This window comes from Notamacropus eugenii, chromosome 5 (genome assembly GCF_028372415.1).
Source record: "Notamacropus eugenii isolate mMacEug1 chromosome 5, mMacEug1.pri_v2, whole genome shotgun sequence".
NCBI lineage: Eukaryota > Metazoa > Chordata > Mammalia > Diprotodontia > Macropodidae > Notamacropus > Notamacropus eugenii.
This window is the reverse complement of record NC_092876.1, coordinates 432,109,191-432,253,369: the sequence shown is the minus strand read 5'-3', so window position 1 is coordinate 432,253,369 and position 144,179 is coordinate 432,109,191. Positions and strand designations below refer to the sequence as shown.

At 39.6% G+C, this 144,179-nt stretch overlaps 1 long non-coding RNA gene across 2 annotated transcripts; it reads left to right on the top strand.

The window, feature by feature from the left end:
• The first annotated feature begins 47,755 nt into the window (after positions 1 to 47,755).
• On the top strand, positions 47,756 to 114,435 carry LOC140503106 (uncharacterized). Of its 2 annotated transcripts, none has more exons than XR_011966701.1 (3): positions 47,756 to 47,839; positions 49,396 to 49,482; positions 112,377 to 114,435. It is a non-coding gene; the product is annotated as an uncharacterized lncRNA (long non-coding RNA). The 2 variants fall into 2 exon arrangements; XR_011966702.1 differs by lacking the exon at positions 112,377 to 114,435 and adding an exon at positions 111,484 to 111,542.
• The last annotated feature ends 29,744 nt before the right edge of the window (positions 114,436 to 144,179 follow it).

Sequence of the window (144,179 nt, the reverse complement as noted above, 5' to 3'; positions counted from 1 at the left end):
CATTAAAGATGCCAGGGTCATCGACTGCCTCCTGGGCGATTGCAAGTTGTCCTTACTTTTGCCTTGCCACTGAACTTGGAGGGTTCAGGAAAAGAGAGTGAGGCTGATGACTTTGTACAGCTCTATTTCACTGAAATCCAATTCATGCACAAGTCAAGATATCACCTGTAATGTTGGTCCTCTTTGGAAATGGAGGACGAACAAGAGAAGATAGAAACAGATGCAAGACTGTGATACAGAAATGTCCTTTCATCTAAATACATCCCCCATAATGACTGAATACAAGACTGGTTGTTCATTGGGAGAAGCTCTCAGAGCTGCTGCTTTTTTCTTCCTTTAGGGGGTCTCCTTCTGAGCAGCAAAATTGTATCAGGAGATTTGGACTCTAATTGGGAGGAGACTCTTCTAGGGATAAAGAGAGCCATGTGGAGAAAGTATTTATGGTGGGTCTGGAATGGGAGGAGGAGGCATGGTGCCTGCCCTTTTGGAGCTGACATTAGAATGGGTAGGGGAATGCAACAGATAAGTAAATACATTATAGTTTGAGGAGGGGGAAAATGCTAACAACTTGAGAGATGAGAAAGGGCATCCTGAAGGAAAAGTCTGAGTTGAGCTTTAAATAACACCTGTGGCATCTCCATTTCTCTTGGCTCACACTCAACCACCCTAATTCAGGCCTTCGTCACCTCTTGCCTGAATCACTGCACGAGCATTTACTTGGCCTTCCTGCATCTCATCTCTTCCCTTTCCTATTTATATTCTAAATAACTGCCAATTAATATTACTAAGGCAGGGGTCTAACCATGTTACTCCCTGGATTGAGAAGTTTCAGTAGCAACTTAGGATAAAATATTAACTCTATTTGGCAATTCAAGCATGTCACAGCATGACTTCAATGTAATCTTCCAGGTTGATTTCCTTCCTTCCTTCCTTCCTTCCTTCCTTCCTTCCTTCCTTCCTTCCTTCCTTCCTTCCTTCCTTCCTTCCTTCCTTCCTTCCTTCCTTTCTTCTTTCCTTCCTTCCTCTCCTCTACAAAATGCTCCTGAGCCCACATCACCTGAACTGTGCAAAATTTAGCTATTTAAAGCTCCCCAGGACCATGGCTATTTTTTTTTTGCTCATCAGGTGAGGTTGCTCTTTTCAATTCTGTCAGAGATAGGTGTTCATATTTCATAAAAGTATGATCAGCTGTCAGCATCTTGTTAACACATTAATAATTCACCTGTGCCTACATTCTGTGACTATATCAATTTAAAGGAGGTAATCTACTCCCTTACACTTATACATATTTTGGATTTATTTTAATTGTATACATTTTGCTCCCTCTCAGCCATCTCTATTTCAATATATCAACTTTGTGAAGGTGGAGACAGTTATCATTTTTGTTTTGCATTTCCAGAGCCTCATGGGTGCTTTACATTCTTACTGAATTGAACTGAATTGAATTGAAAGAAGTTAAAGATCCTAAGAGAAATAGGTTAATAAGGAACATTTTTTAGGTACGGGGGAATGCCAAGAAAATGGAATTCCAAGGTCAAGGAACCTAGTTTGTTTGCAACAGAATGTGGGTAAAGGGTAGAAATAAAAAAATAAGTCTGGAAAGGAAGACTGGAGCCAGACTGTGAAGGGCTTTGAAATCTAAGCTAAGAAGCTTATATTTTATACCATAAAAACCTAAGAAATTCCTATCTTATGAAAATGTGTATATCTATTTCCTAGAGCCAGGACTCGTATTTGTAAATTCTCTGACTTTGACACAAGCTCAAATGGCTAACCTTTTAAAGTTGGCCAGCCAACATCTAGTAAGGCAGCTAGAATAACTGGCTTTAGAGCCATAATGATATGGACTGTATAGACCAATCCCCACATTTTATAGATGAGAGAAGTTGTATTGAGAGAAGGCAAGTTCAAGGTCACATAAGTAGTTAGTAGAATTATTGAGAATCAACCCCATGCCTTCTGACACCCAAAATAATACTTTCCATACCAGCTATATAGTCTCTTAAAATTGCCCTAGGAAAAGAAAACATTTTATTTTGTCATCAAATGGATATTTAGTGTGTTAAATAATCAACAGTGTGTTCATGCAATAGGAAAAATGCTGTTCACAGAGCCGTCAGAAGAAACAAAATAATTGGGTCTCAGCAGGGGCTTTGGGAGATTAAAATTGTTAGATTATCTGAACTTGAATTCAAGCCAATCATATGTAGGTCTATTTTTCACATTTAAAATGTTATATTGCTAAAACAAAAGAAAATCCACCAGGAGAGGTTCTAGACGTTTATATTTGATTTCCTCTAGCCTGAACTTTTAAGTGAATCAATACAGCAATGCTAAATAGGCTTAAATGTGGGGACTATTCAGTAAAGAGTGAGAATGATGTTCAAATGCATCAGGCTAGAAAAGACTTAATACAGGCTGAATTGCCCTATGGGGAACATCTCATGGAACATTTTCAGAGTTGCTCTTCCTGGTTCTAGGCAACCACATGGGACCTTTCAGGAGTGTTTCCAGCTATTTGATGTGTCAGTGCTAAAAGGCATTTGAGTTCTAACATGATGAGGCAAACTGAGAGGTTCCTTGGTCCTTCCCCATTTTTTGATATCAAGAGGGAGGAGAGGTGCTGCATCAGTTAAAAGAAAAGCAGTTTCCACCCCTCTTCCTTTGACTCCTCAGGTTGCCTTATGTAACTCTTAGACTTTCAGTGGTGGCTGAGGAAAGGCTGGACTTTCCCTGCCTGAGTATCATGGCGACTGTATCCACATGGCAGCTAGTGTGGGAGAATTCAACTAAATGAGTTTACTCCTGGATCTGTGGTTGCCTTTTTCAGTTTTGTGTTTATTCTTTCCTGATATGAACGTAGTGTCTATCCCAATGGAAGCACCCAGACTTAGAAGTGAGCTTGTGAATTTGAGAAGTCTAGAGTCCTGCATCCCAAGGTGAATTGATAATTATTTATGAAATTATGAAATGGGGCAAGCACACCTGGTCCTTTTAGGAACTCACTGGAAAGACCATGCTTGGCAGCAGGAAACAGGGTGGCAATCACACTTTAACACAGAGATAAGAGATGAAAAGTGGGGAGGGATACAGAAGCAGCAGCTTGGGGACCAGAGAATGGGATGGTGAAGGAAAACAGTGTGAAGAAAGAGGATAGGCGGGGGAGAGGGAGAAAATATCACTCATACAGCTAAGGATTAAAGTTGGAAGCCCTAGGCAGCATGAACCTGATGAAGGTGGCAGACCGAGGGAAGGGGTGGGGAGTTTGAATTCTCATTCTTACAGGGATTTTTTTTTTTTGTGGGGGGGAGACAAGCCAACTTCTGTCTGTGCGACCTTGAGGTTAGTTCATTGACAAGTCCAAATCATCTCAAAGTTATCAGTATAACTTCAAAGTCACCACCTCAGAGTTATCAGCATCTTTCAGATGTTCTGTGGACCTGTGGAGGTCTGGATTTTATCTGGAATTTACATACAATAAGACCAGAACCTTCAGAAGCAGTACCTGGATGGTTTCCCCTGATTTGACATATATTACCAGGATTTGAATTTTAGCTAATATATGATACAATTTGTAAATTACTCTCCTTTGATTTTTGCTATGGTTTGTATATGACTTCCAGGCTTCCTTTTGCAATTTTATTTCTTGCTGTTGCCCTTTTATACTGGCTATTTATAAATACTGACTAGAAGAGGGAGGTGATGGGAGGGACCAGAACATGATGGAATTTTAACAAAGGAGATGTAATTGAATGGTGGCAGGGGAGGAGCTCCAGGCAACTTCTCCAGCCTTCTTGGAAAGGAAGATCTCCAAAGAGAGAATTAGCCCACGTGGAGCATTCCTTTTGTGTGTGAGAATAAATACCTGTCCCATACCTGATTTATATTTATGCTGAACATTTTTCTGCTCTTCCTTTGGTGGAAACCATGAACTATAACCTCAACTGTAAGTAAAATCTACTATGGGGCGCTGGGATGGAGGTTTAATTATCCAAAAAGCATAGAAATAGGGAACCCGTTCTTATCTCATTAGAGGTAGGATCTCGGTACCAAACCTGGTTCAGCCTACATGTTGGGTTCAGACAACAGTGAGTGCATATACTACTTCAGCACTTGTGGGCCAAGCGACTGTTCCTGAGTTTGGAAAACAATACCATTTTTAGTTTGGGATAAGACTTTCACTAAATAACAAGATCCCATCAATGTGCAATAGATTGATTATTCACAAGTCTGTGTGCTTGCCTGTCATCTGATAGTTTCCCATATACTCCAATTATGCTGGGTACCTGGGAGCTAAACTCTATTGTTTCTACACTGCTGAAGGAATGTAAACCCAAACTTAGGTCTCCAGATACTCAGCAACCTTTACAGACTGGGGCAAAGCCCACGATTACCATGCCCTATGTCATGCTCCTGCTCTTACTTGTTCTTTAGTTAATGAAAACTGCTGTTAGGATGTGTGTGTGTGTGTGTGTGTGTGTGTGTGTGTGTGTGTGTGTATGTGTGTGTGTACAGATCTGACAGGGCTATTTTGAAGCACTTGCCTTAAAGGAGACTGTTTTATGACTTTCTCTGTTAAGAGGAGAGAGAAAAAGGTGTTCATCCTTAATGAACAAAATGAAATTTGCAGATGTTTTGCTCCGGCAAGTTTTCTTTTGCTGAGCGAGAAAATGCCACAATGTTTTGCAATAATCTCACTGATGAAGACAAGAAGCTGTGAATAAGGCTCATTCATAGGACGGACATCCTTAGTCCTCTTTTTTTTTTTTTGGATCAGTCCCACTGCTTATACAGACAAAAAGAGGTAATCTTAACAATTAAGCTTACTAGGTATGCTGAGGTACGGGCTCTGGGGAAATCTACTTTGAATTGCCAAGATTAATGGGAAAAGAAAATTTAAAATTTCCTAAAACAAGCATAAGAAAAAATACTAAAATGATTCTGGAAAACTCAATTTATGTTTTCATTTGAATAAAGGGAAAATACAGAAGCAGTAATCCATTTTTATGTTTTTATTTCACTCAGGGATGCTGATCAAATCAAATTTACATGATTTAAGTTATAAACCTAATGGAGAAGTGTAGTTCTTAGTTTATATTTCTCTGCATTTAGAACAGGGACTTGAATATCTAGTGTTGTTGGATAGAAAGTGTGAGGGATTGAATATAAGTAAAGGGAGATTTTAAAAAATCTCATATCTGCTATCTTTTAGGGTTTGGGGAGAGCTGGACTTTGGGGAGGTGTGGTAGGAGTGGAGTTTGATGAAGACAGTGTTGAAAAAATATTCAGTTCAGTTCAACTAATACTTATTAAGTACCTAAAATATGCAAAGAGCTATATTGGTCTAGGAGACTGGAAGATATAACAATGAACTAGTTCTTGTTCTCAAATAGTTTATATTCTGATGGAATATATAGCATAAATGAATGAATGAATGCATACATGAAAGAAAAGCATTTGTTAAGCACTTGTTATGAACTAAGTCATGTGCTAAGATCTGAGGATATAAAAAGTACACAATCTCAGCTCTCAAGGAACTCAGCCTCTACTTGGGGAATTCAATACAAGATCAATTTTTTGTTCAGTCCTTTCAGTCATGCCAGACTCTGTGACTCCATTTGGGGTTTTCTTGGCAAAGATACTGGAGTGGTTTGCCTTTTCTTTCTCTACCTCATTTTATAGATGAGGAAACTGAGGCAAAGAGGGTTAAGTGATAAGATAAATAAATGCAAGGTATTCTGAGAGGAGAGAAAGCAAATTCCTAGGGATACAAACAGAAAAAACAAGACAGTCCATGCTCCCAAGGAGCTCATAGGGGAGGTGACACATATAAGAGCTAACAGCTGCAGTTAGACAGAAAAGTCCTCTGGTTCTTCAGATGCATAGTCAAAACAGATGGTAATGCGTCTTTTAAAATGCTCTTTACAGAGGCAAAACAGATGGTAATGCATCATTTAAAATGTTCTTAACAGGAACCTAGGTGGTCCATTAGTGGAGTACCTGATGACCCAAGTTCAAATCTAGCCTCAGACACTTACTAAGGATGTGACTTTGGACTTGTCATTTAATCTCGATCCCTCTAAAAAGTACTATTTATATTCCTCAAACCATAGCTATTTCTGAAGTTCGACCACTTGACAATGCCAAGAATTTTCTTTTCCCGGTCTTCAGTTGTTGTGGCTGCTGAATAGGAAGACATACCACCTACAGGTATGTTCCTACAGGTAGAAAGATATACCTCCCTACAGCAGGAAGTATACCACCTACAGTAGCAGTTACCAGGTTCTGTCTTCACATGGGTTGATTCTCTGGAAAATGGTATAAGAGGCTGGGCTGGAAACTGAGCCAGTTGTCTGGATGCATTCGTATTGCCAAGATTCTTGGACTTGAGGTCCTGGGATATCTCCATCAGAGTAGTTGGTAGTTGAGGTGGTAATGATCATTTGATTTGTTTGACACAAGATCTCCCCAATATCTTCCTCAAGATACGTTGCTGTTTCATCTAGATTGGCTTGCCTATGAAGTTATCAGAACAACTGGCTATGGCCCCAGATGCAGTGGGAGACCTTGGCCCTTTTTTCTAATACATGCAAAGTCTTAGCACAGTGCCTGGCACATAGTAAGTGTTATATAAATGTTATCAGCTCCTCCTCCTCCTCCTCCTCCTCCTCCTCCTCCTCCTTCTCCTCTTCCTCCTCCTCCTTTTCCTCCTCCTCCTCCTTCTCCTCTTCCTCCTCCTCCTCCTACTACTGTTATGGGCGAAATATCTCCTGTTTGAGTTCATGTAGTAGGTAAAGGCTGCCAAATATATATTTGTCACAATGCATTGATTATAGAAAACTAGGTTTCTAAAAACCTAGGTTTTATTATCATGTTCAAGGACAAAAGAAAATCTGAACAATTATGAGGATTCTGACAAAACTTCTTATAGAAAAATTATATCAGAGGGATGGAGAAATAATTCATTTAAATATTGCAATCTGGTACATTTCTGTTAGACCATAAAAGCTAAGGAGAAGTTAGATCCATAATCCTATACTTCCTTCAATGTCATAAAAATCGAATAAGCTTAGTTAAACAGTTATATATTCCTTAAGGAAACAAACCTCAATAAACAAACTCTATAGGTAAACTAAGTCAGGTTACAGATTAAACTCCATTTAGAGTTTTTGCAAATAGACTGATTGAGGATGAGGATTTACCTGTCACCAAGGAGACAGAATCAGTTGAGATTATTTCTCCGGCTTCTTATCTAAGGAATGTTTGAGGTTCTAAGTAAATTTTCACGTCCCATGGAACAGTCAGGTGAGGTTAATATTAAGATAGATATTTAGTTACCCAAAATTTGCAAGAGGAGTGGTTCTGAATCTCAAATAATAAAAGGAAATTAAAAATTCCCATAACATTCCTTGTCTTCCTGCTTTTCTTACTTCTTCTTCTTCTTCCTCCTCTCCATCCTCTTTCTCCCACTTCTACTACAATGACTATTACTACTACTACTACTACTACTACTACTACTACTACTACTACTACTACTACTACTACTACTACTACTACTACTACTACTGCTACTGCTGCTGCTGCTGCTGCTGCTGCTGCTACTTAAAACTGGAGTGAGTCCTGTGTCAGAGCTGGCTTTGGTTGAGGATTATAGCCAGCTCTCCAGCCTCTACTGACCTATGCTTTGACCATCAGGAAGAATGGACAAAGACCATATGATAGGCCTGGCCACTATGTAGGCATTGTTTCCTTCTACTTAGTTTTTATCTTTTGATCAGAAGCTTATAATCAAATTGCTCTTGCTACCATGGAAAAACATGATAATGACTGTCCTGTGGCTCCACTGAATGAATAAATGAATGAATGATTGAAAAAGTATTTATTTAGCCCTTACTATGTGCCAAGTCCTTTGTTAAGCACTGGGGATACAACTAGAAAAAGACATAGCATTGTTCTCAAGGATTTCACAGGAATTGGGGGAGACAACACATAGAAGAAGTTCAGTTGCATGACAGATGTTCCGGAAGTCTTAAGTTTCCTAGAGTGAAGTTTCCTTCCTATGTCACTACTTCCTGATCCATCTTACCCATCCACGTCAATACCATCCCTTCCCTGTCCCTATCCCACTCTACGCTCCCCTTCCATTTTGTTCTCTGGAACCCCATTCTGTTGTTAACAAACTGACCTTTATTTTAGATGTGTACATATGTTTTATATTTCAAATTTTATTTTAGTATAGTTACAATATTTTAAATTTAATTTTTAATATACAAGTTGTTTCATTGCAGCTAAATTTAAGCTCTTTGATTCCAAGCACTAATTTATTTTTGTCTTTTTTTCACTCTCAGTTTCTAGTCCAGTGCATGGTAGAGAGTAGAGGCTTAATAGATGCTGGATTGAAATAACCTGCTTTCTAACCATGCTTCCATCATCCTAATCCAGAGTTCATTTTTTTTTGAGCCTATGTATAATATTTTACATTATAATTCCTATTGAAATTTCTCTTGTTAGATTTAACCCTATCTAGCTCCAAGGTGCCAAATTCTTCTGACAGCTGTAAAACCCCTGAGTGAAGCCCATGGCAGATTAAAATGTAACTGGAAAATGTCTGGGAAGATAAATGAAAACACAACGCACAATAGATGGTGTTCATGTGCCAAAGTTTAAGAAGGACATTGATAAACTAGAAGATTTATAGAAGAGCACAATGAGAATGGTGAAGGGCCTTGAATGTATTCTTACGATGGTTAGTTGAAGTTGAGTGGATGATATTTAACCTGAAGAATAAAAGACACAGGGTAGACATATTCATGGGTAAAGGTGGCACAGTAGAGAGAACACTGGGTTTGGAAACAGAAAGAGTCATCTTCTAGAGTTCAAATCTGGCCTCAGACACTTACTAGCTGCATGACCCTGGGCAAATCTTTTAACCTTGTTTGCCTCAGTTTTCTCATCTATAAAATGAACTGGAAAAGGAAATGTCAAACCACTCCAGTATCTTTGCCAAGAAAGCCTCAAATGGGGTTATGAAGAGTCAGGCACTACTAAAATGGTTGAAAAACAACAAACATTCAAGTGCCTGAAGAGTTGTCATGTGGAAAAAGGGATTAGACTTGGACTGTTTGGCCTCTGAAGGCAGAACCAGGAGTCTTCTGGGTAAAACAGACAAAGATGTCAGTTTAGGTTTTCCATCCAGAAAAATTGCCTGACAATTTAGAGTTATATACAGTAGAATGGGCTATCTTGGGAAACAGTGGGTTCTCCCTCACTGAAGATCTTTAGGCAATGGATGGATGACAATTGGTTGGGTATATTATAAATGGAGATTCTTTTTAAGGTTTGGTTTATTCTGAGTGTGCTGAGGTCTCTTCTAACTAAAATTCCATGATTCTGTCTGGAATAACCTTCCTTTTCCAATCTCCTAGCTATATCAAGGACATTGTTGATACACATATAGACCATTCTCATGAAAATCCTCATAAAGTAAATTGGTAGTTCCTGATGAATTCTTGATTGCCCTCTTTTTATTTTAGGTATTAAGACAGTCTAAGTTCTTTTCCATTTTGCTGGAATTTTTGCCACTTTGAAATATTTTGAAAATTGATCATTGAATGTATAATTAAAATTGTACCAATTTCACCATAGATTTATTCTGTCTTTGGTTTTGTCCAGTCTCCTTCCCAGCTTCCAAAGCAACATTTATATTTCCTAATTTAACACGTAGGATAGTTATTTGAGTTCAAATATGCTAGTTCTACTGTCATCAGTGTCAAGAAGCTTGTCAGAAATGGTGAGAGATCTTTCATTTTACAAGTGTTTGTTGCTTTGCTTCCAGTTTTATCTGTAGTTGTTTTGCTAAGACATGGCTTAGTTGTGTTACATGCCAAGCTCTCTGCTGGCTTGTTTATTCCTCCTCTACTTTCTCTGTTTTGTGAGTTATTTTTCCTCTGTGAACACTGTACTCTACAGTTGTTTCCTGAATTGCGAGTAGTGGTGTTGTTTCCTTCCCATCTATCCCCATGTCCGTCCTCCTCCCCATTCCAAATCCCATCATCTGCTCTCTCTATCTCTGTTTGAAATCTGTATTTTTGAAACCTCATCCAGTTACTCGCATTTATATAGAGCTGTAAGGTTTGAAATGCCTTTTGTAAATATCATCTCATTTTATCATCACAACAACCCTTGGAGACTGATTTTATTATTATCTTCATTTTACAGGTATAGAAACTGAGGCAGGCAGAAGTTAAGAGGCTTACCCATAGTCACACAGATGGTAAGTTTCTGAGGTGGAATTTGAACCCAGCTATCTCCTTGTTCCAGATCCATTTTCTTGCTACACCATGTTTTATCTCCTTTAATAGACAGTAAAAGAGGCAAGCACATTGGGTAAAGTGCTGAATTCAAGTTGTGATTCTGACACATAGCTCTGTCACCATTGGGATGTCATTTTTCTTTGGGTCTCAGGTGATTCCCAAAGACTTACCTACTAAATTAGAGTTTGCCTAACATTTCAGATTTATACTGGTGGAGTTTCTGTACTGATGAAATCCTTCAGAGATCCTTGACATCTTCCACCAAGAACTACAGGAAGATAGGAACTATGACTTATCTTACCTTTCTTTCTCCTGGCTCAGAGAGCTATGACTTGGATGTATTTGGTGGTCTGCAAATATTTATTGAATGAATGAACCAGTGAAAATGGTGGTGGTACAAGAGACTGGGTTGAGATTGGAGGTGAAGGTCCAATCTGATTGGCTTCCTCAATACAAGTATTGGAATCACTCAGTATTAGAGATGGAAGGAACTTGTGGGGTCATTTAGTGCAGTGTCCCCATTTTATACATTAGAAAACTGAAGTGAGTGAGGTGGATACTAAGGACATATGGTTAATCAGTGGTAGAGCTGAAATTAAAACCCAGGTCTCTTGGGGGATAGTCCATCCATTGAATCAAAAACTTAGGCAAACCTTTGAGCTTTATGGGTTCTATGCTAGAAACCAAGCCCCAAGATATATAGCTAATGATCAAGTCAGACTGTGTAAGTACATGAAGAGTTCTACTTCATGAAGGTATGGGACTCTTTCCTTATTGGTGGAGACCAACACTCTGCTTGAGGGGTGGGGTGGAGTGGACCAGAGTAGGAGAGAAGAGAATTCTACAATTTTCTTTGGCCCTGCTTTGAGTGGATGAGTCTCTGGACTTCTGGAACTTCTGGCTTCAAGTGACAAGATGAATGAAGCCAACCCCATTTTGGGTTGCTGAAGGAAAAGATTCTGGGAAGACATGAGAGGAGTCAGCAGTTCCATTTTGCCATTTCCCTATCCCTAGCTTGCTACACCAGAGACTTAGGGGAGTTTTCCTTTTGGGTGAGATCTGGGACTCTCCCTTGGTTGAGCTGAATTACCTTGCTCCCAATGGGAGAGTTCCTTCATTCTGTATTTTTTGGTATATACTCTCCTATGTATGTTCCTGTTTCCTAAAGTTTGAATAAATGGGTTTCTTTGTTCGTTGTTAAGTGTATTCATTGTTGAACTGGTATTTGATGGGAAGGGTGTCAAGCTCCGGATGTAAAACTTGGGGTCCTCTTTCCCCCAATAAAATTGGTTAGTATAAACCTGAAACCACATCCCCTAAAAAATAATATTTAAGGGATTGTTGCTGTTTAGTTGTGTCTGACTCTTTTCGACCCCGTAGTCACTGCACACCAGGCCCTTCTGATCCGAGAGCTCATCTTCTGATGCCATGTCTTTTGGCATCTTAATATTGTCCATGAGGTTTTTTTACAAAGGTACTGGAGCAGTTTGCCATTTCTTTTTCTGGTTTTATGCAGATAGAGGTTAAGTGACTTGCCAAGTATAACACAGCTATAAATATCTGAGGTCACATTTGAATTTTGGTCTTTCAGACTCCAGGCTCAGTGCTCTATCCATTGTGCCACCTGCCTGCCCCATTTAAGGGAGTAGAAAGATATAGTTCTATCCCAGGACTCCCTCTTTCTGAGGAGATCAAAGTGGTCTCTGGCCCCAAACTCCTTTTGGGAGGAATTAAAGTCTCCCTTAGAGAAGAGACTTGAGATATCTATTCTGCCTCCCTTTGAGCCACACAATGATACCCCATGCTATAGGTGGGCGGCAGCACCTTGCAGCGTGGAATCTCACTGCATTAGAATGCTTGGGCTTATCAGCAGCTAGGGGGTGCAGTAGTTAGAGTATGAGACTTGGAATCCAGAAGCCCTGGGTTCAAATCAAGCCTCAAACACTTACTAGTTGTGTGACTCTGGGCAAGTCACTCGACCTCCATTTGTCTCATTTTCCTCATCTTTAAAATGGTGATAATTCTAGCACCTAGTTCCCAAGGTTATTGTGACAATAAAATGAGACAATATTTATAAAGTACTTTCAAGACCTTTAAGTGCTATGTACATACCAGCTATTTTTATTTATGCCTGCTTGTTGATTTTTGAATTGAAGTGTATGTTCAACCCTAAGACTGAGGACTAAGGCTTGGGTAGGGGAGATGGGATGCCCGAATCAAAGAATATTCCAACTAGAAGATAACTTTGAGGTCAACTAGGGCAATTCTTTCATTTTACAAGGGAGATCGTTGCAGCCCAGAATGATGAAATAATTTTCTCAAAATCCCAAAGCTGTTAAGTGACAGATTCAGGGCTCTTTCCAGTGTGCCATGTTTCCTCTCAAAGGGACAAAGAAGAAAGTTCACTTCATAAAATGTTAACTGTGGAAAACCACAGACTCGAAAACACTCAATAGCCTGCCAGCTTAAAAAATCATTAAGGATATTTTTCTCTTCCTGTTTACATATTTATGTCTCTATAAATGTATCTGCATCTGCATTTGCTTGCATGTGGTTGTCTGCTGTATTTGATTCAGTGGTCTCTGCACCTGGCTACAAATATATACAATAGGGAAGAGCTGGGGATGGGGGTGGGGAGCTTTGGCTCCTGTATCTTCTAGATAGTTGTGTGAACATGTGCTTGTGTAGTATACACATGCCTTTCCCACACAAAATGTCTTTAATTCAGTCTTGAAGCAGAAATATTCTTTCTGTTTGCCTGAAAATACACCAGGAAGGCTTTGGGATAATGGAGCTCTCCTAGATGCAAATGAAGCCCTTTGATGTGTATTTTCAATTAATAAGTGAATTGTAGGTAGAATAAAAGATGGCAGAGTCTTAATTCAGAGGTTAGAACGGCAGTACACTTTTTTTCTGGTGTTACTCCCAGTTTTCCACACTATCTTATTTTTTTTTAACCACTGACCTATGCAGTACAGCTGTAGCTAACTGAGTTTGAGGCATTGCTTTAAATGAAAAAAGCAAAACGAACTAGGAAGTCAGGGATCTCCATAATGTATTTTTCAGATTATCTACGTGGGTGAACATTTAACCATTTACTATGCATGGGCTACTGCAGGAGGAACAGATGTTCCAGGCAGAAACTAGTGATCCCCCTGACCCCATTTTAAGAGGAATAGGATTGTTTGGATTCTGATTTCATTTCTGCTTCTCTGTCTCTGTTTCTGTCTCTCTCTGTCACTTTTTCTGTGTCTCTGCATCTCAGTTTCTCTCTCTCTCTATCTGGCTTTGGGTAGGGCTCATTCATTTCAGGGCATGCTGTGCAGACACACGCTCCCATTCCCAGAATGGATCCCCCTGCCAGAGGGTGCTTTGTTTTTTAACTGCTAAGCTCTGTCTGTTTTGTCAGGGAAGAGGGAGAAATACAGCTCAGAGATGAGCTTCAGAGAACAAGTGGCAAAGAGAGGTCTGGGTGGAGATAACTTAGTGCTCTAGTCATCTTTAATGGAAAGTAGATACTCTGGCCAAGCCTAATATAGAATGCATTATAAAGCATATGTCAGTCAGTCTGAGAGACATGATAAACAGGAGAAATTCAGCTCTCCAGAAGGAGGTAGGCTTCAACCGAACTAGCTGAAGGGTTAGAATTACAGTGGTTTGTTGCAGTGGGCTGGTCTGTGCAAAAGGAATGAGGTAATGTATATTTTTAGTATTTCTAAGAAGTGGCAGCCTACATTTATTTCTTTTCAGATGGGAAGGGGCAGGGGAAATTTACGGGGAGGGTCTAGATTTATAGATCAGCTTAAGACAGCGCCTTTGCCCCCCAGATGTTCTGCTTGTTCCCTTTTGTTTGATGTGCTGTATTGTAAAGATGTAGAGTATTTGTTATGATTGTTCTAGCTTGAGCAATAATAATATGGCATGGAAGTAAAAATCAAAAGATTAGCTTTTATTAAGTAAGTCAGGGAGGCAAGAGCAAGGGAAAGCATTTATTAAGTGCCTACTAATTGCCAGGAGCTGTGCTAAGCACTTTCAATATTATTTTATTTGATCCAAAAAACAACCCTGTGAGGTAGGAGTACTTCTTTTACAGCTGAAGAAATTGAGGCAGATGGAAGTTAGGACTTTGCCCAGGATCTCACAGCTAGTAAGATTCTGTGGCTGGATTTTAACTCAAATCCTCTTGACTCCAGGGCTGTTGCTCTATCCACTTCTATAGCTCCTCTGTATGCTACAGAACACATCTGTAGTGATCATGCTGAAATCTGGTTGCCACATTTTAGGAAACTCATTAACAAATTAGAATGGGTCCAAGTGGAAGGAGAACAAGCTATGGGCTGGAATGGAGACTATGGCATGGAGGGATCTGCTGAAATGATGCTCTGGGAAAAGAAAGGACTTAGAAAGGAATACATTATGCAGAAAAGCACTCTACTTTTTATGCTTTACCTGAGAGGGTATGCTAGGAACAATGGGTGGAAGATGGAGAAAGTCAGTATTTGCCTCAGTACAAGGAAGAACTCTTCCTAACAATGATGGTTGTCCAAAATTGGAATGGGCTGCCTTTGGAGATAATAACAAGTCCTCTATCACTTGAGGTCTTCAAATACAGGTTGTTAGAGAACGTTATAAGGGAGATTCCTCTTCTTGTATAGATTAGACTAAGAGCTCTCTCTTTCTCTCTCTCTTTTTCTCTCTCTCTTTCTCTCTCTCTTTCTCTCTCTCTCTTTCTCTCTCTCTCTTTCTCTCTCTCTTTTCCTCTCTCTCTCTTTCTCTCTCTCTTTTCCTCTCTCTCTCTCTCTCTCTCTCTCTCTCTCTCTCTCTCTCTCTCTCTCATAAACACTTTGCCAATAAATCCCATTAGATCACTTGGGGTAGGTGGTATTATTATCGCCTTTTACAGATAAGGAAATTGAGGCAAACAGAGGTTAAAGCCACCTTTAGCTAGTGATACAATTAAATAACATTCAACAAGTCTCACTTTGAACCACTTCTTCTCCCTCTTTATTAACTATCCCATCACACTGCACTTGAAAACTGAAAAACACTAGCAGCATATGCTTTGAACACACGGTTGGGGATATGACCGTCAGCATACACCTATGACACATCATTGTTCCCACACTGAAGTCCACAAGTACTTAACCTAATTTTCAAGTGGAATATACTTACAGTGCAGACTTCCTAAAAAAGAGCATCTGTGGGTGTTGACAGTATAAGAAGGCCTGAGTTAATTATTATAGGGATTTCCCACTGCAGGATTTTAAATAAAGTAAATTTCCTTTGCTAGGACTTTGATAGTTTACTAGGTCTCTCTGACTCACCCAGGAGCAGCAGCATTATGTAGGGCAGCATGATGTAGAATCAGAAGAAATGAATTCAGGCTAAAGGCCCTTTATTTATGATCTGTGTAACCTTGGTCAAGGGCAGCTAAGTGGTACAATGAATAGAGGGCTGATTTTGGAATCAAGAAGACTCATCTTCTTGAGATCAAATCTGGCTTCAGACACTTCTTAGTTGTGTGTCCATGGGCAAGTCCCTTAATCCTGTTTGCCTCAATTTCCTCATTTGTAAAATGAGCTAGAGAAGGAAATGGCAAACCACTCCAGTATCTTTGCCAAGCAAACCACAAATGGGGGTCATGAAGAGTCAGACATAACTGAACAACAATTGTGGACAAATCTCTTTACTTTTCTTGGCTTTGGTTTCTTTACTTAGGAAGTGTGGAGGTTTAATCCTTTCCAACACTAACACTTTATAATTCTTAGATGGCCAGTGAACATGCCCTGACTCTTGGACTCTACTGCCTTTGGGTTATATGCCCTTTGATTATTCCTCATGACTCCTCCGGGGGAAAGGAAAGGAGCAGTCATTTATTAAGTATAGTGCCAGGCACTATACTAAGCACTTTACAAATATTATCTCATTCAATCATGTTGCCACATTTTTGTCTTCTATGTCTCTCCTTCCTCTTCTATAGGATCTCACGCCACAGAGGAAACTTCTCCTGGCTGGGATCTCGACCAGCAAGGAATGTCCATATCCCTATATAACAGGGGTTTGAGATTGAACTGGCATTCCAAGATTTGCAGTTCAGAAGAGATTATTCTCTCCCAGCTTTGAGAGACTGAAATAGCAATCTTTGAGTAAGGGATGGACTTCAGCTCCATGTGGGAGTTTTGAAAAAGGGAAATCCAGTCTGCAATAGAAAAGACAGAACAGAGATAATACAGGGAACAGATAGCTAGTTTACCTGTGGGAGAATATGGCATGGCAATTGTACAGATAGTGAGTAGCCAACAAGGAACCTTACTTTGAGAGAGAATGAGAAGACAATCATAGTCTCTGCTAAGTGGAGCAAAGAACACAGGTTGCGAGTTGGCAATTGTCACTTTAAGGGCTAGGGAGAACTCTAAAACAGGGGTCAGGAACCTAGGGCCTCAGGTCACACGTGGCCCTCTAAGTCCTCAGGTATGGCCTTTTGACTGAATCCAAATGTCACAGAACAAATCCCCTTAATAAAAGGATTTGTTCTGTACGGCTTGGACTCAACCAAAAGGTCGCACCCAAGGACCTAGAAGGCCACATGTGGCCTTGAGACCCCAGGTTTCCCATCCCTGCAGTCTGAGAGGTTTATACTTTCCCCAAATTCCTTTCTGCTTGCCTGTTATATAATGATTGCTTGGTTTAAAATAAAAATCTAGCTTTTCTATATGTTGATTTTTGCTTACTATAAAAATTCATGGATAAAAAAAGATCAGTGGTTGATCATGAAGGCATTTACTCAATGTCTCCTTAGTCTATGTTGAGCAAATGGGCATGGAGGAAGCCACGGCCTACCAAGAAATACCTAGAATATAACTAGGGCAGAGATGTAAACCTCTGTTTAAATGTTAAGAATATTCCTAATTAGAAGTACTAAGCTGCTTTGCTTTATTAATAACTTTTTTCTTATATAAACTCCCTAATCTACAAGAGAATGATCCATATCTACTTCTGGACCATTTTGTCCTTAGTCTAAAAGGAGCTCCGATGCCATAGGCAAGTGTTCAACCCAAAGAGGAGGAGAAGTGGAAACCAAGGAAAGATTATTTCCCCCAATTCATCCCAGTGGGAGAAGAAAGGGATGGTCTGGGAAGACTTAGCTCCTTCCTCTTTTCTATTTTGGAGGGGGAATAAGAATGTTCAGCCAGCTCTGCTCCACACTGATCCCTAGAAGTAAGTAATATGAAGAATTGAAGTATCCATAGTTTCCCCCTTCCTTCCATCCTAATTTTTCTGGTAAGTTCAGTTCCTCAGAGGTAGGATTTTTTTTCCTAAGTCCAATAATTAAGAGAGTAAAAAGATAGGTAGGGCTAGTTTTTATCAGCTGCTTCCCTGTAGGGGTAAAGTTCTTCCTTGGGGAAGGGTTACTAGTGATAGTGCTGGGGCCTCGTTTTATTGGGCCTGTGTCTTGAAAAGGAGGTGGTAGTGAAATTTGAACCTACTACAAATGATTCCCATATGATACAATGTTGGTTAAGTTGGCAAGTTCTCCGGAAAGGTTCAAGGTTTTTAGTCATCATTGTAAATTTTTATATTTTGTATTTTATAGCTTTCTAAAGGCAAGTAATTCAGTCATGCAAAACACTTGTATATTTTTACAGTCAAGGTAGACAGTAATAAAGGGTCCTGCTCCATCAAGAAGGCATCATGTGGCCTTCACTGAAAGCAGCTTCTCCTTCAGTATTATGCAGTTTATTTCTACAAAAGTATGCAAAGGGCCAAGGTATGAGAGGCAGCAGTATGATCTGTGAGAGTGCAACCCCCACAGAGGTCATGTTGGATACCCTATCTACAACAGAGGTTCTCAACCTGAGGTCTGTGAAATATATATATACATATATATGCATGCATGTACATACATATATGTGTATGTATATATACATATATGTGTATACATACATATATGTGTACATATACATATATATAAAAATCAAAGGGCAAAAACCAGTATTTATATATGTCTCAGTGGTTCCTACAGATCATGTTTTATTAATTTCCTGTATATGTGTGTGAGTTTGATATATATATATATACATATATATATATGCATGTGTGTATATACACAGCTGTATTTCTATTGGTTTCTTTGTAATTCTACAAATTTTGTGCATTTAAAAACACTGTTCTGAGAGTGGATCTATGTGTTTGCCAGGTTTCCTAGGGGGGCAGGAAAATAATTAAGAATGAAATATTTATGTGGGTTTGGGTAGATAATTATGGTGACTGAGGTAAATAGTTATTTGGGATTGCTGAATGGGCCTCCTGCCTCTGGTATCCATTGACAGATTGGGGGATGTTTCAGCATTATGGTTAGAGTTTTATGTGAATGTCAAACCTAGGATTAAGTACTATCCATATCCTGTACAATAGAGAAACTGCTGCAGTTTCAAAGTGAGGGTCCTTCTGTGCAGTATGGCCTCTCATTTTTGTGATTCCACTTACCTATTATATGTACCATATATTCCATCTCCTCTTCTTTGAATTGACGTATTTCTAACTTAGTGCATCAGGGAAGAAACCATCTGCTCAATCTGATGAGCTCTCCCTCCCCCAATCAGCTGATGAAATTACCTCTGCCAGAATGGGGCACTTCTCATGGATACACTCATTAGCTCCCTGCTGGGAGGACTCAGGAAATTCCTGGTTGGTACAGGTGACTGGAGTGATCTAAAAGATGGCTGGTAACAGAGCTTCAAGGAGAACTGACTCTTGTTGAAGAAACCTTCCCATTCTGTGGTATATAAGAGTGAGCCCTGAAATGGTTCTACCTTCTTTAGACCTTTGTTCAAGTTATTTCTCCCCCTTGGACTTTCAGACTCAAGTACATAAGAGGAAGAAAGCATTTCTTTTTCTTCCATTCCCCCCCCTCCAACAATAGTTGAAGCAGAAGCACATGGCAGTGGGAAATATATCCTGGTGAACCTAGGACTGGCATCTGTACAACACAAAGTCCTGGTTGCCTTCTTCTATCTTTCTCTTTCCTTTTCTGAGTTGGGGTAAATAACCAGTTATCCTATAAAATGGACATTTCCATCCTTAATGGTTACCTTATGGGTAATCTGGAGTTTGAGTCAGGTGCTAGGTCTTCAGAGGGAAAAGGTTGCTATAATAGCATGTTTCTCAGAGGGTAATAGGATCGGATCAAAAGGGAAATACTATAGGTGGACTACAGCCATACTATGACTGGACAGAAGATCTGTACCTTGTCAACCTCCCATGATAATTTATATGAGTAGTTCAGACAATGTAGGTCCAAGGTGAATGGAAAATACTTGTTTAGCAGAGAAGATTTTCTCTATTCAGGGAGAATATGATTAAGTTGAGGGTTTCATGTTTCTGTAGGTATGTGTTTATGCATACCTCAGAGTCCTTCACATCTTCTGTGCTGGTAGAAAATAAAGGCAGTCCCATACTCGATACCTATATAGGACATTGAATATCTTTGGGGGTAAGGGACTCTGTTACTTTCATTTGGTAAAACTTTAGATTTGAGCCACACAAACTATGTTTCAGAGATTTTGCTAGAGAAGTCTAGATTGGGACAAAGAGAATTTGACTCCTTTGATCAGTCCCACAGGATGGATACAGGTTTATGTGAGTCCAGAGCTTGGGACAGGCAGCTTGCTAGACTTGTTCTTTGACCAATATAAACCTATTTGGGGGTGCTGAATAGGATCCTATGAGTAGATGAGAAATATCACTGGAGGGAAACTATCACCTTGAAGGTCAGTAGGTTTTGAAATATTTAGCTCGTTAACCTCTGTAAAATGATGGAAAACCAAAGGGCAAAACCCAGCTTTCATATATGCTTCAGTGGTTCCTGCAGACAATGTTCTATTGATTAATTTTCTGCATCTGGATTAGGTACAGTTTGGTAAATAGCACCATTCCTGGACAACAGATATTGTAAGTTGGGGTCCAGCAGTAGGAGGTAATGGTTCCATCTGGTGGTAGTGTTCAGAGCCCTAGAGATTTTTTAATTCATTAATTAATTTTAAGTTTTAAACATTCACTTCCATGCAATTTTGAGTTCTAAGTTTTCTCCACCTTCCCAGCCTCTCCCTCTCCAAGATGGCATGCAATCTGATATAGGCTCTACATATGCATTCATATTAAGCATATTTTCATATTAGTCATGTTGAAAGAAGAAATAGAACCAAAGGGAGGAACTATGAGAAAGAAGAAACAAAAAAAAGAGAGCAAATAGTGTGCTTCAATCTGCATTCAGACTCCTTAGCTCTTTTTCTGGATGTGAACAGCATTTTCCATCATGAGTCTTTTGGAGTTGTCTTAGATCCTTGCATTGTTGAGAAGAGCTAAGTCTGTCAGTTAGTCATTGCACAGTGTTGCTGTTACTGTGTGCCATGTTCTCCTGGTTCTGCTCACTTCACTTAGCATCAGTTCATATAAGTCTTTCCAGGCTTTTCTGAAGTCTGCCTGCTCATTGTTTCTTATAGAATAATAGTATTCCATTGCATTCATATGCCACAACTTGTTCAGCCATTCCCCAATTGATGAACATCCCCTCAATTTCCAAGTCTTGGCCACCACAGAAAGAGCTTCTATAAATATTTTGATACATGTCAGTCCTTTTTCCATTTTTATGATTTCTTTGAGATACAGACATAAAAGTGGTATTGCTGGGTCAAAGGGTATGCACAGTTTTGTAGTTTTTTTTACACATAGTTCCAAATTGCTCTCCAGAATGGTTGGATCAGTTCACAACTCTACCAACAATGCATTAGTGTTCCAATTTTCTCACATTTTCTCCAACATTTATCATCTTCCTGTTTTGTCATGTTAGCCAGTCTGATAGGTATGATGTGACACCAGAGCCCTATAGTTTTTCAGGAATCTCCTCTCTTGATATTAGTTAAGATTTATTTGTGAGCACAGTTTCATAGGACCATTGATCTAAAGCAGGAAGGACCTCTAGAAACCATCTAGTCCAACCCTTTCAATAGCCTCAGAGAAGTTAGTGACTTGCCAAATGTCACACAGGTAGTTAGTGTCAAAAGCAGGATTTGAACTAAGGTTCTTTGATCCTGGAACTACACTGTACCATTCTGTCTTCCATGTTGCCTTCTCCTAGTCAAATGTAAGCTCCTTGAAGGTAGGAATTATTGCATTTTTCTTTTGTATCATTAAGACCTATATACCAGTGACTTTCACATACGTACTTAGTAAATGGTCGTTGAATTGAATTACATTGAAATGAATAAATATTATCAAGATTTCAGTGAGAAGGATAGGGGGGCCAGATGAATCCCCCTTTCCTTCAGAAATTTGTTCAGAATTATGGCCAGAAACTTCTCCATCTTGCTTGACGAATAGATTCTGCTGATTGGAATTTGGACTCCTAGGACAAAATGATTTATACAGTCATATGGCTTATGTCAGGGTAACTTCTTTGCCTCAGATGTGTTACTGAATACTGAAGTCCTAGTATCTGTAAGGGAATGTCATGAATGTGTCCTTGATCAGATTCCATTTGATGGATTGTGTATATGATATCAGCTTATGGGTCTCTGGCACCACTGGAAAGATGAAGGCAATGACTACATTATGTCTGAATACTTTGTAATACCCATGACTTATAAGGACTTGGTTTCTTGGGTCATAGGTTCAGATCAGAATGGGCATCCATGCATTGTTACAATTATAACCCTGGAGCTATAAGATTATTAAGGTACTGATTTTGGATCCCTGAGGAATGAGTTCATGAAATCTGCACAGTCCCTCAAAGCTAAAATACCTGATGGCTGAGTTTAGTTGTGAGAATCCAAAAGAGGTGGACAGTGGGAAGGATGGTAGGATCTGATAGAACAGAGGACAGATACTTAGAGAAGGATATTTTGGAATAGCTTCACTTATGGAGACAAAGAGGCTCATATGTGAATGGCACTGAATCTGGGAAATACTTTTATCCTGCAACACAGGACATGGACAAATCCAGTACCAACCTTACCTTCTCTCTGCTCCCTCAACTGCTCTCCTATGTAGTACTTCCTGATAGGCAGGCAGAGAGAATGATGGAGAGACCACTTCAACTTCATCTGCAAGTGAAGATGGCTAGAGTCTGATGAGCTCAGGTAAATTAATGACTCCCTTTGATGAGGGCTGGAGAAATAGAGGTAGAGGAACTCCAAGAATGGAATTTCCTGCGTGGGACATCTGGAAAAGAATCCACTGACTCAAGCATTATTGAGGTCAAGGTGGTAAAGGTTTATTATACTTTTCAGAGGGCAAGAGTTCTTAAAGAACCTGCAATTTGAATGGGATACAGGTAAAGTTTATATAGGATAGTCCATAGTAAAACATGTGCCAAAGATGCTAACTAGGTGATTTAGGGTGGGATTAGGGAGTGGTTGAGGAGTGATTAGTTCTTAAAGGGACATTCATTTTATCTACTGTACAGGTATTTTACCCAGAGTTCATTGGGAAATAGCCCAAGGTGAGGCTACCTGGAGGTATGGTTTTAGGCCTGAAACGTCACTAAGTCAACTAACAGTCAGGGCTGACTAAGGAGTACCAGGCTGCTCTCATCAATGTCTTGTTAGACAAGATAAATGGAAGGGGGCATACGTATGTTCAAGTCTAGGATACGTATGATTGGTCTGTGAGTAGTAAGTGTCGTTATGACCCAGTAAACAGCCAGTTCAGCCAGTATACAACTGGTTCAAACTAATAAATTCTACAAGTGCAGCTGGCTACTATAGCAAGAAGGGAGATAATGGTTGTTGCTAGGGTAGGCTGTGTCCTTGAGCTGGGGAGAAACTGCCCAGGACAGTGTTTTGAGGCTAGGGAGAAATGGGATTTTCAAAGAGAAATGTGATTTTTGGTTTGGGGCCCAAGCACAGGCACCCAAGCACCCCATCATCTTCACTTGGGCTAAATTATCATGGACAACTGTAATTAAGCCTTCTAAAAACTGATTAAGAAGGGCAGGGGTTTATCATAATAATAAGAATAAGGACGATAGTTTAAATTATTTAAATAAGAGTAAATAAAAATTAATTTAAAAAGGATAATAGTATCCATCCATCCATATATATATGCACATACATATGCATATAGATAAATTATATATGTATATATATATGTGTACATGTATAAGCATTTAATGTATAAGCATATAATTTAATACATATATGTAATATTTTACAAAGCATTTTGTATTTATTATCTCACTTGGTCCTCAAAACAACCCTGTGAGGTAGATTCCTATTTACAGGTGAGTAAATTTAGGCTGAGAGATATTAAATGACTTGTCCAAGACTTGCTAAGTTGACCTAGCAAGTAAGTCTCTGAGGCTGAATTTGAACTCAGATCTTCCTAATTTCAAGTCAAGAAGATCTTTGGGTCCAGAAAGAACTGATGTATTTCACAATAGCTCCTTGTACCTATTAAAGCTTCTTTGAATTCCTAGAGAACCCTTCTACATTATTCAGTAGGTACTGCTTTCTATGAATACAAGGTGACCCAGTGTGCACCCTGTCTGATATGCCAAAAGACTCTGGGCTATGGGAAATTCCTGGGGGCAGGGTTCCATGAATAGCCCTGGCCCCCAAATCCTGGGGGGACTTCTACCTACTTGGTGAATGAATTTAAGGGATTGAGCAGACTTATATTTGGGATGTGGAGGCAGAGGACTCCACCTGCTTCCAGAAGTTTGCTTTCTGCAGGGTGGAAAGAGCTATTTAGAGTGCTGCCATTTCTGCAGAGCTCTGACCCACCTATTCCTGGGACATGCTGGTGTTGGGGCCTCAGGTAGAAGACCCTCCAAGCACCAAGAAACTCCACCACTGCTTGAGTTCAGGTTGGAGACTTGCTCTGTGGTGCCGATGAGTGTTGGCATTAGGGACAATGAACAGAGCCCACAGAAGGGAACTCTTCAGGGGAGAAAAAGGTGCCTTTTAAGCCAGGATCTCGGTGCTCAAATTTCAAAGGGAAAATAAATGACAGGTTAGATTTCAGTAGGTAAATAAATGCTGAGGGGGAGGCTGGAATGAAGAAGGAATTGGTAACAATAGTCTAAAAGAGAAGGTGAGGGGAAGTCAGCACCCGGCACATCAGAAAAAACCATTGGAGAAGGGAATGACAGCAGGCACCTACAAAGGATGGTCTGCTGAGCCTTACGTAGCCAACCAAGGCTAGCTCTTTCATGGCGGGCAGGAACATCCTCACCACCTTCACTCCATCTGCCTTGCTCGAGCCCCAATAAAAAAGACCAACCGTGTTTAATGGGTAACCTCTCCCAGGGTTAGTGCATTTCCCTCCTCACCCATTTGCTGAAATATTGATTAAATGTCTTCTATATACATAATACTACACTGTATTCTGGACAGAAGGTGGAAGTCCTGTTGAAAGATCTTTTTTGTTTTTAAATTTGCATTCACATGCTTTAAAAAATTATTTCCATTGATATCTTTTCATTTCACATCACCTGCATTTCCTCTTCCTATTCCAGAGAAACATTTCTTATAACAAAGGATTAAAAAAAGAAAAAAGAAATAGTTCAGCAAAACTAACCAACACATCAATTTTTCATCTGACATATTTAGTGTTTCCAGTCCCTAGTGAACTGCCTTTGCAATGCTTTCTCAGATCGCTCTCTCTCTCTCCCTCTCTCTCTGTCCCTCTCTCTCCCTCTCTCTCTTTCTCTCACACACTCACACACACACACAAATGTGTATATGTGTATATTCGTATATTATTACTTTAAGGTTTACCAAGCATTTTACATATATTATCTTGTTTGATCAGTTTTAATTTCATCAGTTTCGATGGTCTTATTGTTGTCATTCTTGGTATTTAAATTGTATATACACATTTTTTCCCTGACTCTGTTTCCTTCTCTTTGCAGCAGTTCATATAAATCTCTCCATGTGTCTCTGCATTTGTTACATAGGAAGTCAGTTCTAATAATGTAACCGTGGGTGATTTGGAGGAATGTGGTGTGATTGAGGTTACTGCTTCCTTGAGAGAAATCACAGGTGACTTCCTCATTCTGTTTGTAAGGTTGGTCCTATTACTCACTGAGTTATAATTTCTTAAAAATAATTCTTACTATAGGAAAGGTCTTAACTGTAGCTAACCTAAATCCTTCACGAAATGACCTAAAGTTATTTTCTCTTGTTCTGTCCTAAGTGGAGATAGAAAAGTCAGCTTTCCTCCTCCTCTTCCTTCTCTGTATATTAACCTTATCATTAATTTCTTCAAGGAAAGGTTTCTCTGTTTTTAAAAGCCTTGAATTTCTGTACTGTAGTTCATTAACCCCCAAGCAAAAGTCTCTTTGCTTCACTTCCTAGGATGGACTAATGGGTTTTGAAGTCTGAGATGGGATGGCACCTTGCATGCAAGTCTGCTATCTCTTCTCCTTTTGCCTTCTGTTACTACAATACCACATGCAGAAGGCCTGGGTTCTTGTGGCTGTGACTTTGTGGGAAGCCATAGCTCACACAAAAGATGATTCAGCAAAAAAGATGCCCTGTGTGACTTTGCGTTTAATTGTTCTCTTTCCTCTTAGAAGTTCTCTTTCCTCTTAGAAGTTCCAAGAACTTTGTACACAGGTTCATTAAGCTCATAATACCACTGCAAAAGAGATAAACAGCACATAGAGACTTTTAGAGCAGGATGGCAATATGGAGATCATCAAGTCCAATTCCCTTATTTTACAGGGGAGGAAATGGAAGCCCAGACAGGTCAAGTGATTTACAAAGGTCACTTTGCCAGTGAGTGATAGAAAGGAGACCAGAGTTGAAGGTTTTTGTTTTTTTTTCTTTGGACAGGATTCCCAGTCCAGCTCTGTCTCCACAATATCATAGCTGTTCTACGGATGGAGATGTTAAGTCAGAGAGAAGTGAAATCACTTGTTTAAAGAACTATAATATGACAATGGGGAAGCAGAGCACAACTCCATTTATGGTCCTTTTCCTTATATCCCAACAGTAGAGATGTGGTCTTTCTTTTCTAATTTTTTTAAAACTGGAATAGCATGAGATTAGAAACATGTTGAATTGAAAAGGTAATGTTCCCTGATTTCAATTTAATGTTTCTTCTAATGTAATATAGCATCTGGGTCCCTGTAATGTGGCCGTCTGTTGGCTAGCATTAGGTCCATGGTACTCAAAAGGGAATCATCTAGAGACCACAGATAAGACTCCCTTTTTCCAAAGAGATATTCCTATTCAAGCTAGAATAAATTATATAACATCATAGTAGAGCAAAGGATATCTATTTTGTACCAGATTTAAGGTAAATAATGAGTTAAATGGAACCGTAAGTACTCTGACCATCCCTTCTGCAAAGCTACCACCTCCTCTTGTGTAACTCCCTCAAGGACACAGATTTCATCTCCTGCTCAGTCACTGTGGGCTTGTCCTGCTGCCTGAAGGACCCAGGGGAGCAGCAGCCACCAAACCACTGAATGAGGTTAGGTTAGTGACTGTGGCAGCAGGACTGAGAACAGTGGGTCTCTCCACATGGCACTGAAGTCTAAAGATGCTCACATCAAGGTGCTAGCCCAGGAATTGGGTGAAACCCTGAAACTGTGGTCTGTTCTGAGAGTGCTGCAACTAGATGAACAGCTTGTCAGGGCCAGTCCTCAGCACTATATTTTAAATATTTCTCTCTTTTCCTTTTCTATCCTAGAAACACTAGCTATTCTAAGAAATCCTTCCTTTTCCTCCCCCTCCCTCCACTTATGACACCCCCTCCCACTTTTGGTCCCCAGATCTTCTGCAGCCTTAGCCTTTCAGATCTCGGATGCTGCTAACCCTACATACACCAATGTGGGACAGGCAGCCCAGACTCTCTTGATTGATAAGAGAAGCTCTGTAAGCCCCAAAGCATTGTGGGAACATGGTGGTCCTAGGCAAAATAATACTAAAGTTGTAGAATTTTGGCTCTAAGACAGAAAGGAGACTTAATTAATTTTGGTTAGCAGCACCATTAGCAATGCTCAGTAGGATGGCAGACTTCTTGTTTACTGATGATGGTGATAGTGATGGTGGTGCTGATGATGGTGATGGCAACGGTGATGGAGATGGTGCTGGTGATGGTGGTGGTGGTGGTGATGGAGATGGTGCTGGTGATGGTGGTGCTCATGGTATTGGCAGTGATGATAGCGATGGTGATGGTGGTGGTGGTGATGGCAACCGTCATGGCAATGGTGATAGTGATGATGGTGGTGATGGTGGTGGTGATGGTGTGCTCATGGTATTGGCAGTGATGGTGATGGTGGTAGTAGTGGTGGTGATGGTAATGGTGATGGAGATGGTGATAGTGATGGTGGTGCTGATGATGGTGATGGTGGTGGTACCATTCTCAATCAATTCCAGAAAGCTCCAGGATGATACTCATCAAAACATAAGAGTACAGCTGAGTAAAAGTGAATTCCTTATCCAGGTCTCTAACCCACATATCATAGATTATTGAAAACTCAGTACAGGAAGCCAATGGAAATATTTACACACTGAAGCACAGAGAGAGCGTTGAAATTGCAAGAATACTGGAATAGAAGCCTCAAAACTGGAGGCTCAGTCATGAAGGAGATGGGTGAGTCACTTTACCTGTCTGGGCATCAGTTTCTTCATCTTTAAAATGAGGGGCTTGCAGTAGATGAAGACTGCTCAATTCTTTATGAGGAACCATTCTAAATTTCTTTAAAAATCTGAGGTTACCAGCATGTGCATGTGTGTATGTGTGTGTGTGTATGTGTGTGTGTGTGTGTGTGTGTGTGTGTGTGTATGTGTGTGTGTGGGACAGATTGACAGCAAAGTCTCAAAGTGGAGTAGGCACTCCTGCTTGCTGCTGTTTTCCTTCCCTTTCCTCCTTTGGGAATCCCAGCAGATCTTGGAGAAGTGGGTTTGGGAGAATAACCGCTGATAAGATCTAACCACCAAGATTTTTCATTGAGGCAGCTAGATATTATGTAGATAAAACACTGAACTTGGAATCAGGAAGACCTGTGTTCAAATCCAGTCTCAGATACTTACTAGCTATGTGACCCTGAGCAAGTCATTTACTTTCTGTCTCAGTTCCCTCATCTGTGAAATATGGATAATGATAGCACCTACTTTCCAGGGTTGTTTTTAGGATAAAATGGGGATAAATATTATTATTATAAATTATCAGTCTGGGGATACTTAGATGATGTTTCGAGTCTCTTCTAGCTCTGAAATACTCTGATTGCATAATTCTGTAACTCTTCTCTCAACTAAATTTCACTCTGACTCAGCATATTTTCTATGAAAAACTCAGAGGCTTGAAAGCTTATGGTTTATGAAATGTTTGTGGTTATACAGGATGTCCCCAAAGTCTTAGTGTAGTTCTAAGCTATTAAAGTTATGCAAGGTTAACACTGCACTAACTTTTGGGACATCCTGGATCTCATTTCAGATTTTTGGGGGCACCCAGAATAAAGACTAGGGCAAAGGACTTTTTTAGGAATTATCAGTTACTCAAAACACGGCATGACATAATCAGTCCCTCAGAAGTGTTAGATGTGGCACCAAGCTGGACTTCCAGGAACTTCACTTTGTTGAAGCTTATCATGTATTCATGTTTAGCATTGATCTTTAGTTGCAAAACACAGGACAGCTGATGTCCCAGCTGAGCACTCAGTGGCACTCCCAACTGTGGGAGAAATGGAGAAGTGTGAATATTTCAAATGACCTTTGCTATGTGGGTGATTTCATAATGTTCAGAGAACATAGTTTTTCTCTGTGTGAAACCAATGGCCCATTGGGAGAATGAAATCTGTAGAGGTCAGTTTGTTCTACTGAGAAAAATGCTATTGTACAGTCCGAAATGTTGCCTTTAACGTGGGAACCTGTATTATAGACTTCCTCTACGTGATATCGGGGATATCAATCTTGGTGAATCTCAGTTTCTTTATGTAAAATGAAGGTTGGATGAGATGATCTCTGAGGTATCTTTCAGCTTTAAAAATCAGTGATTCTCTATGGTAAACCAGAGCTGTCAAATATACCGTCTAGTGTATAGCACAGCCTCCGCCATGCCCTCTGTTGTCAAATACACTGTCAGCAGGCTTCAACACCTGAACTGGATTAAAATGTAATTGGGAAATATTGAACAAAATAAATAAAAATGCAATAGGATGTAAATGATGTTAATACGTGGCTTTCTAAGTCAATATGCAGATCATAGGGATCTTTACATGAGGGATTTAGTGGATCTGGTTTATATTTGAGATTGACTCTGCTGTTGTAAGCATTCTGAAGGCAGAGACTGTGCCATACGGTCTTTTTAATCTGCTATAAAGCTTGACTAAGAGAATAAAGGGGTGTTGATGTAAATCTGTCATTTGGAAAAGCAAATGAAATACAGGTATACTTTGTTTTATTGTGCTTCGTAGATACTGCATTTTTTTTTAACAAATTGAAGGTTTGTGGCCACCCTATCATCCCCATTTCCCCCAACAGCTCACATAGTGTCTCTGTGTCACATTTTGGTAATTCTCACAATATTTCAAACTTTCCCATTATCGTTATTATTCTTATTATATCTGTTATGGTGATCTGTGATCAGTGATCTTTGAAGTTATTATTCTAATTATTTTAGGGTACCACAAACCACACCCATATAAGATGGTGAACTGAATCCATAAATGTGTGTGTTCTGACTGCTCCACTGATTGGCTGTTTCCCCTTTCTCTACCTCTCCTTGGGTCTCCCTATTCCCTGCAATAATTAATAACAATTAATAACCTTAAAATCATTTCTAAGTGTTCAAGTGAAAGGAACAATCTAATGATGTGGCAAATTTCATTGTTGTCTTATTTTAGGAAATTGCCACCCTGATTCAATCAGCAGTCATCAATCTGTAGGCAAGACCCTTCGCTGGAAAAAAGATTATGACTTGCGAAAGGCTCAGGTGATAGCACTTTTTTTTGTCTTAAGCAATAAAGTATTTTACAAATTAAAATCTATGCATTTTCTTTTATAGATACAATACTATTGCACACTTAATAGACTACAGTATAGTATAAACACAACTTTTAAATTCACTGGGAAACCAAAAAATTCACGAGATTCTATTTATTGTGAAATTCACTTTATTGCGGTGGTCTGGCACCAAATCTGCAATATCTCTGAGGTAGACCTGTGTATACTTTATTGGCAGGCTATCTGTAGACAGCAGTTCACTTGATACTAGAGTAAGTGGTTCTCAAACGTTTCCACATTGGTAGAAAATTGTGGAGGAACCCATGTAGCAAAAATCCTCTAGAGTGATTATTTTTAACGTCCATTATCAAACAATATAATGTTCATTAAAAAGGGGGTGTTTCAGGGTTCCTTGTACCACAGTTTCTCAAACTTCTATAATGGAAAGAGTCTTGAATTTTGGAGTCAGAAAGCCCTACTTCTCTTAACCTGAGTTTTCTTGTCTGCAAAATGTACTGCCTAGCCCACATGGTGGTTATGAGAAAAGTATCTTATAAAAAGAAAAGAAAAACTGTGGGTGAGTGAGGGGGAATAAGCATTTCTATAGCACCTGCTATATGACAGGAACTGTGTGAAGTGCTTTTTAAAAAAAATGTTATTTAATCCTCTCAAGAACCTGGGAGGTAGATGGTATTAATATCCTCATTTTACAGTTTAGGAAACTGAGGCAAACAGATTTGAGTGACTTGGCCAAGGTCACACAGCTGGTAAGCGTCTGAGGCCACATCTGAACTCAGATCTTCCTGACTTTAGGCCCAGTGCTGTATCTATTGTGCTACCAATTTCCTCTAAATATAAAAATGTAAGTTATTGTTATTTTTGTTGTTAATCATTCATTTATTAAACAACATTTAGTGTTGGGCATGGGAAGGTCTTCTACTAGGCACTTAATGAGATAAAAAGAAATATAAAGCCTGTTTCCTGGCCTCCAATGTCATTATTATTATTTTATTTTTAATTTTTGTGTTACTGTGATGGCGATCAAAATAGGATCTTTTGCTGTTTTTATTTTACTATAAACAAGTGCCTCTTATTGAATCTTGCTTTTATCAGTCTAGAGTCTTTACAAGGCTTAAAGTACAGAAACAAGAGTTTCTTTAAGTAGAAACAGTATATATATGTTTGTATTGTTAATGTGATTAAAGATCTTCCCCACCCATTAATGGGCCTGCCCATTAAGGGGAATTTGATTAGGAAAATTTGTAGGAACACCCACAGCTTTTGTTAATGAGGCACTGGTTCTCAAGGATTGGGATGCCCTCTGGTTCTAAAAAAAAGTATAAATACTTGAGGGCGAGGTTTTACTTTGGGGCTTAATTTTTACAAGATGATCTGAGAAGCTGCCAAGGCTTCCCCCACCCCCTCCCCCAAGCTTTGAGAACCCAAATGTAGTACTTCCTTCTCTGGTAACTAGTCAGACAGTTGTAACTGTCTGTTGAATTCAGGCAGAGGAAATCATGTCTGTTGACTTTTAATTTCTTTGTATTTCCTTTGAATTTCCCTGAATTAGGTGAATGATATACGTACTTGGTTAAAGGAATGATACACATGCTTGATTAAAGTGATTGTTAACCCCTCAACAGTTGCCTTTCCTTCTATGAATGCAGATCTAAGAACCTGTTGCAGTAGGCCCCCCTGTGTATGTCGGGGTGCTTACTGATACAATGTTGACTTAATTTTTACTAGATATGGGTATGGTTATTTGCCCCTTTTCCCATCCCAAGCAAAACATGGAAATGTATTTTAATTTAAATGAAACTCATAGACAAGGCAGGAATAACAATATGGATCTTGCTTCGGTACTCCCATGGATCAGTGATTTCATCTATGCACATGATCCCTCAAATAATGTAGATTGCAGACTTATCCATATCTTTCACTGTCTGTATCCTATTATAAATCCATTGTTAAGAATCTATTACTCATTATAGATATTTTTGCTAGCATTTCCATAGTACTGTAAGATTGTAAAGCATTTTAAAAATGTTGCCTCATTTGATCCTCGCAATAGCCCTAAGAAGTAGGTGCTGTTTTTATCTCCGTTTTACAGATGAGGACATTGAGGCAATCGGAGGTTAACTGACTTTCCTTGCTCAAAGTCACATGGTTAGTAAGTGTCTGAGGCTGTATTTGAACTCAGGTCTTGCTAAGCTCTAGGTTCAATGCTCTATCCACAATGCCACCTATCTGCCTCCTAAATCTATCAGTGATAAATTGCAAGGTTCTCATCATCAATCAGCAGGTCAACAAACACTTGAGTGCCTTCAATATGCTGGAATGTGCTAGGCTTTGGGGATACAAACACAAAGAATAAATCAACTTTGACTCTCAAGAAGCTCATTCTCAATGGAAAAAGTGGAAAAGGAAATAAGGAAAAGGTTGGAAAAGGAGGTAAACCAGTCATATAGAGATAACACAGGGATGATGTTAAAAAATAATCCTAGAGGGAGACCTCCAGAGTGTTGAATCAATCTCTAATCCTGATATAATTCAATTTTGTTGTTGTTGGGGGTTTTCTTGGCAATGATGCTGGAGTGGTTTGCCATTTCCTTTTCCAGCTCATATTACAGATGGAGAAATTGAGGCAAATAGGATTAAGTGACTTGCCCAGGGCCACACAGCTAGTAAGTGTCTGAGGCTGGATTTGAACTCAGGTCTTCCTGACTCCAGGCCTGACACTCTGTCCACTGTACCACTTAGAAGAGAAGCTTCTGAAAGAAACCACAAGTTCACCACTGTGAAGAGATAGACATAGGACCAGTTTTAGAGAAATAGACAAGAGGATATTGTATGATGGATACTAGCCTAGCAAAGGGAATTGTCATTAAAGACTTGACAGATGGGAGAATTCTATGACTGTCAACAAGAGATCAGTTTAGGGAGATCCCTGGGTCCAGAGCAATAGCATCTGCTCGTAGTACCAGATGAGAGCTGGACATGAAGGGTGGACATAGGCACTCAAAAACAAAGGTGATTGTTGCCAGCTATGGGCATGCTGCAGCCAACGTGTAAAGGCTCCTGAGTGATGATAGTTAAATTTTTCTTTTCATTTTTTAAAAAACATTTTTTATTCATTTTTAGCTTTTAACATTCATTTCCACAAGATTTTGAGTTCCAAATTTTCTCCTCATCTCTCCCCCCACCCCTGCCAAGAGAGCATGTATTTTGATTACCCCCTCCCACAATCTGTTCTCCCTTCTATTACACTCCTCCCTTCCTTTATCCCCATCTCCTCGATTTTCTTGTAGGGCAAGATAGATTTCTATATCTCATTGCCTGTATTTCTTATTTCCTTGTTGTATGTAAAAACAATTTTTAACATTTGTTTTTAAAACTTTGAGTTCCAACTTCTCTCCCTTCCTCCCTCCCCACCCATTCTCATTGAGAAGGTAAGCAATTCAATATAGATCATACATGTGTAGTTACGCAAAACACTTCCACAGTCATATTGTGAAAGACTAACTATATTTTCTTCCATCCTATTCTGCCCCCATTTATTCTATTTTCTCTTTTGATCCTATCCCTTCTCAAAAGTGTTTACTTCTAATTACCCCTCCTCCCATTTACTTTCTGTTCTATCATTTCCTCCACCACCCGCTTATCCCCTTCCCCCCTACTTTCCTGTAGTGTAAAACAATTTTCATACCAAATTGAGTGTGCTTGTTATTCCCTCCTTAAGCCAAATGTGATGAGAGTAAGCTTCACTTTTTCCCTCTCATCTTCCCTCTTTTCCCCTCCACTGAAAAAGCTTTTTCTTGCCTCTTTTATGAGAGATAATTTGCCCCTTTCCATTTTTCCCTTTCTCCTCCCAATATATTCCACTCTCACCCCTTAATTTTATTTTTTTTTAGATACCATCCCTTCCTATTCAACTCACCCTGTGCCCTTTGTCTATGTGTATATAATTCCTCCAACTACCCTAACACCAAGAAAAGTCTCAAGAGTTACAAATATGATCTTTCCATGTAGGAATGTAAACAACTCAACCTTAGTAATTCCCTTATGATTTCTCTTTCCTGTTTATCTTTTCATGCTCCTCTTGATTCTTGTGTTTGAAAGTCATATTTTCTACTCAGCTCTGGTCTTTTCATCAAGAATGCTTGAAAGTTCTCTATTTCATGGAATGACCATTTTTTCCCCTGAAGTATTATACTCAGTTTTGCTGGGTAGGTGATTCTTGGTTTTAATCCTATCTCCTTTGATTTTGGAATATCATATTCTAGGCCCTTCGATCCCTTAATGTAGAAGCTGCTAGATCTTGTGTTATCCTGTTTGTATTTCCACAATACTAGAATTGTTTCTTTCTGGCTGCTTGCAGTATTTTCTCCTTGACCTGGTAACTCTGGAATTTGGCTACAATATTCCTAGGAGTTTTTCTTTTCAGATCCCTTTCAGGGGGTGATTGATATATTCTTTCAATACTTATTTTGCTCTCTGGTTCTAGAATATCAGAGCAGTTTTTCTTGATAATTTCATGAATGATGATGTCTAGGCTCTTTTTTTGATCATGGCTTTCAGGTAGTCCCATAATTTTTAAATTGTCTTTCCTGGATCTATTTTTCAGGTCACCTGTTTTTCCAATAAATATTTCACATTGTCTGCTCTTTTTTCATTCCTTTGGTTTTGTTTTATAATTTCCTGATTTTTCATAAAGTCATTACCTTTCATGTGCTCCATTCTAATCTTTAAGGAATTATTTTCTTCAGTGAGCTTTTGGATCTGCTTTTCTATTTGGTCAGTTCTGCTTTTCATGGCATTCTTCTCCTCACTGGCTTTTTGGATCTCTTCTGCCATTTGTATTAGTCTATTTTTTAAAGTGTTAATTTCTTCAGCAAATTTTGTTCTCCTTTGAGGAAGTAGTTGACTCATTTTTTCATGATTTTCTTGCATCACTTATTTCTCTTCCCAATTTTTGCTCTACTTCTCTTACTCAATTTTCAGAATCTTTTTTGAGCTCTTCCATGGCCTGAGCCCAATTCATATTTTTCTTGGAGGCTTTGGATGGAGGAGCTTTGACTTTGTTTTCTTCTGTTTGCATGCTTTGGTCTTCCTTGTCACCAAAGTAAGATTCTATAGTCTCATTCTTTTTCTGGTGTTTGCTTATTTCCCCAGCCATTTACTTGACTTTTGAGCTTTTTGTCAAGATAGCTCTCTGCTTCCAGTGGGGCTGGGGGGTGTATTGTCAGTCTCTTGATCCCCTCACAATCTGTGGGCCAAGAACTCCAGAGACAGTGGCTGCAGTTGCCCCTGTTGCTGCTGTGACTGCCACAGGTTCCTCTGCCACCTTCCCCCTCTGCTGCCCTGGGGCTGGGACTCTCAGGCACTGGTCCCATAGGCTTTTCCCATGGTGAGAGATGATCTCTCAGAAGTGAAGCCTCCTCAGATTACTTCTTGTATTATTAAAACACACTTCCTTGAACATCTGCAGCTAGCTAACCTTGTAGAGAGGCACAATTTGTAACATATTTTGTACCGTTCCTGATTCCCTCTTTATCCTGACCTTGCCTCAAGTACCTTACCTATTCGTAGTAGAAAACAATAGCATATGCCCAACGCCCCCTCCCCCCTTCCTAAATCTCATACCTTTATAAAACTTCCCACCAAGCTTGTTGCTGGAGAAGATTTCCACAAATAGATTGTAACCCCTGAACCCCAGCCAGCAGGATAAGGGGAAGGAGTTACGGAAGGGGACCTCGTGTTAGGGTATAACTGACCTTGTTTTTTTTATACTGCCTTGTACTCCCTGTCTGGCACTATTAGTACGATGAAGGGGGCAGGGGTACCCTTTCTCATGAGAAAGCAATAAACTCCCTTTTGCCTTTCCTAAGACAGGTTTCTGATTGATTATTTTCAGGGGTCTCAAGACCCATCCCACACACCACTGATCTTCCAATTTATCCTCAGCATTTTGGAGTCATGCAGTCTGGAAACTACCATAGGTGCAAGAGATTCAATCTCCCCAGGGCTTGCTCAGGTCCTGTCTGTGCAGGCTTGGCCATGCTGGACTGCACTCTGCTCCCAGCGTGGTGCAATAGGCACTTCCAGGTGACCTTTCAGGCTGTCTTGGGCTGGAGATTTGCTTCACTTGATCATTCTGTGGGTTCTGCAGCTCCAAAATTTGTTTAGAGCCATTTTTTACAGCTATTTGGCTGAGCTGGGTGGGAGTGTTCTAGAAAGTCTATGCTGTTACTCCATCAACTTGGCTCTGCCCCCCATTGTTAAATTTTTAGTGTTAGCATTTCCACTTTGAAAATTGGCAAAAGTCATAAATCAGGGCTTGGTTTGCTGTTTTGTCCATTCTCTAGATTTGAGAAAGTGATGCTGAAAATGTTAATAATTCAAATTAAACTTAAAATGGTGTTGCATGTATACTTTTCCTCCAGAGAATTGGTTGCTAAATATTTACCAGCTTACCTCTGGTGCCATCCCCAGTCACCCCCTGCCTCCCTATCTGTTCCTTAGTTACCTAGAGATTAGAAAAAGGACAATAGGCTTGAACTAGGAACAAAATAAGGTTGGGGACCAGCTAGGGAGCACAAGTGATCCTAGAGTTGATGCAAAAGGAACTGATTGAAATGGGAGAGAAACTAAGAGTAAAAGCCCCTGAATGGAGCAGCTAGGTAGTGCCATAATGGATAGAGTGTTGGACCTGGAGTCAGGAAAATCTGAGTTCAAATCTGGCCTCAGACTCTTATTAGTTGTGTGACCCTGAGCAAAATACCTCACCCTGTTTGCCTCAGTTTCTTCTCCTGTAAAATGAGCTGAAGAAGGAAATGTCAAATCCGCTGTAGTATCTTTGCCAAGAAAACCCCAAATGGGCTTGTGAAGAGTCACATATCACTAAAATGACTGAACAATACCAACAAAGATCCTGAGCAATAACTGAGCTGGTCAAGTTAGTGTAGACTGCATTTGCTTATAATTAACACACAGAGGGTATGTGCTGAGGTATTTTTCTGTATTCTCATTGCCACTTCTGATGGGGATTTTGTCCTGTCAAAATGTTTCCCTATACAAAATGTCAATACCTCCACTTATGCCACATTTGAGATGATTGAGTAGTACCCATAAGTTACCCTTGAGAAAAGAAGACAGGCAGAGAGAGAGGGAAAGAGAGAAGGAGAGAAAAAGAGGGAGAAAGACAGAGACAGTGAGATAGAGAGAGCGAGAAGCTTAATCTCTTCAGATAAGGACAGAGGAGATTGGAATAATGGAGAGTGGAGGACAACCCAGAGAATATATTTTATAGTGGGGCTTCCTTCTGGATATGGAATTGACTAGACAGTCCCTGAAGTCCCCTCCATCTTTCAGATTCTGTGGCTCTCTGCTTCTGTGACAGTATATGATTTCCAAGGCCAAGGGAGCAGAAAGTATCCCAGAAAATGAATGACCACAGTGTCCAATACTACAAAGACATCAAAGAATATGAGAACTGGAGAATAAACACCATTGTATTTGGTAGTTTGGAGGTTATTGAGAATTTTAAAAAGAGTTGTTTCAGTAGAGTAGTGAGGCAAGAGGCCACATTGTAAAAAATCGAGGAGATTGGGTGATGAGGAATTCGAGGTAGTAGGCATGCACAAATCCTTGAAGTTTGGCAGTGAGAAGGAGGAGAGATAGGGAATGGTAACTGGATGAGGTAGAAAGGTAAAAGGAAAGTTCTTCAACAGAAAAATAATCCAATGTACAAGGCTGTTTAGGGTTAAGTGGAAAATGAGTGGTAGAGCCAACACTTACTAAAGAACTCCATCTCTCTCCCCCTTCCTTTGACTTTCCTTTCTGAGAGTTTGATTATCTTTATCCTCAGAAGGCTGTGAAGGCTATGGAACTGGAGTCATTGACCCCTTCTTACAGGAGTTCCCAGAAGTCATCCGCATCTTCAGAAAGAGTCCTGATTGTATTCAGTGATATATGCCACAATCTCTGCATTAGTTGTATCATAAGAAGGGCGGCTCAAAAACCTAGTATGTAAAAAATGGAAGGGAATTCTGAAGATTTTTAATCTAGTGAGGAAAACTGAAGCTCAGAAAATGTAAAGGTGGGTGAAGTTTCCAAAGTGACCTCCAGATACCCAACCACATTGACTAGGAGGTCACATGGTAGAGTGATGATCTGGGGGGGGTTTAAGTGTCCCGTCTCTCATACTTACTAATCATGTGGCCTTAGAAAAGTCCTTTAACCTTTCGGATCCTCAGTCTCCTTTTTGATTTAAAAGTATAACAAAAATAATAAATTTATCTCACAAGACTATTACGAAGTGTTTTGTAATCAATTAATTGACAAGCATTTATTAATTGCCCACCTTGTGCCAGGTACTATGTTAAGCACCAGAAAATTACAAAGACAAGAATGTCCCTGCCTTTAAGGGATTTTTGGTAAATTTTGAAATGCTATAGAAATGGGAATTATCATTAGTACCTTGGTTTTGTATACTTAGCTACATTGCTGCAGAAAGACTGGATATTCCTTCTAGATTTGTGTCTAAAGTCTTATGTCAGTCAGTCAACAAGCATCTATTAACTGCTCACTATGTGTCATGTATGGTGTGAGGCACTAGAAATACAAATGTAAGCAGAAAGAAAAACAGATCCTTCTCTCAAGGAGCTTATATTCTATTGGGGAGAACAACACATAAAAGGAAACTTAATGGGGAATGAGGGGATAAAGACATTATTATCTCTAAGCGATCTAAGACAAAAACTAGGCAAAACAGAAACTTGAAGGAAAAATCCGTGCTTCTCAAATAGTGAAACCCAGACCTAAGATGACCTGGGTGTTCTCCTTAAATGGAGTTCCTGGTGGAGTCATCCAATCAGAGGGAAAAGCTACAGAGGTGCAGGGAATTTACAAGGTGTGAATTCCCAGGTTGGAAAGAACTTCCAGGATGAAAAGTTTTCTGGGGCATGGTGAGAGGAATGATATGATTTTGATGTTGTGCTGCTGGCAGTGTTGGTGGCATGGAGGCTTAAGTAATTGGTTAAGATTATGTGAATGAAATTTCCAAAGAACCTCATGGCTAATAGTAAAGGAGCAGTGTCTCTGTGGTCCCTCCTGACTTGCTGGGGGCACTGCATCTCTGAGATTTTATGCTGATTAGCCCTCCTGAGAACAGCTAGTAAGAAACCAATTTGTGGAAAACTGGCTCAAATGGGAAACCTGTGGTGTCTCAGGTGATCGCAGGGGAGGGTTGCTAGGAATCCTGAGACAGTGGTTACATTGACAGCTGCAGGTAAAATAAGGTTTTCTGCATTCAAAGCTCTGGAACCCCTCAGACTTCCTAGATGTGAGAATTGGGAAGTTTTTTATACCTTGGAAGATTGAAAAGGAAGTTCATCTTAAGTCTGGGTTTCCCTATGTAAGAAGCAGACCTTTTTTTCTTCAGATTTCTCTTTGCCTTGTGTTTGTCTCAGATAGCTTAGTGATAATAACAACACACATTTGTAGAGCTCATTTCCTCTGAAAGCCCCAGAGATTGAAAGTGCAAGTTGAACATTGGGGATCTGCTGCCTGGTCCATTGGGGGCTAGGTATTGAGACCATTCTCTGTTCTGTATCCAGGCATGCAGTTTAGACTGTATTCAGTCTTGGGGAGCCTAGCAGGGATGGGGAACCTGCTGCCACAGTTTCTTCACCCCTGGAGACTCTAATGAAAGCCTAGCTTCCTTCCTGTTTTCACACTCTTTAGCTAGTTAAATCCCAATTTGCCTTCCTATCCCCCACAAATGTACATACAGAGTTCATGTCTTCAAAAACGAGGAATTAGAGACTCAATACACAACATACATCAGATATGGGACAGTTATTTTATTCCTACCCACAAGAGACTCACAAAATACTTTTGACAAAAACAAACAAAATAGGATTTATTAATTTATAACCACTGTTACAATCTGTTGGGAGGCTGATATGTAAATCTCATCAGAAGATAAAGCAGTTTGCAGAACTGCTAATTAGGCATTTTACATTTAACTTCTATTTTACTCTAGCCAAAAAAATATCCTGTAACATGCCTGTTGGTAAAACACTGAGGCTTGGGCCAATCCTCTTGCTCATGGCTGTCCTCTCCAAGAGTGCTGGAGTAGTCAAGGACTCTTCCTTTGCCGCAATTCAGACCCATCCTTTGGTCCCTCAAAACATTTTTATCTTGGGATAGATGCTTATTCCCCTAAGATCAGAAAAGAACAAAGAAAAGACAAAGTCCCTCAAACCCAGAATTTGGCTTGTTTAGGACAAGTGCTCATTGCCTCAGGGAGATCTGGGATGGGGTGGGAAAGTGATTGGAAAAGCTGTCCCTTCCTCCTTGGGAAGCAATCCAAAACTGTCCTGAAATTATTTGTAGCCAGAAAGGAAGAAAGAGGCTAAAGGAGTTTTTACTCCCCTTGAATTATCAGTTCTCCTGAATGTCCAGCCAATAAGGGGATGCTGTATCTTTCAAAGGGCAAATCTTTTAGCCTTGAGTCACAGGACCCAAACATAGGCAAACAGCCTGGTCTGCATTCCATGGGCTGTCTTCACCGTGTCCCCTCCCCTCTACCTTACAAGTATTATTATACCTATTTTACAGATGAAGAAACTGCAACTCAGAGAGTTGTTTTGCTGAGCCACATAGCAAATGTTAGATGGCTTGAAAACAGCATTCCTAGTTTTTAGTCCAGTGGTCTTTTCACTAAATCATGCTGCTTCTGCATTGTGTCTTAGGGAGAGTTCTCATAGACCATCTCTATGTGCCTGTGTCCTAAGAGGCATTTTGGCAACTGAGTTCATCACCAGAAGTTAAATGAAATTATATTTGAATGATGTCTTAAATACACAGGCTCAAGCATCAAATTTTTTAGGGACAACTCCTGAGTGTCCCTGCAAGCATGTAATATATGTGCAAATCCTATAGCTGAGCATCTGTTCCCCACTAAAAAGGCATGGGCGAACACATAAGACAAACTGCCAAAGGGGGTACCTACAGGGCTGGGGCTAATGACTGTCAATTAAGTAGTTAATGAGACATCATGGGATAGTGGATAAGGATGTTAGACTTTGACTCAGGAAGGCTTGGATTCAAGTCCAGCCTTGTACAATTACTAGATGTGTGACCCTGAACAAGCTGTTTCCACATCTCTCTACCCCAGTTACCATATCTGCAAAATTCAGATAATAAGTATACTGATCTAACTAGGTTGTTGTAGGATGAAATGAGATAATATATGTAAAATGCTTTGCCATCCTTCAAGGGAGAAATAAATGTTGGCTCTTATTAATTATAGAATTGTCTCATCTAACAACTATGACTAATTCTGTGAAAATATTTCTTTAGGTGAAGTAAGGTTGCAGGGGTAGTTGGTTACATAGCAACACTATTATAAATGAAGGAGACCTTCCTGGGTAACCAAAATTAGATGTATAAGAGATTCTGAGAGGGTCCCATGACCCTAGCATGCCTCCATTTTAAAGTCTGGGGAGTAGCTTAGAAGAGATAGCATCCCCAAGGAAGTATCATTTTCTCTCCTTGATCAAATCTGGTCCTCACAGCCCTTCCCCTAGCTGCAATCCTACCCTACTCCTGGGGAATAGACAGCTTAACCAGAAGGCCACTCACACGGTACTGGCTGATGGACAATGAGTGTTGTCTCTATGGCAACACTGGGCTGCATTTGCCTCTGGTTTGCTTTCCCGCACTGGTGTGCCCATCAGGGCATTGCTCCTTCCGCTATTAGCCCTCTTTTCCTTGGCCTGTGCCATACCTGTACAATACCTGTATTAGCAACTTGTCAGGTTGGCTGTTGTTCTTTGTTCTTGAGGAGAACCTAAATGACATTGCTATGTGACAGTCAAGTTACAGTGTGTCTAACTGTGGCTGATCAGACCAATATGAGCTCAGAATGGTCTCCCACAGGTTGCTCATAAATCATCCATGTGGACATTTGGGGTAGATTCTTTAAATCTGTGCATCTCAAGTTTCTTTCAAGCTACTTTGATTCTGCTTTGCTCATAGAGTCCAGCACCTTCTTTGATAAGGGTACGTCATGCTTAGTGGTCTTATATCAGTGTCCCCCATGTCACATGATCAATTCCAAGTTCTTCAAAGAGACTTGAGAGTGTCCTTGGATTGCTTCTTCTGACCACCATGTAAGTGCTTGTCTTGTGTGAAAATTCTTTGCAAAATAGTCTCTTAGGCAAATGTACCTTTGGCATTTGAACAATGTGACCAGCCTATTGGAGTTATGCTCTTAGCAGTAGAGTTTGGGTGTTTGAGAAAGGACCTCAATGTCTGGTACCTTATCCTGTCAGGTAATCTTCAGAATCTTCCTAAGATAATTCAAATGTAGGAAATGAAGGTAGAGGTGGGGAGCCAAAAAACTCACAAGGGGTCCCTCGCACATCCAGAAGCTGGGGGAAGCATGGGTTTCTGCCCTACTTTGATCTTGGTCTGTGTATCTTCTTTCAATGACTTGTGACTTGGCACCTTATCCAAAATTTGGCTTAAGCCTCTGCGGTGACTTATGACCGTTGTTGGCCTGATGGATAAGCCTTTCTCCCTTAAGGTCATTTTTGTGTGTAGTGCAAGGTATGGGGGCAGTTAGGTGAGGGAAGTGGATAGAACACCAGGAGTGGGGGCAGAAAGATTCAATTCCTGAGTTCAAATCTGGTCTCAGACACTTAACAGCTGTGTGACCCTGGATAAGTCACTTAGCCCTCTCTGCCTCAGTTTCTCACCTGTAAAATGAGCTGGAGAAGGAAATGGCAAACCTCTCCAGTATCTGCCAAGAAAATCCCAAATGGGGGTCATGAAGAAATGAGGTTATAAAGAGTTGATCGTGATTCAACAATATCAACAGGGTAAAGTATTCTGGGTGTCTGATGTGGTGATGTGGGTTTGAATTCTGATTTGTATACTTACTGGAAGAATGACTCACCAACTCATCTGACTCTCAGTGCCCTCTTCCATGAAATGGGTAGAATAATTCTTGACCTCAGAAGGTCATTGTGGAGAAAGGGCATTGTAAGTCTTAAAGCATTACATAAGTGAATAAGTCCTGCCAGGTCAACCTCATTTCCTTTTCTGACATAACTGCCAAATTAGGAGATGAAGGGAATGCCTTGTTCAAAGCTGTTGGAGAAAGCAGATAAGTTTAATTCCAGGGCAATGATCCTCGGGTTCATAGGCCATTCCTTCCCAAGCTATTTATTAATGCATATTATCAATACAGCAAAATGAAAGGTTTAGAATTCCCCGACTAGAGTGAATTCTAGTCATCAGGTCAAAGATGAAAATTTCAACCAGGAAAAATCTGTTTTCAAATAGTCATTGTCATCTTCTCCTTTATTTTTTCTTTGTATTTAAAGACAAAATCATGAAGAGTGGTTTTAATTTTTATCTTGAGAAAAGCTGACCTGAAATACTAATTTTAAAAAATACCAAATCATTTAACCAAAGGAAACAGAGATTTAGTATATAAACATCTATCCTTTTGGATGGAAAAAGGAAGGAGAAAGGAGAGAGTTCACCAGCTCCTTGGGTTTTCCCAGGCTTAATCTCAACTTATCTATAGGCTTTAGTTACCATAGCTGTAAAATGAAGGAAATGAATGACATGGTGCTTAGGTCTCCTCTAGCTCTAAAATGCTGGTTCTGGGGCAGGTAGGTGGCACCGTGAATAGAGCACTGGCCCTGGAGGCAGGAGGACATGAGTTCAAATCCACTTGCTAGCTGTGTGATCTTAGCCAAGTCACTTGCCTTCCCCCCCTCAAAAAATAAAATGCTGGTTCCTCGGGATCAGTGCGAAGGGTAGAGGACAGAGCATCAAGGCACTGGGGCAACTCTAGCAAAGTGTGATCAGAGGCAACTTACTTAAGTCTTCTGGTCCTCAGCCTCTTCACCTGTAAAGGGAAAATGGATCGTTAGATTTATGGTTGAAAGAAACCTTAAAGATCACTTAGGCTTTCTCTTTAGCCCCTCCCTTTACAAACTCAATGTCCTTTATATGGTTATATGGTTCTCTGTAGGTCAAAGATTCTATGATTCCAACTCCCCATTTTTGACCTCAACAATACTGCATCACGACCAGTTGAGCTAAGGATTAAATCCCAAATCCTTTGTGTTTTTTAATTTAGTCCCCTTAGTCCTCTATGGGATAGGAGAGAATAATATTTTTTCATTTTATGGCCAAGGACTTTACAACAGAGACAACAAATTCTGAGGAAAGCCTGAATTGAGCCTTCATCTCCACAATTCTAGGATATTTTTAAGTCCACGGACCCCTTTTTGACCTTTCGCTGTAGCTGAAATCAAGGATAAGTCTGGTAATATAATTTACCAAGCTAGTGGAAAATCACGTTGAATAGCTTGTCTTTTGCTGATTGTGCTATCTGTTTTTTGCATCAGTTTAAACCTTTTTCTATTCTCTCTGGGCTCTTTCTTTCCTGCTCTTTTAGTCTCTTTTTATTTTCTCCTCTTCCCATTCTTCATATTTTGTTTAAACAAGCCCCACTTAAATAACCTTTGCCCATTTTCCTTTTACTTCTGTGTCATCAGCAGTCCCTAAATGAATATCGTTTCCTATAAGTCATTTAGGTAAAGTCAGGAGTATGCTGGAGTCAGCAGGAGCTGAGCTGATTGTTATATTTTCAGTATGAGCATATACACATTGAAAAATCAGCAAAAGCTGCAAATCAGGGCTTGATTTGTTTTCTTGATTGTCTAGACTTAATAAAGTGGTGAAGAAAATGTTAATACTGCTGATAAAATATAAAAATGTGTCATGTGTATCTTCCCCCATCCCCCCAAGCTGGTTGTTAAACATTTACCAGCATACCTCTGGATCAAGTGTTTGGAAAAGGAAAGTTATTTTCCATAATGTTACCAGTGGTGTTTAGCTGTTATCATGGGGCAGTTCACAAAGCATTGCATTTCACTAAAGGTATTACACAACTTCAGCACAATGTGTAACAATGTTTTTGTGGGAAAACCTTTAGAATTTCAATATGGGATGTCAGGAAACTAGGTATCCCTAATACCTACGGTAGGATTAGGACCTTAAATCCCTCTCTGCTCATCTTGCTTTAGTAGTAAGTAAGACTGGGGATTCCCTTGGTTCCAAACCACTGGTACTGCTTCTGTCCCTTGGAGCAGAGGATCCAGCAGAAAATGAGGAAGGGAAGGAGATGTGTGAGGAGGACAAAGGGACTGAAATTTAGTGACAGGAAATTGGGGTAATATCAGAAGGGGGTTGAATTGCTTCAGTGGGAAGCTTGTAGTACAAGTGGTTTTAGGATCAGAGCCTTCTTTGCTAAAGCAAAATTATAGGGAAACTACCAGCTGGATTCCTAGTTCTCTACTTTGTTTTATTTTCTGGTCTCCAGATTGCTTTGGCCATTTCTCTTTCTACTGTCTTAGCTTAATAGGTTAATTTCTTGTTTTCCATTATTCTGTTCTTTTTTTCACTTATATCCCATAAAGTTTGCATAGGAAATTGAGTTTCCTAGAAAAATATTTCTAGCAACTCTTTTTGTGGTGGTAAAGAACTGGAAATCAAGGGCATACCATCAATTGGGTAATGGCTGAATATGGTGGATACCATTGTGTTATAAGAAATTACAAGCAAGATATTTTCAGGAAAGCCTGGAAAGACTTTCACGAACTGATACAAAGTGAAGTGAGCAGAACCAGGAGAACATTGTACACAGTAACAGGAATATTCTACAATGATCAACTGTGAATGACTTAGTAGTGCTATTTTCAATAATGTAGGGATCTAAGACAGTTCTGAAGGACTTATAATAAAAAATGCTATCCACCTCCAGAGAAAGAACTGATGGAGTCTGAATGCAAATTGTAACGTACTTTTAAAAAACTTTCTTTATTTTTCTTGGTTTTGACTAATGTTGAAATATGTTTTGTGTGACTGCACATGTATAACCTTATATCAAGCTATTTGACTTTAGGGGGCAAGGTGGGAGGAGAGAGAGGGAGAATGTGGAACTCAAAAATTTTAAAAACAAATGTTAGAAATTTTATGTGTAAGTGGAAAATAAATAAATGTGTTTATGTGTGTATATATATACATGTGCATGTACACACACATATATATGTATATACATAAAAATAAATATAGATATAGGATATTGTTTCCATAGGATGTTAATGGGACTTAGAGGAACCCAGAGAAATGAATTTAGATGACTTAAAGAAAATCAGCTTCTTCTGATAATTTCCTTCTCAGAGACCCTGAGGTAGAGTCAGTGTATGTGTGTGTGTGTGTGTGTGTGTGCAATATAGGATGGAGGGTCTGACAGAAATAGGACACGTGGCCAGGGCCACTACCCAAGGAGATCAGCACTGAGACTGGGGGAGTGGCAAAGGCTGAGGGAGAGGAGAAAGCATTAAAGATCTGTCTTTTTTCTCCTTGCTCCCCACAGTTAGCCCTGCCATCTCAGACAATGTTTTAGTCTTTGCTCTTAGACAGTGGAAGAAGCTGGTGTGGGGAGTATTGAAGAAATGATTTCAGGCAACAGCGTTCTGAAAGCAAAGCCAGAGTTGGGGGGAGTCTCATGACTGTTGACTAACAGGGTCTGGCAACTTCTGATGCATAGTCCCAACTAAGATAATAAAGGAAGGCTCAGAATCTGTTGTAAAGTGTGCCTATGTCCCTGATTTTTGCCTGTTCTGGCATTGTCTTTTATCTAAGACCTTAGGTAATTCAAAGCACAGTCGAGTGCCCAGCGGTATCCAGAGAACCCAGATATAGGGAGCTGCACTGCCCTTCTACAAATAGATATTAACAGCCTTTCCTTCTTCTTTTCAATATAGTCATACCACTCTGGACACATGAGCTTTCTCTACTTTTATTTGAAGTTTGTATGATGGGGGTTTGTTTGGTGCATGTCCAGATCACCAAAAATAGAATCCCTCACGTGGGAGATGCTGGGGGCCTGCTTCTGGGAGACAGCAGAACTACTGCATTCAGGGAGATTCTTTATTGGCTTGCCATATGGTTGGGAGCAGCCTTTTTCCATTGGCTGTGTAGTCAGAACTGTCTGCAGACTTAAAAAACTACCTGACTGAACGCTGACTGCCCTTTTTCCCTCATTCTGTCCAAAGGTGAAGGAGTGCTTTGCTTAAAGCAGGTTGTAGCAAACACCTTGTAGCAAAGGGGGAGGGCCTGAGGGCCTCCTCCCTTCTTTCTTAGTCAGGGGTGTATCGATAAATGTTTAATGTTTGTCTATGGGGGAGGAGAATTTTAATCTGCATTAGAAATATTTTCCTACAACAAAATAATAAATCAAACCCTGGCACTGCCTGATTTCTGAGGTATAAATACTCACACCTCAAATTTAAGAATGGACCCTTGTGATCTGGTTGGGGCTGGTTCCAGCACATTCCTTCTAGGTCATATAGCCCTGATAAATGGACTTCAGGTTTTGCTCTTATTCCATTTTTCCTTTTCAGTTCTAGGTGATTGGAGTGGAGTCCCTGAAACCAGAATCTTGGACTCAGGCATCTGCGAGTCAAGGACTATAGGGTAAGTATTACAAACAGCTTGGCAAGGGTCCAGGAGGCTAGTCTGGTGGACCTTTGTACTTGAACTTAGTGAGACTTTCCCTTCCCTTCCCTTCCCTTCCCTTCCCTTCCCTTCCCTTCCCTTCCCACATAGACCTTGGCCTAAAAAGGTCAAGGTCTCTCAGTTTTTCCTGGGTCATCTCCAGTCATCCTGATGAATATCTAGTCACTGGATTCAGATGGCTCTGGAGGAGAAGTGAGGCTGGTGACCTGCACAGCCCCTCCCTCCCTCAAAACAAAGTCAAGTGCCAGTCATGTCATCATTTCTCTGATGGCATGGTCTTTTTCGGCAACAAACAACAATATATGGGACTAGTGCTATGTAGGAACTGAGTTAAACTGGGAGCTTAATCTTCCTCTCTCCAGAGAGAGGTGGTACAAGTAGGATTTACAAAAACTAATCTCATGATAAATACTTAAGTGAAATTGGGATATGAGAGAACCCTGGGGGAGTGACTGAGGTGGGGGGGAGCGGGAATTGAGAGGTGGGGGTGTAAAATGTAACAGATCGGGCCCTCGGATAGTAGGTCCAGAGCAAACCCACTTGTAAGCAGGGCCAGCTAGGTGGCACAGGAGAAAGAGAGACTGGAGCAGGAGTTCAAATCCAGCCTCAGACACTTACTTAATTGTGTAGTCCTGGGCAAGTCATTTAACCCTGTTTGCCTCAATTTCCTCATCTGTAAAATGAGCTGGAGAAGGAAACGGCAAACCACCCCAGTATCTTAAACCCAAATGGAGTCATGAAGAGTTAGATAGGACTGAAATGACTGAACAACAACACTTGTAAGCAGTCGCAGAGTAGAAGGGATCCAGGCAGCACCTGGTGCCTTCCTGCCCTACAGATCCAGTGCCTTTTTCATTCTTGCCTTCTCAGTTTTTCTAACTGGGAAGAGAGGAGAAAGAAGCAGCTAATCCATACTGGCTCTGGGTGACTGTTTGGGATAGCCAGCCAGGCCTGTGTACAAGGAGCAGGTAAATCAGGGACTGCCAATCGCAGCTATCCTGATGCTTTGATTAACTTCCTACACCACAGTTGCCAAGCAACTTTCTTTTCCATCTATAGACGTTTTCTAAAACTCTCGTTCACGAAGCCAATGGCTAAGCTCCATTGCTGCGCTCAGTCTGCGTTCTCAGATTGCAAACCAAGGCTGAGTTTGGTCCTTAACTCACATCTAATTTGTTATTTTTTAATAGATGAGGAAACTGAATCCTAGTGTGAAGAAGGGACTTACTTAAGGTCACATGGCTAGTTAGCAGCAGTCAGATTGAGATCCAGTCTCCTTATTCCCAGTCTAGTGGTCTTTGTACACTATTGGGATAAATAAAAATGTAAGGGTTGTCTTAAATATCAGTCAGGTTCTTAGACTTAAAAATAGGGACTGACTTGCCTTTTTTGTGTCCTCTGACATTTAGCATGGTTCCTGGCACATAATAGATGCTTAAGAAATGTTTGTTGACTTTGACGGGTTGGTCTTTAAAAATTTCTAATCTAACCATTTTATTCATTCATTTTTACAGAATCTAATCTGAATACACAAAACCTTGCAGTGCTAGGAACCGTAAATGAATAAAATGTACGACAAGTTGGAAAAAAATATCAAAGTGGTAAGTAAGGTATAGTGGAGGTCCTCCAGACTCTGAAGACCTGAGTTCAAATTTGGCAGTGACTTACTTTGTAATTATGTGCAAATCACTTAACTTCCCTGGGTTGTGGTTTACTCATATGTGAAATTTAGGAGTTGAATTAGAGGGCCCTCTGAGGTCCTTTCCTGTTCTCCATCTAAGATTAGTACTACTGTTACTACCACCACTACTACTAATAATTATGGTTAGCATTTACATAAAATTTTAAGGTTTATAAAGCACTTTGGGTATTTTAATTCATTTAACAGCCCTCTGAGGGTGGTGCTATTATTATAACCATTTTACAGATGGGGAAACTGAGACAAGGAGAGGTTAAGTGATTTCCTAGGGTCACATACCTAGAAAGTGTCTGAGGTAGGATTTGAATTCAGATTTTCTTGACTCTACTTCCCAAACTCTAGCCAGTGTTCCACCTAATTGTTAACGTTAAACTCCTTGTATATATGGATTTGTTGTTTGTCCTTCCTCCTCAAAGAGGATGGATGACATTGAGAGGGTGAATTGGATTTAAGTGAGGCAGAGCTGTGCAAAGTCATCAGCCTCACTCTCTCCTCTAGAGTCATCAAAGTCCAGTGTCAAAACACAATTCAAGAGGACTGGTGATGTCTCTGAATGTAGGGGAAGACCCTCACCTTTCTAAGTTAATCTCTTTCCCAGGTCTCAGTTTGTCTGAGGCAATTCCTATTCAGTGATTAAAGGCTAGGTTAGAATTGAGATGAAAGATGACCTACTTGGAAGGGAAAACTCTCAGAGTTTCTGGCCAGAACAGACAAAAACTGCCATTTGCACTCACTCTGAGCCATCAAAACCCAAACAATATGACTCATTGTTAAAAGAAAGCACACTGGTGGGGGCTCGTGAACTATAGTGACGAGAATGTAGACCCACAAAGTTAACTTAAAAACCCAAGAAACATGGCTAATGGATATTTTAATGAGGAACTCTTGGAGATTTCTCTTTAATTCAAAACAAACAGCCTCTAACTGCAGCATTTCATGACAGGCCAGAAGGAGAATACATACTTGAATAGGGGAGCAGGAGTAGGCTTTCCTCACATTAGCCAATTGCCTACCTATATGGCTAAACTTGCATAATATCCAATACCTTACTTACTAGGCTCTGAGGGCATACACATAATTTGTTGGCATTCTTAAAAACTCAAATGGGGATGACTATAGTTAAGAAAGACTTAACTAATTTCAATGCCTCAAAAGAGATTCATTTGACTGGGCACTCCCTCAACTCCATGCCTGACTGGTAGAGTTGTAACAAGAGAGAAGGGCAACTGGAAATTTTTGCAGCTGGGGCAAGAGGCATATCTTCAATTCATTAGCTGGTGAGGGTGGGGTTGAGGGGGTGTTTACTGTCTGGGAAGCTATTGAGAAGTGGGAAGGAAATATGTGCAGTCTGGTGTATTTTATTTTAAAACTGAGTTCTGTCTTTCCACAGTCGTCGTTCCTACATATAGCACAACCCTTTCTGCCCACCCACACCTTGTAACAGAGAAAAAGAGATGAGCAAATATAGCCAGTGGTAACCTACTCTGACAAATATATGGGTCCTTTTGTGCTCCCCCTTTCCCCAAATCTTCCACTTCTCTGCAGAGGAGGAAGATATGTTTCTTTATTCTCTGGGACCAAGACTGATCGTTATAAGTTCTTCTCTATTAGTGTTCTTTTCATCTACATTATCAAGTCATTATGTGTGGTTTTTTTTTCTGGTTCTGCTTAAGTTTAACTGAAGCATTCTGCATAAATTTAATTAAGTCTTCCAATATTTCTCTGAATTTCTAGTATTTGTCATTTCTTGCTGCACAATAATTCCAATCCCTTCACCCAGTCACTTTCTAACCAGAGTTCTTGCTTTGTTTCTAGTTCTTTAGTACCATAAAAAGTGGTTTTATGAATATTTTTATATTTCTCTTAATATTGGCAATTTGTTTCCTATTGTAACTAATTATTTGTGCCAAGTAGGTACTAGGTTGTGTTGCTTCTAAAGCTATTAAAGGGTTGCAAGTGCTCTCAGTACCCTATAAATTTCAGTGCCCTGGCACAAAGGATCAGTTGCCCTGCCTTAGTTATGTCTCTAGAAGGGAGAAAGTGATAGAATACATTAGAAAAAGGTCCCATGATGGGTCTAGTTGCTTAGAGTCTCTTAGAGAGTTTGACCCTGACCTCTTTACAGGTTGATTTTGGGGAGGTGGGACCTGAGAGAGGGGTGCCATTGCATCAGGATCCTAGGGGTGTCAGCTAAGTGTGGTTGCCACAAAGCTTCTCTGGATAAGAATCAGTCACCATAGGGAAAAAGTGAACACACTTTAGAGAGAAAGCATCTCTCTTGCCCCAGGAAGCAAATCATTCCTCCACGTTAGATATACTACTCTTTGCCCCATTATAGTTGGCAGAGTGGAAAATGGGTCAGGCTTAAAGTCAAAAAGACTCATCTTCCTGAGTTCAAATCTGGCCTCAGACACTTACCAGCTGTGTGACCTGGGGTAAGTCACTCAACTCTTCTGCCTTTTCTGCCAGTTTCCTCATCTGTAAAAAATGAGCTGGAGGAGGAAATGGCAAACCCCTCCAGTACCTTTGCCAAGAAAATCTTCAAACTGGGTGGGAGAAAGTCAGACATAACTGAACCGACTGAACAATAACAGTTACCACTCACCTTTCCAGACAATTCACTTGGTAGCCCAACTGTCTGATGAAAATCTCATAGCATAAGGTGGGCTGTTCTCCAAATGACATCAAGATGGTCACCAGGACCAGTGCCTAAGTCTTTCCAGCATGATGGGACCTGTTAGAATCTCTGTTCTACTGGCATAGTCTTTGAGGTCCCCGGGTTATTTCCTACAGCATGAGGGGGCTTCAATGGATGGAAGAAAGCACATGACTTAAATATAAACAGGCTGTGCACACTCCTGTCGGCAGATTTCTACCTTTAGAGATGAACTGGTTTTTCAAATTTTGCCCTTTGCCCTCATAGACAGGGCTTTTCATTTATAAAAGAATCCCCAAGGCCAGATTTAATCTTTTTCTCCCATTCATTCCTTCTTTTAGGACACCCAGGCTTCCTAAGAAATTCTGCATGATTCACTCTCTGTACACACTACTGGCCTACCCTATCACTCTCTTCTGAGCTATATACCCTGCAATAGGCAAGACTGGGGGCCAAGAGGCAGATTGGAATGACTGCAACAAAAAGCAGGTCACCAGAACAGGTGTAAGTGCACCAGAGGAATATAGAGGAGAGAAAAACAGAGTTTTGAAAACTGTTACAGAACTCTCTGGTTAGTAGCTCACCTGATGACTTCACAGCAGGAATCTCCTTTCTCAAGCCTTCTTAGATTCTCCCTTGAGGCTGCTTTCACAATCAGCTTGGATGGAGAGCAGGATTCACCCAGGAGGTCTTTCTGAATGTGAAAGAGTTTTCTCACCCTTCCTTTCTCAGCCTAGGCTAATTCCAAGGGGGAATTAACTCCACAGGGAGGCTGAATATTCAATGGATTGCTTTCCTAGATCTGTCTGGCTTTTGTGACTTCCCCTTCTTTGAAATGAGGCCCTCTTTCAGCATTTGAACACTTCAGTCCAGGCTTCCCTTGATCATTCTGTAGAGAAAAGCAAATTGGCAGCTTTTAATTGTTAGAGGCAGTGTTCTTAAGCAGATAGATCAATAAATCTCAAGTCAAGAAAAGTGGTGCACTGAATAGAGCTGAAGACCTGAGTTCAAATTCTGACCTCAGACAGTTACTAGCTGTGTGATCCTGGGCAAGTCACTTAACCTCTGTCTGCTTCAGTTTCCTCATATATAAAATGGCGAAGATGATATATAGCACCTAGCTCTCAGGGTTGTTGTAAGGAGTAAAGTGCACAGTACCTGGTTTATTTTCCTCATTTGTGAAATGATTGGACTTCATGACCTCCAAAGTAGTCTCCACATCTATGATCTTGTGAGAACAAAATTACTTTTACTGTTGAAAATAGATCCCCCTCCCTTTAATCAATCATCAGAGAAGTCTGCTTTATTTGTTTCTTCACATAATTCTTGATCCCCTCCTTTCCCCTTCCCCGCCAAGCTAAGTTTCTAGTGGATTCCTCAGACATGAAGAATTCAGTTGAGTCTACCTTACATGGGTGCACACACATACAGCATCAATGTCCCTAGGCAGTGTAATGCTTCCATTTCAAATATTTATAGTGTTTTTCTAAGTTATTCTTGGCAGTCAGCCCCTTTATAGACTATAAATAATCAGCTGTTTGTAACTGGCTTGGAATCTTTCTCACCAAAAGCACAACCAATGCTTGCTTTTTGCTCACTGATGGTGTATTTTCTGACACCGTGATTTCGATGTGAGGAGCATATAAAAGCCAAGGATCCCACTGGAGCAGAGAATAGAAGCAGAGACCCCAAGGAGCATTATTAGGCCACCAGAGTGAAAAGAAAATAGCAGTGAGGTAGACTGGAGCTGACCTTGTGTTTGGCAAAGAGGTTTGCAAGGGTGTTTTCCCAGGAAAGGATGCCACCCCATGCCAGTCATGTGCCTTTGGGATTGAGTGGACACACTGAGTGATTGAAAGGAAACCATGAGCAATTATGAGGCCATGTCACTTTAAGAAGATTTAAAATAAAGAAACGTGTTAAAGAAGGGAGAAATGATTAGATGTCATCTAGTTCAATACAAAAGTTTTACAAATAAGGAAACTAAGCCCAGTGAGGTTAGCAGATAGAGGGCCAGGCCTGAAGTCAGGACAATCTGAGTTCAAATTCAGCATCAGACACTAGCTGTGTGACCCTGGGCAAGTCATTTAACCTCTGTTTGCCTCATTTCCTTAATTTATAAAATGGGGATAATGATAACATCTATCTCACCAGGTTGTTGTGAGGATCAAAATGAGATGATCATAGTAAACTGCTTAAGACAGTGACTGACATATAACAACTGCTATATAAACGTTAGTGATGATTGTGATAGGTGACTTTCCCAAGACCGCATAAACTGTAAGAGGAAAAGCCAAGGTTTGAACATGAGAGCTCCAAGCTCAAAATCCAGTGTGTTTTCCTGTACCTTAATCTCTCTGCTTTTTGGCCCACAAACTTTGATCTAGTCTGCTTGTGTACTGGGCTGGTTTACCCCTCCCTAGGTGGCTTAGTTCCCTCTCTCCAACCCTTGCTCCTTGGGAAATCACCATAATGGTGTCGGATTTGGTGTGGACACTAGACTAGCTTCAGCCCTTCTACAGTTTAGAATTCCCAAGCACAAGCAATCTACCAGCGTCAGCCCACCCCATCACCAGGTATTGTAGGCATGTGTCACCATACCTGGCTGATGGTATTTTTTCAGTTTCCCACTTCACCAAAATGGAAACTAAAAATAGTGACAATATTTTTGAAAAGCAAAACAAAGCACATACAAAAAGCCCCACCAAGAGGAAGCAGAGTAATTGTCCTAAATCCTGCACAGGATACACAGCAGAGGTTCCTACCTGTATTGGAAAAGCAAAGATTGAAAAATTTTTTTTCAGACCTTTGGATGTGAGAGTGGGTGGTATAGAAAAGGAAGTCTAGAGACAAGATGACCTAATAGATTTTTCTCACCTCTAGTTCGGCAAGTCTTTGTACTGTGAAAAATTCACTTCTCCTTTGACTTTGCTGAATTTCTTTCTTTAAAAATGACAAAAAGTTAAGTTGCAAAAAGGTTTCATATTAGATTTCTAGTACATAAAAGGGACTTCTAGAGTAGATTGTTTTTATGAGATGTAATGCCATATTGAATTGAATGTCAAGTTAATGATCTGTTTTCTTTGAAGTTAAGGTTACAGTGATCTCCAACTATTCAATGAGTTTGAAAGACAGCAAATTCCTTTTAGTGATTTACTTGGCAACTCTGAGCAATTCCCCCTGCTGTCTATTTCATCTCCTGGCCCCACTTTCTTTAACAACATAACTGTACTGTCTGCATTTGGTTTTGATGTTGGCTCACTCTATGTGTGTGAGTGTATATATAAAGAAACCCAAATTTTACAGGACAGAGAAGGATGCTTTTAATGTTGAGAGACATTCTAGATGTTTCTCCATTAAGAGGATATTTCCTAGGCTCTCAGAGTGCCCAAAGGTGGGAACTAGAATAAATTGGGGCAGCTAGGTGGCCACCATAGTGCATATAGTACCAGGTCTGGAGTCAGGAAGACTTATCTTCTTGAGTTCAGATACTTACTAACCATATGGTTCTGGACAAGTCACTTTACCCTGTTTGCCTCAGTTTCCTCATCTGTAAAATGAGCTGGAGAAGGAAATGGCAAAGCACGTCAGTGTCTCTGCCAAGAAAACCCCCAAAAGAAATCATGAAGAGTCAGAGACAACTGACAAACAATTAAACAACAACACTGTATTAGTAATTACATATATCATAAAACCAACACAAAAATAGAAATTAAAAGATGAGATAAAAATGATATAATATTTGATCCTAGAGTCAATAGGAAGTTACTCAAGTTTACTGAATAGGGAAGAGGCATGGACAGACTTATCCTTTGGGAAAATATCTTTAGCTGTGTGTATGAGTAATAGATTGGGAGAGAGAGGAAACTCAGTGTGGAACACCATTTAGGAGGTTATTGTGCAGTAGTCTGGGAATAAGGTGATGTGGGTCTAGTTTTGTGAGTAGAGAGAAGGGGATGAATTCAAAAGATATTAAGGTAGAAATGATAATATCTGGTAACTGATTTGTTATGGGAGGTGATAGAAATTAAGGAGTAAAGATATTGCCAAGGTTGCAAACCTGGGTGACTGGAAGGATGGTAGTAACCTCAAAAGAAATAGAGAAATTCAAAATAGGAATGAGTTTTTGAAGAGATGTAATGAGTTCTCTTTTGGACATGTTGAATTTGAGATGCTTTGAAAGGTCTAATAGGCAGCTGGCAAAATGGAAGATTAGGGCTGGATGTATAGATCTGAGAGGTTCATCTTTATAGAGATGAAAATTAAACCTATGGGAGCTGAGGTCACTAAGTATATACAAGTATATAGAAAGACTCAGAGGGACACCCATCGTTTGGGTGATGATCCAGCAAAGGTGACTGAGAAAGCATAGTCTCAAAGACAGGATGAGAATCAAGAAAAAGGTGTCACAAATCAAGAGGGAGAATACAGTTATTTGGGGGAGATGTTAATCAACAGTGACCAACTACAGTGAGATCAAGAACGATGAGGACTGAGGAAAGGCCACCAGATCTGGTCATTAAGAGATCATGGTAACTTTGGAAAGTATATTTGTTTGGGGTTTAATAGTGACACTGAGTGACTGATAGGAGGCCAGCAGGCAATTTTAATTTAATTTCACATTAAGAAGACTTCAAATGAAGAATGTTAAAAGAAGGAAAATAGTATTACTAATTCATGTGCAGAGAGCCTTACCAGACAATACTGTTGCTCACTGTTTTTGAACATCATGGAGGGATGTCTTGATTTGCAGGTGAATTGGATTTAAGTGAGGCAGAGTTGCAGGAAGTTGTTAGCCTTGCTCTCTCTTCCAGAATCATCCACACCCAGCAGCAAGAGAAAAGTCAGGACAACTTGTGGGATGCAGTGGATGACCTTGAGTCTTTGATGTCTGACCAAACTCTATGTGTTCCACATTCCCTGATTTAGCTGCCTTTATGGCCATTGGAATAATTTGTTCTCATCTGTCCATTCCACCAAGGGAAGTCTCCACATGTTTGGGGTTGACACCCCACTGACTCACCAATAGGTCTGAGACCTATCAGTTACCCTCATCCTGGGTTAGCCAGTCTGCCAAGGTAGTTTAGCATGGATGTGGCAGCTGCACATGCTATAGCTTCTTAGAGCCACAGGTGAGTGTTGGGTACCAGGTGGGTACTACAGGTGGATGAATAGCCTTGAAAAGGGCTCAGCCAGCATTCACATCAGACATGCTAGTACTCCCTGAACACCCCATACAGATAATATTATATTGTTAGAGAAATACAAAGCAAAGTACCATGTAAAATCTATCGGGAAAGGATGAGAGAGTCAGGAAAGCTCCTCTCCTCAGGGCAGTTAAGAACTAATTTGACTCAGGAATCTACTGCCACAAAGACAAAATTCTACTCCCTGCTGCCTTCCCCAGATCACCTTGTGACTGCTTCAGGAGCCCCTTCCATGGATAGAGCCTTTGCCCTGGGTCAACAACTGGTGAATAAGTGCCCCCATACCACATTTTCCTTTGTTACTCAGAAAGAGTGAACAAACAGTACAAGATGAGCAGGTGTTTCACAGATAACACGTGGGAGGCACTAGAGGTTTCTGACTCCAACCTCTAACTGGTTCACTCTTGATCTGGTCAGACAGGAAGGACAGCTTTGGAGGGGTTAATAATCACTTTTATTCTAGTCTAGTCTTCTCAAAGGGTTGCCAATAATGGGAGTACCAGCTCCTACAGCATCCCCTAATCAGCAACCTCCTTGGGGCAGCTACCTCTGTGTCTTGATGGGATCATTTGAGACAGGCATAGCATTCCAGTTTGTTCACTGCCCTAAATCCCCTCAGGTCTCGATGGGTATTGGTCAGACCTGGATTCCTCTATGTGCTCTCTGTGGTTTCTCCACTCACTGACCAATGCCCACTTATTTGATAATGCAACAGACAAAGAAGGCCTATTGCCAACATTAAACCCACAGGTTAACTTTAGCAATATCCTCTTTCAGTGCAAGTATAGTATATCAATTTTGTCACCATCATATCTCATGGCACAGACTCAGTAGGACTGCCTATCACTATGATTCTGGGAATTACTATCTAGAATCTTTGGGGCTATTCTGGGAGTTATTATCTGACACCTGTAAACTAGACATTGCCATGGCCATGGATCCTAAGAAACTGAATTCTGAAAGGATAACAAAATTCTCCTTACATGTAGTATTACACTTGCAATGACATTATCTTTTGCTCAAAACCAATCCCTTTTCGAAACTTTTTTCTCTTTGTTTTTCAATGTCTCCATTTTCTGATGTATAAAATGAAGAATTTGTAGTAGATCCGTGGTTCAGAGTCTTTTTCAAATATAGAGACCCCTTTCTAATATCAAAACATTTCACGGGCACGTATTATAACAGTTTACTGCTTGTATCTATTGATTGAGAAAAGATATGGTGACCAAAAGTCACCACGAATTCAATAATGTTTTAATCGAATTGTCTTTTATTAATCACAAGAGCACCTATGTATATTTGAAAAATGATGCATGCAAAACAATTGTATGTTCAGTCCCAAGAAAGCATGTTGGTTTATTTAATATACTGAGCCATGTTGCAGATTTTTTGGAGCCAAATAAAAAAATCAAAATAGCAATGCCTGGCATGAATATGCTTTCAAAGGCTCCCTAAATAATTCAGTCACCTCCCATAGGGTCCGGATTTCACAGGTTTAAAACTACTAAATTTTTAAGATCCTGTCTAGTCCTTAAAAAAAAGTATGTACATAATGGACTAAATCCTCTTTTCTTGTGGAATGAAGATCCTACTTAAGGTGCAAGAAAGCCGTAAAGCCTTAGTGGTATGCCCCATACCATGTCCCTAACACAAGGTGATTATCAATCAACTAACAAGTTTTTTTAAAGCACTTATTATGTGCCAAGCTCTGTTCTATGTGCTGGAGATAAAAATACAATAAATGAAACAATCCCTCCCCAAAGGAGCTTTCAATTCTAGTGGAGCAGACAAGAAGAATATATATAACTATATACAGTATAGCTACAAAGAAAATATATGTATATGTTTTATATATAGGTATATACTATCTAAAGAATACATATATAATATAATGTGTATATACATCATATTCATACATATATGCACATACATGTAAACATACACATATACATGTTTGCATACACACATATCCATACATATCAGGTAGTTACAGTATATGTGGTAATTTTGAGAGGGAGGGCATTTGCGATTGAGGGGATCAGGAGATGCTTCATGTAGAAAATGCTGCCTGAGCTGCATCTGGAAGAAAGAGAATCATTAATTCAACATCATTACATCAGTAAAGAAGTGAGAGTCTGTGAGGTAGGCAAAGACATCATTCAACCAGAGAGCTAATCTGTACTACACATTGTTATCAAAAGTCAGCGTTCTTACTTAACAGGGGGACTGGGCCATAACTCACTTTCTAGCATGGCTGCCATGAAGGCCTTTGCATTGTTTCTGTAGACCTGTGAGGATTCATGTCGGGCAGTGCATTTATTTTAAACCACAGGGTCATCATCTACTCCATCATGTTCAGAATAGCCAGACCCATTAATATTACATGAAGCTCCTCATTAGACTGCTTTGTCTGCATGTAATTTAGGTAAAATATCATTTATGCCCACATAAAGTGATCTTTTAGCAACTAGTCTGTTTTTCTACTGCTTACCAGATTTTAGGTGACAAAAATTTTCATTTCTGTGAGACTAATTAAAAGGATAATTGTGGCCACAAACATTTTATTCAGTACCTATCTGCATGCTGGCACTATAGCACCAGTGCAGATGGGGACAGGAGCATGAGGATGTTACTATACATTGACAGCTGACCTTCCCTAGCCATGTAGTGTGAGAGGAAGGGAAGAAGAGGTTTGACTTATTTTTCCTCAGAAAAGTTAGGTCACAGATGGACATAATATAGAAGAGCTGCTTTGTAGCATCTAAGGATGAAACCTCAAAACAAAACTCCTTGGTCAGATTTCCCAGAATATACTATGTTTTCCCCATGTATACTGTTCCTAAGTTTGTCAGGTTTCCTATTTTGGTTCTTGATCACCCTGAGAGGCAGTCTGCTTGGTGGAGTGATCAAGAACCAAAGTGGTAGCCCCTGAAAGATACCCATCAGTGCCAGATTGGATGAGCATCCCCACAGTTTCCTCTAGTGCCTGGTGAAAATAAGAAACCTGACAAATTTAGAAGCTATATATGTGGAAGAAATATTGTGTATTCTGGGAAGTCTGACCAAGGAGCTTTGTTCTGAGGTTTTATCAGTAGATGTATTGGAAGTCTCCCTGAAGGCCTTTTAATATTCTTGTAGGAAATGTAGTTTGGCCCATTTTCCCACAGTGAGGCTGCTATACCTAAGGGGCCTTGAGGGCTATGAGGTTTCTCCTTTATTGCTATTTACTCAAAACTTGATTGGCTGTGCCCCTCCCCATGCTGTCAGGACTAGTGTTTCACTTCATATCAATTAGTATTCAGACAGGAACATTTACTTTGAAGACAGAGCAATAACAAAATGACAAAGTTCTCCTAGCACATTGGGAATACCCTCTTCCTCATAATACTTCAGTTTCTGGGGAGAGTGGGCTCACGCTTGGCTTAGTTCCTACATAACCTTGGTCCCACCAAGTTCATGGCCAGATTTGGCATGACTGCTGGATCTCAGCTACCCTGGGCTTGATCCTGAAAGTCACTGCACATGCTCAAGCACTGCTTGCTCCTTGGGGCATGGATGCTGCTAAAGCCTAGATGTTGGGATGCTGCTGTTCTTTCACCTAAAACAAAAGAATGAATGCAGATGCAGGCAAAGAGCCCAGGGCTGTTTTCATACGGATATGGAGTGGTCTTGGTGGTAGGGCCCAGTGCCTCTCCCCTTCCAACACTTATTTCTCATGAGTTGCTATCAGTGAAGGGGACCAGCACGATGGAAGAAAGTTGTCAGAGACTAGGTCAAGGCTGATGCGAATCTTTTTAGAGACTTGCTCCGTTCTGGTTATTCAGTCAATCAAAAAAAGGCTTTTCCTAGCTATGTAGTTAGCAGACTGGAATGAGTTACAGAATGTCTATGTATTTTCTGCAAGCTGTCTAAGGTACTTCCATTTCATATCATCAAGATCCTCCCTGAAGCAAGTTCCCTATCTTGGCCATGTGGGGAAGTTGCATCAGCCAAGCATGCCAATGTACTTACTCTGCACATGCTCCAGATGCTATTATATTCTGCCTTGTACTTAAGTTGCTTGTTTATCCCTTACTCTTGCTACACATTTTCTGGAACATATCTTTGACACTCCACTGATAAGCAAGTCATTGTTGGTCTTGTGGCAGCTGGTGGAACAGTGGAAAGAATGTGCTAAGTTTGGAATTGAGAAGACAAGAGTTCAAATTCTCCCTCTGACATTAGCTGCAAGACCCTGGGCAAGTCATTAGCTTCTCCGTGGATGAATTTCCTCATCTATAAAATGAGGTACATAACACTTACTTCACAGGTTTGTGAGGATCAAGTAAGATTACATGTAAAGCTTTTTGCAAGCCTTATTGCTATATAAATGTTATTATTCGTATTATGAATATGATGAATATCATCATATGCTATACAATATGTCATTAATATTAACAATAACATTACTATTATATTATTATTAACATGTATGGCGCACTAAATGGGGTATAAACACTCATTGTGGTATTCCATGATTCACAGATGTATAGCATCACTGGAAGAACATTGATGTTTAAAGGTGGGCTTTTGCTTCAGGGAGAAGCCTAAGTCCTTGAACAATCTGAACACTGAACAATCTTTCAAGTGTAATCCAGCTCATTTTTCTACCTCCAAATACATTCTGGGCTTAACAGTGCCTCTCCAAGGTATTGATGAACTAACTCAGTGGTGCTACCCACCCAATTGTGTCCCGTAGTCTGGACAATGGAGCAAACTTCCTCATTTTTTTTTCCTGCATGGATTGTTAGGCTTGACTTGAGTCAAGAAACTCTCTTGAGTCTTGGATCTCACTGCGGAGAGTGTATAGTGCTCAAGTTTATCCATGTCAACGGATAATGGACAATCTAAGAGAACTTCACCATCTATATTAAGGGAATCTCTTGCTATTTGTACACTGCTTAGGACATTATGACACCAGAGGTCATCTATGGCAAGCATAGAACTTCCTTTTTAATACTCTACTAGATAATGATAATCAGGATCATTGATTAGAATTAACTCAATAGTTGAAGCTATTAAGGAATCTAAAAATCTTAAACTATTTATAGAAGACAATGTTGAAAGTGAGCCCTGAAGATTGTGTTCTGCTCTATCTAGTCAAGTGCTATTTGGATTCATCAAACAATAAGCACCTTCTATTTCCTACACTTTTGAGTTCCTTGTGTGACAGAGATATTAAACCATGATTTCCTGTAGAAAATCATTTATAGAAGCTTGCCTATTTCCTCCTCATATTTTCATCAAGAATATCTTGATATATGTATTTCATTCTAAAAAAAAATTTTACAAAGAAGAGGCAGTAAATACATGGGTTAGTAGCTGTTGGAGTCTTCCTGCTTACTCTTTTTGAGTCATAATACCATGGGATTTTTTTCCCTCATGTTAGTCTCTTATTCTTCCTCATATATTTTGAATTTGAATTCCTTGATACTTTTCAGAGTGCCATCTTCCTTTAATTTTTTTATTTTTATTAATGTCTTTGTTATATTATGTTCATTTCTGAATGTATCCTTTTCTCCCCTCTAACCAGAGAACTCTTCTAAAAGAAAGAATAAAAAGGAAAGCGGAAAAAAGGAGTTTAGCAAAACTAGCCAACAAATTTGTCCTTTTCTCAAAGTATATGCAATAGTTCACACCCATTGTCCCTGACATGTGCAATGAGGGGCAGGGAGGTGATTTTTCGCAATTCTTCTCTAGGGTTAAACGTGGTCATTATAATTACATATTATTTTTGTTGTTGTTCAGTTGTTGTCCAACTCTTTGTGAACCCATTTGGGATTTTCTTGGCAAAGATACTGAAGAGATTTGCCATTTCCTTCTCCAGCTCATTTTACAGATGGGAAAACTGAGGCAAACAGGGCTAAATAACTTGTTCAGGGTCCCACGCTAGAGTCTGAGGTCAAACAAAGATGAGTCTTCCTAACTCCAGGCCTGCCACTCTACTGCACAACCTAGCTGCTCTATATTTAATTACTTTATTTTTGGTACTTCTCATTTACATTGCAAAAGTTATCCTTCTGATTATTTACTTCACTTTGCATCAGTTCATGTAAGTCTTTCAGTGCTTTGAATTTTTTTTTGTATTTTTCTTTCTAAAAAAGTTATTTACTTATTTTTAGTTTTCAACAGACACTTCCACAAGATTTTGAATTCCAAATTTTCTCCCCATCTCTCCCCTCCACCCACCCCAATACAGCATGCATTCCCCCAATCTGCCCTCCCTTCTATCACATCCCTTCTTTCTCATCCCCATCCCCTCTATTTTCTTGTAGGGCAAGATAGATTTCTATACCCCATTGCCTATATATCTTATTTTCCAGTTGCAAGTAAAAACAATTTTTAACATTTGCTTTTAAAACTTTGAGTTCCAGCTACTCTCCCTTCCTTCCTCCCCACGCATCCCCACTAAGAGGGCAAGTAATTCAATATAGATTATACATGTGTAGTTATGCAAAACACTTCTATAACAGTCATATTGTGAAAGACTAACTATATTTCTCTCCATCCTATCCTGACCCCCATTTATTCTATTCTCTCTTTTGATCCTATCCCTCCTCAAAATTGTTTACTTCTAATTATCTCCTCCCCTCATTTGCCCTCCCTTCTATCATCCCCTCCAACCTCCCACTTATCCCTTCCCCCCTACGTTCCTATAGTGTAAAATAGATTTTCATACCAAATTGAGTGTGCATGGTATTCCCTCCTTAAACCAAATGTGATGACAGTAAGGTTCACTTTTTCCCTCTCAACTCCCCCCCTTCCCTTCCATTGAAAAAGCTTTTTCTTGCCTCTTTTATGAGAGATAATTTGCCCTATTCTATTTCTTCCTTTCTCCTCCCAATATATTCCTCTCTCACCCTTTAATTTTATTTTTTAGATATCATCCCTACCTATTCAACTTATTCTGTGCCTTCTGTCTATGTGTATATAATCCCTCCAACTACCCTAATACTGAGAAAAGTCTCAAGAGTTATAAATATGAACTTTCCATGTAGGAATGTAAACAGTTCAACTTTAGTAAGTCCCTTATGATTTTCCTTTCCTGTTTACTTTTTCATGCTTCTCTTGAATCTTGTGTTTGAAAGTCAAATTATCTATTCAGCTCTGGTTGTTTAAGCAAGAATGCTTGAAAGTCCTCTATTTCATTAAATGACCATCCCCCCCCCCCCAACCTGAAGTATTATACTCAGTTTTGCTGGTTAGATGATTCTTGGTTTTAATCCTAGCTCCTTTGACCTCTGGAATATCCCTTAATGTAGAAGCTGTTAGATCTTGTGTTATCCTGATTATATTTCCACAATACTCAAATTGTTTCTTTCTGTATGCTTGCAATATTTTCTCCTTGACCTGGGAACTCTGGAATTTGGCTACAATATTCCTAGGAGTTTTTCTTTTTGGATCTCTTTCAGAGGGTGATCAGTACATTCTTTCAATATTTATTTTACTCTCTGGTTCCAGAATATCAGGGCAGTTTTCCTTCATCAGTTCTTGAAAGATGATGTCTAGGCTCTTTTTTGGATCATAGCTTTCAAGTAGTCCCATAATTTTAAAATATTCTCTCCTGGATCTATTTTTAAGGTCAGTTGTTTTTCCAATGAGATAGTTCACATTTTCTTCTATTTTTTCATTCTTTTGGTTTTGTAATTTCTTGGTTTCTCATAAAGTCATTAGCTTCCATCTGCTCCATTCTAATTTTTAAAGAATTATTTTCTTCAGTGAGCTTTTGGACCTTCTTTTCTATTTGGCCAATTTTGTTTTTTTAAGGTATTCTTCTCCTCATTGGCTTTTTGGTTCTCTTTTGCCATTTGTATTAGTCCGTTTTTTAAAGTGTTATTTTCTTCAGCATTTTTTTAGGTCTCCTTTAGCAAGCAGTTGACTTGTTTCTCATGATTTTCTTGCATGACTCTCATTTCTCTTCCCAATTTTTGCTCTACTTCTCTTATTTGATTTTCAAAATCCTTTTTGAGCTCTTCCATGGCTTGAGACCAATTCATATTTTTCTTGGAGGCTTTGGATGGAGGAGCTTTGACTTTGTTGTCTTTGGTTTGTACACTTTGGTCTTCCTTGTCACCAAAGTAAGATTCTATAGTCTGATTCTTTTTCTGGTTTTAGGTCATTTTCCCAACTATTTACTTGACTTTTGAGCTCTTTGTCAAAGTAGTTCTCTGCTTCCAGTGAGGGTGCGGGGTGTACCATCAGCTGCTGGAATCCCCCACAATCTGTGGACCTAGAGTTCCAGAAACAGTAGCTGCTGCTGCCCCTGACCCTGCTGCTGCTGCCATGGGCTCCTCCTCTGTGGACTCCCCTACCCTCTCCACAGCCTTGGGGCTGGGGCCTGATCTCTCTACTCTGTCACACAGGTCTCACAGGTTTTTTCCACTGACCTTCCAATTTGTCTTTGACATTTTGGGGTTGTGAAATCTGGAAACCACCATGGGCACCAGAGATTCAATGTCTTTCTCTCCCACCCCTCCCCAGGCCTGCTCAGGTCCTGTCAGTGCCAGTGTGACCCACACTGGACTGTGCTTTGCTCCCAGCATGGCATGACCGATACTTGCCGGTGATCTTCTGGGCTGTCTTGGGCTGGAGATTTGCTTCTGTTCATTATTCTGTGGGTTCTGGAGCTCCAGAACTTGTTTAGAGTCATTTTTTACAGATAATTTGCTGGGTTTGGCGGGGAGAGCACTAGCAAGTCTGTGCTGTTACTCTGCTATCTTGAGTCCACCCCTGTTCATTTTTTTTCTTATGGTGCAGTACTTTTCTGTTATATTTCTGGCTCATTAAGCCATTCCTAAGTTGATAGACATTTACTTTATTCCAAGTACCTTGTTGCCAAAGAAAGTGCAGCCATGAATGCTTTGATATACATGGTACCTTCCTGCCTTTGACCAAGCAGTGAGTATTCTGGATCAAAGGGTATGGACATTTTAGGCACTTTTTTAGTAAAATTCCAAACTACTTTCCAAAATGGTGGGCTCCATTCATAGCTCTAACACCAGTGTGTTAGTGTGTCTTCTCTTCCTGCAACTCCTCCAATATTATTTCCATTTTTTGTCACCTTTGCTAATTTGATGGATGTGAGGTGAAACTTTAGAGTTTTTAGAGTTCATCAATGCTTTCATTTTTTTTCACTTTCAGAATAAATTTCTTCTCCTTGGAATGGTCTAGATGTTTTAAAATTTTGTTTTCTTCAATGACATTTTCATTTCCTCCTATACTGTATCAGGGAGTAAAGTTCTTGAGTACAAATGAAGTCATTCAGTGATTGTTGATAAGAAAAATAGATGGCTGTAGAAATTTTGGCAGATCTCCAATTTTGCTGTTCTCCAAGTTTCATTTAAAAATGCTCTTGGGCTAATTTGACTTTACTTAGTCATACCAAGATTTCTGCCGACTTGTTTTCTCTTCTACTAATCTTCAATGTTTTATAAAATGATGCTGCTTGTAACTTTCCATCATTCTCCTCTTGCAATATTTCAAAAATGTATTTAAATGCCAAATGAATATTGGCTGCTATTTCTCTCTCGTCTTCAAAAGAAGATCAAGTGCTTGCATGCTGAAGTGGTTTCAGAGATCTTCTGGTCTCCTTGTTGTGATATTTGAGAATTAGGCATCATGAACACACAGAATCAGTTGGAAGAGACCTCAGAGACTTTCTAGCTAATCCATAACTAACCATGTTCCTCTTAGAAAAATACCTGCTAAGTCCAGTCTTAACTCAAAGGCCTCCATCTAGGGAAGGGATGAAGAGCCATTTTTGTGCCATGGATTCCTTTGGCAGTCTGGTGAAGCCTATGAATCACATTATTAGCATGTTTTTAAATAACAGAAAGAAAATGGTTAGTTAAAATGCAGCTATATTATTTTCTCAAGGTCATGAATTGCTTAAAATCTATTTATGTACTTCTTGGGGATGCATAAACCCCAGGTTAAGAATTCCTGAATTAGAGGGATTATACTACTACCCAAAGCAGTCACTCCACTTTTGGATACTTCTAATTGTAACCATATTGGTTTTTTTTCTTTTAACAAGTCTAAATTAGTCTCTTTACAATTTCCACTCATTCTTCCTACTTCTGCCCTTTACCTCCAAACAGAATAAGCTTGATTACTCTTCCAAACGATAGGCACATACTCAAATACAGTTATGACATCTCTCCTGAATCATTTCTTCTCTAGGCTAAAAATTCCTTCAACCCATTTTTATATGAAAAAGTATGAAGGTGCTTGACACAGAGAGTCCTGTACATTTACAACAATGAAATGAGCCAGAAAAATTGGTTATTAATATGGGAGTCATTTCTCATTCAGATGTCATACGTAGTCAGGCCTTTGACTTAGTTACAATAAAAACAACTCAAAACCAGAAGAAGAGATAAAGATGAGAAATTATCGGATGCAATTATGATAATTGCAACCTAACCTTTTAAAATTCAAATTCTCAAATGCTTTAAAGGATTCTATGCTATGTTCCCTGTGAGTGTTTTCTTTAGTGATGTAGATTGAAACTCACTAGTGCCTATCCACCCTGTGTGATTTTTGTCCATGTAAAATGAGAGATGACCTCCAAGGATACTTCCAACTTGAAATCTATGATCCTCTTGAAGTCAGCAGATGATCTTGTGAAAGATGGCTAGTGGGGAGTACTTCCTTTCCCTTCTGGGAGTAAGAGGAGCTGAATCTTTACCAGAACACATCTACTTCTAATCTCTAGGGCTTGGTTGGGGCAGAGTCTCTGCTATCTCCTTTTCTTTTACCTTCTACTTATCTCATATTGAATGGTTCGAGAGAGTTTAGCTTCGGGCATTTACATTGGGGCCACATCAGTGGAAAGACAGAAGTGAAAACCCCCAAATCAGTGGAAAGTTCTGACATTTGGGAAATTTATGCAAATGCGTGAATTTGTAATAAAGTTATAAAAGCTCATCAAACCCCAAGGAAACCTCTAGTCGCTAAGCTAGAGAGAAAACTTCCCAGCCAGTTAAATTACGTGTAGTCAAAAAAGCCTCTGGCTTTCCAGTTAATCTCCTTCTCTTCTCCAGTAAGATGCTAATATACTATGTACAATTTTCATAGTCAACCAAATTTGTAAGATGTAAGGAGGAAACCAAAATCGGAATAATTTCAACTTATGGAAATTCAGGCAGGCAAATCATATTAAAACTTCTGGTAAAGGGAGGTGAGAGTGAGAAAACACCTTTCCAAAATCTCTTTGGCCTCTTTGAGAGTTGCAGCTCCTGCACCTTTCTCACAGAGCTGTTCATTTATTCATGATCACAGTTAGCTGTAGAACCTAGCTGGTACAGCCAGAGAACAGTTGCTCTCTGTTTAGTCACCATCATTGTCTTCCGTTCCTCACTGTGGGTGCTAGTGAGTGTGTCACTGCCTCTACCACAGGTGCTGCTGCTTTTCCAGCCCAGTTCAAAGCTTCCTCTGAGCTGGCCAAGCCATTTCCTTTCCAGATCTTTCAATGTTCCACATCTCCAAGGATGTAGGGAGTGCAGGCAGAGGGGGAAGAATATTACTCTTTCCCTAACTCTGTCTTTCCTAGCAAGCTTCAGATTGTTACTCCTTTGAGTATGAACCTCACTTAATTTTCAAACAGGGGTCCCAGTAATGTGCTAGGGTCTTCCTTGTTTTCTTTAAATATCATGAAGTTTCCGATGGAGAATACTATCTCTCCATTGGTTATGCCTTGCTTTTGAAACCACATGACCTATCTAAACAAGATGAACAGTAGAAAATATATAAAGGAAAAGGCACGATATTGCAAGTACTCAGTAAATGTTTATTGATTGACTGAGAGGAGTGGATAACCCACCTCCATCCTGTCACTGTCAGCCATTAACATAAATAAATCTGATGTATTTCCATTGCAAAATACATTCCAAATTGGTTCAAGAATATGGCCTTTCTGAGAACACTCTTTTGTTTCGTCAGTGATGCACTGAGCTCATACGTGATCTATTCCTGTAACATTTGTGGATGCAGACAAATTTACTACACAGCCTGCTCTACATACAAACGCTAAATGTTAATGTACTGTTTTACCAACTATGCCCAAAGCAGCTCTCCAGATGGCACATTCCCCAAGGGTCTTTCCCTGTGTGGACTTGGATTAGGCTTTGCAGCCAATTTGAATGTCATCTATATAAAATAATGTTAACGATGTGAAACTAGTGAAGATACTGTCTTAGAGCTCTTTAGCCAAATTGAGTCTATTTGATATTTATACATGAACTTTTCTTTTCATTTGGTACCTGTCTCTGATGCTGCCAGACAGATGTGCCCATCTGATAAAGTCCAGTGAGTGTGGCCTAGTTCTTACATCAAGAAAGTGAGAAGTCTAGCCCTTCCACTTAGCTTGTTAGGGATCCCAGGTTAGGGAAACAGAATACAGTCCAGTGACCTGAGCACTGAACTTTGTCGCTTCAAACCTTGCTGTTTGACAAACAATTATGAAGTATCTGTTATGTGCAGTAGAGGTAGCATGGAATAGCCAATCAAGAGTCAATGTTTAAGCCTGGAAGGTCTGGGTTAAAGTTTCACTTTTGACATATAATGGCCCCAGTTATATACATATTACCTATGTGATATATTTGACATACATGTGACCCCAGGCAAGTACTTATCCTGTCTGGCATTTAGAAAACGCTTGAAAAGCTTCCTATAGAAGGCGATGCTTGATATGAATCTTAAAGGAAACCTAGGACTCCAAGATTTGGAGGGAAGAGGAGCAACTTTCCAGGCCTAGGGAGCAACCTGGTGAAAACCTGGAACCTGGAGAAACCCTGGTGAATGACCAGCAATACCATATATAAGGAGCAGCCTAGAGGCCAGTATAGCTGGACTTTAGAGTTAGTGGAAGGGAGTAATGTAGAAGACGACCAGAAAGGTAGGCAGGGACCAGATTGTGGAAAATTTTAAATGACAAAGAGTAGAGCTAATATTTGATCAGAGATGATGAGGGGCCTCTGTAGTTTATTGAATAGTGAGGTGACATGGTCAGATATAGACACTAGGAAAATCATTTTGACAGCAATGTGGAGGATGTATTGGAATGGAGAGAAACCTAAGGCAGAGAGTCCAGTTGGGAGGCTGTTGTGATAGTTTAGGTGAGAAGCAATCTGGACCTGTACTAGTGTCATGGCTGTGCTGCTGGAGAGAAGGGGATGCATGTGAGAGATGTTATAAAGACAGAGCAAGATTTGGCAACTGTTGGAACATTTGGGGTTATTGAAAGTGAGAGGTGGAGAATAAAGCTAAGGTTTAGAACCTAGGTGACTAGAAAGATGATGGTGCCCTAAACAGTGATGGAGAACTTCTGAAAAGGGATACTTTCAGGGGAATGAGTAAGAGAGTTTGGACATACTGAGTTTGAGATGGGTATAAGACACCTAGTTCACAATGTCCAATAGGCATTTGGTGATGTGGGATTGGAGCTCAGCATCTAGGACTGAACCTTGGACTCATTTGCATAGAGAAGATAATTGATCCTATGAGAACTGATGAGGTCACCATGTCTAAAGTGTAGAGAGTAAAGAAAAAAAGAGGATCAAGGACAGAGCCTTTGGATTCAACTTTATTTAGTGGTCATAAAAAAGATGATTATTGGACAAAGAAGACAATGAAGGCATTGTCAGACAGTTAAGAAAAGAATCAAAAGAAAGTAGAATCGTGAAAATTCAGAGAAGAGGGAGTAGGAGAAGAAGGTGGTCAACAATGTCAATGGCTGCAGAGAGATAAGGAGGGATAAAGATTGAGAAAAAGTCCTTAGATTTGAAATAGGAAGTCAGTGGTAAATTAGAAGAGAGCAGTTTCAGTTGAATGATGAGGCAGAATGCCAGATGATAGAGGGTTTAGAAATGAGTGAAAGAAGAGGAAATGGAGGCAACTATTGCAAATAGCTTTCTTAAGGAGTTCAGCTGAGGAGAAGAGAAATATAGGATTATAGCGAGTGGGAATGTTCAGATCAAATGAAGATATTTTGAGACTGGGGGAGAGAAAGGTTTGTTTATATGCATGAAGGAAGCTGGAAGGGCCAAAATGCTAGAGAAGGGGAAGGGATTGAGCTCAAAGATGGAGGGGGTGCCCTCGATAAGGAGAAAGGCCACCTTATCAATACTACTACTGAGTAGTAAATGAAATAGTAGGGTTTGATGTCACAAGGTTCTGCGATGAGAAGGGAAGAAGCAAGAGCTTCTGAATAGTATGTGTTTTCTCAGTAAATTATAAGGTGAGGTCTCCCTGTCCCTGTGTCCTCTTCCATCCTCCTATATTATTTTCATGAGTGATTTCTTCAGCTCTCATGAATTCAATTGTCTTTGTGCTGGTCATTCTCAGGGTTACTTATCTAGCCCTGACCTCTCTCTTCTAGACTCTCATCTCCAACTGCCTATTCGCCATCTTGAACTAAATGTGCTGAAGACAATTTAAACCCAACATGTCCAAAACTTAACTCATTATCTCTCCCTCCAACCTTTCCCTCTTCTAACCTTCCCTGTTACCTGTTGTTTTCTCTTTCTCTCTAGTCAGAGAGAAAATGTTTCCTTCTGTCTCACTAACACTTCCCTCTACATGTGGCCCTGATCCAATATCCTCAGCTTGATTCAGAACTTAACTCTATTAGGTATAACCTCTTTTGCAGATCTTCTCCTTCTTGCTTCCTATCTATCTCCATATTGGAAGCAGGTCTCCTCAAGCCTAACAAAACTTTATCTTGTCCATTTTACTATATTTAGTTACAACTGTATTCCTCTCAAATTTTTTTTGAAAAAAGCTACTTACGTTGAATGTCTGTACTTGTCACCCTCTCCCACTTGTGTCTGCACCACTCTAGTAAAACAGATTTTTTCACTCCTCATCCTTCTTGACCTCTCTTTTCCATCTGACACTGCTAACCAACATGTTTTTTGGGATACTATCTTTTCATTTGAATTATGGCCAATGTAAAGGAGCTACAAAGAAGTACTTACACATTCCTTTAGGAGGAGTGAGGAAGTTTCTCAATTAACATAGTATTATAGGACTTTGGCCATTACATAAAGGCAACTAAAAGTGCAGAGAAAATGTCTAGTGATTGGTCAAGGAAATCTGCCATATCCCTTCAGTATGCACAAATACACACACACACACACATATACATGCGTATGGGTATATAAGTATACATATGTATACATATACATACACATATGTATATGTATTATGTATATGTGTGTATAGATATATAGATATAAATGAAGAGAGAGAGAGAGAGAGAGAGAGAGAGAGAGAGAGAGAGAGAGAGAGAGAGAGAGAGAGAGAGAGATGGAGAGCTCCAAGCAATTGAGAAAAGGGTCAGCTATGGAACAAGAACTCAGGTCTTGAGATGGAATCATTCTATGCGTTTTGTATGACTCCATGCTCTTAAAAATATCACTTGATTGTCCACTGAAGTGATTTTTACATGAATAGAAAGGTTTGTCATCAATGCTTAGTTTGTCAACACAATGAAGATAAAAGTCAAGTCATTTACTGAAATTTTTACCAAAATAATAGCAACAAAACATAAACCTGGTCATACTCTGAGGTACTGCTATACTCTTTTGGATAGAACCAGAGTCCACCCCTTAAAATAACCAGGAGTCTTACCTCTGGGGCCTGCCATCTACCAAGTAGGAACCCAGCTCTAGGTGCCAGACTCCTGACTCCTTTCTTTTACTCGCTTAGTTTGCAACTTGTCTTGTTCTCTGTTGGGTGTAGTGTCTCTTACTGGCAAGTTATTCCACTATAATATGGCCATTACTGATGGAGGGGGGAGGAGAGAGGAATCCTTTTCTCTTCTTGAGATACATACACACACACGCACATGCACACCCATCCACACACAGGGGTACCTGTGTGTATGTGCATGTGTGTGTATATGTGTGTGTGTGTGTATGTGTATACTCAAGGGGCATGTTACTAGTCTAGCTATTTCCTGTATGGTATCAGTCTGCCTTCATTGAAGGAATTTGTTCTGTAATCTTCTCAAGTGAAGAAACTTCATCACACTTTGTTGTTAGGTCATAGGTAAACATTTTAATTCCTCCTTAACTCATTTAATTCCTCTAAGTGCTGTGGAGTACTTAGAGCTTCATCAGACAAGAAAGATGCCAAGGTCATGCTCTGTATCCTGGACCATTGCCAATCATCCTAACTTTTATCTTGACATTGGACTTCAGCGACCCTGGAAGAGAGGGTGAGGCTGACAACTTCTTATAACTCTGCCTCACTTAAATCCAGTTCACCTATCACTCAAGGCATCACCCTATGACATATTGGTCCTCTTAAAAAACAAACGACAAACAGAAATTCTTCCTTTACATATTCACATTTTTTTCACCAAGTTCTATTGTTAGACTTTAAATTCCACAAGGTCAGTGATTCTATCTAACCTAAATTTAGTATCTCTTCCCCAACCCAGAGTTTTACACATAGTACTTAATATGTCTGGAAAGTGTTGAGTGGCTAGTAGAGTCGTGGAAGTCTGGAAGTCTTATGTTCCAATGCTTCTTTCATGTTCGTCCTTCGTTGCTGAAGAAGACCTTGCCATCAGAGAAATGATGACATGACTTGCACTTGACTATGTTTTGAGTGAGGGAGTACTGTGCAGGTCACCAGTCTCATTTCTCCTCTAGAGTCATCTGAATCCAGTGACCTGATATTCCTCAGGATGACTGGAGAGGGCCCAGGATTCACTGGGACACCTTGGGCCTTTTAGGCCAAGGTCTTTGCAGGTACTCACTTAGGGTGAGCAACACCCATTCATTGAATAGACCTGTTTAAGAAGTAGCCAGGGCATGGCCCCTTTAATGAAGTCCAGAAAAACAAAGACATCAGGCTGGGTGGGAAACAGCAACAGTTACTATTGATAATCACTCTAAAGCTAGAGGGGTCCAGGAACCCTTGGCAGGGGCCCATGGGAGTCCCAGTTTCAGAGTGTAGTAGATTTAAGGTTTTGGAACAGGACAGGGGAAAGGTCTGCTGCTTTATTCACTTAGACAGTGCTGTAGTGTGACTCTGGGAAAGTGAATCTCTTTTAATCTCAGTTTTCTTTGGAATATGGAGATAATAATAGCTCCTACCTTACGGGGTTGTTGTGAGGATTAAATAGGTTTTATATATATATGTATATATATATATATATACATATATATATATATATCACTTTGCAAAACTTGAGGTACCATATGAATGTTGACTATTATTTTTATTTTTAATAAATGTTTGTTGAGTTTTCAAAATGCTTCTAATGATTTGTATTAGATGCAGTTGCAGAATTTTCACAGCATTTCCTCTTTAAGGAACAGAATAGTCTAGCCACCACTTTGTAAAAGAAAATCAGTCAGAGCATGTGCTGACCACAGTGATCCATCAGTGTTGAATTTCCTAGCTTCGTTGACCGTTTTGTCTTGGCACCTTTGGCTCAGCTAATGTGCTTCCCTCCTGTATTTTGGGTTTCATACAATCATTGGCTCCAAATTGGAAGGAATCTTAGAGATCATCTATTCCAACTCCTTAATTTTACAGATAAGACCTAAGGCCCAAGGAGGAAAAGTGACTGACTTGGCAAGGTCACATAGTATGTAGTAGAACTAGGATTTGAACCCAGGTCTTCTGACTTTAAATTCAGTATCTGATCTATTGTATCTCTTGAGCCAGCCATTCTTTCAACACTCCTATCCCTCTTCTTCCTTCTCTGGTAGAAGCAGAGTAGTAGTAGCAAGCACCCCAGCATACACAGGAGGGCCTGCTGCACAAGTTCTTCCATCTACTTTTGTAAAAGGAAAGTAACTTTGGGGTCAACAATCTTCTTTAATTATATTCACCAACAGAGAAAATACCAGCATTGAAATAAAGACCAACAGACAAGGCTTCCAACTGTCTGACCATCACAATACATACATCACAGATCTGTCTGACCGTTATATACATAGTTACCAGAGAGTTTTCAAAGGGGGAGGGGGCTTCCTTAATGGCTACCCAGAGTGTCATCTGGCACATGAACCTTCTTCCAAAGAAGCTCCCAAAAGCAAAACCTCATCTCTGAGTGTACACACACACACACACACACACACACACACACACACACACACACACACACACACACACACACTCACCCCTACTTTGCAGAGCTGGAGGGCACAATCTTCAGGACCCAGTGCCTCATTAGCAATTAACAAAAGGTGTGGGCTTTCCTACGAAACAAGGCTTCCCTAATTTGAGACCCATTAATGAGCAGGGAAGATCTTTCATTAATATAAATCTCATAAACATTATACTCTGATAGGAATTTGATAGTAAGGGCAATCAATGACTTCAAGGGAAAGCACATAGGAGGGAAAAAGAGTGTGGGCCTAGTACAGATTCTAAAGGGTAGACAGAATGCCATACATGGAAAGAACCAAAGAGTTTTCTGAGATTATATATGTATATTATATGTATGTGTGTGTATATATATATATAATGCATATATGTACACGCATACATATATAGAATGTATATATGTATGCTCACATACACATAACACAGATATACATATGCATATATATACAAACACACATGCACATTTTTTTGGTAAATAGTATGTTTTTCCTATTACATGTAAAGTTAGTTTTCAACATTCATTTTTTATAAGATTTTGAGTTTAAAATTTTTTTCTCCTTCCCTCCTATCCCCCCTCCCCAAGATGATAAACAATCTGATATAGGTTATACATGTACAATCATGTAGACATATTTCCACCTTAGTTATGTTGTGAAAGAAGAAATAGAACACAAGGGAAAAGCCACCAAAAACAAAAAACCAAAAAAACGTGAAAATAATATGCTGTGTGATATGCATTCAGACTCCATCAGTTCTTTCTCTGGATTTAGGTAACATTTTCAACCATGAGTCTTTTTGAATTGTCTTAGATTGCTGAGAAGAGGTAAGTCAATCATAGTTCATCAACAGGTCATGTTACTGCTGCTGTGTACAATGTTCTCCTGGTTCTGCTCACTTCACTCAGCATCAGTTCATGCAAGTCTTTCCAAGTCTTTCTCAAATCTGTCTGCTCATCATTTCTTATAGCACAATAGTATTTCATTACATTCATATACTACAACTTGTTTAATTGATGATCATTCCCTCAATTTCCAATTCCTTACCACTACAAAAAGAGCTGCTAAAATATTTTTGTACAAGTAGATCTCTTTGGGATCTTTTTTCCCTTTTTTATGATCTCTTTGGGATATACTAGTGGTGTTGGTAGAACAAAGGGTATACGTAGTTTGATAACCCTTTGGTCATAATTCCAAACTGCTTTCCAGAATGGTTGAATCAGTGCATTAGTATCCCAATTTTCCCATATCTTCTCCAACAGGAAGAGAAAGAGGAAGAGAAAGGAAGGAAATAAGCATTTATTAAGCACTTACTACGTGTTGGGCACACCACTTTACAAATACCACATTTGATCCTTACAACAACCCTGGGAGGTAGCTACTATTATTATCCCAGTATATTATTTCACAGTTAAGAAAACTGAAGCAAAGAGAAGTTGTGACTTGCCCAAGGATACATAACTAGTAAGTGTCTAAGGCTAGATTTGAACTCTGGTCTTCCTGACTCTGGGTCCAGCTCTCTGTGCACTATAGTGCATGTTGCTGCCTCTAGATGGGAAAAGTAAATCTTATTTATTTATTTTTTTTAGATTCTCCAGTTTGTTGACCTACAGTACTCTAAGCACCTCTGGTAGTTAATTCAGATATTATCCCTTCCCACCCAGCGTGATCCCTGTCCTGGGGTGTGGAGTCCTCATTTTCAGCTCTTGTCTGCCCCAGAAATTGACTGGATGTGGTGTGATATCCTTTCAATCAGAAGACTGAATTAAGCTTCCAGAGTCTTGAAATGCTTAATGGAAATTATATGGCTGACCTAATATTTGGGAGACTAACTAATACCTCTAGATTTCTAGAGGTAGAAGGAAAACAAAGGAAAACGAATTCTCCAGGGTTGCATCACTCATGAGATGTCACACCCTGATCTGTTCTTACATTGTTGCTTTGAGTCTGGTGTCCACTTGCATCTGTATCCAGAACTCCTCTCCTCCAGGGACACTCTCTTTTTCCATTTAGAGACCACCAGGGATTCTTGTATCTCACAGTGTTCTTTCATCACTGTTCCAAGAAAAGTAATTGCTTTGTTCAAGGCCATTTTGACCAAGCTTGAATTTCACCTTGTTGGTTAGATGCATTAGCTACTTCTGAGCACTGCCATAATCCTCTACTCTCCCTATGCACCAAAATAAAGCTTCCATCCCATCCTTTACTGCCAGGGATCTGTACCTGGATACCTCCAACCAACAAACTTTGGGGAATTCAAATTTAGATATATCCTTATTCATTCTGTCCCTCGTAGTACTCTATAGGCTCTTTCTTATCCTCTGGCTCACATAGTTGCTGTTTAGGTACTACACTAATTCTCCATATCTACTCCACCCTCTATATAAGCAAATATTCAGCTCTCAAACCTCTGTCACAGACTCTCAGGACCAGTTTCCTAATGATACCAACTTTACTAATTACAAGGACAATGTCTTGTCCTTATTATATCCCAAGTGGATAACCTTCAATGATTATCATCAACAGCTGAGTTTTCCTCAACCCGGGTGTCTCTGTGCCTCTACTCTTTCAGAATTTATAAGCAAATGGCAGAATCAGGATTTTGACCCACATGCTCTCACCTTAAATCAAGTGGTATTAATTGAATGCGGCATATACTACACATCTCAGAGTGTTGTCTGGATTAAGCAGATGCCTATTGCATACATGAAGTACTGAAGCTAACACTTGAATCTCTCTCTCTTTCCCTCACCTTCCTTCCTTCCTCCCTCCCTTCATGTCTTCTTCCCTCCCTCCCTTCATGTCTTCTTCCCTCCCTCCCTCCCTCTCTTCCTCCCTCCCTCCCTCCTTTCTTTCTTTCTTTCTTTCTTTCTTTCTTTCTTTCTTTCTTTCTTTCTTTCTTTCTTTCTTTCTTTCTTTCTCTCTCTCTCTCTCTCTCTTTCTTTCTTTCTTTCTTTCTTTCTCTCTCTCTCTCTTTCTTTCTTTCTCTTTCTTTCTTTCTTTCTTTCTTTCTTTCTTTCTTCCTTCCTTCCTTCCTTCCTTCCTTCCTTCCTTCCTTCCTTCCTTCCTTCCTTCCTTTCTTTCTTTCTTTCTTTCTTTCTTTCTTTCTTTCTTTCTTTCTTTCTTTCTTTCTTTTCTTTCTTTCTTTCTCTTTCTTTCTTTCTTTCTTTCTTTCTTTCTTTCTTTCTTTCTTTCTTTCTTTCTTCCTTCCTTCCTTCCTTCCTTCCTTCCTTCCTTCCTTCCTTCCTTTCTTTCTTTCTTTCTTTCTTTCTTTCTTTTCTTTCTTTCTTTCCTTCTTTCTTTCTTTTTCCACGAACAAAAAGTGTCTGAGGTGAGACACTTGACACTCACTAGTTGTGTGACCTTGGGCAAGTCACTTAACCCCAATGCCATCATCCTGATGAATATCTGGTCACTGGTTTCATATGGCTCTGGGGGAGAAGTGTCTGGTGACCACACAGCCTTCCCTCACTCAAAACAAAGTCAAGTGCAAGTCATGTCATTATTTCTCTGATGGCATGGTCTTCTTCAGCAACGAAGGATGAATACACAGGATCAAAAAGACTTTGGATACTGAAGTTATAGTTTTAGTAGGATCACATAACTTTGGAAGACTTTCATGGAATGAGACAGTATCCTTGGGCTAGACTGTTAATAGACATACTATCAGTTATTGTGGAGTTTTGGTGGCTTTGAAGGAGGAACTTCCCTAATTTTCAATCATGCTATGAGGAGATGAAAAGGGAAGATACAAGCAGATGAGTCCATGAACCAAAGAGCAGGACAAGTGGAAGATGAGTGGATCAGAGCTGAGAGCAGGCTGAAGAACAGTTCTGAGAGCTGTCAAGAGGAATTTCAGTAAGTCTCAATTGCTTTCTCAGTGCCCACGGATGACTCATTCTGTGAGGACCATCATAACTTTAATGTCAGAGTTCGTTTGTCTCTTGATACTTCTTGTAAATTAGGAATGTGGATAGGATCTGTGATTTCATTGGAATAGAGAAGTCCCTAGGAAGCCAGGAGTCCTACTGCCCAGGCTCAGCTTGCCTAGCCAAGTCCCTACTTCCGTTATCATAGGGGAGTGGTTAATAAGTTACCTGCTGCTGAGGTAAAGGACATTCCTTCCCAGGGAAGAGTTTATTTCCTTTTATGAGTATGGGTCAAAGTCTAGCAAACTTGAGAAAGGACACTTCCAGCCCTGGGACTTACCTTGCAGTACTTGAGTTTCTGAGCTCCCAGGCTCAAAAGTCCTTGAGTTAGACTTGGGTAGCTGTCTTCCTGAGGGAGGCAATTTTCTTAATAGTTCTTTTCTTGGATGATGATTAAACACTATTTTTTAAATACTATGTGGAAAGTACTGTGCTAAGTGCTGTGGGTACAAGTAGAAAAGTAAGATAATCTCTGTAATTAAGAAGTTCACTTTCTAATGAGGTAGACAAAACATATAGAAAGTTTCAGCTACAAGTCAGATGGCAAAGTTTCATGTTCCTTAGGATGCAACAGCAAAGCAGAGAGTCAAGCTTCTCCTTCGATGTCATTTCCACTGATAAAATCAGTTTCTGATGCTGAACCACTGACAGTGCTAAGGACTTTGGTAGCTAGAACTTCCTTTTCTGGATCTTTAGTAACTGGTAGCAGGAAATTCAAAGGTAGTTGTCATGAATGTGTGTGTGTGTGTGTGTGTGTGTGTGTGTGTGTGTGTGTGTGTGTGTGTAAGAGATGGAGGTAGAGGCAGAGACAAAGACAGAGACACAAAAAGAAACAAAGACAGAGAGAGGGGCTCTAGGATCAGGTCACTCAGATGGAAAGAATTACCCACTGAATGCATTCATGGTACCTCCATAGGAAAGAGGCTGTGAAAACAGTTCATGTCTTATAATTTACTCATTTCTGTGAATCCTTAGGAAAATTTCAAGCCCAGCTAGAGAGAAAAGATTTAAAATGGAACTAAAATATAATTGTCAAGGCCTAGTACAGGTCCTCATTACTACCCACCAGCTCTACTATACTGTAATAGCTTTCTAACAGGTCTTCCTGCCTCCACTTTTTCCGCATCCCAAATAGATCCTTTATACTGCTGCCAGACTTATCCTCCTTACATAGAGAGTCTAATTACTAACTAACCACTCTCTCTCCCTAACTCATAGCACAAATCACTCCAATCCTGACAGTAATACACTTTTCCCTACATGCTTTGCACTCCATTTTGACACAAAGATCCAAAGGCCAGCTTCCAGTGGACCTATTTCATTGATTACCAACGTCAGAAGACCCACTCATATAGTTTGAGGGATGAATCACTTACTAGCAATTCCTGTCCTTTTTCAACTTTTGCCTAAAGCTGCTATTTCTTCAGTGTCTACAATTGATCTTTGTGGATCCTGTTCCATGTGCCTGAAATGTTCATCTGTTGAATTCCTATCTATTTAAATGCTACCTCTTCCACAAAGCCTTCCCTGCTTTTCCTGGATTTAACCTTCTTTCCTTTTTGAGCACATATAACAACTTGTTATTTTTGAATGCATTTGTCACGTATTATAGCTATCTGTATTTGTATCTTGTATACCTAGCCTATTATACGGTGTAAGATGTTGGTCTATGTCCAGTTTCTGCCATACTATTTTCCAGTTTTCCCAGCAATTTTTGTCAAATGGTGAGTTCTTATCCCAGAAGCTGGGGTCTTTGGGTTTATCAAATAGTAGATTACCATAGTCATTGACAACTGTGTCTTGTGTACCTAATATATGTCTTGTACTGCTACTAAATTGTAAGTTCCAGGAATAATAATAATTACACTGGATTACTTATTATTTTAAAAAATTATAAAAAAAAGAAAAGCAAATTAATGTTTTATAGATCCAGGGAAGGCAAGGAAAAGAGTTTGTAGCATATTACAAAATAATGATAATGATTACAAATAATGATAATAATTACAAATAGTAATTTAAAGTTTCAAAATGCTTTACAAATATTATCTCATTTTATCCTCACAACAATCCTAGGAAGTAAGAGCTATTATTATTACCATTATTACCATCATCATTGCCACAAGAAAACTGAGGCAGATAGAGGTTAAGTGACTTGTCCAGGGTCATGCAGCTAGTAGGATCCGAGTCTATATTTGAACTTAGGTCTTCCAGATGTCAGGTCCAGCACTCTACCCACTGCTCCACTGAGCTGTCCTTTGTTCAAACTCTGCATCTTCATTGCTACCTAGCATAATTCTCTGAAAATAGTAAGCACTTAAATAATGTTAAACTCATGAATATGTAGCATGTTTACCTAGGCATGCTTCGGGAAAGAGAACGTTCTCCCTCTACTGTCTCCAGAACAAAGAACCCAATTCTTAGAACAAGATCAACTATTGGACCAGCTGTTACAAAAAAAAAAAAAAAGGAATAGGAAAATACTCTTTTTTTCCTCTGAAAGGTCAATCCGCAGTCATACCTTATCTAAATTTGGGAGGATATTTTGAAATATGAAGAACATAATTACCAAAAATTACAACCTCCTTAACAATCTTTAACTGTCAGGGCCTTGGGCAAATTAAAGACTTCTCACTCCAAACTTAGGATATTGTGGGGCATCGTATGGCAGTCCCAAAGACTTGGTGGAGACTCCAGTAGAGTACTTCACTGTTCTAATGAATGTAATGGAAATAATATCCCTTAGACCTAGAATATGCCTTGGCAGAGGAAGAAATCCTTCCACTTGTAGAGGGACTGCCTAGAAATTCCTATATTGCTCCCATTTAAAGATGGCACCCAATGGTAAGCCTAGTCTACTCTTACAGCTCACATTTCTCCTATTACTCCATATCCAGCCCTAGTCTCTCTCCTGAGCTCCAGTCCTACATCACTGACTATTGGACATTTCAAGCTGGATGGGCTAGAGGCATCTCAAATTCAACATGTCCAAAACAGAATTCATCATCTTTCCCCCCAAACCTACTGATCTTGGAACTTTCCCATTTGCCCATCTATTGCCATCTCTCTCCTCACCTGCCCTCACTACTCATATCCAATCAATTGCCATATCTTGTCTTGGCTAACTCTACAACATCTCTCAAATCTGTCCTCTTCTCTCTGCCCACAAAGCTGCCATTTTAGTTCAGACCCTCATCGCCTCTCACTTGGGCTATTACAATGGCTTCCTAATTGCCCTTCCTGCCTCAGATCTCTCTGTGTTCCAGTTTTGACACAATTGCCAAAGTGATTTTTCTAAAACACAAGTCTGAACATTTTATACTCCTACTCCATAAATTGGGATGGTTTCTTATTACCTCTAGAAACAAATTTCCACTCCTCTGTTGGGCACTTAAATCCATTCACAACCTGACCTCAATTTATTTTTTGAACCTTATTGGACTCTATGATCAAACTGGTCTTACTCTTCCTAATGCCTGGGGCTCTGTTTCCCACCTTCAGGCCTTTGAACCTGAGTTTCAGTCCTGGCTTTGCCACTGCTTTTGTGATCTTGGCTTGGTTAAAGTCGTTTAATTCTCTGAGTCTCAGTTACTTTGTGTGTAAAAATGAGGGAATGATTCTCTAAGTTACCCTCCATCTTTAAATCCAGTATCCTATGATAATACTATGAGTAGCTAGGTGACACAGTAGACAGAGCACTGGGTCTGAAGGCAGGATGATTGATTTTCCTAAGTTCAATTCTGGCCTCAGACACTTACTACTATGTGACCCTGGGCAAGTCACTTAACCCTGTTTGCCTCAGTTCTGTACTTGTAAAATGAGCTGAAGAAGGAAATGGCAAATCACTCCAGTAACTTTGCCAAGAAAATCCCAAATGGGGTCACAAAGAGTCAGACATGACTAAAATGACCAAATGACAGTGATAGTACAATGTAGCAGCCTATTGCTGGACTGGTGAGCAGGAAGACAGAGCTATTTGTCAATTAACACCCCCCTTACCTTTTGTTTCTTTTTTTTTTTGTGGTCTGGACTACTCCTCCCTTGGAGGGAGGACCCCTTCTAGCCGTTCCCTCCCCCCTCTCCTCTCTGTGAGAATAGTTGCCTTTCAGCCTGGGTTGTGGGTAACAGTAGATGCCTGATGTGATGCATATCAACCAGCTTCCTACAGTGTTACCTCGTTGTTTTGATGCCTGGAGGAACCCCGGTGAAAGTATTCTTTTTTTTTTTTCCATTGGGAAGTTGTTAAAAAAAAAAAAGATCAATAACTCCCTCTCCCTCTGGCAGATACAGTAATTTAAAATTTCTCTCCCCTCTTAGGTTGTTCCCAATCCCTCAGTGTTGCATTCAAGCAATAACATATAAAATTCAGCAATTCTGTCAATCAACAGATTTATCCCATTTGTTAATCTGAGAACAAAGAAAACTTTAAAACACAAGGGCAGATGCCTTGACCGCCCAGAGGGAAGCATCAGGTTTAGAGCCAGGTCACTCACCTTCTCAATAGAAAGAGGGAAAGAGAAAGAGAGAAAGAAGGTCATTGGTCTCACTTTCTCCAACTTGAATGGATTTTAATAGCACAAGTTCCTCCCTGGACACTGTGCTTGCTTCATCCACACTTCCTAGACTGAGTTTCTAGGGCTGTGGCAGTCTTTGCATGGTGGCAGCACCCTTACTTCTTCCTCCCTCCTTGGGACCATCTCTTTTCCTGCTTCTTGCTCTCCAAAGTGGGAGGTTATGAGCTCAGTCCAATGAACCTTCAGAAGCAGATATCACCTCCAGTGTCTTTGAAATCACTGTTCCCTGGAATATACTCAAACTTCCATTTTATAATATGTGCAAGCCACTGTTCTAGGTGCTGGTGATACAAAGTTCTTGCCTGTGTCAACCTGGTAGGAAAAATTCACAGGTTACATTTGATTAATCTTGGCTAAAAATCCATTTTTTTTTCTAGGCACTGCTAACTAGTCAAATGATATTAACAATTCAGGCATGAAATTTGGTCACATTATAATACTTTTGACTCTTTAGACCATAGAAAAATGAAAATTTCCAAAGGGTTGAAGCAATCACTCTCTTTTACCATTGAGACTAGGATTTGGCAAACTTTGGCCCATGAGCCAAATCTGGTCTGCCGTTTGCTTTAGTTTGTCCAGACAGCTAAAAAGAGGGATTTTTTGTTTTTTGTGATTGTTTTTAATTCACTACAGTTGCTGATTCCTGATCTAAATCATCTCACAACTGCTAATGTTCCTAGATAAAGGTGAATTTAGGCAAAGAAGGAAGAAAAAGAGAAACAAGAGTTTATTAAGAGTCTAGTATGTGCCACTGTGCTAAGCACTTTACAAACATCTCATATGATCCTTTCAGAAACCTTGTAAGGCTTTAGCCCCATGTTCCAGCTATGGAAACTAAGGCAGGCAGAAGTTAAGTGACTCGCCCAGAGTCAGACAATCTGTAAGTATCCGAGGTTGATTTGAACTCAGATGTTCCTGATTCTAGGACCAATGATCTATCCACTATGCAATCTAGCTGCCTCAAACAATTTTCCAAAGACAATTCTTTGAGTTGTGTGGAATTTTGTCTCGAGCAAAATTCAGAATGCTCTTATAGAACCATTCTTTCATTCATTGTTTAGTTGGATGTTAGTTTTTGAGTTTTGTCTCCAAGTTTTTGACCCCATCTAATGTGGAACTCACTCTGAAGTGTTTGGTTGGAGATGAGGTTAACCATGCTTCTGACTTTCTGTTGCAGTTGATAAGTTTCACTTTCATTTTCATCTATTGCCAAGAAAAGTTGGGGTCTCAAAATTCATGCTGTCCCAGACAAGAATTTGTAAGCTAAGCTCCATCACTGACCATGGAGTGGCCAATGGCTTTGCTAGCAAAGATGAACCGGTTAGTGACTCCCTGTTCTTAACAATAATATGCTCAAGTAGGATCTTACAAGTGAGCCCTGTTCTCTAGGGTGCAAGGGACGCATTACATACACATGCACACACACATACACACACATACTTGCTCACACATACAAACATACAGAGTCATTCAGCTCTAGGATCTTTTTATTGTATATTTTGGATACTTTTTTTCCTTTGCAGAAAATATAGGTAGTTCATAAACTTGCCATTTAGGCACAGAATCTGACAGGACTGCGCAACGTGGCTCCCCAAAACTAGTACAGCTGTGGATGATGCAAGTGTATGTCTCTAGGACCCAGAACACAGTGTAACTCTTTGACTCACTCACTCACACTGAGTTCCCATCCAGCTGCAGATCCCAGCCTTAAGGCTGTTGTGAAGATTAAATTAGATAGTATTTGTAAAAGGTGGCTAACTGGTTCAGTGGATGGAGTGCCAGAAAGACTCGTCTTCCTGAGTTCAAATCTGTCCTCAGACACTTACTAGTTGTGAGCCTGGACAAGTCCCTTAACCGTTTTTTGTTTCAGTTTCCTAGTCTGTAAAATGAACTGGAAAAGGAAATAGCAAACCACTCCAATATCTTTGTGAAGAAAACCCCAAAAAGGTGTCACAAAGAACCAGATGTGCTGAAAAATGACTACACAACACAAATCTGTAAAGCACTTAGTATAGTACCTGGCACACAATTCATACTTAATAAATGTTTTTTTCCTTCCTCCCTCCCTTTCTTCCTTCCTTCCTTCCTTCCTTCCTTCCTTCCTTCCTTCCTTCCTTCCTTCCTTCCTTCCTTCCTTCCTTCCTTCCTTCCTTCTTTTCTTCCTTCAACTCATCCCACTCACTCTTCCTTTCATTCTTTCTGTCCATAGTCTCTCTCCTTTTCTTCCACATCTATGCAAAAACCACTGAGCCTCCTGAGCTCCTAACCCTCCCTCATAAATAAGGAACTGACTTTCATTCAAACTCTATTTCTTTCTCTCTCTTCCTCATGATACTCTTCTACACTTTAGTTCAATCACTCTCCATTCACACCCCTTTCTTCTTCACACCCTGGGGTTAGTGCTTCCTGCCAATACTTCTAACACTGGTAATGAAATCATATTCTGATGCTTTTTAAATAAAATGGGACATAACTGGATAGTATAAACAGTTGCCTTCCCCAGCATCTTCAAGCACATAGCTTTTCCCCCTGCGTCAGCATTTTTCGACTTTAACACAAGGGACTTAGATAAGAAAGCTCTGTCCTGAGTCAATGAATGAAGCCCCTGACCATGGGCTAACCACATGAAACTTTCACAATGATGTTTAAAGAGATGAGTCACTAACTGCTACAGAGATGGTCTTCAGGTCTTTCTAGACAATCACATTATAAGGGCAGTCTAGACTCAGGCCCAGTGACACTAGAAAACCTTAGCAAACTGAGGTGATCAGGTATGTAAGCATAGCTAGCAATGGGTGGGACCTATAGAGTGATTCTTATAGGGCCTGATGTCTCTTTCTATGACCTGCTGATGGATAAAGCCACATACATATTTATTTACATCCAGGGCCTTAAAATTTAACAACTGTGGTTATGTTGGGAATTATATGGAAGCATTAGGCTTCCTCCTCATTTATATTTTGTAGGGTATCTCAAGACAGTTCAAATGCACTTCTCTTCTTGGCGGCATATTGAGAGCAACCCACATTTTCCCTAAAACCATCCAAAAATTGTTTCTACCATTGCCTACTGGTAGATCGACTTTCAGACCACAGTTTGTCCTATGCTAATCACTTCACACAGGTTGAGGCACGAGTTGTGTATTTTACCTCCAAGTTCTAATCACGCTTCTGTAGAGTTTATCATAAATTCGAGCGTGTGTGTGTGAGTGAATCCTGAAGAGGAGAGAGTGTACTGGTATAGCCTGAGAGCAGAGTGGGTGGAAACATAATATAATGTGAAAGAAGACACAGAATCTGTTGTGTGCTGTTCTGTATTTGGCAGCCACCTAATTTCACATTTGCTTTTCTTAATAGTATGATGCTTAGCAATTCCATTCTGCCTACACCTGCCCTGGGGGGAGCCATTTAAACAATACATTTTATGCTGAACTCTGTCATCATAATGAAAATACTCCAAACATTCAGTTCCAGAGGGATGGGATGATTTGCCTGGTATGCGCCTTCCTCTCCTCTAAGTTGGACTCCTCCTCCTCTGTTGTTTAAGCTTTGCTCATCCAAAGTATGAATACTCATCCTGAAATAAAGGCATCGGTAGCGGGGTGTTGTGCTTGGTGAGAGAGAAGGCCCAACTTTCTCTAGGGTGGGAAGGCTATGTAGCTAGGGAGGTGAGGCTAGCAGATCACAGTGTGGTTGACTAATTCAGTCTGTATTTATCAAGTAACCATTTGTGGTCCAGCGCTTTAATGTGTGTTAATGGAATAGTACTTTATAGAGCATGGAGAATATATGGTACCTGTCCTCAGAGTCAATGTTGAGGTAATATGTCTTTGAGGTCTTCTAGACTGGTGAGGAGGTTGGTTTGGAGGGCCTTGAGGGTTCTTGTAGGGATGATATCATACCGGTGGCTAAGTCATGTCAGAGAAGTACATTCTGGGGGGAAAAGGGGTCAAAAACAGGGTTTCATGATAAGAGAAAGAGAACAGGGAAGTGATATTGATCAAAGAAAAAGTTGGAATCAAGGAATCAGAGACAGAAAAAGCAGTAAATTGGGAAATGAGTCAGGAGTTACTGAGTCAGGTTGACTGAATTTGCATGGTCAGGACTCCATGGCTGTACTTATGGGCAGGCAGCACCCTTGCCCTCTGGCGCCCCTGCTAATCCTCTGTACCTGTGCTGGCATTAAATGGTAGACAGAATGGGACTAGTATGGCTGAATGGAAAGAGAGAGGCAGCCAGCATGGAGGGTGTAAATTTATCTTAGACTAATACAAGCTGGTTGAGTTTGGTCATTGTTAGGACTGATGAAACTCGAGATTTAGTCTTCTCTTTGAATAGGAAACATCTATTTTCTGGACACAGGGGAAGAGGAAGCAGAATTACTTTGGGAATCCCTCCTTCATCTAGGCCTATATGCTATTGAAAAAGATGACTCAATTAGGAGGTGAACGATGATGTTGAGTGAATAGGCTTGGAAGTCCTGCAAATAAACTTTCTTTCAGTGTGGAGAAAATAGTCAACAAGTATTTTTTAAGCACTTACTACAAAGCATATGCTAAGGGATTAGTATATAATCCAGCCAATTATACTTAGTCTGTATAAATATCTCCATTAAAATAATAACATAATTATATATATATAATGAGTCTAATAGTCCAAAAAACATCTTTGGTTTTTAGAGGTCTGCTCTCTGTTGTATCAATTTGTTTTTGCTTTAGATGTACCCTTTCTTCTTGATCCTTTCTAGAAACTTCTGGAAATTTCCATGTATTTGTTTACACTGCTGAGGCCTTGAAAGACTAGTCCCCAGTGTCTTCCTGCCTTTGGTACCAGGAGTACGAAACCAATCAGATGTGCCAGAGTGAGACTCTACTCAGTCCATATAAAACCCTTGACCCTCGCTTGTGTCATTCAGCTGCCAAGAGAAGACACAGGTAGATGGGGAAAGTTTTTATGTAACCTGCGGTTGTGAGTCTGGAAGAAGCTTCTTGGAGGATTATCATTGAGGCTCCTTTCTCATCTTCCTGGGGTCTGAAGTTACAGCTGAGGCCTGGAAACCTCACCTCCAGTGACTGAAAATGGATTTATCTATTTTTTCTTTGATCATCGATGTCTAATTATAACCTATAACCTGAACCTGTCTTCCATTTTCCTTCTTCTCCCATGTTTCTATCCTGGGTATCTAGTTTTATATCTTAATCATGTCCTGGTGTGATTTAAAACATGAAAATTCAAGCCTATTGCTTCAAGCAGTACTGATTCCTTTACATAATGTCCTTTAAATCTCAAATGTCTGGAAGGGATTGGGACAATAGCTAGCTATATTATACCTATAAATATAATAAATATAGAGCAAGATTAAAAGGAGTCAAATACCTAGTTATAAGTTAAATACATTCCCCTAGTAAACTTTAGCTATAAGCTTTTAATGCATATTGTAATTTTTAGAGAGGTAAAAGTCCTTTAACTCGTGCTCAGTCTTGCCTGTGTCTTACCGTCTCAGTGGCTGCTTGTAACTTGGGCTGAGGGAGGAGGTGGATAGGATGTTTGAGTAGTTCACCTTGTTACTGTGGAGACAAGATGGAGTCACTCCTAGGATTTATGGGGCTATAAGAGATCAGGGCTTAGATATTTTAAAATATGATCCTGAGAAATAGCTGTCATTTCCAGAGCCAAAAAGAGCTAGTCCAACCTTTTGCCTCAGGGATGGTAATTCAGACTCTGTGAGTTTCTGCAGCCAAAATGTCGTGTCTCTAGAGCCCACTGTTCTTATGTATGTTACTAGAGGTTCACCAATGTTTGTGTACGTGAAGAGCTCTGAAACTGAGATGGGAATGGAGGAAGGGAGGGAGGAAAAGAAGTGAGGCGGAGAAAGAGAAAAAGAGAGAGAGCAAGAGAGACACAGAGAGACAGAGACAGAGAGAGACAGAGAAATAGAGACAAAGACAGATAGAGACAGAGAGAGAATGAGAAAGACAGAGAGAGAGAGAGAAATGAGAGAGATAGAGACAGAGAGACAGAGACAGAGGGAAATAGAGAGAGAGAGAGGGAGAAAGACACACAGACACAGACAGAGGGAGATTCTTTGCTAAATTGCTTGGGAACTACTAGGGGCTAGAATGGACCAAGAGATTGTATGGAAAGCATATGATTAAACTCCCACAAAGCAGGGATTAAATTGAATCTGGACCATTGGTGAATTCCCTTATGCACAGCTAGGTTAAACAATGGCCTTGGGGAGAAAAGGCTTGGTAAGTAAAAGTCCCTTCTGGCAGAGATAATCTCCTTGGGAACCTAAGTGGTACCTTTGTTCTTCCTGGAAGGTTTAAAGAAACTGTCCCCAGGAGGAACTAAGGATAGTGATGAGAAAGAAAGCTGGAAAGTCATGCCTGAAGTGAGGGCCTGGCCATGGAACAGCTTCACCCTCATTAGGGTGGGCGCCATCTAAGAGACAGTAGATCACTGCTGTTTTTTGCTAAGCCAAACATGTCCAACCCTTCCCTTCCTCTCCTCTCCCTGCCACCCCTTCACTACCACTATGGTTCTATGTTGAATGGAAAAACAGAAGGAAATTGACATGGCCATTGTGCTGCAGCCTGGCATAAAAGAGGGGTTAGTGGACAGCTGGATTCAGACTCAGGTCTGGGTGGGATCTCAATGTGCCTGGTTCTCTTTCACTGAGATATCTCTCTATTTGTGTCTAAATATACCCTCCCCCCTTTTTATGCTATATTTCTTCAGGGATTCCTAGGAATATTTTCTCTGTATTTCTGAGAATTTTCATAGTCTCTCCCAAAAGCTAAGGGAAGGCCTTTATATAAAAAAGAAAGAGCCTGATTGTTAAACCAATATATTCATGTCGGTTTGGGCTTCAAATCCAATCACCCAAGGTCCTTTTCTCTTGTTATTTATGTCTTCAATTTTTCTTGCTTCTTGCCTGACCAGCAAAAAGGAACCCAAAGATGAGACAGTTAAAGCTCAAATCTGTAATGAGCAAACAATGAATTTTGCAGGTTTCCATTTGGTAAAGACTTTCAGGTTTAATTTTCCCTTGAAAAGAATGAAAAACAGGATCAACTTCTTTTTTTATTTGTTTTACTCTCCTTTTAAGAAAATCATTCTTTGTCTATGCAGAGCCTATATCAGATTGCACGCCATTTTGGGTGGGGAGTGGGAGGGAAGAGAGGGGAGAAAAATTAGAACTCAAAATCTTATGGAAGTGAATGTTGAAAACTTAAAATAAATAAATTTAAAAAACGATTCTTTTTGGCAAATGATTCTGCTGGAATCAGACTCGTTCAAAGTAAACTACTTGTTTGCTCTCAAGGAATAATTTAGGGCCTGAATTGATTAATGGATCTTTTTAAATACAGGAACACTTTTTGAATTAAAAATTGCAGGAGGTAAAGTTTTTGGTGGCCTGATTGAACATCTGGGGTCTACATTATTTAATTACAAATTCAGATCCCCCTAAGTATACATTATATACAAAATATATACAAAATAAATATATTATAAAATGTACTTATGATTATTACAGGGCTAAATAATTTGTCTTCTGACTGTTTCCTGTGTCAGTCAGGCAAAAGCCAAGATTAACTGGTGCTTTATATCCCTGTTCCTACTTAGTAGTCCAATTTGAATGGAGTAAAGGGGCCTTCCGATACAGTCTTAGATAGAGTTCCCTAAATTCCCTAAAATTGTAAAAAATTTTAAGTAGCCTTGGTGTTCAGTATTCAGGAAAAGCTTTGCCTTTCCCTTCCTCTGTAAGTTGCTGAATTTGTGTTACCTTTGAAGGGAGAGTCTATAATCTATTTATTCATTCCTTTGCCATTTAATAAACAAATTTCAAAACCGTACAAAAAGCCCTGACTCAGGTATCAGAGGGCTGGAGTTCAGATCCTACATCGGTTGTCCATGTTTTGTATGACCCTGAGTAAATCATCTAACATCCCTGGGTTTCACAGCTTCTTCATCAGCCACTCCGTAGGGACTCCTTACCTATTCCTTATGGAAGTAAGAGAGGAGGAAAGAAAGCCAAAGAGAGGGAGAAAGAGATGGAGATAAAGAAGTTAAGATAGAGATACAGAGAAAAACAACAACAGGGAGACAGAGACAGAGTGTAACAATTTAAAAGTTCCAGAGTCAGAGAGGAATCTGTCTCCTCCTTTAAGCCTTTTAAATGGATGCAGTTGCCACTGCCATGAACAAATCAATTGGTGTCCATTTGTCCCTATCCCCGGTTCTGGAAAGGTCTCTGAGTTCCTGGGAAGAATCAAGCTTTGTCCTTTATGGTACCTCTCAATGCTTTGCACAGAAGAGGGCCAACAAATCTTAGCCTCCATTAACTCCACATCTCCTCATTTCTATTTGGGCATTCATTACTTCATGAAAGTCTATTCTGATTTTGGTGTGCAATTTCCCTTTATCCTTCTGTGTCAAAAATGCATCTCCTTAGTATTGTTAAGAGAATTGAGATGTCCTGGGTGCAGAGGAAGGAGCTGAGACAAAGGCATGGTTCTAAGGAAGCATGTGTATTTCTTTTTTTTTTTCAGGAGACACCTATATTTAAGCTCATTAAGAGAATCAAAAGCAATTCACAGAGGTAGAGGGGAAATTAAATTTAACAAAGATTAATATTTTAATTTTTTTTTTTTGATAAGCCCTTCAAGCAGAGAATATAGGTGTAATTGCCTACTTCATCCAAGAAAAGATGACTTTTGGTCTGAATTATCCACAAAATCACCTTATTTTGCTTTGAGTGACATGGAGATTTGACTGATTTTTATTTTCTTAGGTGGTAATTGTTGTGATTGTGTTTGCTGAGAATGTGGGGTAAATAAATCTACCCCCTTTCTATAGCCTCAGAGAATGAAACACAGATCTTGGTTGGCCATGAGGGTCGTCTATACATGATTGTTTAAAAAGCTATCTTTTCCGTCACTGAACTGAATTTACCACTCATTGTGTATTTCTCAGGGAAACTCAGACTTTGTTCCTTGAATATGAAATGTGGGAAGGAAGCTAAGAGCTTTAGACCCTCAGTAAAGGAGGCTCACCAGCAAGTGGGGGGCCAACTCAGCGTAGGGAAACAGTAACTTTGCTAGAGGTTGACTTTAACCAAAACAAGAGCTTCATCTTCATTGCCCTGAATTCTGTGGTCTGGTGTCCCATCTCTCACAAGATGTTTCTCATTGGCTTCCTAAATGCCACAGAAAATGTCTTAAGCAGTTCATTTAGCACAATTTTTAGACAATCCTCAAATTCTAGTCTTTGTGGAAGGCCCAGCCCTATTATAGCTGATGGAACCCAAGATCACGACCACTCTCAATTGCAAAATTTGTGAAAATTCAACAAATGACACTTTATGTTACTTACCACCTTCAAGTTATGAAAGACACAGACCACATTTCACATTTGGGTCTAGTTGCTGGCACTGATTGAGACTACTCTGGTGGAACAGGTTGGAGCCTAGAATGAAATGAGACATTCATGATCCAGCTAATAGTTATCAAAAGGATGTTATATATTGTACTACATATTATATAGCCATAGCAGAGGAAAACATATTCAGTGAGGATACGAATTTGATTCAGTTGGACATAGTTTTCCTGTAGTGTTTGTCGTGGTGGTCTACTGTTCATAAGCCTAAGGGAAGAGCCTCTGACTCCTGAAAGATACCTCATTTCCTGAGGATATTAATGTCTACAGTGTTGATAACATAAGGTTGACCAGACCAGATGAAGTCACAGTGGCTCATATGAGGGACAAAGGGGGAGGAGATCAATTAAGAACATTCAGGGTTCAACTTCTTCAGTCAGATTTGAGGGGATGTGGAGGATGAGGTGAAAAGATATGTGGCATGCATAGAAAGACACATGCAGCTGGACTTCAGGTGCCATTAATCTGTCAACAGAGGATGCCCTGGAGAGTGGAATTCCTGGAAAGTACTCCCAATAGGCTGAGCTAAAGCCACGTGGCTGATGAGTGAGAGAGCCTTGAGGAATGGGGTAGATAAAACTTTCATCCATACTGATTTCTGGGTGGTGACCATGGCCTAGAAGAAACAGGAGTGGACAAGTAAAGGCCCTCCCTTTTGAGGTCAGGACCAATAGGGAATTTTGTTTGTACCCTTACAAATATAGAGTTGGTTTGGGAAGGAGTCTATTGACAATTTGGTCATGGGGTTGTGATGTCATTTTCTGGTGAGTGCAGGATGATGCTTGCCAATTAGAATGTTTACCTTTGAGAGACAAGTATATTATGATCTTGAAATAAGAGCTTCATCTTCATTCCCCTGAATTCTGTGTTCTGGCATCTCATTCCCCAGAAGTTGTTTCGAGATGAATTAATAAGAGTACAGGGAGTATCATTTTCATGGTGGTCCTGACATAGTCTAGGTGCTGCTTCTTCTTCTCAATATCATTTAAATTTAAATTTTTTTTGGAGGGGAAACCTGGACATGAGTCAGGGATCCCTTAATCATCATCCCTTGAAATCGGAAGGCCCAGTGTGAGCTGCAAAAATGTGATCTCCCCCACCACATAGACCTGATCATTAATACCCAGGACTTGGTCCTTCCAAAAGGGAAGGCAAAGTCAGGGATTTCTGGTCTTTGTTTTCTTCTACATCCATTCAATTAGCTGGAGACCTTCCTTGCTTCTCCTGACACCAGAAGGATGGCAATGGAGTTCTCAAGCTATATATCTATCATTTTTCTTTCTCACCATATGTAATAGCAAGGACCCCAGGATACATACTACAGGTTTTTAGATTTGCTTTTCTAAAAAGAAAGCAACTTTTGAGGGGTCAGCAATCTACTTTAGTCAAACACATATATCATTCACTTAGTTCAGGGGAAAATGTTAGCATGCTGAACTTTAGAGAAAATACAAATAAAAACGAACAGGGCTTCCAGGTGCTTCACCGTAAGCAATACACACATCACAGATCAACAAACAGATCCAACTGTCTGATCATATACATATAGTTACCAGAGAGAGAAGCGCCAATATCTGGGTTTTCAAAACTGGGAGACTCCTCAGCGGCTGCCCAGAGTCTCACCTGGTCAAACAAATGCTTCCAATGAGTAAGCCCCAAAGTAAAACCTCACCTCAGAATATTTATATACTTTTCAGAGAAGGTAGACAGGACCCTCTGACCCTGTGCCCCAGTAGAAATTAACAAAAGGTATTGAGGCCTATTAATGGATGGAGATCTTTAACTCTTCCTCCTACCCACTATTAACCTTACATTAACCTTACCATGTGACCAACCCTTTTTCTTTTCTTATCATATATTTCCTTGATAACATCCCTTATAAATGCAATACAGATGGTAATATGATAATTGCATAAAAGAGCATGACATGTTATGAAATCGGATGTGGGGAGATGATTGTCAACTGAGGGGATGGGGAAGGAGGAGGCATTTGAGCTGCGTTGTAGCATCCCATGACCTGGAGGACCTGTCAGCTTATGACCTTTGCTGGTTTCTTGTTTCCATAACTCTTCTCTCAGTTGAGTTTTCTACCATGCAGTTTAACTTTTGAGAGAGGATGTGTCTTTTTAAAAAAAATATAAACGACACATGATCCTTCTTTCAGGGCTTCTTTTTTAAGTTTTATTATAAATCACAGGAGAATGTTAAAGTAACAAATCAAAAGGAAAATGTTTAAAAATTAGAGAGCTCTTATTATGTAATTCTGTTTCTACATGAAAACTGGGAATTATTCTTTCCTGGATCCCTCCTCCTTCCTGATTGGGACCCGTCTGCCAAGCTTCATCTTTGGAGTTAAGAAAGTCTGTTTCTGTCTTTTATAGATGTAGAGGATTGTGTGTGTGTGTGTGTGTGTGTGTGTGTGTGTGTGTATGTGTGTGTGTCTAGATCTGGTTTGATAAGACTATTAGGTATTTCAGCCTTTTAGTAACTATTTTATTAACACCCGGTGCCTTCTACAAGAAGCCTTCCCCAATGCCCTTTAATGCTAGGGCCTTCCTTCTGTGATTACCTCCAATGAATCTTGTATATACCTTGTCTGTACACACGTTGTCTCACTCATTAGACCATGAGCTCCTTGCTTGTAGTTGTGAAGCCTAGAAGATAGAGTTGTCTAGGTAGGGTGAAGGGGGGAAGTTCAGAGAAGGTACTTGTCATAGAACCTGGTTCCCATACTAGTTAGATCAATATTTATGAGTATTTTTTTATTATTTTTATTTATTACTATATTTTCTCCGATTTATTATCTTATTTATTAATATTTAAATATTTATTATTCATATTTATTTATTAATCACCTATTATGTGCTTGGCACTGTGCCAAGCCCTAGGGAGCCAAAGAAAGGCAAAAGACAGTCCCTGCTCCCAAGGAGCTCCCAATCTAATGGGTGAAGACAAGCTACTATGTACAAACAAGGTAAGTACATGATAAATCGGAAACAATTAAAACAAAAGGAAGACATTGACATTAAGGGAGATCAGAAAAAACTTCTTGTAGAAGTTTTTAGCTGAGACTTAAAGGAATCTAGGGAAGGCAGGAGACAGAGGAGGAGGAAGGGTGTTTCAGGGATGAGAAGTAGCCATAATTATTATTGTCTGGGATCATGATACACTTGAGGACCTTCTATCTGCCTCAGGTTATACGTGAGGATCCCTTTTTGGGTGCTCCCTATCATACTTCTATTTCCTGTTACAGTTAAACTTTGTAGCTCTGCCATTTAGCATATGTTGTATACACAGTAAATACTTAGGGAGCTTCTGACTAAATTGAGTTTTTCAATCAACCTCATGCTGTTACAGGTTGTGGACCATTGTCTAGCAACTGAGGGACACCTCCAGATAGGAATGTGGGTATAGTATACCCACTGGTAATGTTGACAAGACACAAGAAACTCCTTTTGGTTAGGTGAGAGTCAGTTACAGGGCATGAAAACAAGTTTTTCTCAGATAATTCTTGTTTACTTTTTCATTTGTGCCTTCTAAAATGCAGCAAAGTAACGGATATCCAGCACCTCTCCTCCCACTCCCTAACTCTTCCAGCAGTTATGGCAACCCACAAAAGAAGCACAAGGCAGGGGTAGACATATCTTCCACTATTCTGATAAGGGATGCAAAGTATCTGTTCCTTAACCTCAATCTCCTGTGTAAAGGAGACTCCCTAGGTAGCATGATCTTGGAATCTAGCCCAGAGAATCCTGGGAGATTTGCTATGCAATACCTGCTTTGGAAGTTGCATTGAAGGGAACCCTGAAAGTCCAGTCACTGGACAGCTACATGGTGCAGTGGATAGATCGCTGGATCTGGAGTCAGCCTTTGATGCTTGCTAGTGGTATGATCCTGAGCAGGTCATTTAACCTCCCCCAGCCTCAGTTTCATTAGCTATAAAATCAGGAGAATAAGAGCATCTACTTCTCAGGGTTGTTGTGAGGATAAAATTAAATAATCCTTGTAAAGTGCTTTGCAAACTTTAAAATATTATATAAGTGCTAGCGATTATTATTTCTCCTCCTCCTCCTTCTTCTTTTTCTCCTCTTCTTCCTCCTCCTCCTCCTCTTCCTTCTTCTTAACCCCAATTGTCTCATCCTAGGTCATCTCCAGTCATCCTGATGAATATCTGGTCACTGGATTCAGATGACTCTGGAGGAGAAGTGAGGCTGGTGACCTGCACAGCCCTCCCTCAATCAAAACAAAGTCAAGTGCAAGTCATGTCATTGTTTCTCTGATGGCAACGAAGGACGAACACACACATATTCCTTCTTCTTCTCCTCCATCTAAAGAGAGATTTCTTAATGCAGCATGCTCCTTGGAGAAAAAAAAGATTATTAATAGTCCTGGTGCAGACTCCTACTTGAAAAGCAAAATCACAGATTTTATGTAGCTTCTGTATATCCAGTTCTAACTTTTCTCCAGACTCCTGCCTTGCCTTCTATATACTTCAAAGTGGGTGTCTCACAGACATCTGAAACTCAGCCTGTCCAAAGTAATTCATTATTAGTCCTCCCAAATCCAGCCTCTTCTGAACTACTTACTGTTCAGGATACCATCATGCTTCCAGTTACCCAGGTGTGAAACCTCAGTGTTGTCTCACTCACTTTACACATATAGTCAGTTGACAATTTCTTTTCTCTATTTTCTCATTTCTTTTTCTACAATCTCTCCCATGTGTCCCCTTCTCTACAACCTCACAACTACCATCCTAATTGTACTAATCTGTACTAATGACAGTTGACAATGATCTCCCTGCCTTGTCTTTCCTTGCGGATCTATCTTCTAAACAGCTGCCTAAATGATTTTCCTAAAACACAAGTTTGACCATGTCACTTTCCTACTCAACAAAATAAGCTATAAGTCATGGGAAGACTGTAGAGGGCCCTATGGGAGAGTGGGACTTGTCAGAGTGGTCACATTGCTCTGACAACAATCCAAAGTTAAATCTTCATTCCAGGTGAAACTGATTTGCTATTTGAGTCCTTGGGGGACCCTTGGTCATGAGTCATAAATATATATTGGAATGCTTGTTGAATTGGATTGCATACTGCTCCAAATTGATAGTCCTCTGTATTACCCTGTTTTGGTGATCTTGAAAGTAGGGATATTCCTTCCTTTTTTGTCTACCCCTCCACTCCTTTGCTCTTCTCTTTTTCCTCTCTTTTCTGTCCTGGTTGGTCTGACTGTTGGGAACTCACTCACACATACTCAATGTTGCCACTTTGAGTGGCATAATCACACTTTTTATCAACAATAATATACTCAAATCTGAGTTTTGCCTTTCTCCCCCAGGTGTTTCTTTTCCCATGCATAGACTATAGGGGACTTGGGGAGTTGTCCCCAATCCCCACCCCGTCTGATAAGGATGATCCTATCACCATTCCTCAATACTGGGTAGGACCCAAACTCCCTGGTGCATCTTCTTTTGCTTCAGAGCTCAGTGCAATCTCAGCCTTCACTCCCCATCCTTCTCCTCTACTGTACATGGAATCACCACCCAGTATTCAAGCTCCCAGACACTCCACACACACTGTTTGTTACTTTATTTTCTCTCTGTCATTCCCACAGTTTTACACAAAAAGCCTCAATCTTCCTGACTCATTCTTTCCTCTCTCAAAAACACTCCCTGACTCATACACTCAGGGGTACCTCCAACACCAGTGTGTCAAGACCCAGCTTTGCCAGTTCCTAAATAGCCTGGGGGAGAATTAGCAGCTGCAGAAGGCTGGTGCCCTTATCACCTCAGGTTTACAGCTGTGCTGCTTTCAGCTTCTGTGTGTGTCAAACCCTCTAATCAGACTGGTGATCAAGTTGTCCTTTCTATCTGTTGTTCTAGATGGACAGCTGGCTCTCTTCTATAAATGCTGTGTTTTCTGGAACTAAAAAATGAGTCCTTGACAATGTCTTTCCTTGACCGTGGTGGTTTAATCCAGGCTGAGTTAACATTCTTGTTCTAACTCTGTAACTCCCTTGATGGACCTCCCTTAGCTCATGGCTTATTGGTAAGCCCAAGATGATAGACTCACTCTGGGGCCAATGCATGATGAGACACTCATCCTGGCTCAGGGTTTGGCATTGTCCTCCTCATGGTTCTCAAAGTGCTACATTTGGTTTGTGCTTCTTCACTTCATAAGGGATGTTTAGTATGTTTAGCAGTAAAAAAAATATATCGGCTACTGCCCCTCTGATTTGCAGCATTTGTCAGTTTCTGAGGTATAAAGGCTTACACTGAAAATTTAACAGCCAGCTTTCACTATCAGTACCAACTGGCTCAGGCATACCCCTGCCATAGGTCTGCTGCCATCACTAATACAGCTGCCTCCCATCCAGCAAACTGCAGAGATGCACCAAAACCTCCCACAAGAGTGGGCCAATAGAGATTTTTAGATGGGTCTAAGTCAGCAGCAATTCTTCATTTGCTGAATATATAAAATTGAGATTAAACTCTTTTCACAAATTCACACTATTCCTTTGACCTATCTCATTCACAGTTTTGCTGACTCTTGTTTTGGCCTTGGACTATTGATTCTATATCAACCTTTAGCTCCAACTGTTTAGCCTTTCCTGACAGCCTTGTTATGGTATAACATAAAGAACAATGGCCTATATTTCAGGTTTGAACCTTGATTTCCTCATCTCTAAGTTGTGGGTGGAAAGAGTTGGGCTATATGTCTCAGAGGTTTGCTATGAGGATTAAATGAGATATTACATGCAGGATGTTTTGTAACCACGAAGACCTAGCTAAATATAATGAGCTATCATTAATAATTCAATATTTTGATAGATCTGGTATCTCATCAATGTTGATACCCCCTCTCATGATACAGATTGTGACCTATCCATGCTTTCTCATTCTGTAGATTCCAATAATTTTCCAAATAATTTCCAAAAAATATTTCTTTCAAACTGCAGGAGATCTTCTCCCAAATCAGTGGTTCTTCACCATTTTTGTATAATGGATTCCTTTGGTAGTCTGGTGAAGCCTATAGACCCCTCCTCAGAATAATGTTTTTAAGTGCATAAAAAATACTTAAGATTACAAAGGAAGTCATTTTATTGAAATATAATTGCCAAAATTAGAAAAACAAATCATAGATCCTAGGTTCAGAATCCCTGACTACATTTTTTGACATTTTGGGAACGCCAAAGGAACACTTAGGCCATCAATCAATCCTTAAAAATGCTGCAGACTTCTTTTCCTGTTCTACATCTCTCTGGTAACATTCTTTATGTGGTTTATCTTGCACAATTCTTGGTTGATAATAACCTACTATTTAGTTTTTATTTTTTCCTCTGTTTTCATGGATATTTCTCTTACCTCTGGCCTTTTATCTACTTTTGGCTACTTTTATGCTTTCTACTGTGGTTGTCTTTGGACCCATGAACTCTGCAAGACCATAGCTACAATCATGAAAGACTTCGGTCTGCTTACAACTTGGGTCCTGGCTCTGATCGCTCCTGTGAGAAGGAGTCGTAGAAGCTGCCTCCACCTCCTTTAAGCTAGGTTAGTTTTTCCTTAAAAGATTTTGAAACCACCCTTGATATTTAATTGGTCTAGAGGAGCAAGGCTTAAACCACTGAGGTGGTTAATTTTGGTCATCTAGGTACAAAAGCCAGGTCATAAGGGGTCAGGGATTCCTCCTGCAGGTTTGCCACAGCAGGGGAGCTTCATGGAAATGAATCAATGCTGCAACCCTGCTGAATATCCTTTCCATGCTACTGCAAAGTAGGCTTCTTCTTGTTAACTTTTAGATGGTCTATAAGTGTCTTGTTTTGTTCGAATCCTGTACTTGAACCAGTAGACTGGTGTGAATTAGGCCTCATCGACCACAAGAGGCGTGGTACTTGAGCATGAGAACAGCTTACAGATCTCCTAACTTTGGCAGTGAACATTTCACTTTCTAGAAGGGATAGAGTCCCCATCCTGATTTCTACTGGTACTGATGAATCTGGGTCTGCCATCCCTGGCTCTTACTCACTTATTTCTTTTCTTTATTAGACATTCCTACTCCAACTCTCGTAACTTCTCCAAACAGATCTCCTGGCATGACATAGACTCCCTTTACCTAATCTGATGCCATCTGAACTACTCTACCCTATCTGTTGCAGAGGAAAAGACACTGTAGGATGCGAGAATATTGGATTTGCCATCAAAGCTGCTGGGTTTGAATCCCAGCTCTGCGTCTTGCTTTTTATGTGACCTTGGACAAGTCATTTTATTTCTCTGGGACTCAGTTTCCTCATCTGTAAAATACTATGCTAGGACTAAATGGCATCTAAGGTCCTTTCTGTGTTTAAATCCTATAATCCTGTTACCTATTTCACAAGAATAGATTCCTTCTGGAAGCTGGGGAGTAGTAGATAGAAAATCCATCTTCCGAGTGCTAGAATGAGGTCCTTATCTTCCTTCTATTCAATTAAGTGAACTAATTAAGACTTTTTCGTGCTAATCCATTGCATAGCAGCTTACCGAGAACCTTAACGGGAGGAAGGTTTTTTTCATTTCTTTTTCAAGACCAACCTTGATCTTTATAATTACACAGAATTCTCTTTCATGATTTTTTTTCCATTTACATGGTTTTTGTCATTGTCCATATTGTTCTTCTAATTTGTCTCATACGCTTTATATTAATTCCTATAAGTGTTCTCATTCTTATCCTTCTCTGTATTCTTTATTCCATGAGAGCTAGGGCTACACTACTTTCTACCTTTGTGTCTCTAGGAGTGAAATAGTCTTTTGTACTTATTAAGCACTTAAATATTTGTTGAAATGAAAATGGAATGGATAATCACAATTCTTTGAATAAGGCACAGTAAATTGAATTTCCCTTCTCCCTTTCTACTGACCTTTTCAAGCTGGATATTTTGTGATTTATTTTTACTCTCAAGGATAATTTGGATGTTGATTTCAACCTACCTTAAACTATTTAAACAGCTTGTGGGCAGGGGAAGCACAGAGGGCAATTGGGAAGCCAGGACTCTTGGGCATACAACATCTGACTGATGATAAGGAAAGAGTAATTCAGTTTGATGAAGTAGGATTGTACAAATTTAGTCAGTGCAATTTGCTATAATAGAAGGAACGCTGTGCTTTGAATCAGAAGAAGACTTGGTTTCAAGTTTGAGCTTTTCCATTGAAAGTACCAAGTCTGTACTTTCATTTCCTCATTGGAAAAATGGAATTCAAATACTTGGACTACCTGCTTCAGAGACTGCTGTGAGGATCAACTGAGATAATGCATCAGAGATGTTTTATAGATCCATTTTAGTATTAACATAGCAATAATGACTGCTTAAGAGCTATATTAATGTAGCCTTTATATAATCTCTGGGATTCTTATCCCAACTCTCACTATCATTGGCAAGTTAGATTTTGAGAGCAAGTCTGCATTTCCTCCTTAGGGATATTAAGTATACCCGCAAAGGGCAGTGGGATGATTCTTTTAATGCAACAAGCTTGAGCCACCATTCCAGTGTGTTCTCCTCAATATCAACTACTCATAATTAGTGCCTTCCTGACAACAGGCCTGTCACTCTATGCACTATGTTACCTAGCTGCCTCCTGTTTTTTCCTATTGCACTCTAGTTCCTAGGAAGGGTAGGGTAGGTTCAAACTTAAAGCAATTGTAACAAATCCTTTACTCCACCAATTCTACTTCTGAATTTGGCTTAGCCAACGGATAAGTTGCTCCCTCTTGTATGATATGGCATCTTGTCTATGAGATCAGTCCGCTCCTTAGTCCAGGTCCCTCCTTAGTGCTGTGGTGACAGACTGTAAACTGTCTTGAACTCCACCTCCAGGGCTTGCGGTGGCTCTCCCAACCTTTTGAAACTCATAAGTTATCAGCCTACTCCATTCAATTGTCCGTATTCCTCCTAGACCAGATGCAGCAGCAATAGCAAGATCATGTGCTCATAGTTTCATGTCAACTAAGGTAGAACTAGTAGATTCTCTCTCTCTCTCAATCTCTCTCTCTCTCTCTCTCTCTCTCTCTCTCTCTCTCTCTCTCTCTCTCTCTCTCTGTATCTCTCTCTCTCAGAGGCTTATAGCACTCATTTCCTCCTCACTGACACACAGCCAGGCAAGAGAGAAAGACAGAGAAAGAGAAAGAAGCAGAAAGAGACAGTGGGAGAGAGAGAGACTTTGAGGCTCTCTTTGGCCAGTGGGTGCCTTTTGAATGCATACTTAGCTCCAGCCCAGTAGCCAATCAAAAGCTCATCTCTTCACTATATGATGAAACAATCACCAAACACCTGTGTGTGCTTCAAAGTCATGAAGGGGATTACACTGGACCAAAGTCACTATACACAGTCTGAAGGAATTCATGTTGATTGACTCTCTTTATTTAATTCATGTTAGATGGCCGTTATTGTTGCCATTATAAGTACTGAAGTACTTGTAATGATAAGATAAAATCTTATCAATATAAATGCTCTCTTTAATGATGCATATTGCAGCCTATCCACCCTTTCCTATCCTTCTTCTTCTTCATGTGCTCCCTTAATTCTCCACAGGTGGTCCACCCCACTATGGTGGACTTTTCCCTAGACTAGGGGTGGGGAATCTTTGGTCTCCAGGCCACATGTGGCCTTCTAGATCCTCAAGTTCAGTCAAAAGGCCTCACTCGAGGATCTAGAGGGCCACATGTGACCTCGAGGCCACAGATTCCCCACCCTGGTCTAGACCTTTTAATATTTCTTGGGTATCAATGGAGCAGTTCAGCCATCCATTGGTTATTACTTGCTCTTGACACATGGGCTATCCACTTCATTTTCTGTTCATTCAACAGTCTGATGATGTTCTTAATGTATCACCTCTTACACAGTTCTTGGCTGATAATGTGTGTCAGCCTACTCATGACTCTCCATTGCCCTTTGAGTGAACCTCAAATTTGGTTTTTTATTTTAATTTTGATTTTTCAAAGACTGTTCTATTCAATGACATGTAACAATACAGCATCCTGGAGGAATATATATTTTTTAATGTCCTTTGTTTCATGGAGAACTTTGCAGTTTTTAGAAGTATGACATTATTTTCCAAATTCTTCTCCTCTTCTATCCTTGAGGAGATAGATCATTGTTCTGTTCAAGAAATAAGTATGGAGGGATATAGAGCCAATGCAGTATTCACCACCTATGTCAGTGATGGATATGCCAGCTCAATTATGAATTGTGAAATACAACAGACTCTCCACATGGAAGACAACACCAAAACATTCATTCAGACACAGAAAGCCAAATCCATCATAGCAACAAAAATCTATACACAATAACAATACAGAGGACAACACCATCCCCAAGGCTTCCCCCTGCTAGGCTTCCCACAAACCAGGTCCAGTATACTCATCACAAGCTGGCTCTCTTAAACAAAATCATAGACAATCACAAAATCACTCACACTACCCAGAAGTCTGCCTCTTTCCTAGCTCCATCTGCTCTCTTGACTCACTTCCTCTCAGCTCTGCTCTAGCTCTACCTCTCCTTCTCCACTCCTTCCTGTTCCATGTGACTTAGACTTATGTGACTCAGGCTTCCATGTGACTTAAGCAAGTCACATGGGCCTATTAATGGATGGGAAAGATCTTCCCATTAAGAAGCAAAATTACATTAACAGTAAGCAACAATACATTATCAATACAAAGGACTGGCCCAATGGATATTAATATTGCAATTAAAACTGTTAGACAAATAATGTGTAGAATCACAGACTCATGGAACATTACAATGGCATAAATTGAAAGGATTAGCACCCTTGTTAGTGGACTTGAGAGATAAGCCACATTTAAGTGTATTTGTAAGCTGATGAGTCTGGCTGGAATAGAGTATATTTGTATGGAGGAGTGGGATATAATGTTAGAGGGGTGCGTTCACTTCTGGCTTTCTGAAGGACTTGAATGCCAGGCTAAATGGGGAGGCTTTGAATTGAATTGAATGAAAAATGTTTGCTGTAGTATCCACAAAGCATCAACCAATGAGATGAAGTCATTCAATATGCTTACTGTTAGAATTACTCCTAGAGAAATTTAACCAACTTAAAGACACTCTCATATTAAAAATTGCTTTCTCTGATGTGAAGTTTCCCATTTCTGAGCAACCAGTGTTTTTCTGGATGCTCTATATGGAAAATCAATGTATTTTTCACTTAGTGCACATTTTCTGAAAGCACATTAAAATATTTAAATGTGGCCTCTTTTTTCAGGAGTGGTCATATTACAGCTGATTATACATGTATTATTTATGAATGTCACTTAATCTTCATAGAATTCTTGTATTTATGGTATAGAGATGGGGGATGTGAACTCTACCTTTAATTCTTCCTCAGTAACTTTCAAACAAAAATCATTCTATTCAGGAAAACATCTGGGTCTAATGGAGATTCTAGAAATATGGTCTTACACACCAAATTTTCATTTGCTCTTTAATGATTATTTCCCTCCCTCCTTGCAGTTGCCTTAACAACTGTATGTTGTTCAATATCTGATGTAACAGGGGAACTATTTAAGACCACATCCTCTATAAACTGCTTAAGTATGTTTCCAGAGACATTAAAAAGGCTAGAATCTGACAATAAAGGCAGAGGCAGGAGGGGAAAAAAAGGTCCCAAGCCATATCTTGTTTAATATTTTAATTTTCAATTCCACCTACTTTTTAAAAATTTATAGACCTTCTTCTATAACCCAAATGAGAATTAAAATACTTTGCAAATTTGCAGCAAGGTGCATTGAGTGGTGGATAAGGCATAGGAGTTCAAGCCAGGAAGATGGGGTTCAAAATTCACCTCAGTTATTTCTTAGCTATATGATCCTGGGAATCTCTCTGTGCCTCAGTTTGCTCATATATAAAATGAAGGGATTAGACTTGATGTATTCTATAATCCCTTCTAGCTATAAATTTATAAATTTATAAAATGTGTGTGACCAACCAATCAGAGGTTGGGAAGATATCCCTCTGTACCTGTAACAACCATTCATGGGCTTGCTTCTAGCACAAGTACACCCCTCCCCCACCATGGTATCTTAACATTTCACTCTTCCATTTCATGCCCCAACTGGACCCCCGTAACTGCCTTGGATGCTAATTCCTCCACATAGTTATAATATAACTACAACCCAGGTACTTGCAGCAGCTACAGAGGCAAAAATCCCTGTGTTCCCTAATTCTTCCCTCCCCAATCACTTTCTATCTCCCTTAGCTCCTTGGCCAGTGAATGAGACCTCCTACCTCTCCCCATATCCCTTTTTGTTTTTCAGTGGCAAAGAGTGAGCAGCACAGAATGAGCAGACATGGATGGTTGTCTTCTACATTATCTTTCCATCCTATCTCAACCCTTTTCTTCCATCCAGGACCTTCCCCAGTTCCTTTGAGGGCACCACTATCCTTTCAGTCCCCCAGATTTCCTTCATCGTTCTTGACTCAATACTCAGATGAGATGCTCTCTTTATTGGAGCATAGATTAGAGCTGGAAGGGACCCCAGAGGTCATCTAGTCTAACTCTCTCTTGTTATAGATAAGGAAACTCAGATTCATTGAGATTAGATGAATTGCTCAAGTTGACACAGGTATGAAGTGGCAGATGTAGCTTTGAAATCAGGTCTTATTGATGGGGTTCAGGCTCTGGGAACCCCCTAGGACTCTCCTTGAATCTTCCCACTTGATCTGGCATTCCCTGAGGCCAGAAGCCTTCCATAAGTCTTTGTTACCCTTAACCCAACCTAGCCCTCCATTGTCTTTTACCTGAGATTGCCTCCAGCTACTTCCCGCCCTTGATCACATCAAAATCTCATTCTCTTGGTCCTGACCTCTAGACACCCTAGTCCCATTAAGATCCTCCTTAGACTCTTCCTCAAGACCCTTCCTAAACCTTTTCTCTAGTTACCCAGACTACTTGGGCACCCCTAGATCCTTCCCATAATCTTTCTGTCTATAAGATCCATCTTGCCTCCATGAAAAGGCTCAGATTCAATCTAGCTCAGATTCTGTCTGGCCTGCTTGTCAACACAAAAATGTCACAAATGCTCAGATTCCTTAAAAGTCTACCCAGTATGGTGGTTCTTAAATAAACTTTGTTTTTCTTTGGCTGAAAGAAGACTTGAGTTGAATTCATTCAGGCAGGACCTGGTGTGTAGGTATTTTGGGGTCCCAAACACCCCTGAACCTCAACACTATGATTCTTTCCATGGCACTAAATGTAACAGTGGGATCTGAAGGCCTTTTCTCAATCCTCATTGTTCTTGACCTTTCTGTGACCTTTAGCAATATTGGCCACCTTCTCCTGCTAGGTGCTTAATCTCCTATCTCTGGGTCACCAAAATGACATAAATGTGTTATCTACAAAAAGTTTCACATATACACCCTTTAAAAGCTTTGAAATAGATTTTGCTAAATTATCTTCAAACCTTCTAAAGAGTCTCAGTGAAATTTGAACTCTTTTGTTAAAACTATAAAAATGCAACACCTTGTTGCAAGAGCAATTGATTGACAGCAGGAAAATGTAAATTTCCTAGGTGAATTTCAATAAAAACCTTTGTATATTTGGTGGATGGGATTTAAACATGAATGTTATGATCTTGTAAGTGCAACCAATAATGCACTTCTTTCATTGAGATGTATATAGCTTTATGAGGGATCTTTTTCATCTATGAAAATGATAAAAATCAAGTATAAAATTGCTGATCTTAGAAACAAACATTATAATCACTGTGTTACAAAGTGGCAAAGCAAGACTTTAAAAAAATATATAAAAGATTTAGGGACTCTAATCAACACAATGACCAAGCACATTTCCAGAGGATTTGAAATGAAATATTCTGCCCACATCTAGATAGAGAATTGATGAACTCAGAGTACAAAAGGAGAGTTTTTTTGACTTGGCCAATTCAAGGTTTTGTTTTGCTTGTAGCAGAGGTTTTATTTTTCCTTCTTTTTCATTTGGGGATGGGGTAGAGTGAAGGGAGGTAGGAAGGAGAGAATTCAGATGTGAAAATAAAATAAAATTTAATTTAAAATAATGAAGCATATTCAATCACATTTCTTTCACTAAAAGTTATTATTAATATCTTTAGTAAGAGCAAAATAAATGACTAATAATTACTTATTAATAGAAATTTATCAATGGCATTCTGTTGATAATTGATTCAACCAATCAATAAGTAATTATTAGTTATTTATTATGTACCAGGGATGGTGCTAAGCCCTGGGGATATAAATGTAAAAGTGAAACAGTCCGTCACCTCAAGAAGTTTATATTCTAATTGGACAAAGTACATTTACATATATAATCATGTGTGTATATGCATACAAACACATGTGTATACATATACATAGGAATACATACACATACACACACTATTGTTTGTCCTGTGTTTTTTGAAGAGGACAGGTGCTGTCTTGACTTACGTGTGAATTGCATTTCAGTGAGGCAGAGTTGCATAAAGTAATTAGCCTCACTTACCTTCATTGCCTTTGGAACAAATTGTTCTAATCTGCCCATTCTGTGGAGGAAAGTCTTCTCATGCTTGGGCTAGATATCTGCTAACTCATCAAAGGGTTTGAGGCCTTCAACCTGGTTTAGCCCATCTGCCAAGTTGGTTTACCGGAGTGCGGCCACTACACATGCTACAGCTTCTTGGAGCCATAGGTGAGAGCTAAGTACCAGATTATCTCTCTCTCTGTATACATGTATATGTATACATACACACATATATGTAACACACATTATACAGGCATATACAGACATATACACATACATGCATACACACATCATGTAGATACATACACATACATATGTACACACATTATATAGACTATATACAAATACATACGCACATACAATGAATACATGGTAGTTTTGGGAGTAAATTAGCAGTGAGGGATATTTGGAAAGGCTCTATGTAAAAGTTTGAGGTTAGTCTTGAAGAAAAGCCTGACTTCCAAGAAGTAGAGCTGAGGAGGGAGTACATTACAAACATAGATGACAGCGAAGGCAAAGCCAAAAGACAGAAGATGAGGCATCTTGTTGGCACTACAAGTACGCCACCATAGTTGAATCATAGACCAGGTGGACAGAAGTAAAGCATAAGAAAACTGATATATAGGAAGTGGCCAGGTTGTGAAGAGAATGAAATGCCATATAGGAGTTTATATTTGGTCCTAGAAGTAGGAGACTCTGGATTTGATTGCATGTGGGAGTGATGGTGACACGATTAAATCTGTGCTTTAGGGAAAGCCTGGTGGCTAGACACTTGAGGAAGGAAGATAGAAGGAGAATAATGTAATAGTCTAAGTAAAATCTGTTAAGATCCTGAACTAATCTGGTGACTGTATAGGTCTTTCCTAGGTTACCATAAGAGAAAGGCACAGAGGTAGAAAGAGCATGGTTTGGTAACTGATTGGATGTGTAAGGTGAGTGAAAATAAAGATTTGAGGATGACGACAAATTTGCAAACTCAATTACTGGTGTTGTTCTTGATGTAATGTTGTTGCTTAGCTGTTTCAGTCATGCCAGACTCATTGTGACCCCATTTGGGATTTTCTTGGCAAAGGTACTGGATATTTTACAGATGAGGAAATTGAAGTAAACAGGGTCAAGTGATTTGCCCAGGGTCATACAGCTAGTAAGCGTCTGAGGCCAGATTTTAACTCAAGTCTTCCCGATGGCTGATGGAGTCTCTATGTATCACACCAAATAACACATTTCCATAATAATAACCTTCACAAGGAATGACCAGCTGTGGGAATTTTAGATTATTGGATAGGCTGATGTAGAAGATGCTCTGAGTCAGAGGCTCTGGCTTCAGTCTCTTGTGTAATCTTGGAAAAATCAGATAACTTCTCTTGGATCTCAGTTTCCTGTAAAGTGAGAAGGTCCGATCAGATGACCTCTAAGGTCCTCTCAACTCTTACTGTAGGATCCTTCCATACTTTAACCATTGCTATCATAACTCTGTGTCAACTGTTGTTGTTGTTTAGTCATTTCAGTTGTGACTGACTCTTCATGACCCCATTTTGGGTTTTCTTGGCAAAGAGACTGGAATGGCTTCCCATTTCTTTCTTCAGTTTATTTTACAGATGAAGAAACTGAGACAAACAGGGTTAAGTGACTTGCCCAGGGTCACATGGCTACTAAATGTCTAAGGTCAGATTTAAACTCACAAAAAAGAGTCTTCCTGACTCAGGCCCAGCACTCTATCCACTGTACCATCTAGCTGCTATGTCAGCAGTCACCTGGTTTATCTACATATTGGACCAACTTTTTAAAACATCCCTGCCTAGTATGTAGATTTCTTAAGAATGAAATGTATTTCACTATATGGTGGATGATACTCCCAAAACGTTAACATTTTGGAGTGGGGGTTCATCTTGTCCAACAACTCATTCGGACTCTCATGTCTCCTTGTTTTTGTTTAATGAAGGTGTGAACAAATGGGTAACCTCACACTGAACTGGGACATCTTCTATATCCTTCTATTATGAAGCTTTCCAGCCAAAGTGACTAAGTAATTCAAATATAAATGAAACAGCTATTATTGCTTAGAATTAAAATGAAGACAGGGTGGGTTATGACTCTGTTTGTACACCATAGGAACAAAGAGAAAAAACAAAGATATACTTCAGTTAAGTGCCCATCTACTCACCTCTGGAAACAGAAACCTGGGAACTAGAGAACTCTTATTTTTGGGTCTGGATGTGTTCCACTTGCATAACAAAAATCCTGGGAGAGCTCTTTTGGTAGAGGTAACTGAGATTCTGAAAATGCTTAAAGGTGGCAGTGTGGGGGTATCTCTTCTCAAGCTTGGAGATAGGCAAATTCCCAGCTGCACAGAGAATTTTTGTGATTGAGGCTTTCCAAGTTATGCTAATGAAGTCAATTACTGTGATTCCTCTTTCACTAGGAAGCCACTGCAGGTTTCTGTACCTTGTCTGACCTGAAATGAATGCAGCAGTGAAAAGGCAAGTCCACCATTGACAGAGAACAATCTGCTGCTAATTTGTTACTAGTTGTGAGTCCAATGTGGAAGACCCCTGTTGTTCTCCCAGTGAAGAGAAGCCCAGTTCTCATACATAAACAGTAGCAAAGATCTCAAACAGGGCACCAAATCAAGTAATGATCCAAAAAATCTAAACAGAAACAAGCTCAGGATAGAGACCCTGAGAAGACATCCTGGAGCCTGCAAACATTGGAAGAGGGTCCCTTTCAGGAAACTCAACCTGAGCTCAGCTAAAGAGACCCTGAAGCCTGTCACTGCCTTGACTCTGGGTGTGCTAAGTCTGCGGTGTTCTAGCTAGGGGCACCCCAAACCAGCAGCTATGAAAAAGAATGCTGTATAGAGGGGTAGGGATGGGACAGAAGCCTGCAAGTGGTCTAGGGGGATTGGAAGTCCATAACTCTCTGAGTATACACACACCAAGGAAAATGGAAGCCTATGGTAGGAGTCTGGGAAATAAGAGGCAGGATCCAACAGGGCTTGACCATGACAACCTTCAGGGAGACTTCCAAATGCATATTGAAGTTCTCAAATATGAGGACTGCTTGTGAGACCACCTACAATCACCAACCCTTAGTTGAGAGAGAGACACACACACACACAGATCCCCATATTTCCTACCAATCACCCTTGTAAAACTATAAGCCAAACATTCTTCCCTTTCTTCTCCATGTAATAGAGTTAGCAACCGGGATCGCAAATTTAGGGTATTTTGTGGTCCTTTCCTATCCCTTTACAGGTCCAATATTTTGCCAAAAGTTCAGGGACTAAACCTCTAAAATATGTATGTTACCTTACAGGTTCCTCAGGTTTGGCCAGTCTGAAAGTCAATCCAAACCGGGAAGGCAACATAGTGGAAACAGAGTTGGTCTTGGAACCAGAGAATCTGATTCAAATGCTGCTTTTACTACTTACTGTATACTCTTGGAGAAGTCACTTAATCCCTCTATACTTCAGCTTCCTCATCTAAAAAAAGTGAATGGTTTGGATTAGTGAATGGGTGGGATTCATGTCCCTTCCAGCTTGAAATCTATGATCTTTGAGGTATCAAGCAAGGTCATTCAATATTTCTGACATGGTGGCAGACATTTACATGGCCCTTACATTCATTCTTGGCAGAGAATATAGAAGTTGTCTGTAGACCCTCACATCACCTCCACCTACATGCCCCAGCACCATGTGTACCATCTGCCCACTTCTCCTTACTCTCCTCTCATGCCTTCTGCCACCTCCACCAAGGAGAAAACCATATGCTTGCATTTCCTTTGTCGATATTTTGCATGGATTTGTGTGAGTGTGATTTTCTCTGGATAATGTAAGTTCATTGTATTCAGTGATTGGTGTCATCTATGTCTTGGAATCATTAGTGTCTAACATAAAGTCTTGCATATGGTAGATTCTTGATAAATGCTTGTTGAATGAATAAACAAATGAAAAAATACCTATAGGGTAGGAAGTGGAAACAAAATAATCACTTTTGTCAATGATAAGAAGCCTTGGTGAACTAGAGATCCAACTCAAAAATTAATTGAAATAATTAATAACTTCAGTAAAAGTAAGGTAGAAAATACATTTAGGAAAAAAAATACCATGAGCCCTTCTGTATTTTACCAAAAACCAGAAGGAAGAGAAAGAAAAAGAAATTCCTTTCAAATGAATAGATCTCCTTTTCTGTAGCAATGCTCTCTAGGATCAATCAAAATAAGAGACATTACCTCTGATCCCCTGACTCTTTATTCAAGACTGCATCCACTAGAATAATCACACTACCTTCCCCTAGATTCAGAATAGGTTAGAATACTTCACATTTTTTTCCCAGTACTCCCCTGAGATGCTATGAAATAGACCAGTGTCATGGGTAAAAAGTCCTGAGGTATAGAAGTCAAGACCCCTGAATTTGAATTCCACCTCTGCCACCAACAGCTGAGGGTTCTTGGGATGATATTTAATCTCTCCAGACCTAGTCATCTGTATCAGCTTATTGGTGGAGACCTATGGCCATTGGCAGACAGAAATTCTCCAGTGTCTATTTACTTTAGCCCCTTGAGAACGAATGAATGAAGCGTTTATTAAGCACTTAAGATGCACAAAGCTCCATGCTAAGCACTGGGGATGCAAATCGAAAAATAAGACAGTGTCCATTCTCAAAGAGCTCTAATTGGGGGAAGCAACCTGTGGAAAGTTTCAGCTAAAAGTCAGGTAGAGGGGTCCCTTGGTATTTAGTGTGCAATGGTAAAAAGGATGTAAAAGCATCTTCTTTGGTGTCCCTTCCAATGATCAAATCATATCAATTTCAGATATTAAAGCTTTTGATGGTGCCAAAGAGAGCTATGAGACTGTCATTTGATGGTGAACCTAGACCAACCCATTCTAAAGGAGGGAGGCTAAAGAGAACAAAATTTAAAAGAGTAGGAATGGGTTGGGAATAGAACATGATTATCAGCATGTCAGGTGGGTTGCTGTGTCTGATGGGTGCCTGTGTCAGAAGAGGCAACTCTCTCAGAAGAAGGAGGATGAGAGAAGGGTTTAAGTAGGCTGGGGGCATAGGACTACTGGACGACTGCCAAACTGTATTACTGCTGCTGATGCCGTAGTCACTGGCACTACCACCATGCGTGAATTGGCAGAGGATCAAAAGCTGAAACTCTAAGACAAAGATGATAGATGAATTATATAGAAGCTACACAGAACACATACAGAGTTACTAGAGCTATTCATGCTTTTTGAGAATAAATTTGGTAAATCCATACTTTCTTGCCCTTTGCTTCACTCCCAATATTATCCTTTTTCTGGAGAGACATAAGCATGGTTCTCAATACCTCCTTCTTAAATGTTTGTTTTATTTTCTGTGTTGCTGTTGCTCTGAAATAAAGTGGTTTACCACTGAATTCTTGATATGTATGTGTGTCCTTGTGTAATGGTGGCAGAGGGAGAGGCATAAAGTGGTAAGAAACCCCCAGGGGAGAGGGAGATTTTTATAACTCCTAGGATTGGAGACTATACAGAAGAGAGGCTTTATTCAAATTAATTTTTTTATAGCTTTCCAAAAACAGAGAAAGAAAATGGGAATTCCCACCAGTCCTAGATAAATTGACTTCAGCAGTGGGGTAGGGAAAACTAAAAAATGAACTAGAAGTTAGTCTTTTTAAGGTGATCATCTCAGGCAATTCCCCTTTTCCATTTTTTCTAACTGTTGCAGGCTTAAAAGGAAAACCTTTCCTTATAGGGCAGAACTGGGGAGTGAATTGAATAGGTGTTCTGAATCTCAGGTCCATGAACTTGGTTTTTAAAAAATATTTTGAAAATTATATTTAAATATAATTTATTTCCTTTATGCATTTTAATGTGAAATTTTATGCATTTTACATTGAAAAAAATTTTAATGAAGAGAAATTTATTTTCGTTGCCTCCACCCACCCCATGGAATGAGTTTAAAAACATTATTCAAGAATTCTCATTGGACTTCCAAGGGCATTTGTGAGACATACAAAAAGGTTAAAAACCCCCTAGACCACAGAAAATTCATAAACAAAAGGAGACCAGAGGGAGGAGCTGGCCCTCCCTAAGAGGATGGAGCCCCAAACAGAGAGTGACCAGTCCCTTGCTAACAACAAAACACCCTCTACCACGTACATAGCTGCTAGATAACTGTAAAATGAGTGGGATGGATCAGATGACTTGTAAATTCCCTTCTAACTCCAAACATGGCTATTGAAGCCATGCATTTCGAAAACACAAAATCAAATTTAACAACTAAAATTACAGAGACAAATCTACCATCTACCCAAGTCAATGACTGTTTTTTTTATTCTTGCTACGAGTAGTTTGTAGCTTTTCTCTAGAGAAACTTTATCTGATTTTTAAATTAGAGATAAGTGAGATGTATTCAAAGGATTATTGTATTGACACGGTGAGTTGAGACTGGATGCCTATTGGCAAAGGAGGTCTTGTCAATAGGGATTGTGATGATATTTATCTAAATGTGCTTACATAGTTGCTATTGACCTAAAAGCTAGAAAATTTCATTAAGAAAAAGAGATTTCTTAAATTATTCCAAGTGATCACTTGCCTTCCAGACACTGAAATCCTTGGTGCTCCAAAAAGGAAAGAATACTGAATTTGAGGTCAGGAAACCTGGGTTAGGATAATGGGATTAGTCAATCAATAACATTTACCAAGTGCCTACTATGGACCAAGCACTATATAGTAGATCAAAGAGGACCCTAGAGGTTACCTGGTCCAACTCTTTTAATTTATAGATAAGAAAGTTGAAGCTCAGAGAGGGCAAATGACCTACCCAAGGTCATAAAGTGATTAATGGCAGAGACAAGATCCTAACCAAGATTCTTGGATTCCAAAATCAATACTCTTCACACTACAAATGTGACCTCTACATGAAGGAGCTGAAGGAATAGAATAGAGGAAGTTACTCCCAATGGGAAGAGCTGGGAAAGATTGGCACAACCCATACAGAAAGAGGCAGTAACTGTCTTCACACCAGCTCCTCCCCTTTGGTGTGACTTTCTTTCCTTCCAAAACAGATAAAGGAAAGAAACAAAGGGAAGGGGAGGTGCCCATGGTATTGCCCTAAATTTCAGCTCTAGTTTATTCTGGCCTGTCTGCACCAAAAATGCTAGACCCATCTTCCTAGAGCAAGGCAGATTATTATTTTTTTTCCTCAGTTTTCTGGAAAGTAATTAAAAAAAGTAGAATCAGCAATTTTCTTTTGTTCAGCTCCAAGACCCATGTCAGGGAATGCCTACCAGCAATTAGAAAGAACATCTATTTCTCTCTCCCTTTGGGTGTTTCATCACTTATGTGTCTTTCTCAGTTGCCTTTGACTAATGAAGTTTATGGATCAATAGTTAATCACTTTTAAAACAATAGCATAGCAGAAATCAAACCCTTGCTGTGGTTCCTCCTTCCTTCTAGAAGGGGACCAATGACATTAGTTGACTTGGGCATGAACTGGATTTAAGTGAGGCAGAGCTGCACCAAGTCCAGCCTTACTCTTTCCTTTCAGTCCAGTGGCAAGACAAAAGTGAAGACATCTGCCATGGTCTAGGATACAATGGGTTACCTTGGCTTTTTTCAATGAAGACCATTCCTAGGTCTCAGTTTGTATGAGGCAATGCCCATTCAATGACTAAGGGCTAGAAAAGAATTGAGGCAAAAGATGTCTTAATTTTTCATCACAAAAGTATCAATCTGCTGGAGGTGGGGTGGGGAGAGGGAAGACCCTCAGAGTTTCTGGCCAGAATAGAAAACAATTGCTATTTCCACTCATTCTAAGTCATCAAAACTAAACAATGAGCTACAGAAGCTTGGCTGGGGAGCTATTATTACTTATTCAATGAAAGCCAGAGTGATTTGGGTTGAAAGGTAAAGTCAAGTAGCTCCATTTGAAACACAACAGACTTTTTTTAAAGCCTGTTTTATCAGAGCTATATTTCAAGAAGTCCTAAATGAAAACAGGACAAAAATAAAAATGTCCTAACTTTTTGAAAATAATAATAATAATGATAAATAAATAAAAATTTAATAAAAAATCTAACCCTCATACCTCAAATATTTAACAATTATCAAATTAAATATTAATAAGGACCAACAGTACTCACATATAAGGATATACCCCTTGAAATAGAGAGGCAGACTACATGTGGTAAGTGAGGAGAAGGAGAAGAAGGAGGTGAAGAAGAAGGGGAGGAGCAGGAAAAGGAAAAATAGTGACATACTTGGACCTCTGCTTGAATCCACAAGTGTATCCCTAGATGGTAGCTATTACTCCTCTCAGATAACATGATAAAGACAGTTAATACAAAACATTTTCCTAAAAACCTGGCTTACCCCTTTCCACAAATATACACACCACCCATGGAAAAAGTAAGCTTAAACTTAGACCATAATAGTAGCAAGGCATATGTGTTAAAAATATGTGTGACAAGTGATTCCTTGGTTCTGATTTGATCTTGGCTTCCACTCATAAAGAAAACATTCTGATTAGTCCTAACAAATAACTTTCCTCTTTACATGATAAATCTATTTTTGTTGTTGTTGTCAGTTATTTGTGAATCTTTGTGATCCTGTTTGGGGTTTTCTTGACAAAGATGCTGGAGTAGTTTGCTATCTCCTTCTCCAGCTCATTTCATAGATGAGGAAACTGAGACAAGCAGAGTTAAGTGACTTACCCAGAGTCACATAGCTAGTAAGTGTCTGAGGCCAGATTTGAACTTGGGAAGATAAGTTGCCTAGCTCTCTAACCACTGTGCCACCAAATCTGCACTGAATCTTAAAAACTGTTCACAAATAGAAATACCAGGTAGGAGTGGTTTTTAGTTAGCTATGAATTAACCATAATGCTTGATGTTCCTTGTAGTCAAAGCTGAATTATTTATCACAATTGAATCTGCTAGGCTGTTTTTGGACAGGTGACTTATTTCTCTTTCTATTGAAAATCCTAGAACACCATCGAGTTCTTAGCTTTCCCCTCATTTATCCTTATCTCACATCATGCTCATCTGTGGATATACTTGTAGACATATATTCAATCCAATTCCAGTAAGGCGCAAACTCCTTGAGGGAAATAACTATATATTTTTAATTATTATTATTTGTAACCTTAGCACATGCTTAATAAACATTTATTCAATAGAGTTGAATACACATGTCTGAGGCCAGAGTAGCAGAGGAAATGTTCAAATACATAGCAATCACTTAGAACTGGATAAAGCACATGGATTATTCTAAAGCTTCCCAATTATAAAACAAACAAATAGGTATTTTCTCTTTTCCACTATTTTTCATACTAAATCAATATTTTTCACTTACTCAATAAAAATGTTACAGATGACGAAACTATGGTAGAGAGTATAAATGACTTGTTCAGGGTTGTACAGCTATTAAATATCTGAAGCAGAAACAGGAAACTAAACAGTCTTCCTGATTTCAAGTCTAGCACCCTAGCCTCAGGGTGGGGAACCTGCTGCGTTGAGGCCACATGTGGCCTTCTAGGTCCTTGGGTGTGGTCCTTTGACTGAGTCCAAGTTTTACAGAGCAGATCCTTTTATTAAGGGAATTTGTTCCATGACATTTGGATTCAGTCAAAGGTCTGTAGTTGAGTTACTAGCGTAACTCCCTCTCCTGGCTTCAATCCATTGCTATACTGAGTCAAGCATGATATGTACGCATAGAGAGCATATGAGAGAATGGAGTTACTCTTCATTTAGTCTACTGAGTGGGTTGTTCTTTTTTAGTTCTGTGGCCAGTGCCCAACTGGGAGAGAGGGACATGAGAGCCAGCACCCATATGGCTGTATATATCGCTTATCGAGGCACCAAAGCCTCTGTCCCATCCCTCATGGAACCAAAGCACATGCTCAGAACTGCTAACATTATGATTATAAATTTTGGGGTTATAAGTGGGGAAATGATAAGGGATTTATCAGTAAATATTTCTGTATTTTGTAATTTGTTCTAAAATTATAACATCCTTCATTTTATGAACCAAGAAAATACAAACTAAGAAAATGATTAGCATAGATTGCTTTGTGAAAAGCATTGCAGGGTTAAGCATTTTTGTTTTTCTGTTTTGCTGTATAAAGTCTGGAAACCATGCTAACCTCTCTTTATATTATTTTCTGCCTTTCATTTAATTTTTATTTATTTTTTCCTCAATTACAAAAACAAAATTGTAAACATTTGTTCTTTAAAATTTTGAGTTCCAAGTTCTTTCTTTCCCTTCTCTCCCCACCTCCCTCCTTGGGAAGGCAAGCAGTTTGCCATAGAATATGTATGTACCCAACCTCTTTCTAAAAGCATCTTAATGACACTAATCCTGATGCCTCACATTTCTTTAGCACTTTAAAGATTACAAAGCATTTTCCTCTCTGAGACACGGCCCTGCCTTGTAGTGAAAAGTATCCAAGTTTAGAGTACAACAGTGCATTCATGGAAAGGGTACAAGACAAGCAGGTTGGGGAAGTCATAGAGTTTCCTAGTCCTAGTTTGCGCAGCAAAACATATGAACAAAAATTCTTAACCCCCAATACTTTTCACAAACCAATCTACACCAATAGTTTTCTTAGTTCATAAAATGATGAATGTGATAATTTCATAGTTAATTAAAACATACAAATATACAACATGTAGATATGTACTAATAAAATCGTTTATGATTTTCACACTAAGAACCTAAAAAAATCATAATTATATGTTAGCTGTGGATACTCTTTGAACAAGCCACTGAAAGACTGAAAGAAGAGCGACTCCAGTGTCTCATTTGCTTTCTATCCCAGTATATCATGCATGAGTGACTCTCTGCCTTTCTTGGAGGAAGGGAATCTTCTCTCCTCCTTCGCTTCCACTCCCAGCAATGGAGGCTGCTCCCATATACCTGTAAGATCATTTGTTTAGTGGAAGCTCCCTGGCTACCTCTTCTGTTTTGTGTTCCTTTTCCTGAACGCAGCTTGTCAAACAAAGATCCTAAGATTGACATTGGCAAACCCTTGGTAGCTTCTTCATAGACTCCAAAGTTCAGAATCACTGAGAGGTCTGAGTGATTGGCAGCCCCAGGCATTTTCTTCAATTACATCTTTCTCAGAGAAGATGATAACTGCTAGGAGAATGGGAAGCCAAGAAGAAAGGGACCTTGAATGTGTCCAGGTAGTTCAGAGCTAAGGCGAAGACAATACATGCCTTTTTAGCAGGCACACAAAGTGTTTCATGCTTTAATATCCCAAAGAGCAATGTTCTGGGAAAGTATAATGCTTGATGGGTTCATCATGTTCTAAATATCTGTCAAAGTACACTTGTGAGTCTTTTGTGTCTTGTGTCTTTTGTGACTGAAGAAATAAATAACCACACTATACTTGACTTACTTTAAGCAACTTTCTAGAATGGATCCTGATAATACTTTTTGGGAAAACTCATGACTATTTTAACTAAAAGTAAAAAACCTTGGCCCTAGTGGTGGGTCGAGTAGCCCTAGTGGTAGCCCCAGGGTACAGCCACAATGACACAAAGAGAAAATACCTGACAGTTTTTTTTAAAGGCTTTGGTACCCCTGGATTCAACCCACTATATGGGAACTCAGAGCCAAGGTTATCTTAGTGAGAGATGGCTCCTCACACCCCTGGGCCTAGAGGCATTGCAAAATACATACATATATATGCGTATATATGTGTGTGCAAACCTCTCTCACTCAAATCAAAGTCAACTACAAGTCATGTCATCATTTCCCTAATGTCATGGTCCTTTTTGAAAATGAAGGACAAACACAGCTCACATATACATACATACATGCATATCCATATACATACATATAAATGTTTTAGATGGGCTTGCTTTTTGATACAATTTCTCCAAAAGTCTAAACGAAGGCATGGAGGGCTAGGTGGTCTCTGAAGGCCTGCACCCATTGAAAATAGTATCTAGATGCAATTGTGGGGATTGTTTTGTCCAACAGAGACAGCATAGATAGGTGATGCGCTTAACATAGTAGAATTTCCTATCGAGAGTTTCCCCTAGCTTCTCTGAGATGTCCCTGGATCAGGAGGGTCTTTTCAACCATTCCAAAGAAGGAAACTCATTTCTTCACTGAGGATGAAGAAGCTTTCTATCACTTTATCAGTGGATCAGTGCTTCATTTGGATTTTTCCATCTTGTGTGAGTTCCAGGACTTGTGTGGATAATCTAACGCTTAGCAAGGTCTCCTCCACAGAGCGTTTGGGCTCCTTCAGACTAAGTTTGTCTATAACTATCTCCAGTGGGTTACTAGGTAGAACTCTGACTTAGCCAAAGCCTTTAGCTTTATCCAGATTGCTGCTGCTTTCTTTTTCTCTGAACACCTTTTAGTGGAATTGTTTAGTGGAGGCCAAGTCTTGGCTTGGCTCATTCTCCTTTATCTCACTGCTGCTCATTTAATTTGACCTTGCCAGCAAGCGTATGGGTACGTATTTTTCCTGAGTTTCGCTTATGTTTGTAGACAGAATTGTTCTGATGACCTTCCAGTTCAATAATTAGCTTACGTCCACCTTGATGACAAGAAAGAAACAATCACTCATATTTCTTTGGTAATTTAAAGTTTGTGGTTTATAATAACTAAAGTTTATAAACATTTTTCTCACTGTGACACAAAGAGTACCTGCCATTACAAGATAGCTGGCAATTGTCTAGAAATACTAGAGAGTTCTAGTCACATTATTGTTGAAAACTCATAAGTTTAAGCTTAGAGATAACTAGGTGACTCAGGGGACAGAGTGTTGGACCAGGGGACAGGAATGCCTGAGTTTGGATCTGGTCTCAGTCACTTAGTAATTATGTGATCGTAGGCAAGTCACTTAATCTATGTATGTGCCTCATCAGTAATATGAAGATATTAATAGCACCGATTTCCCAGGAATGTTGTAAGGATAAAATGAGATTCAAACTTTAAAGTGTTATATAAACGCTAGATATTGTTATTACCACCACATAGGAAGAATGCTATTAGGAGCATTTACACATAGCACTGAATTAAGTACAGTAGAGGCATGAAAACATAACAACACCCATTCCTTCCCACTCCCGCAGCTCAAAGATGGGGTTTGGCTAGAGATGCCAACAGAAAGTCATGAAAGACAAGGGGAGGTGGAGTCAATATTGATGAGAGAGAGAGAAAGCTGATGAAAGAATATGGCAGCAGGACTTCTTGCCAGAGCTGGCTGCTGAGTTCACATATTGCCCTGTGTCATGTTAGCAGAAGCTAGAAGTGGTCAAAAGTCCCCGCTAGTGATCACATAGTACAGATCAGGAAATTACAAACCCTCCTACCTCTGGTTCAGACTGGATCCTGAGTTCTATGCTCCAGATTGAGCAAGAGTCTCAACTACAGTGGATGTGTCTCCATTTGATGACAAACTCTACTGAATGTATTAAGTTGAACCTCTACTGGAGATTGCATAGCTTGTGCTGGTTTGGCTGCTATAAGGAAGGACCAAAGTGTATGTTTTCTGGAAGTCATTGGTTCAGACTGATTCTATGCCTTATAGGACTTTGGGGATTTGTAGAATGGCATACTCACAGTAGCCTGCTAAATGTTTTATTATTAGGCACTGTTTTCTTATTAGTAAGTACTTTGCTAATAGATGCTATGCTAAAATATTGCTTACCGATGCTATGCTAAAAGAAAAAAAAGTTTTGTAGCAACTAAGCATGTTTGCCTAGAGAGACAATTACAACAAACTCCATGACTAGAGCTCATTGAAATTCAACAAAAGTCCTAATGGAGGCAGGGTTCACCTGCATGTGGAGGCTAAACAGCAGGCTTTGGATTACTTATATTCCTAGATCCTCAAATATGAGTCAGTTGCCCAACACCCACCTCAATCTCATGGGGATTGAAGATCACTGACTCTTAGAATCAGAGAGTTCAGGATTTAGCACTTTTTGCCCAGAGGGACATGTACAACCCCCAGGGTGAGAATGGGCTTCCCAAGGACCCAGAACCTCAGAGATGATCAGGTGGTTGTTATTTGTGCATCATTCTCAAAGAGGACCATGACATCAGGAAGGTGATGCCTTGACATGCAAGTGAATTGGATTCAAGTGAGGCAGGACTGTGCAAAGTCACCAGCCTCTCTCCTCTGGAGTCATCTGGGTCCAATGGCAAGATATACATCAGGATGACTGGAAATGGCCCTGGATGCAGTGAGAGATCAACAATCACTTCCATAAGTTTTAAATTTCTTCTCCTCCCTCCTCCCTCCCTCCCCAAGACAGCATGCAATCTTCTATGGGTTCTACACATACATTCTTATTAAATACATTTTCACATTAGTCATGTTGCACAGAAGAATTAAAATGAATGGAAGAAATCATGAGAAAAATTAAACCAAAACAAAACATAGCACAAGAGAAAATAGTCTGCTTCATTCTGCCTTCTGATTCTACAGTTCTTTCTCTGGATGTGGATGGCATTTTCCCTCAAGAGTCCTTTGGAAATGTTTTAGGTCCTTGCATTGCTGTGAAGGGCTAAGTCTATCAGGAAGTCCTTGCACACCATGGCTGTTACTGTGTGTAATGTTCTTCTCATTCTGCTCATTTCATTCAACATCAGTTCATATAAGCCTTTCCAGGTTTTTCTGAAGTCTGTCTGTTCCTCATTTCTTATATCACAATAGTATTCCATTACATTCATATACCACAACTGGTTCAGCTATTCCCCAATTGATGGGCATCCCCTCAATTTTCAGTTCTTGGCCACCACAAAAAGAGCTGTTATAAATATTTTTGTATATGTGAGACCATTTCCCATTTTTATGATCTCTTTGGGATACAGCCCTAGAAGCGATATTGCTAGGTCAAAGGGTATGAACATTTTTGTAGCCCTTTGGGCATAGTTCCACATTAATCTCCAGAATGGTTGGATCAGCTCACAGCTCCACCAACAATGAATTAGTGTTCCAACTCTCCCACATCTTCTCCAACATTTATCATCTGCCTATCTTGTCATGTTAGCCAATCTGAGAGGTGTGATGTGGTACTTCAGAGTTGTTTTGATTTGTATCTCTCTACTTAATAGTGATTTAGAGAATTTTCTCATATGACTATAGATAGCTTTAATTTCTTCCTCTGAAAACTGCCTGTTCATATCTTTTGACCATCAATTATCAATTGGAGAATGACTTGTATTCTTGTAAATTTGACTCAATTCTCTATACATGCTAGAATGAAGCCTTTATCACAGACACCAGTTGTAAAAATTCTTTCCCAGTTTTATTCTTCCCTCCTAATCTTGGTTGCATTGACTTTGTGCAAAAACTTTTCAATTTAATGTAATCAAAATTATCCATTTTGCGTTTCATAATGTGCTCTATTTCTTGTTTGTTCATTAATTTCTCCATTCTCTATAAATCTGACAAATAAACTATTCCTTGCTCCCCTAATTTGTTTATAGTATCAGCCTTTTTATCTAGATCGTGTACCCATTTGAACTGTATTCTGGCCTATGTTGTCAGGCATTGGAGACCATGGCCTTTTTAAGCCATGGTCTTTAACAGGTCTGAGTTTGACGAAGATAATGCTCAATCAGTGATTAAGGCTAGATAAGAAATGAGGCAGAGAATGGCATATTTTACCTAATAACAAAAAAATCAGTCTGGGAAGGGAAAACCCTCATGGTTTCTGTTCAAAATGTATCATTTGCCTCCATTTTACAGAGTAGGAATATAAGTCATACAGCAATTAAAGTGCCTTGCCCAGGGTCATGCCCTGGCAGGGCTAGGGCCTTATTGGGAGTGTGACCTTGGGCAAGTCACTTAACCTCTATTTGCACCTACCTTGCTGCTGGGAAGATCAAAGGAAATAATATTTGTAAAAAGTACTTAATATGATGCCTAGCACATAGCAGTTATCATACAAATATTTATTCCCTACAATAGCAGGGTGTGTGTGTGTCTGATTCTATGTATGCTCGTCACTCACTACACTATCTTTCATACAGTAGGCACTTAATAAATGTTTTGGAATCAAAAGAATATTAGAAAGGAATAAAAATAACGGTACTTTGCCCTTGAGGATCTTATAATTTATTTATAGTCTTACTAATAAAAGATTAAATGGTCAGTAGCCTAATTGTGCTCAGTTTGCAGTTTTTCCAAGGGTTTGGACTGAGTGGACATTTATTAGAGAGGGTATGTATGACTTTATAGGCAATGATAATTGGGATGTAAGCTGCAATCCAGGTGATAAACCGATGTTTAGAAGTAAGGATGCATTTTTTTAAAACTAAAACTAGTCAGATTATTAGCTTGACTTCTAATTTAATAGTGAGAATTGTCTATGCAGGAGAATTGTGAGAAATGGTTGAGAATATACTCAGTTTTTGTGTCCATAAATAAACTTGGGCTAGCTTCTCTCTGTCTCTGTCTCTGTCTCTCTCAATCTGTCTGTTTCATTTTTATCTGATCAGTAACAATCTTTATTCTCTATCTACCTAACTGCATCTTCAGAATCATAGGGACTTGATACTGGAAAATGACAGTTTGCTATCCTGGGGGGAAGATGCATTTTGTGGAACTAATAATGTTTAGAGAATCCAGGCAGATCAGAAACTAGTCATTTTTTTCACTCTGTTTGGAGATTTACTTATCTTTTTAAAAAGGAAGGTCACTCTGCAATAGATATATGCTTATTTGTAGCACTTTAGGGTGTCCACCATAACTGGATGTATTGCAATTTCTTGTTCCTGGTATCTGTTACATTAGATCCTACAATATGTAAGATATCGAAGCAAGACAGCTAGATGGCACAGTGGATAGAGTCCTGGACCTGAATTCAAATTCAGTCTTATAAGCTGTGCGATCCTAGGCAAATCCCTTAACCTCTGTGTGTCTCAGTTTCTTCATTTGTCAGAAAGGAAAAATAATACTGTCTATCTCTCAGGGTTGCTGTGAGGATAAAATGAGACTATATTTGTTAAGCACTTTGCGAACTTTAAAGGATGGATAAAAATTAAATGCTAGCTATTACTTTGAAGGTTCTATACAATTTTGATCTTAACAATTTGGCATTACAACTTTTTCACATTGTTATCATGTCACTTATACATCTACTCATAAAATTTTAGCCTTTGTAGTTAGACTTAAAGTGGGTGTGAAGTATCTACATAGGAAATAAAAATAAACTTAGGGACACACTGACAGAAACAACACAAAAGCAAACAAACAAACAAAACCCGAAATGAAAAAAAAAACCCAACTCCCCCAACTAATTCAATATAATCAAAGAATGTGGATGAATACAAATAAATGAAATTTTCTGAAAACAGAAGCTTGCCCTTTTGCTTAATTTTTTTTTAAAAAGAGGTTTTTAAGGAAATAGTAAAGAAATATTCTTTCCTGCCTTGGTAAATAGAATATGGAGAATACTGTTGGACCTCTACTGGATGACTTAGGATCATTGCTATGAACAAGAAATAATTAAGTATTCTGTCCTTGCTTGCTGAGGGCAGCTGAGCTGACACAAAATGGCAAGAGAGTATGCATTTCTATTTGATGTATCTACTGTTTTCCTTCATTACTGTTAATTATAACTTCTTGTTGGGGCTAGTTCCTTCCAATCTGAGGATTCCAAGGGTTTTGAAGGGGATTGTGTGGGAACGGTCCTACTTTCCTTGGAAATTACAAATTGCTTTTCAATTGATGGTTCCTTTCTATGTCATCTAAACTTTTGATTTCTCTTTCTCCTATAGGTTACCAACCTTTTGTCTATTTCCCAGGGGGTATCCAGGAGATACCCTTGGTCCACTCTTTACCTGGGCACCTCTTCCAGCAGCTTATGGTGAGGAGGTGGCCCAGGACAACAGAGAGGCCAATAGTTAATGGAGCAGAGCCTGTGATGTCATAGCACCTTTGAGCTGTGGTGGCCAGTACACACAGCACCAGCTGCAGGGTGCCAATGATCTTGGTAAAGAGAATTAAGAGAGATACTACTCCACTCCCTTACACTTCTCATTAGTCACTGGCAAAGGGTTTAGTTGGGAAGTAGTTTGAGAATATGAGGAGATTTCGAGGTGCAGGAATTTAGAACTTGAACAAGTCATTGCCCCATTTAGGTTCTGGTTTCCTCACATGTACAATGGGGGAGGTGTTGGAGTAAATTGTTCCTAAGGTTTCTTTTAATTCTTATGTTCCATGATTTTATTATTCTTGTCCATCTCAGTTTCTATTAAGAAAAAACCTAATGTTTCCATTTCAATTATGTACTAGGCAATAAACCAAACTCTTAGAAATCATCAGTGCCAATGATCCCCTCCTATATTATAGGTTCAAATGGGAAAAGGTTTGGATTTGGAAGTACCAGGAAGGATCTTTCAGAGGGAGTAGGTTCCCTACTATACTTGGAACCTGAGTTGGGCCAGTTTGAGTTTTTTTCAGCTCTAAAAGAAATCTAAAGATGGAATAGATCTTACTAAGAGGGCCCTTTGTTTTACTGATAAGGATAGTTTCAGAGCCTGGAAAGGCTTAGATGAAGCATATCAATGGATAGAGCACCAGATCTGGAGTCAGAAAACCTGAATTCAAATCTGGGCTCAGACACTTACTAGCTGTGTGACCTTGGGCAAGTCACATAACCCTTTTTGCCTCAGTTTCCTCATCTGTAAAATGATCTGGAGAAGGAAATGGCAAACCACTCCAGTATCTTTGCCAAGAAAACCCCAAATAGGGTCATGAAGAGTTGAAACCAACTGAACAACAAATACATATGAAAGGATAGGAATGTGGGTAGGTAGGAGAGACAAAATCCTTACCTCCTGGGCTTTGTGCTTGCTTAGATATATTTGTCTTAGACAAAAATAAAATTGGGGGAGATGCTCCCTAAAATTTATTTTGAGGAGTTTTTTCACAGCAGCTCTATAGAAAAGCCCAAATCTGATCTCTTACATGTTTTTAAGGTTGCAAAATAATTTTCAGCTGCAACACAAATAAATCTAAGCTTCTCAAATGGTCTTCTCGCCTCTCATTTGTCCTCTTTCCAGTTCATCCTCCATCCAGCTACCAAAGTAATATTCCTAAGCTGGAGGTATAACCACAAGTCTCAACTATTTAAGAAGCTGCTATGTCTCCCTGTAGTCTCTGGGATCAGTCATAGACTCTTTGGTAAAACATTTAAAGCCTTTCTTGCTTGGTTTCTGTCTACGTTTCAAGGCTTATTCCCTATCTCTCTCCTTCACATACTCTATGATGCAGTCAGACCAGTCCACTTGCTCTTTCTTGTACATGACATTCCATCCTCTACCTCTGTGACTTTGTTCAGGTTTTACCGCAGACCTGGAATTCACTCCGTCCTTACCTTTGCCTCATAGAATCACAAACCTCTTTCCAAGCTCAACTCAGGGGCCATGTCCAACAGAAAGCCCATTCCCCGACCTCCCACCCCATGGGAATTCCTTTGCATCAACTTTGTAGATTTTTTGCATTTACTTTTTTGTACACATGAGGCAATAGAATGCATTCTTCTTAAGGACGGGGACTATTTCATTCTGTCTTTATACCCTCAACAATTAACACAGGGCCTGCACAGAGTCTGCACTTAGTAAATGTTTGTTGTCTGACAGAAGTAAAAGGACTGAGCCCTGGCTCCTTCTGGTAGGTCATATGCTCTGGCTCCACCCTGGAGGATGTGAAAGATTCATAATTGGTCTCTGTCACAAGAAATTGTGTTCAACAAAGAGGCCTCATTGTAATGTAAGACACCAGAAGTTGTCCTTCCTCCTGATGGCCCATAGAGTGGGCAGCATTTTTGGTTCAGTCGCCAATCATCATTGACACAAGTCCCAGCCACAGAAGAGAAAAACCAGGAACTGCTGGTCCTTTAGTAAGGGGCCAGAGCATGTGACCTTTTAGAAGGGGCCAAGGCAAAGGTCCATTGCCAGGCATGCTTTGTAGGATGGCTCCCACTACTTCTGAATGAATAAATGAATGAAGCCCAGGGGTTAAGCCCCCAAACAAGACCCTATGTGGTCACAATCTTGTTCTTGCCTAAGTATGTGCAGTTGAAAAATTGTTTTAGGCTTTGAACCCACATGTACGTACAGAATGAGAAAATGGAGACTCAGGAGAGTGAAATGACTTGTCCAGGGTCACAGAGAAAGAAAACGGCATAGCAAGGATTCAAACCTCACATGTCTCTTGTCTCTGATGTCCAGCATTCTTTCCGCTATGGCATGCTATCTTCCTAGTTTGTCCTGAGATGCTCCTCCCCGTCTTTCACATGTAATAAATGAGAGCCAATTTTCTTTAGCCTGCAAACTGTTGTGTGATCTTGGATTAAGTTGTCCACTTCTCTCTTTTCCCACATAACAGTTGGTAAAATTGAGGCAGTTTAAACTTCTGTCATAAAGGGGTCTGAAAGATCTGGCAGCAACAGGGTCAATGACACGAACTGGAGTAGAAATCTGCATAAGAATCAATACTGTGCTCTCCATGATCGAATATGGGGCCCAGTGGGCCTTGACGGTTCATAGTGGAGTGGAATTCTGAAATACTAAACACTATTCACATACGAAAAGTGAGGCAGGCAGGCAGGCTGCTTTTGTTTAGGCCCAGTGACTAAATTAGGCAGTAATTAGTGAAGTATTTTCAGGAGCACTAGGTCTCTCAGAAGTCAGTCATACTGGATTCAGGATGTTTTAATTGCCCTTTTGAAACAAATGCTGTGACAGACACTTTTGTTTCTGGGTCGATGTGTGAAAAAGCACACCAAACCCCAAACCACAGCTTAGAAGAGAAAGCATTTCTGGAAGAGTATTTTGAATATAACTTGAAATCATTGATGGAATTTAATTATATATGAGCTCTTAAGTTTAGCACCTTGTAGCCAATTTTTACACTTGTGACATTAGGTTCTTTGTTATTATTTACTGAGGGCTGTAAATGTAGCTGTTATTTTCCTGAACACTGAGTTTAAAAGGAGTTGCCTGTTCCAATGAAATCCATTAAATGAAAAATGCTTCACAGAAATAAAGTCCATAGGAAATTGGGAACCTGTCAATCACCATCATCATCTTCATCACTGTCTTATAGCCTGATCCATCACCCATGTTGTGGGGGAAGGACAATGATAAAGTAGAATACCAGCCCTGGTGACATGCAGTGGGGATTTCATGTGTCTTGAGGCTTCTGAAGGAGCTATAAAGACTTCATAGGAAAACTGAAAAATCAGCTAGTTGGTTGGTGGCCATACCACTGATTAGGATAGTAAACTACCCAATGTAATATAGCTGCTTCTATGAATCTAAGAAATAATGATGATGATAAATAAATATAATAAAATAGCATTTATATGCTCCTTAAAGGTTTGCAAAGGACTTTACAAATATCTATTTGGTGCTTGCAACAGCTTTGGGAGATAGGTGCTATTATCCCCATTTTACAGATGAACAAACTGAGGAAGATGGAAATTGAGGGACTTGTTCAGGGTCATACCAGAATGCCAGAAGTAAGATTTGAACTTGGATATATTTGACTCTGGGTCCAGTCCTATGTATCACCTAACTGACATTTTCTGATGACAAAAGAAAACAAGATACATTAGAAGAAACCAGAAATATCATTACTCCATCTGCTGAAAATGCTTTAGTATAGATGATGTTGCCCAGTAAAATAAGCAAAATGAGAGTGCATTTTAATTGGGCTAAAGTTATGAAAGTGTAAAGATGGGACTGAAGCCATGCTAGCCCAACTTTAGCTCTGGTTTCTTAACTAGATGAGAATATGTCTCATTCAGTCAATTAATGAATCAAAAGTCCTTAGCCTAAATTAGAAAAAACCTTCTGATGAGAATGACTCCCACAAGAATCGTGTTCAGATAGGCCAAGATAAAAATTCACCAGGACAGGGATAATATATACATTATTAAGCAAGTTGAGAAGAAATTGAATTTGAGAAATTGGAGTGAGTATGATGCTCTAAGAAGAAATTATGGCGAGTGGGAATGGGAAGAAGACGTCTCAGCTTGGTCAGATCTCCTTCCTACACTCTTTGGAACAGAGAAGAACATTTCAACATTAAAGTCTTCCTAGAGGTGTTATAGACAGCACCCCCAGATCTGCTGACAGCTCTGTTGGCATTGGGAGCCAAGGAGGGATGGAAGCAGATTGTTCATCTTTAAGAAGATGGCAAGCAAAATGGGATCTTTTGCTGTTTTTGTTTTAGTATAGTCAAGTGCCTCTGGCTGAATCTTGCCTTTATCAATCAAGAGTCTTTACAAGGAGTAAGGTACAGAAATAAATTTCTTTAACTAGAAACAGTATATGTCTTTTTAATTATTTTAATGTGATTAAAGATCTTCCCCAACCATTAATGGGGCTTCTCATTAAGGGGAGTTTGACTAGGGAAGATTTGTGGGAAGGCCTAAGCCTTTTGTTAATGAGGCATTGGTTCTCAAGGGTTGTGATGCTCTTTGGCTCTAAAAAAGCTAGAAATACTCTGAGTTGAGGTTTTACTTTGGGGCTTACTGACTGGAAGTATTTGATTGGTCAGATGAGGACTCTGGGAAGCTGCTAAAGGAACCCCCGAGCTTTGAAAACCCAGATGTCAGTGCTTAACCTACTGCACTCTGAAGCCCACAGATTGGACAACACTAGGCCCCAGCCCAAGTTCCACTTAAGGCCTGTTTGCTGGACCCTCCTGGCTTAAGAGTGATTATCAATAGTAACTGTTGCTATTTCCCTCCTAGCCTGATAGTAGTAATTTTCTTTGCCTCATTAAAGAGGCCATCCCCTGACTACTTCTTAAACAGGCCTACTCACTGAATGGGTGTTACCTCACCCTAAATGAGTACCTGAATAGACCTTGGCCTAAAGGGGCCAAAGTCTCCCATTGCATCCTGGTTTATCTCCAGTCATCCTAATGAATATCTGGTCATTGGACTCAAATGACTTCAGAGGAGAAGCGAGGCTGGTGACCTTGCACATCCCTCCCTCACTCAAAACAGTCAAGTGCAAGTCATGTCATCATTTCTCTGATGGCGTGGTCTTCTTTGGCAACAAAGCGCAAACACAATGCAACAACAGCTATCGTTAGACATTTGGACCTATCTGTTGAATTCAGGTAGAGGAAACCATATCTGTTGATCTCTTATTTCTCTACATTTCCTTTGAAGTTCAGGGTGCTAACTTTCCTGAACTAGGTGAACGATATATGTGCTTGGTTAAAGGAATGATACATGGGCTTGATTAAAGTGATTGTTAACTCCTTGAAAGTTGCTTTTCTTTTATGAATGCAGATCAAGAGCCTGTGGTAGCAAGCCCCCCTGTGTATGTTGGGGTGCCTACACTTGAGCAACTCCAAAATGGGGGCAGCCAGGAGCTATGAGTTGCTCCTTTGCCAAATGCATTCATTACACCTGAGCCCACTTTCCCTTGGAGTCTGTATGTACTTGGGGGAGAATGGGTCAGAGATGGTTGAGGGGATGTTTTACACCAACTCTTCTTATAGGACCACCTTAATAAATATCTCTTGTAAAAGTTATTGTAAAAGATAATTTTTCTGGAGAAAGCACATTGGTGGGGGCTTGAGCTGACAGCAGTAGAGAAAATCAATTCTGATGCTTTACAGGTATCCCTAGGATACCGAGGAGTTGATGGAGCCAACCTAGATCTGGGAACCCAACTTGTTTGTGAGAATGGGAATTAGAATGAGGATTTTCAGACTTTATACATGTTACAAATATTTTAATATCCATTGGTATTATATTATAAAAACTGCAAAGAGATTTTATCAGTTACAGGTAAGGAATTCCCTCTGCTTTTTTGTCAATGTGATCTCAGCTTCGTGCTGCACGTTAACCTTGCAGATCAATACAGAGTAATCACAAAGAATACCTTAATTCCTAAACTCAGATTAGGTGAAATAAAAGTAGAAATGGCAGAGCTATTTAAATCTGAAAAGGGAAAAGCTACAAAACCTAAAGGCATAGAAAATTTACACCACACAGACTCCAGAAGTACTACCTAAGAATGAAATGAAAAGCAAAAGTAATTCCAAAAGCCTAAATGATTTGCAAGAGGAGATGGGCATTCTTAGGGCAGCTAGGTGGCGCAGTGCTGGACCTGGAGTGAGGAAAACCAGAGTTCAAATCTAGCCTCCAATCCTTGTGAGTTCTGTGACTCTGTCAAGTCACTTAGCTTCTGTTTACTCCCATTTCTTCATCTGTAAAATAGGGATAACAATAGCACCTACCTAGCAAGGTTGTTGGGAGCATGAAATGAGATGATTTTTGTAAAGTGGTTCCTGGAACGTAGTGAGCATTATATAAATGTTAGCTACTATTGTTCTTAATGTTAGACTATCTTTTGAAGCCTTTTTTTGAGTTTGATGGCATGAATTTAATTAATAGATGAACTACAGCAAAACAGTAATTTTTTTAAAAAGCTAGTATCTGCTATAACTGTCATGAACAAATGTATTTTCTCATTATTTTCCCCCCTAAGCCTTCCCCACCTCCTACGTTCCCTATTATTATCGAGGGCACCATCCTCCCACTGCCTCAGATTCACTATGTAGGAGTTATCCTGGATTACTCACTATCTCTCACGCCCCATATCCAATCTGTTGCCAAGGCCTATTCGTTTCAAGGCCTGTCCCTAGTGCTTAACACAATGACTGGCACATGGTAAGTGCTTAACAAATACTTATTAATTGATCATGAATGTCCTAAAAGTCTTAGTGCATTTTAAAGCTTTAACAGCTTACAGAGAGTGTACAATCATTCAGGACCTGAACACAAGACACTGCAGCAGTTGCCATGGTAAGGACCAAAGAAACAAAGATAGAGCTATCCAGGAATACTATTGATGATATGGATCATCTACTGCCAAGGCAGTAGATGTTCTCAGTAGACTGAGAAAATTATTAGAGACCTGTAGAAACACCCCTGGAGGATTATAATAATATCTAGACCAGGAGTGGGGAACCTGTGGCTTTGAGGGCACATGTGGCCTTCTAGGTCCTTGGCTGCAGCCTTTTAACTGAGAAGAGCCACACTTGAGGACCTAGAGGGCCACAAGCTCCCCACTCCTAGATAGTTCACTTAGTAAAAAAAGCAGAAACAAACAAAAAACTAAAATAAGACAAAAAACCTTGGATACTACATAGCCCAATTAAAGTTATACAAAAAAAGTAGCAGCCATTCTTGATACCATTAATCAACAATTAAAAGTGAAAGCCAAAAGTTTGAGATAAGAAGCCAAAGCAGAGCAAAGAAGAAAGTAAATAATTCAAACCAATCAATAACTATAGGGCGGAGGCTTGAAAAACAAAAAGATTAAAGGTGACACGGAACACCAGAAAACAAATAGGATATAGAAACTCTCAGTTCCAAGAACTCTGACATAATTAAAATGCAAGTTGTATCAGTTGAGAAGTAGAAAGCTGACATAATATTGATACGATGAATGATAGAATGATCATGTCAAGGAAGGTGATTTTCTCTGATTTTCCTCCAAAATGGGATAGCATCAGGGCCACACGTATGGGCTCAAAATGCTTCACAGTGTTGTAAGATGTACTGGTAATACTTTTCTCCAATGTTTTTCTTGGGTGAAATCCTATTTTTTTCTTAGCAGAAGGTATTATATATTTCTCTCCAAAAAATTAGAACACCAGTAACTTTAGTTATATAATTCATGAAATTCATTCACAGCCTGTATCAATGAAAAAATAATTGTAAACATTTAAAAAGAAACAATATTGGTAAAGAAGCAAAGATGTTCCCAGAAGGGTCAGAAGATAAAAAGAGCAGCTCATTATTGATTTTAGGTTATTGAAGAAGTCACATATTTACCTTTTAATTGATTCTCTCCAAACCTTTGTCTCAGTTCTGCACTCATGGCATAGTCATGTACTACAAGCAACAACAAATGCATAATGACTGAATAAGCCACCTGAAAGTCCTACAATATTCATGTGTCTTTACTGGTTATCCCTAAACCTTTGAATCAATTCCCCATGCGTGGTTTATTCATGCACTTTATTGAAAGCATATCAAGAGATCGAAATATTATAAGAGTTTGCAAGTATTTGATGTTCACGTGGAAACTGTTATCTATTTAAAACATGCTACCAACACATTAAAGTCAAGTGCAATTGATATAAAATGCAATATCTTTAGGGAAATCATTTAAATTCACTATGATTCTGCCTATCCTTAAACCCACATTATTACTCCTGAATAGAACTATGATTTTCAAGTCAAAGACAGAGCTGTTAAATAAACAAAACAAGACATATTTATTTAACATAGGGATTGTGGAAAGTTATATGGATCCCCTGAAAAGCACATTAACAGCAGAATCATCTCATGGAAATTTTCTCCAACTATAACAATGTCACTTGGACTCAGAAAGTACAAAATTCTTAATGATATCAAGGGAAGAATAGGTATTGAAGGTTGTGAGCTTGATTCTGGACAAGAAATAGAACTAAAGGATAAAAATGATACTTAAAAATGCCTTCATCTTCTTCAGGCAAGACTCACTGAGCAAAAAACTCTAGGGGAAAAAGCTGAGACAATGTATGTTAAGAGACTGGTCTCTAGAAGCAGAATGTAATGGGAAGAACAATTGAGAACAATGAAAACCTACATACTACCATTCCTAACATATACTTTTGGTAGCAAAAAATGGGATACAATAAACCCAGAAGGCATGAAAACAAAGATCTCTACAATATTATTGAAACCTAAGGCTGATCTCTCCAAGGTAGCTAGAGAAAAACTAACACTTCCGTGTTAAAATAAGAGGAAGAAGACTGATAGATATTCTCAGAGCACACAATAAATAGAATAAAATTTTACAAAAATTCTTTTGGAAGAAACAGACTTCATTTTGATCAACTATTCAATCAAGGTCAATTACAGTATTAAGTCTGGTTATGTGCTAGGCACTGTAATGGATATTGAGGATACAAACACAAAGAATAAAACAATCTCAACTTTCAAATAATTTATATTCATTTTTCCCTTGTTACAAACTATATATCTATATCTATATATAGATATAGATATATAGATATAGATATATAGATATATAGATATATATATAGACAAGTCAAACAAATTCCCACATTAGCCTTGTGCAAAAAAAAAAAAAATACCAAACAATGTATGCCTTAGTATACACGATGAATATGTCACTTTTCCATCTGCAGAGGGGAGAATGTTTCATGGTGAATCTTCTGGAATTGTGGTTGGTCATTGTGTTGATCAGTTTCTAAGTCTTTCAAAGTTGTTTGTCTTTACAGTGTTGTAAAAGTTGTTCTGGTTCTGCTCACTTCACTTTGCATCAATTTATACAGGCCTGCCCAGGTTTTTCTAAAGCCATCCCTTTCATCATTTCTTACCGTGTGATAGTACTCCATCACATTGCTTTATAATAACTTGTTCAACCCTTCCCCAATTGATGGGCACCCACTCAGTTTCCAGTTCTTAAGTAGCTTGCTTTCTAATAGAGGAGACAACAAATATATTCCAAATATACTCTGTGATGACTATCCCTTTCACTGACACTGACAACTGGGGGCTCCAGAATGTGGCTACTACATTCCCTCAGGAGTTTAGTTGGACCTCACTCTACTCCTGACTGCTATATATCCAAATCTCTTGGGCTAAAAGTGGCCCTAGACCTACAGGCTAAAAATGACCACAGACCAAATTTCCTCATACAAACCAAACACACTTCTGTGCAAGTCATTCAAAGTGAACAAGGTCTTTTTTGAACTCATTCTAATGCCAATGATTGATTGCTTCAATATAGAAGCCTTCTTACCTGGTTAAGATAACTGGGCTTACTTAGCATCTTGACGTGGGGGAAGGAAGGGGAGGATGGTTTGATTGATTTACTCAATTGTCCCTGCTCCCTCAAGTTTTAATATTCGTTGTCCTCATCAAATCTCCTGGAGGGTGTTTGGTAAAGTCCAGAGTCCTCAATCCTGGATAGCTCTTTAGTGACTTGGGGAAGTTCTGAATTATGCCTTTTCACTGCTCTCCCTGGTACCTTGTACCAAAAAGTCTTGGAAAAAGCCTGCATCTCAGTTCAAAATGAAGTCTGATAATTAGTATTCTTCTATACTTCCAAACATGATGATACAATTTAACAACCAAATGTAATTATACAATATTCGAATAGGTTAGGTGCCTGTTCTGTGCTTGTAAAAGAGTCCCCTAAATTGCAAACAGTAAAGAACATGAAAAAAAGGAAAGAAAATCAAGTGTCCCTCCTCAAAGGGCCTCATCCCTTACAGCAGAGGTGCCAAACACATAGGCCACTGGCTGCATGTCGTATAACACTCCCTATTGTGGGTTGGTGGTCCCCACTTCTTTTTGAATTTGATCCCACTTTCTTATAAGGTCCCTTGAGTAAGAGGAACTCTTATTGCAGGAATTAGGGATTTGTGTGTGTGCGTGTGTGTATGTGTTTGCGGGGGAAGGTGTGTGTTACTAGAAATTACCTTCCTACCTTTCAGTTGAGAAAAAAAATACTTATTTGGCTTGGTTGATTGTGTAGTAACATTAGACTACTGGATCCAGGATGTCTGGGTTTCTCTCCCACTCCCACAGAGGGACCCCTTTACTCTGGGCTCATTTGCACACAAGATGCTACCAAGAAATCTGGCATTGGGGTCCAGGGGGGATTGTGATACTTATCTGCCTTTCCTACTTAAGGATTGGGTTATATTCAGGACCTCCATCCCCCAACAACCCAACAACCCAGGCTAATCATTGGTTAACTACAAAAAGAAAACTAATCTCCAGAGATTCTAAAACCATGGGGGCTTCTCCCCACATGGATCAGAAGCCTGAGGTCAGCTGAAAGTTACCCTCTTATCGTCAGGTAAGAAATCAAACCTATTTATTTGACTACTTGCAAAACAGCTCTAGACGGGAGTGGGGTGGGATGGAGATGTTACTAGGCTAAGCACTCAATCTCTCATTCTTCCACTATGACCCTCCTCCCATTCCCATTCAGAGAGTGGATTTAATGCTATAAAATTCCTCCCAGGCTATACAACAGCATTGAGTACCCAAATTATCTCCAGTGATCATGGAAACAGAAAAGAGGGTTAGACAAAAATCTTTAAATGAATTTTTCTATAGGGAGCAAAATAAATTGTCTCCAGGGGTCCTGGCACAGTAGGTGATTCCCTTGGAAGTTCAAGCAAATTTTTTCTGTGTCCCTGTACCAAAGGGTACCTGAAATTTCCCCTAGTGCAGGGGTGGTGGGGAGCCTGTGGCCTTGAGGCCACATGTGACCCTCTAGATTCTCAAATGTGACCCTTTGACTGAGTCCAAGGTTTACAGAACAAGGTTTTTTATTAAAGGGATTTGTTCTGTGAAGTTTGGATTCAGTCAAAGTGAGAGGACAAAGAAATTCCTGTAATGAGGAGGGACAGCTCTTTTTAGACATTTGTCTAAGAAAGGGAGATGTAAGCTGATAGCTTGAGGGGAATGATAGGATCTGGTAAAGGTTTTTTAAAGGCTAAGTATTTGAAGGCAACAGAGGACAAATCAGTAGAAAGGGCAAAGTTGAGGATTAGAGAGTGAGAAGATTACTAGATAATATGCTAGGGAAAATGAGATGGAATGGGATCAAGTGTACATATATAGTGATTGGGTTTAGCAAAAAGGATAGTCACCTTATTGTCAGACTTAGGGAAAAGAAGAAAGAGTAGGGGATGATGTCAAAGGGTGAGAGGAAGAGAAAGGGAGAAGGCATAGGAAGTTCACACAGGAAAGCCTCAGTTTTCTCAATAAGTAAAAGGCGAGGTCCTTAGGAGATAGCTAAAAGGAGGAGGTGTGGGAGTGAAGAGAAAATTTGGAATTGCTTCTATGGCTATGGGGAGTAAAATGAGGAATCAATGAGGAAGGAGTAAAATTATTTCCTTGCTTTTAGTGAGAGTCCAGTTGAAGTTGAATGACATGAATATATAATGTCTTCCCAGAGCAATAGCAAAGCCTGACAACCCATATATATCTTTGGATTTGTTAAATACAGTTGAAAGTGGTTTATCTCTAGATAGATTCCATTGTAAGATGGTGCCCCTTTCTTATCTGGAGAAATAAACCACACTGAGAAATAAGCCACACAGAAAAGACATCCACTTAAACAAAGATGGTCAAAGCTATCTGCTTCCTAGAATTGAATTTACTGACATAAGGACTCATTTGACTGACATGAAGATTCAGAGGCTGATAGCTGGGAAGCTTAGATAACCTTTAATTTTCTGATGAGCATAAGACAGCTGTATATTGCCCAGCTCTGATTTGACTGGCATAGTTTCTCACCATGACATTTAAAACAAGAGACCTTGCTTTGGAGCAGTAGGGGTGATCAAAACTAGACCTCTGAGGAGGTCAGAATAGGCTTCAGATCTGGGTTTGATAATAATCCTTAGAAATGGGATGAGGAGAGACATCCAGTTGTGTTGGAGGACTATGCTGTCACCTGCTGTGTGGAATAGCTGAAAGGAGGAAAAAAAGTATTTGCCGTATGCTTCTGATAGTTGAACTGAGCCTTGGGATACAGAAAGGCTGAGTCTGGAGGGAAGTTGAGCAGCTGAACTTAAGGGTCAGAGGTGAGATGGGTTGGTAATAGAGCTAAACTGAGAGCTTGGCGCAAACCTTCAGTCAGTTCTAGAAAAAAGTTTAGACTCTGTTCTGACATTTTCTGCCCGAGAGGTGGAAAATCCTGAGAATCCACTCAAAGGAGAAGACTTGGAAAAATTCTGTAGATCCCAGACTGTCTACTTCTCTGAAAGAACTTAACATTGCTTTCACAGACCAGAAGGAGGGCCAGTAGCAGAAAAGCCCACTAGGAGAGATGAGAGGCCCAGAGAAAAGTGTTCAGCCAATGGTATCCAGCAGAGTAGTAAGGAGTAAGGAAAGATGGGAAGAGAAGCAATTCCACCCACCCATGAATTGTTGTTCAGACTGTTTCTGAAGAAAACAAAAGACATCAAAGCTTAAATTCTAGAGTTGCAAGTTGCCTAGGAAATGTGTAAGTAAGTTTGTGCTCACTCTTCCCCGCAATGTATACCAAGGTGGGGGGGAGGGAGTATCCACAGTTTATGGATAGAATATTATGTTTTAATTATTCTTGCTTTAACTTCTGTTTAGGAAATATTCTGTCTGAGAGTTAATAGATTTCATCTTGGCCAATTTGTTCAATGAGAAGCCAGTATGGGTTTAGGAGCTACAGTGTAAGTGGTAGGAGTATCTTCTCCCCAGCATGGTTGCCCCTAGTACCCTGAGAGAATTCCACTTTGAGAATCTCCCAATTAGCCAGTATGCAAGTAAAGGTAGGATTGAACAAGCCAAACCAGAAAGACAAAGGAAGAGTGTTGTTGGTACCGTGCCACCAATACACCATGAAATGGACACGTTCCAAGAATGGAATCACTTCATGGATGACATCCTCAAAAACTCAACCAACTAGCCATGTGTCAACAACAACAACAACAAACTGAGCAAATGGATATCATATGGATTTATTTACACAAATGGAGGGAATTGTGATAGCAACTCAGGATCAGGACATTTCCACCAGCAATTACCAAAAGTTCATCGTTTAGGAAACAACGCTTATTGGTTGATGAGTATTATACAGTACAACAGAGAAAATTCCATATATCATAGTAGGATGCAAAAATTTAGCTTCTGCTAGATACCTTGAAGATACAACCAGGTGGCTAGAATTATATACCATAAGGTTGCTATTCTTTATAAATGAACAAATGACAAACTCTCATCCTAGAGATAGTACTCTATAATGTCCTTGAGAATTTAGCAAATAAACTGTATTGGAACCAGAGCATTATTACATACATAAGTGTCCAGACATAATATTGATTCATAAACATTCAAGAGTAATAAATTTATAGTAATACATCATGCTGAATAGTCATATTTTTTAAAATATGGGATGAAAAAACTTTTAAAATATAGAGACCTGACAAAAGAAAATTAAAACTATGTTGGAATATGATGAGGGATATGCTATCCCTGTCATCCTATTTGCAATGGGAAATGTCCCAAAGAAGCTTTCAGTCAACCTATAGAAGGTGAACTTACCTCACAACATTTTTATTAAACTATAATGGCAATTATTATGCATCCTTTTGAATGGGGGAGAGTTTAGGTGGAAATATGATGAATTCAGACATGTTGAGTTTAAGGTTTCTATTGATATCCAGTTCCTTAAATCTCCTATGGCTCCCACTGTCTCAGTTGAAAAGTGTGCCTTATCTTTTATAGAAAAAATTGAGCTCATTTGCTGCTCTTCTCTCTTCTTTCTCATCTCTTTTGACTATTAAGCCAGTATGATGGCTTTACTCCTTATTGAGGTTAATCTCTCTACCTGTACAAGTGATTTCATTCCATCTCATCACAGAGTGGGGTAAAACCCACTCTATCATTTATCGTCATTCTCACCCTATCTGCTGGCTACTTCCTTAGTGCCTACAAACATGCCACACCTATTTGTTAGCAAGGTAACAAAACTTTGGAGATGAGTTTGGGGTGCTTCTTACCCTTTAAGGAACAGCAATTAGTTTTTTAAATTTTTTTTTATTTTCAGTGTTATACAATCACTACCATAAAACTTAGATTTTTTCCCCCTCCCTCCCCCCCTCCCTTCCTGAGAGAGCATACAATTTTATATAGGTTCTACACATACATTCCTATTAAATACATTTTCACCATAGTCATGTTGTGTAGAAGAATTAAAATGAATGGGAGAAATCATATAACTAACCAAAACACAATACAAAAGAAGATTATCTGCTACATTCTGTGATTAAATTCCATAGTTCTTTCTTTGGATGTGAAAGGCATTTTTTCTTATAAGACCACTAGGAATTTTTTAGGTCCTTACGTTGCAATGAAGTTTTAAGTCTACTAGAAAAAATCCTCACACACTGTGGTTGTTGCTGTCAACAAAGTTCTCCTGGTTCTACTCCTTTTACTCAGCATCAGATCATAAAAGTCTTTCTAGGCCTCTCTGAAGTCTTCCTGTTCATCATTTCTTATGGCACAACAGTATTCCATTACATTCATATACCATAATTTATTCAACCATTCCCCAATTGATGGGCGTCCCCTTTTCCAGTTTTTGGCCACCACAAAGAGAGCTGTTATAAATATTTTTGTACCTGTGGGACCCTTTTGCATTTTTATGATCTCTTGGGGATACAGTCCTAGAAGTGATATTGCTGGGTCAAAGGGTATGCACATTTTTGTAACCCTTTAGGCATAGTTCCAAATTGCTCTCCAGAATGGTTGGATCAGCTCACAGCTCCACCAACAATGAATTAGTGTTCCAACTCTCCCACATCTTCTCCAACACTTATCATCTTCCTGTTCTGTCCTGTTAGCCAATCTGATAGGTGTGATGTGGTACCTCAGAGTTGTTTTGATTTGTATCTCTCTAATTAATAGTGATTTAGAGCATTTTCTCATATGACTATAGATATCTTTAATTTCTTCCTCTGAAAACTGCCTGTTCATATCCTTTGACCATTTATCAATTGGGGAATGACTTGTATTCTTGTACATTTGACTCAGTTCTCTCTATATTTTAGAAATGAGGCCTTTGTCACAGACATGATTTGCAAAAATTCTTTCTTAGTTTTCTGCTTCCCTCCTAATCTTAGTTGCACTGAGTTTGGTTGTGCAGAAACTTTTCAGTTTAATGTAATCAAAATTATCCATTTTGCACTTCATAATGCTTTCTATCTCTTTTTTAGTCAAAAATTCTTCCCTTCTCCATAAATCTGATAAATACACTATTCCTTGCTCTACTAATTTGTTTTTGGTATCAATCTTTATACCTAGATAATGTACCCATTTGGACTTTTGTATGATGTCAGGCATTGGTCCATACCTAGTTTCCACCACACTATTATCCAGTTTTCCCAGCAATTTTTTGTCGAATGGTGAGTTCTTAACCCAGAAGCTGGGGTCCTTGAGTTTATCAAACAATAGATTGCAATATCCATCACCTACTGTGTCTTGAGTAACTAGCATATTCCATTTGTCTACTCTTCTGTTTCTTAGCCAGTATCAAGTGGTTTTGATAATTGCTGCTTTATAATACAATTTGAGGTCTGGTAGAGCTAGGCCAAATAATTAGTTTTTAAACCTAAAAACTAAAATATTTTCCCCCAGATTATTAATATTTGGGAAGGCATATATACATAATTCTCATCTTGTTATGTTTCAGAGAAGGAGAACAGAGTCCTCTTACTCTCCTTCAGGAAGGCATCAAATTCTCCCTTGGAGAGGGGTGGCTAAAATACCCAAAGTATCTGTTTGATTCTCCCCATTGGCCACAATTAGACAAACCCATATGGATGTGCCCATAGCTTATATGGATAACCTTACATATCATCACCGTCATCATTCATCTCATTCTAATCTTTTTCATTGGCATTTAGACAGAAATGATCCTGGGACAAGTCACCATCCTGCTATTTAAAAAAAAAAAAGATATTCCATGTTCTGTGTATTATTACACAATAATACTTCTTATCCTTAAGGGATCACAACCTACCTTTCCAGTCTTCTTACACTTTACTTCTGATCACATATTCTTCAATCCAGTGACATTGTCCTCCTGGCATATCCGTGAATAAGATCTGCCATCCATTGGCTCTGGGCATTTTCTCTCATGCCTGGAATGCCTCCTCATCTCCAGTTGCCCTGGTTTCGTTAAAGTCCCAACTAAAATCTCATCTTTTACAGGAAGCCTTTCCCAGCTCTCTTATTTGCAATGCCTTCCCTCTTTTAATTATTTTCTGTTTATGCCACAAATATGCCTTGTTTATACATATTTATTTGCATATGTCTTCTCCATTATATCTTGAGGTCCTTGAGGCCAGGGATCATCTCTTGCTTTGATTCCCCAGCACCCGGAACATTACCTGGCACATAGTAGGCACTTAATAAATGTTTATTTACTGAGTGACAAATACTAATTGCAAAAAAGACCATGACAAATAGTGGATAATGAATAAATTAATTTGTTCAAGAGATTGTAAAGAGACACCAAAAGTTATTCAGATAAAAATA